The 144,179-nt window shown below is 39.6% G+C and overlaps 2 protein-coding genes across 2 annotated transcripts; one reads left to right on the forward strand and one right to left on the reverse strand.

Moving 5' to 3' along the window:
* Positions 1-18,758: 18,758 nt before the first annotated feature.
* On the reverse strand, positions 18,759-37,637 carry APIP (APAF1 interacting protein). The gene is made up of 8 exons (XM_082485500.1): positions 37,416-37,637; positions 31,149-31,249; positions 28,065-28,113; positions 26,818-26,935; positions 24,115-24,250; positions 21,428-21,595; positions 20,752-20,871; positions 18,759-19,522 (listed from the first exon to the last, which is right to left on the reverse strand). Exons 1-7 carry the CDS (start codon positions 37,449-37,451, stop codon positions 20,772-20,774), a joined length of 708 nt encoding a protein of 235 aa, XP_082341626.1. The 5' UTR covers positions 37,452-37,637; the 3' UTR covers positions 18,759-19,522; positions 20,752-20,771.
* Positions 37,638-38,010: 373 nt separating this feature from the next.
* On the forward strand, positions 38,011-103,318 carry PDHX (pyruvate dehydrogenase complex component X). The gene is made up of 11 exons (XM_082485422.1): positions 38,011-38,158; positions 49,796-49,879; positions 54,853-54,953; positions 62,023-62,228; positions 64,239-64,337; positions 73,291-73,474; positions 76,284-76,431; positions 83,225-83,283; positions 88,527-88,685; positions 93,463-93,527; positions 99,412-103,318. The coding sequence occupies exons 1-11, from the start codon at positions 38,017-38,019 to the stop codon at positions 99,674-99,676; spliced, it is 1,512 nt and encodes a 503-aa protein (XP_082341548.1). The 5' UTR covers positions 38,011-38,016; the 3' UTR covers positions 99,677-103,318.
* Positions 103,319-144,179: the final 40,861 nt, after the last annotated feature.

Consider the following 144,179-nt stretch of genomic DNA (forward strand, 5'->3'; position numbering starts at 1 on the left):
TCTGTTATCAGCCATATTTAGAAAGTAAATGTTTTTCTAAGCTCTGCTATTTTTCTGCCCTTTAGATACTCTTGTTCTCAGTCCTCCATCCCATATTTTTTTTCAAAAGTTTTCTTTTTTGTGTAAGTCCTAAAGTCTCCTTGATAGCTTTAAGTCTTTGTCATGTTTGACTTTTTCAATCGGCTTGCTTTTTCTTTTTCATTTCCCTTCTTTCCTTTATTCTGTCCTGCATATTCCTCCCTCTTTTCCTCAGTGTTATATTTATTTATTAACTGCACTTAAGCAGTCTCAGTTGAGCATGACATCTTTTATGCTGATCACAAAGCATAGCAGAAGGAATTTTAACCTGCTTTCACAGATAAGGAAAACGTGGGTCTGGCCAGTCTGTGTCTTGACCTAACCCATGTAAGGAAGCCAGATGCTTTCAGGCTTGAGACCATTTATAATTGGATGGAATAGAATCATAGAATCATAGAATCATAGAATTAGTGAGGTTGGAAGGGACCTTTAAGATCATCAAGTCCAACCGTTAACCTACCCTGGTAAAAACACCACCACTTCTAAACCATGTCCCTAAGCACCTCCTCTACCCTTTTCTTAAACACCTCCGGGGATGGTGAATCCACCACCTCTCTGGGCAGCCTATTCCAATGTTTAATAACCCTTTCAGTGAAAAAATGCTTCCTAATATCCAATCTAAACCTGCCCTGACATAACTTGAACCCGTTTCCTCTTGTCTTATCACTTGTCACCAGGGAGAAGAGGTCAGCTCCCATCTCTCTAAAACCTCCTTTCAGGTAGTTGTAGAGGGTGATAAGGTCTCACCTCAGACTCCTCTTCTCCAGGCTAAACAACCCCAGATCCCTCAGTCGTTCCTCATAAGGTTTGTCCTCCAGACCCTTCACCAGCTTTGCAGCCCTTCTCTGGACACGCTCCAACACCTCAATGTCCTTCTTGTAGTGAGGGGCCCAAAACTGAACACAGTACTCGAGGTGAGGCCTCACCAGTGCCGAGTACAGGGGGATGATTACTTCCCTAGTCCGGCTCACCACACTATTCCTGATGCAGGCCAGGATGGTGTTGGCCTTCTTGGCTGCCTGGGCACACTGCTTGCTCATGCTCAGCCGGCTGTCCACCAACACCCCCAGGTCCTTTTCTGCCAGGCAGCTTTCGAGCCACTCCGCTCCCAGTCTGTAGCGCTGCATGGGGTTGTTGTGACCCAAGTGCAGGACCCGACAGTTGGCCTTGTTGAACCTCATACCATTGGCCTCAGCCCATCTGTCCAGCCTGTCCAGATCCCTCTGCAGAGCCAATCTACCCTCAAGCAGATCAACACGCCCCCCTAGTTTAGTGTCGTTTGCGAACTTACTGAGGGTGCATTCGATCCCCTCATCCAGATCATTGATAAAGATATTAAAGAGAACGGGCCCCCGATCCCTGGGGGACACCACTTGTGACTGGACACCAACTGGATTTAACTCCATTTACCACCACTCTCTGGGTACGGCCATCCAGCCAGTTTTTTACCCAGCGAAGAGTACACCTGTCCAGGCCATGAGCAGCCAGTTTCTCCAGGAGAATGCTATGGGAAACGGTGTCAAAGATCCAGGTAGATAACATCCACAGCTTTTCCCTCGTCCACCAAGTGGGTCACCTTGTCATAGAAGGAGATCAGGTTTGACAGGCATGACCTGCCTTTCACAAAGCCATGCTGACTGGGCCTGATCACCCTGTTCTCTTGCATGTGCCGTGTGATGGCACTGAGGATGATCTGCTCCATGACCTTCCCAGGCACAGATGTCAGACTGACCGGCCTGTAGTTCCTTGGATCCTCCTTCCGGCCCTTCTTATGGATGGGTGTCACATTTGCCAACCTCCAGTCAGCTGGGACCTCCCCGGTTATCCAGGACTGTTCATAAATGATGCAGAGTGGCCTGGTGAGCACTTCCGCCAGCTCCTTCAGTACCCTTGGATGGATCCCATCCGGCCCCATAGATTTGTGCACCTCCAGGTGCTGAAGCAGGTCCCTCACCATTTCCCTTTGGACTACAGGGGCTTCACTCTGCTCCCCATCCCTGTATTCTAGCTCAGGGGTCGGGGAATTCAAGGAACAACTGGTCCTACTGCTGAAGACTGAGGCAAAGACGGCATTAAGTACCTCAGCCTTTTCCTCATCCTTGGTTACTACGTTACCGGCCCCATCTACTAGAGGACAGATATTATCCTTGGTCCTCTTTTTATTGCTAATATATTTATAGAAACTTTTTTTGTTGTCCTTGACAACAGAAGCCAGGTTTAGTTCTAGCTGAGCTTTGGCCCTTCTGATTTTTTCCCTACATTGCTTCACTACTTCTTTGTAGTCCTCCTGGGCGGCCTGCCCTTCCTTCCAAAGGCCGTATATCCTCTTTTTTTCCCTAAGCTGCAACACTATAGTTCAGTTGGAAGTGACCTACAATGATCATCTAGTCCAACTGCCTGACCATTTTGGGGCTGAACAAAAGTTAAAGCAAACTATTTAAGGGCATTGTCCAAATGCCTCAAACACTGATGGGCATGGGGCATCTACCACCGCTATACTCCAACCAAAAAAGAGATATTGGCAACATACGAGGGGGTTCGAGCTCCTTCAGAATTGGTTGGTTCTGAAGCACAGCTCCTCTTAGCACCTTGCCTGCCGGTGCTGGGCTGGATGTTCAAAGAAAGGGTCCCTGACACACATCATGCAACTGATGCTACGTGGAGTAAGTGGATTGCACTGATCACACAGCGAACTTGAATGGGAAACCCCAATCGCCCAGGAATACCGGCCAGAAGGCAAAGATTTCAGATTATCACCAGAGGAAGAGGTGACACGTGCGGAAGAGGCCCCACCATATAATAAACTGCCAGAAAATGAGAAGAAACATGCCCTGTTCACTGATGGGTCCTGCCGTATTGTGGGAAAGCATCGAAAGTGGAAGGCTGCTGTGTGGAGTCCCACATGACGAGTTGCAGAAGCCGCTGAAGGACAAGGTGAGTCAAGCCAGTTTGCAGAGGTAAAAGCCATCCAGTTGGCTTTGGACATTGCTGAGCGAGAGAAATGTCCAGTACTTTACTCTATACTGATTCATGGATGGTGGCAAATGCTCTGTGGGGGTGGTTACAGCAGTGGAAGCAGAGCAACTAGCAGCGCAGAAGTAACCCATCTGGGAAGCTGAACTGTGGCAAGATATTGCTGCCCGGATAGAGAATCTAGTTGTGAAAGTATGTCATGTAGATGCCCACATACCCAAGAATTGGGCCACTGAGGAACATCAAAACAACCAGCAGGTAGATCAGGCTGCTAAAATTGAAGTGGTTGAGATGGATCTGGACTGGCAACATAAGGGTGAACTATCCATAGTTCGGTGGGCCCATGACACCTCAGGCTATCAAGGAAGAGATTCGACATATAGAAGGGCTCGTGAATGAGGGGTGGACTTGACCATGGGCACTATTGCACAGGTTATCCACGAATGTGAAAGGTGTGCTGCAATTAAGCAAGCCAAGCGGTTAAACCCTCTTTGGTATGGAGGATGATGGCTAAAATATAAATATGGGGAGGCCTGGCAGATTGATTATATCACACTCCCACAAACCTGCCAAGGCAAGTGCCACGTGCTCACAATAGTGGAAGCAACCACTGGGTGCCTGGAAATATACTCTGTGCCCCACGTCACCACCCGGAACACTATCCTGGGCCTTGAAAAGCAAGTCTTATGGCAACATGGCACCCCAGAAAGAATTGAGTCAGACAACGGGACTCACTTCCGAAATAGCCTCATAGACACCTGGGCCAAAGAGTATGGCATTGAGTGGGTATATCACATCCCCTATCATGCACTAGCCTCGGATAAGATGGAACGATACAATGGACTGCTAAAGATTACACTTGCATAATCTTTACCACCATGGGTGGTGGGACCTTCAAACATTGGGATGCCCATTTAGCAAAAGCCACCTGATTAGTTAACACCAGGGATCTGCCAATCAAACTGGCCCTGTCCAATCAAAACTCCCACGTACAGTAGAAGGGGATAAAGTCCCTGTAGCACATACAAAGAATATGTTAGGGAAGACAGTCTGGGTTAGCCCTGCCTCAGGTAAAGGCAAACCCATCTGTGGGATTGCTTTTGCTAAAGGACCCTGGTGCACTTGGTGAGTGATGTGGGAGGATGGGGAGGTCCAATGTGTACCTCATGGGGATTGATTTTGGGTGAGAATAGCCAATGAATAAAATTTTATTACATTAATGTTAAAAAACCCTGCCACTGTATGTCACCATTATTATGATTGCTATCAATGGTGCTACAGTAAGAATCACCCAAATCAATGACAGATGGACTTTGATGAAGCTGCGTAAAGTGCAGTGACAATGTGGTAAGAACTGACCTCAGCAGCTGGTGCCCAGCAACTTTCTTGAGATTGACATCTTCAACCTGCGGACCGTGGGCATGGACTGCACCGGGTACACCAGCCATGAGCTTCAAATACAGCACCCACCAGTTCAGCACCACACACCATCTCATGTGCCCTGAGAGGCTGTTCTCACAGATGGAGCCTACTATCATGGACTAAGTGAGCTCAACGGACATTTTAGAGGGATGGCCCATAGACTATGGGAATTAAGTCTGTATGTGTATATAAGTACATATATATATGACAGGAGAAAGTGGTGGTAATTAATTGGGAACTGTAAGATCTGGGCATGAAATAGATGGTATGGAATAAGGGGTGGATAATGTCCTGGTTCTGGCAGGGATGGGGTTAATTTCCCCAAAGATCAGGCAGGGGAGGCAGGTATTCCATACCACGTGACCCATGCCCTGGCTGTAAAAGGAGCCAGCTGGGGAGTGAGGAGCGACAGTACTGCAATCGTCTTTATATTAGTTTATCGGTGTTATTGTTTTTCTCTCCCCTTTTGCTGTTCTGTTAAACTGCCCTATCTCAACCCATGAGTTTTGCCTTTTTCTTCCAATTCATCCTCACGGCTGTGGGGGTTGAGTGAGCTGCCGCGTGGTTCTTTGTTGCCAGCCGAGGCCAAACCACGACAACCACCTATCTAGGAAGCCTGATCCAGTGTTTGACCACTGTCTCCGTAAAGAAATTCTTCCTAATATCAAGCCAGCATTTATCACCCCTGACACAGCTTTGAACCATTCCTACGCTCCTATTGCTAGATAGCAGGGAGAAGAGATCAGCACCTCCCTCTCTGCTTCCCCTCCTCAGGAAGCTGTAGAGACCGATGAGGTCACCCCTCAGCCTCCTTTCCTCCAGGCTAGACAAAACTACAGTCCTTAGCTGCTCCTCATAGGACATTCCTTCCAGCCTTTTCACCAGCTTTGTTGCCCTCCTCTAGACACGTTCGTGTACCTTAATAACCTTCTTAAATTGTGGAGCCCAGAACAGCACACAGTACTCAAGGTCAGGCCACATCAATGCTAAATACAGTGGGATAATCATCTCTCTTGGCCAGTTGGTTATAATGTGTTTGATGCCCCCCAGAATGTGGTTTGCCATCTTGGCTGCCAGGGCACACTGCTAACTCGTATTGAGCCTGCTGTTGACCAGCACCCTCAGATCCTTTTCTTCAGGGCTGCTCTCCAGCCACTCCTCTTCCAGTTTATACTTGTGCCTGAGGTTACTCTGTCCTAGTTGCAGAATCCAACATTTGGATTTGTTAAAGTTCATGCCATTAATCACTTCGCAATGCTAAAATCTATCTAGATCCCTCTGCAAGGCCTCTTGGACCTCAAGAGAGTCAACAGCACCTCCCAGTTTGGTATTGTCAGCAAACTTGCTAACAGTGCATGCAAATCCTGCACTTAGATCTTTGTTAAATATATTGAACAGAACTGGCCCTAGAATTAAACCCTGAGGAACACCACTGGTGACCAGTTGCCAGCCAGATGTAGCCCCATTTACTATAAGCCTTTAAGCTCTGCTGTTCAGCCAGTTATTTACCCAGCAAACCATGAACCTGCTTATGCAGTCAGACAACTTGTCCAGAAGAATACTGTGAGGTAAAGTATCAAAAGCCTTACTAAAATCCAGACAACCTGGAGTTTTCCTGAGTCCCACTGATACAATGCTATCAGTCATATATCTTTTTTTTTTTAACATACCTTTCCCCTCTGTCTGCTATCTCTTTCCTCTTTTCTTTTGTACTTTTCCAGAGAGAATAGTTTATTCTTTATGGTTACTAACCCTTGGCCACTTTGCTGAGTGGATATCTTTCCACCCAAATCAGTGGCAACAATCTCAGGTTACAGGATGTTTCATCAACTACAGAACACCTGTATTGCATAACTCAAGTAAGTTGAACAGTACACCCATCTTGAAATAGCACTAAGCACACAAGTTAATTGCATAGTTACTGTGGAAAAAAAAAATAATTATTTGGTGGTAACTATTCAGTGACTCTATCAGCAATGTCAGTAACTTGCTTGTTTAACTTACGATAACACTTTCAGTGCTTGCTGTTTTCCAGTAATCATGTAATTGACTGGTGTGCAAACAAAATGACTTTTTGGAAATATGCTTGCACATAAAATCCCAAGCTAACAGAGCAAGAACAGGTTACCCCTACTACCTCCATAAACATTACTGACAACAGTTATAGCTTATTCAAAAATAAATGGGGAAAACCAGAGCTTTCATTGAATTGCACCCATGTTCTGCTGCAGGGCAGTGGGGAAAGATGCACAACTGGGGGAGAAGAAGGAAGAAAAGAGGTACTTGATTGACATGTATAAATGAAGATCAAATAGCCTTTTTGGTTTTGCTGTCCTCCTCTGTGGTAAATGATCTGGGCGAGGGAAGGTTCGTTGAGTTACATGATGATATGCTTAGCTCTATCTCATTTGCAAAGTAAAAGGACTACTGTCCTGTCACTTTGAGTTATTATTACCTCTACCTCTCCAAACCTGAACTTCTAATTCTGAGAGCAAGATTAGAATCAGCTTCTGTTAATGGGAGTGGAAATTAAATAATCAATCTGTCTAATAATTAGATTTTAAGTTTTTAACACAGAAATGAATATTTGGTTGATAAAAGAGAAAACTTAACTTCAGACTTTCTACAAATTAAAGAAAGAACCATTTTGGGGGGGGGGGCAATTTTGTTGAAAGCAGTTTTGAATCAATAGGTTTTCCCAATGGATTTTAGCATCCATGCTTTGCATGTGGACAGAAAGAACCACGGTCAATGTACGTAAGGATCAATATCAAAATAAAGTAGGGTATGAATAAGAGGTTATTTATTCAAGTCCTGAAGTGGATACTCCCATTCCAAGATAAAAAATGATCATTGTTAAGTCACTTCTTTAGACTAGAAGGCTCCACCAGTTACAATGATGCTGTTGCATGGGTACAAAAAACTCCCTTCCTCTGACATGACACATTCAAAGGGGCTTTTTCTGCTTTTATTTCAGCTGAGTTTAACCTCCTTCCGGTCAGAACAATGTAGTATTTAATGTAGTAACATGTGCTACTGTATTGCCTTGAAATCTCATTTACTCATTTGTATGCATGTCAGCATTTGAATTGGGCCTGTTATGGGATACACTGTATTAAGTGCAATGTAATACAGAGATCTTGCAGAAATAGTATCTACCAGAAGTTCACAGCAGCTGTTGTTCTGTCTGTGTTTTGTTAAGGTTCGTCAATATTAATGGAAATTCTAAGGGAGTTGTTATCCCATATTAACACATAAAAAGAGATTTCAATCTATTATTGAGTCATAATAGCTACTGGCATGGTGCTTTTTTCAGTAGTAACTGGTTGGAGAGCAACCTTTGGACATGTTCCTGCAGCAACACCCACTCTTCTAGGGAAAAGGATTATCAATGCAAATTACAGGGGTGTGTTTAATAAAGGTTACTAATTTGAAAAATGAAAAATTTGCCAAGATGGATGATTGGTAAAAGCATCTGTCATCCATTTCAGGACCAAAAGAAGATTATAATTACAGAAAGCAGAAGAGTTTTTTCTTAAAAGGGTGACCTGGAAGCTGTAATTGCTCATTTCTTTAGATTTGTTCTAAAGTGGCTATTCAAACCACAATTTCAAGCATTAAGGACTATTCTCAAGCACCTTAAGTATTTCTGTTACAGATATTTAATCCATAGGTTTTTTCCTTATCATCTAAATTTCTCCTAGAATTGTGTACAGTCACCAAAAGTCTCAAGTAGCCAAGCACCTACATCCAACCTAAGTCTCTTCAGGAACCAGAGTCTTGATACATCTTTGGAGCGTGTGAGCACATCTGGGTGAGGCTCTGAATAAAATATTTCTCACAACTAAAAGTGACATGGAGAAGTAGCTTTTTATATCCCATGTTATATAAATGACACTTATTCAAAAATCTCCAATACACTTTATTCCTTCTTCCTCACCTCTGTCGCTGGGAAGGTAATGGATCGACTCATTCTGGACGTCATCTCCAAACACGTTGAGGAACAGGAAGTTATTGGAAGTGGTCAACATGGATTTACCCTTGGTAAATCGTGCTTGACCAATCTGATAGCTTTCTATGATGTTATAACTGGTTGGCTGGATGAGGGGAGAGTCGTGCATGTCATCTACCTTGACTTTAGCAAGGCTTTTGACACTGTCTCCCGTAACATCCTCATCTCCCTTATGAGGAAAGGCTGAGAGAGCTGGGACTCTTTAGCCTGGAGAAGAGAAGGCTGAGGGGAGACTTTATTATGGCATACAAGTATCTAAAGGGTGGGTTGAAGGAGGATGGAGCCAGGCTCTTTTCAATGGTTCCAAGTGACAGGACGAGGGGTAATGAGCACAAGTTAGAACACAGGAAGTTCCGTTCAAATACACGGAAACACTTCTTTACGGTCAGGGTGACAGAGCACTGGCACAGGCTGCCCAGGGAGGTTGTGGAGTCCCCTTCTCTGGAGATTTTCAAGACCCGCCTGGATGCAGTCCTGAGTAATGTGCTCTAGGCAATCCTGCTTTAGCAGGGGAGTTGGACTAGATGATCTCTAGAGGTCCCTTCCAACTCTGAAAATTCTGTGATTCTGTGATTCTGTGATTCTGCTGGAGGGTCTTCAGAAAGAAGCTTTGCTGAGTGACAGTATGTTAACTTTGTTCTGCTGACTCATCTTACTATAGTTCAAGCTAAAAAATGTGGGACACAGATTCAAGTATCTACCTATAAATTGAACACAGATTAGACTCCCCTTCCATGATCCTTGAGGGTTCACAGGTACCCACTGTTTTCTCTTCCTAAGCCAGTGAATAGTTTCATAGCATCTTCAGCAAGAATGAATGAGACTACTCCCTCTAAATTTAGAATAACTGAAGTTTTAGCTCTCTTCATGGAGATGTGAGAAACTTGGTTGCACCTACCCATTACAAAAAGGTATGAAGTTTTCGTAATTCTGAATGAGACTATTTACTGCCTGGGTACAATTTGAAGGCGCTGGTACTTCCTTCTCCTCAGGAATAAATTGATAATCTCTGGTCACATTTTTTTGAAAGACAGTGCTTAGGCACCCATCTTTAGGAATGGATTCTAGGCTGAGATTTCTCAAATAGGAGGTGGCTCCTCTCTGCTGTGTTCAGTCTAACACCCAGATATGGGTTAAGATTAAAAACCTACTGTTGTTCATGTTTTTGCTACTGGTTGCTTATTCTACTTCATATACAGTTTGTATTTTAAAAATGTAAACCTTATACCTTTCAATACAAAAATTTTTACAAGGAAGTCTATTACAATATCAGAAACCTACCTCCTTTTTTTTTTGCAGAGCACTTCCAGGCTATTAAGTGCTTGAAAGGTGCATAAGGAAGTACAGAACATTTACAGACAGTGGATCATAGGTGGCCAAAGACCTGATGTTACTTCTCTGAACAGGAATTGATTTTTACGCAACTGTGAAATCCCACCTTTATCCTCTAAGAACTCAAGCATGGAAGTCATAGTCTGGGGTAGGATGTTGTGATTTTACACTGCTGTAGTGCTCACTTGAAGCCGAAATGACAAAATAGGATATTCTATATAGTCCCAAGAGACTGTTTAGGTTAGAGAAGCTAAACCCCAAGGACATCTACAAATCCTGAGGAAGTTTTGTACCCTCTGCTCCTGAAATCACTTTCATATCCTCAGCCCCTAACAGAGTGCTGCAAGGAAGGCTTCAGTTGCTTACATTATTCTCCATCCTGGTGAAATTATCTCTGGCCTGATACTAATCTTTCTGACATTTTAGTCTTTATACCCAATGTAAAGAGCATAGAAGACAATGAGAATTTCCTCTATAGACATTAGTAAGATTAAAAAATACAATTACAGTGCACAGCTGACAAGGTGTGAAAATGCAACTCATGAAACAATTTTAATTTTAACCTCTCCTGTCTAACAGCATTTCAGTGATCCCTGCTGCACTTCATCTGACTGTCTTTTGTTTATTTCTTTGAAAACAATTTTTTTCTCTTATTTGCAGAATTTGTCATTTCCAATGGACTAATATTTCAGGATGAAGTAGGATAAGAATATTCTCAAAAAAAACCCCACCAGAAAAATAAAAAAGATTTTGTTTCAGGTAACTGTAATTCAAATTAGTAGCTTAAGGATTTTAACAAAACATGCAAATAAGAAATATGCTGAATCAATTATTAATATCATTTTTTAAAGGAGAGGATATTTACAACTGTAACCAAGCTGATACTCATGGGATGGACCATAAAATTCTCTATCTCTCTATTAGCTTCTGAGCACATTAAATTTGCATCTATGTATAACAGTTTATTGTGGGATAAACTTAGTCCTGTAGTTGGAAATCTTGTTTTCACCTAGCTGATATCTGTAGCACAAGCTATTTAAGACTGTCAACTTCATGACAGTTCTCCTGAGCTCTTCATGGCTCCTTTCCTCTAATGTGTGTTTTCTCTTTTTCTTTTTTTTTTCACATGCAAAATTACTTTTATGTTACATTCCCTGGTGTGTTACTTTGAAATTCTGGGATTTTAACACCCATTACCTATGGTTTTTAGCTTTCTCTTTCCTGTTCATCTGCACCATGTTCCTCTGTTCATGCATCCTGTGCTCATTCCTTGTGCTCATCATGGAAACTTTTTACTGCATATGAATATTCTGTATTCCTTCCTTCATCCTGAAGCAGTTCTCATGTGTGGACACTTCTTCCATGAAGAAATCTTTGTAAAACCATCCCCTGTGTTGTTAAGATCAATTTTGAATATAGTATGAGGAAAAAAAAAATCAAAGACCTGTAAAGACAGCTAAGGCAGATAGTAACGTTGCAGAGATTTAGAGCTTTGGAACATTTCTGGAAGTGAAGCTGTGAATGGTCTATCATTAATAATGAAGGAAGGAAGGAAGAAAAGTAGTTTTGGGATATTTTTTTTTCCCCAGAAGTTAAGCCTTCTGATAAATTTCTTCATATCGATTTCTGCATAGATTTCCACATACACAAAAACATGAGTAGGGAAAGCTCATGACTTGCGTAATGCATAATGCCACAACTTTGGTCTCAGTGTCACAGCCTGGGAACCATTATCAAGAAACATAGACAATATGTTATGGAGAGACATTAAACTTAAATGTAGCTGGGATGACTGTATCCCATCCTTTGTCTCCCTATAGGAACATTTTATTTGGTAATTAATTTTGTGCATTATTAGTTTTGGGTTACACTAAGTTATCAAGTATTGTCTACTTATCAGCCATTGTTCTCTTCTTGTCTAATTACAATTAGCTCCTCATCTTCAGTATGTGATAGTTTTGTTTTTAACTTTTCCAAAACTTAGGAGAATTGTGTTGTATTAGCCACTTAAAATGTCTAGACTTTCTCTTTCAAGTATAGCAGTCTTCCTTATTGAGGACCAGAAATTTCAAACTGGACAATACATCTTAATGTATGTTAGTATATGACTTTTTAATTAATAACATTGGACTAACTATTCAGGCTACTGGGATCATGCTGTTTTAATCATAGTTTAAATGTAGTAAAACATGGTACTATTTTCTAGTACAGTGAAAGTGTTTTATTAGTGCTTCAATTGCAACAGATGGTGATCATCATCCTATTTTTGTTTAACTGTGCTTATCTACTAATGTTGTTACCATTGCTACTAAATGTTTTCTTATTAGGTGTCTGAGACCTTAATTATATTCTCTCTTCTTGCCTTTACTACAATTAAATTATTTGTTGTCATAATTTTTGTCCTTCCTTCACTTGAAACATTATTCCCCTCTAGTGCTATGGCTTGAGACTTCATAGACTGAGCTGTCACTGAAATGCTATTGAATGGGTTCTCCTCCCTCTATGGCTTTTCAGAAACAGCAGCTGCCCTCTTCCTACTCCTATACATGTCTCTGTATCCCCATTTGTTTTAACTATGGCAAGTAAGCATGACAGTAGCCTTGGGTTTTGGTTTGGGTTTGGTGTTGTGTTTTTTTTCTGGCAACTGGAATTTTTGGTTTAAATAGCTTACTCATCCAAGTTGAGTAAAATATAAAAAGTCTTTCAGACACCTCTACAGCACCCCAGCTATAAGCCTCTAAGCATGTTTACATGGAGGAAGTATCAGGTGACAAGTGTGACAAATTCTTTACTTTGGCAATGGGATTCTCCAAATAAAAATTTACAGCATGCAACTTGAGTTAAAATGGAAGTCAGGGACCTCCAGCCCTGAGTAAGTTTTAATCTGTTCAGAAACATTTAAGTGATTTGATTTTTAATTGGTAATGTACTTTGTCTTGAGGACCTTCTGCTAAACTCCTATGTGCACACTCCGTTTTTATACACGAGTTGAAAAAACTACCTGTATTCTGACCTTTCATTGGTTTGGGCTATGTTTTTCATAGGTGTAGTCCTGAATCCTTGTTTTTGTGGTGCATGCAATATTTCAGAAGTTACCATAACCTGAAGAGGAAGGCATTAAATAAATTGATGACCCAAGAAGATGCAGTAGCTTGATTTTGAACATGTGACACAAGTCATAAAAGGAATAATTTTTTATTGTATGAATTAAGTTGCAAGGACTGTTAAGTTAAACTTAAAATAACCCTTTTAAAAGTTGTTGAGGATAATGAATTAGCCAGGAGGATTTAGTGCCTGCTGCTGCCAACTAAGGTGCTCGGGGACTTGAGATAGAAGTGAATGATAAGAGGCAGCATTCATGCATTCAAATAAAGTACATGTTGGGCTTGGCTTAATCCCGGCATCGGAATGATCTCTGGGGTTTTCCCTACATTATCTTAGTCTATGATTATGCAAATATCCTTTTAATGTAGCGACCTTTTAACAGGAAATTAGTCTTATACTTGCTCATAAGCTCTTGCAACCAACAGACATTTGCTTGCAAAATCCTAGTGTGTCTGAGGCACAAAAGGTGTGTTAACCCTCTAAGTACCAAAATTTTGCAAACATGCAAATAACAGGACATGCTTGGATATGTCAGGGATGTAGCAGATGAATCAGGAAAGAGATAGGTTTCCTAACACAAAAATATTCCTGGGTTTGAAAGTTCAACCAGAATGCAAATGGTATTAAGTTTACATTTGGTTTCAAAGATAGTAAGGAAAAGAGGGGAGCGAGAAAAATCTTACAGAAAAGCAGGATTAAAACCGAGTAAAACATGGAAATGAGACAAAACATAAAGACAAAAGAAGTGTAATCATTAGTGTTAAATGCACAGCAACCTGCTGAGCCCAGGTAGTCTGCCATCATCATTCACACATATAGATGTAGTCAAATTTATTGCAGTGATGTTCTTTTCTGGAACGGCACAAAAATAGGGACTGTGAGGGTAACCTGCTATGTTTGCAGAACTGAAACTTAAGGATGGCAATCAGATATTTCACCTGGAAAGACAGATGGCTGGTATTTTTTTGGAGGGGCAGAACTGAAGTCACAAAAATCGTGTTGTGTTACTTGTGTACATGAATGTACATCTCTGCGTAAGCAGGAAAGCTCAGTTCTTGATTTCTTGATTTTGTAAATCTCTGCTAGATGAAATTATCTTAGGTAACCTTTTTTCTTAAACTAAGTGTTTCTAGTATAAGGTCATCTTTCTTTTTAGGAAAAAAATACCAGTTAAACATTTGATATCAATCTGGGATACACTAGTGCTAAGTTGACAGCTAGTACTCGAGGTGCCTTCCACCCCCCTTGTCTTTTTTACCCCCCTGGTTGAAACACAGACAGCTAAAGCCTCGGAGTTACAGGGGAGCCTAATGAAATCATGCACCTAACTTTCCAATGGGATTTAGGGTAATATCTGATTCATTCAAGCTCTTTTGAAACTCCCATCAAAGTGAACTGTTCAAGGCATGACCTTAAGGTAACACTTGAATCATACACAAAATCTAGACTTCCAGCTCTTTGCTTTAAATGTAAAACCTATTCTTTCTTCTATATCCAGTGTATTCTGTAATTACCAAAAATTACCATTAGAGAAATCGTAGCTAATCTGAGGGCCATTAAGGAGCAAGAATTTATGCTCAACTATTTAAATAAATTCTTGTTGATCTGGTTTCTGGAGATTAAAATCTGTGACAGATTTTATCTGTCATAGATGGAAGAACCTTGCTAGTACAATAGCGTAGTATCTTAGAGCAAAAAAAACCCAACACACATATGTAAGTACAGAGAGAGTGGGTGTTGGCAAATGCAATTCAGACAGTATGAATTTCCATGCTTCCACATTAAATCCCATCTAGTCAAACATGCTCAGTCCATTTTTGGTATTCAGCACTAGGCAGTCACTAGGTTTTTCTGACTGCTCTAGCAAAATCTAGCAGATGCTAGATTAAGTCTGAAGTCATCTAGAAAATTTTTTAAAAATTACTGTTCAGAATTGATTTTTTTTTAATAGATTAAAATCCTAAGAAATAGCCAACTGTTGTGGTTCCACTAGAGGTTTCACCTCCAAAATAATTTTGTGGTGCTGCACTCAGTATGCTGATCCACTAGCATTCAAATTTAGCAAAAACAGGTCCCTGTGCCAATGATGTCAACCAAAAAAAAAGAGATTTGTTTATCATCTGATTTATGTAATAAACTCTTGGGTAGTACCAGGATAAATGCCCGAGAGCTCTTTTTCAGACTCAGGGACTTAGAAATTTGATCTTTTAAAGATCACGACAGGTAGCATTCTTCTGGAGTACCATTAAGCTTTTAACATTAAGCTGACTTAAAATTAAACCAAACACACAGATTGACTGACTTCTATAAAAGCTTTGATTAGCTGGTAGCAAAGCACAGTCACAGGCACCTCTATATTCTCTGTCACAAAAGTCTACCTCAGCTCAGAGGGCCATCCTTGGACACAACCTGGGTCTGTATTTCACCTTACACGTAAGGAAAGAAAACAAGAACAAAGCTGCAAGGGTTCCGCTCCCCTTATAATAAAAGAGAACTACAAATCCAAAGTGTCTTCTAGAATGAAGCATTCTCCTAATTTCTTTATTGTTTATGAATCTGTAGAGTGCCTGACTGATAACTCCTTCAGTAGGCATACCTTAACTTATACCAGCTTAGAGTTTTTTTAAGAATTTTGAAATTAAGAAGCATCAATATCAAACCATATATTTTATCTGTTCCTTGATACAGAAGGAAGCCATCTTAAAGTGCTCAAGGGTTTTTTTTTTGTCAATTTCCGATATCCTGTAAACTGGCAAAAACTCGTTACTGCCATATTTGTAATAAGTATGGCAAAAAAGAATTTAGAGGAAGGCTACTGGTTTATTTGCATTGTTCCACTAGTCGGTGGGCTTTTTTAGATGTTAATTTTTAAACGATGATTTCAGAGTTAAAGGATATAGGGTGCCAGTTGTTCAGGCATTACAGCATTCACTAGAGGACCTACACTGGCATTATAACTGCTTACCATAAGTTAGAACTCTACCTCCTAACGTTTCAAGGTGCTCTATTATGCAGTTTTATTTCCTACTTGGAAACAGTGGGATGTTTTCTAGGAAATTACTTTTATTGGGAAATACTGGAACTTAATTAGTATTTTGGATGAACCACTTGAAATGGGAATTATGTCATTTTTACATAAGCCCGTCTGGTGATACTAAACCTAGATAATTGACTTTGATGGAGATCAAGTCTTTGCTGCAAATGTATAAAAATATCTAGCTGGCTTATTAGCCTACAATTCACACCAGAAAATGATCTAGACTTAAAAATGAGAGTTTAGACATGTTAAATCGTATGGGAAATTTTCATATTTTTGTTCTGCGTAATTGGACCTGAACTGTAAGAGCCTCTCTGAACACTTTGGGAAACAGTAATCATTTCACAAGTTTAGGAAGCCACCAAAGCTGTGAAGTCATTGATTTCTTTGTTGAGAGTTCACACACAAACAGATGTGAGAAGAGCGTACTTAGCTCATTTCCATACCACTGAATGGCACTCTGAGCATCTTGGAATCCTATAAGAACTCTACTACTACTACAGAAGTTTGATATTTCACACAGATTTTTAGAAAGACTACAAAGTGGCAAATTGTAGCTGGATGAGGAAGCGAATATTTGTAATAAACATGACCCCAGCAAAAAATAACTTTCCTTTTGAGTGTTCTTTTGTAGTTCATCATCATACATGCCAAACACAACACCAAGTGTAAAATCATCTTTAACCTTACAAAACTTCAGTATTATGGAATGACACAATTATGTCCTATTCTGACAGCATCATCAGAATACCACAGGAATTTACTTTTTTTTTGTGCAGAAATCTAGCAGTTTAAATAAAGAATCAAAGGTCAAAATCAATAGATGGTGACTAGATTTCAAGACTAAGTAGACTGTCACATCAAGAAGTATTTTCATTAGCATGCCCATAGGGAAGAAAAGCTACTGGAAATACAATCTGCTTTGCCTTCATGTCTTCAGTACATCTGAAGTCTTGAAAATATTTAAGAGATTTGTTTTGTGCTTAAGTGGAGCAGAGGAGTATGCAGCCTGTTCAAAGTCACTCTCTGATCTAAAAATAGTATTTTTCACCCAAGTTCTTACTGCAATCCACATACACTCACAAAACGTGGAGTCACTGCAAACTATTTGCCACTGACAAACAAAGGTCTAATAACTAAAAAAAGGGTATCAATAAACTTATAGTCAACAACCTGCAGTAACTTCATGATAACCACTATTTCATAATAATTAAGGTCACCCCCTCCCTAAGTTTTAAAGGTTCCACACCGCAGGTACAGCACTAAGTACAGCAGGGAAGGACAAATGTACCTAATGGTCACAAGACACCAACCTTAATGAAACCTGCAAGTCTGTCAGCATAGCACCATTACTATTAACGAATTTTAAGAATCACGTAGCACAAGCATTGGGAAGGGAGTTCTGAAAGAAAGTCAATGGCGTAAACCACAAAACAGTCAAAGCTGTTCCTGTGTTCCTAAAATGTGTAAGGAAATCCCTAAAAGAACTAAATATGGTTATTACTTTAAGGTAAGAATAGAATGGCAAAGATTTTGTTCAATTTAATTCACTGTAATTGATGCTGGTGAGTCTTGCAGTCAGGGGGAAAAAAGATGCTTATCTGAACTATATGGCAATTCCCTTAACAACTCTTCAGCTGATATCTGAAGAGTTATTTCACCTGACAGGGTGAAATGACAGGGAAAGGAAAATTTGAGAGCAAAGCTTAGGTATTTCCTGTTGAGAAGTTGAAGTGTCCCAGAGAGGTGAGGGTATGTTATCTGGGTAGATGAGTACTCAGCAAGTCTCTGATAGCAAATCGTTCTATAATGAATCATTCCTGTGGAGTGATAACTTCATCAATTGAGGTCTCGATGTCATCTCTGACAGCTGCTCTTGGTCTGGTAGCAGCAGATGCTGGACATGCTATCTTGTGCAGCACAGAAAGACAGGCTGTAGCTGCTACAAGGATTCAGAGATAAGAGGGATCTGGTTGCTGACGAACTAGCAGCATAGCACCAACTCTCGTGGCTACACCAGGTTGTCATGGCACAGGTGACATCTTACTGCTTAGAAACAGCTGGTATCCAGGAGTTTGGATCAGGTCAGCAGGTGCTTGGCTTATACCAAGATGCCTTACTGCAAGTGAGTTTTGTCAGAGCCTGGTGACAATACCCACAAAGCCAAGGCAGGATGTTTTTTGTGCAAGTACATGAGAGCACAATTACTAGTAACTAGGGAGACCAATGCTATAATCAGCAGTCTGACATACATAACTAAAGAAAAGTCAACACACATTAATAGGTGAAAAATATAAGGAGTTTCTTCCTGATTTCTTGGTTTAGCAGAATATTTTCCGTAGATTTCAGGTTTTTCTGAACTCTTCAGAACATCCACAACAAATACCTGTTGACAACTAGCAGAGTAAGTCTGAATAGTCATCCCCATGAAATGGAGGAAGGATTGTCTGCCATCTCTGGCTTCAGCCATCTCCTCTTTTGCCCCAGCTCCAGTTGTCTTTGGACCCACCTCTGAGTTGATTCAATGTTTTACCAGTGGCTTATTAGGAAACAATATAATAATCTTCTTCCCCCAACGCCTGCAGTAGTTTTCTCTTAGGTTGAAGAGTTAATACTTGCTCAAAAAAGCACCAGAGATGATGCAATGGGAAGTGGCGCTTACCCTGTCTCAATTGACCCTTGGGACTAGAGTCTCAATACTCGGTCAGACAGTTGGTCAATCAAGGCTTAGACTGATGCCACTGGGGGGCCATTCGAAGAGATTTTGAAAGAAGACACTAACACACATAAATATGTGAGACTATATTTTAATGAGCAGTTTGAGTAAATCTACCTTAGGCTGGCTCACCATAGGTCATAAAAAGCTGTTTAAAATTTGTAATAAACAAAATCTTATTGAAAGTAAGTGAATTTAAAGAGGTAAAAAACAGACAAGACCCAGAGCAGTCTCTCAGTAACAACTTCCAGACGCATGCTATAAAATTTTGTTTCCTACTCATTATAATGAAAATGAAGAGAATTTAAAAATACATATGCTACAGGCTTAGTTAAAAAAATCTTATTAGCACAGCATGAATGAATCAAAAGTTCAAACCATGCTTTAAACTTTATTCTTAACTTCTAATCAAGGGGTCGTCCTTTCTTTTTTCCCCCAAGAATAAAAGCTTCTATAACTTTCAGAAATGGAGACTTAGAACAAGTTAAATGATGTAGCACTAGAGCAGGATCAACAAATGCAGGTTGTTGAAACATGAATTTTTAAGGCACACAAACAAAATGTCACATTAGTTCTCCATAGCTTTTTTCAAAATCTTTCTTTGCATCTGAATTTTCATTGCTTCTATGGTAGCATTTGACAGGATTGATAATTTGACAGGATTGATAAACAGCAATGATTGTTCAGCTTTTTTTTTTTTTTTTTTTAACTCTCCTTTTCTTCTTGGATGTGTTCAACAGTCAAAACTGACTGCTAACATCTGTTAATCAGCAGAGCATGACAGCACCCCCTTGTGGTTTTAACAGACTGAGGTGCAATCTGGAACTCCCATCATCATGTAAGAAACCTGTACAGGAGAAATAAGATAAAATATTCTAAAACTAGGCACGTAGTCATAAGAAATAGGCAAAGGAATATTAATGCCACTATGTTAGCCCAACCTATTTAATTGCAGGAGCTGAGAAGCAATTTTAGAATGGTTCTCGTGGGCTATGTCGTAGCTCTGTGCAGGTGTGGTAGCCACTGTGTCTTCATCACTGTATGTGGTGGCAGCACTCCAAATACCTGTTCACACAGAGACTCACTTGACAGCAAGCCTCCTGTCCCACTGTTTCCTCCTCTAGTGTGGGCATAAAGGCTAATGATCCAAGTACCTGTCTGTTCTTCGCCCATGCTTCCTGAGCAGCCATTTGTCAGCTCTTCTGATGCAAACATGGTGGGTGGAGAGGATTATCTGATGGGCCAACTCTGTGCAACAGGGTAGCCTATCCAGTTTAATTAGACCATCACTTTGGCAGAGCAACTCCTTTATAATCTCAGTACTGGTATCTTTAAACTTGCGTAGATTTTCAGGAAGAAGTGTTCCAGACTGTGAAACATTATGCTACCACTTTATTTTGCCATACTAAGCTGTATATTGCTTATGTGAGAATTGTTTCAGGGATCCTTCACGTATAGTACTGCCTGATCATATTATCTACATGCTTTTACTTTAAAATATTTGTTATGAAAACTTTCAAAACATTGATCATTGCCACATTAGAAAAAAGAAAGTCGTGGTCATTTGCTGTATGAGGTAAACAGGTGACACTAATCAATGAAAATTAAACAAATTGCAACCAGCCATTTCTGATCAAAGGAAAAAACCCAACCTACCACAGAAGTAATACCACTGAGATGGACTGAAATCAAACCTGATCCTGCAAGCTGAAGAACAAAAGTGGATGCTCAGACAACTCTGTATAGATTAGCTTAGTAGGCTGGGGTCTTTTTTTCTCTATTGCCTTTTTCTGGTAATGCTTGATACAATTTACTTTTAAAAATCAGTTGCACTCCATGCTGTACATAGGTGCTAAAATATGCCTGGGACATGCTTAATTATTAATACATGTCTTTCTGTTGCATTGTGTGGTAAAGGAGCATTATTTTAGGCATAGATAAAATTGCAGTGGTAATAGAGTGGAGTGGGGGAGTTGTGCAATACTGACATTTCCTGAGTGGCAAAACAGACTGAAGTGATGGTGTCATCTGTAATTTCTCCCTCCAAACAGATCAACTCTACAGATAAATTCACACCTGAATATAAATGTTGTCATTTACAAGATCCCGTTTTCTCCCGTTGGATGTTTTGAAGGATCTAGCCCATGCTGCTTCATCTGCACTGCGATATCAAACAAGTAATCATAACACTCACACCTAAAATTAAAAGGAAAAAAAAAAGTTAAATGTAAAGCAAGGCTTAAGTCTTACCATGTTTTATGAAAATTAATAGTTTTCTTCCATGAGCTTTTCATCAGCAATGTGACGGTCTGACTGGACAGCTCTATTATCATTTACTTCCATTATGCGGTATGTAAAATGCCCAGCATTTTTGCTACATGATTGTGATTTGCTGCATTTCCATCAGGAAATAAAGAAGTAAATTCCAAAACTGGGACTAGGGAGGACTACCCAAACGGTACTGGCAGGTGTCATGTGAAAGCAAAGATTGCCTGCAGGTTTCATATGAGGAGGAAGTTGTCCATACAAAAGGAGAATGTTAGAAACCCTATCAGCCAGCATAGATATGAAAGGAAAAATAAGTGGTGGAATCATGTATGAACCCATTCTCAAAAGCTCCCTACACATTCAGTGAGGCCAGAACTTAATGTTATGAATCATTGTCCACGGGTTGGAAATACACATGACATTAAGGTCATTAAGATTTTGAGGTATAATAGCAAAAGATACCATATTCCTAAATTGTACTCACATTGTTTTGGCTTTTTCCCATGTTTCTCCCCATACATAAACTCCATGACGTCTGACCAATACAGCACAAGAATCTGGGTATTTTTCCACCGCACATGCCATTCTCTCCTTGAGATCCTTCTCTTCTGGTGTATTCTCAATAATGGGAACCACCAGTGTATCATCATATCTAAAAGAAAGATTAATGTTCATGTATTTAAAAAACCACTGTGTTTGGATGTATGAAGCCTTTCCCTAAGAAAGAGATTCTCCTTTGACTGTGTAAAGATGTTAATAAATTTTCAACACTAATGATTTTACACTCTTCTCTTGTGAGTCATGCTGTAACATAAGAACTCTCAGGAACGTCTCTCACTCCCAGACGTATGCTATGCTGGCAGTACCTGAGCTACACTTGAGGCACAATAAGAAAGTAACACTTTAATGTATTAGGTGTAGCTGTTTGTTCACTTATCACTTTGTAGTTGGGTCCCTTTGCAACTTTTTCAGACTCTCCTCATCCTGTATTGGCATCACCTACAAGCTTTATCTCAGATTAAATTATTTAAAAGAATCGCATCACGAAGAAGGAAATTAAGCTATTTGCTGGAGAGCAGAAAAAATTAATTTAGGTAGTCCAAAAAGCCCCTGGAAATAAGACTGTCCTGCTAAGGCATATAAATAGAAAGTAGAGTCAACACATGAAAAATAAATTCTCTGTGACGGAGTCATTGGTGGGCCATATGTGATCTTAAAAGAACCTGAGAACCCCAGTTCCAAAGACAAGATGATACATGTTACTCAGTGGAACTTGCCTAAGAGTTTCTTCTGGCATTGTTTGAACCTTAATTAACACTGGCAGAAACTTGTTTAAATTTAGGAAGTCCCCAGTTCAGGTTCAAATTTATCATTGAGATCATATAGATATTTCATGAGTGGATGCTAGTAGTACTTACTTCTATAAAACACAGAGAGAAAGCATTTGTAAAAATAATACAGCTTGTACTTCAAATCAGATATTCAGAAAATTAGAGTCTCATCCCTTACAGTTTTCAATGCTGATGCTTTCCCAAGGAAGTCTATAAAAATAGTAAATGAAGAAAATTAAGTGTTTTTTGTAGGTTTATTTTGACTCTTCCATATTCTGATCATTAAAATTAAATTTGGAGTGTTTACTACTAGTGAGGCCAAATGAGGTAAAGGATTGGTTTCCTAGGTTCTGCTTTCTGCTTGGACATGAGTTTGGAAGCAGGTATAAATACCATAATGGATTCCTAAACATTTTTATCAGGAACAATATCTATAAAACCCCAAGAAGACTCTGAATGAGTTAAAAACTTGATATCTCTTTAGTTTTATTGAAATATAAGCTGCCTACATTTAGTCAAAACTTCATATAAAATACCTTGGGATAATCTGAGACTTTCAAAGCTACTTACTATAGATCTAGTTCTCGCTACAGATCTAGTTCTTCTACTGAAGTAAAACTATTCTGGCATCACTCGGATCATATTTAGCCCAACAAATACTTCTGGTTATCCTATCTGTAGCATTTTCCTGGATAGCTTCCAGAAAAAGTTTATGTAATTAGAAACAATATACTGTCAAAAGAAAGATCCCATTCTGTACTATTGAATTTCTTCTGAATTCAATGGGGATCCTTGTATGAGGCAAGACAGTGGAATCAGTGTAGCATGGACAAATATATACTTAGGAACCATGTAATCTGGAGCTGCTATTTCTTTAGTTTTTCTGGTAAATTAACAGGATGACACAGGGCAACTCGGAGATATGGAAGCCAATAAATACAATGTCTCCTGACTAACATTTAGGAATGTTTGAGAATCCAAAATGCACATCCAAAAAAAGAAAACTGCTGTGGATTTTTCTAAAACCAGTGTTGTCAGACAATTCAGTATAAGGTGTGTCTTTTGCCACATTAAAAATACAAATGCTAATTCTAACAAGAAGTTAAAGCTGGCAAGTCAACCAAAACTGAATAAAATATGCCCAGGCGTAAAATTGCATGCCAGACATATGGCTTGCTCTCTTGCCAAAGGGCAATAGGTAGTTACAAAAATTAACATCAAAAAGTGGAAAGAATTTAGCATTTCAATTTTTCATTTAATTGTCATATGTTACATAAATGTTTGCGGATCCCAGTTTAACATTCTGTGGGTGGAGTCCTCAAAACAAGCCATCACACATAATTTGGAATAACTCAGCACTTACCTCAGAGCTCATCCTTGAACAGTAATAACATTATCTTTAATGAGCTGTTTATTCTGAATTTTCTTTCAAAGTCTGTCAAGTAAAACCTGAAATCCTCTGCTCTCTTAACATGCCCTAAACTAGCACAGGCAGTGATATGTGAAGTCCACCCAAATGTAGTTTGTATGTTACTAATCCAACCTAACGTTGGTTGGCTCCAGTTTCAATTTAACACTGTATAGATGTGTTAACATCTCTGTTCTTGAGATATTTGTCAGGGCATAGCTCTTTATTTGGTTTGTTTCTGTAGCTCAACAGATCACAGAAACCTTGACATTACAAGATTTTATCTCAGATCTCTTCCATAGGCTTGAGACCTTCCTAATACTTTATATTACATACATTGATGCACATAACTCAAATGCCCTGTTATCTATTTATATTGCTGAAAACAAATGATCAAATAGCATGCCTCTTTTCTTAAATATACAGAAGTACCGGTAATATCCTCCTGAAGTACACTTCTGGATTCCTTTTATCATCTCCTGATGGGTAATAGTGAACTCACTCCCTGGGTAAAGAAGGGTAGCCATAACAGCAGCCTTGGAATGAGTATGGATAACTGCGCCTGCCCCTAAGAAGAGAAAAAGAAGAAAAAAATATATTTTTAGAATTAATTTTAGAATGTGTCTAGTAAGAAAATTTTATTCACATACTTATTTCATTTCCTTTGGCTAGGAATCTTAGCAAATAGTGTATTAGAGGAAAAAAATATACAGGAACCTAAACAAAGGTATGAGATAACTACTTATCTATACAGGATAATTATGGATTGTCTTAGGACATCAGAGTTAACTTTTAATTAGTGACGAATTCCAGGACAGAAACTACTTGCACAAATTCAAGGAGAAACAGTACTTGTACATTTCTTTACACACTGCAATGACTGAAAAAGTCTATTAATTTTATCAGAGTCCTGAGATTCTAAAGAATTCGCAAATGTATTTGTGAAATAAATGTTTAAAAAACTTTAATTTTTTTTTTAACGCTAGTACTTTTCTTTGATTATCCAATGATTCTCTGAAAAAATATTTATTGTTATCTTATTGTATCATGATGGAAAGATAGGTAGACAATAATTATAATTCATTGCAATTTTCCCAAAAATATGAAATTAGTTTTCCTCCGGTACACATAGAATCACAGAATAGTTTGGGTTGGAAGGGAACTTTAAAGGTCATCTAGTCCAACCTGCCCTGCAATGAGCACAGACATCTTCAACTACACCAGGTTGCTCAGAGCCCCATCCAACCAGACCTTGAAAGTTTCCAGCAACAGGGCACCTACCACTTCTCTGGGCAACCTCTTCCAGTGTTTCACCACCCTCACCGTAAAAAAATTTCTTCCTTCTATCTAGTCTGAATCTACACTCTTTTAGTTTAAAAAGTATTAGCCCTTCTATCACAACAGGCCCTGCTAAAAGGTTTGTCCCCATCTTTCCTGTAGGTCTCCTTTAAGTACAGAAAGGTCACAATGAGGTCTCCCCTAAGCCTTCTCTTCTCCAGGCTGAACAACCCCAGCTCTCTCAGCCTGTCCACACAGGAGAGGTACTCCAGCCCTCTGATTATTTTTGTAGCCCTCCTCAGGACTACATTCAACAGGTCCACATCTCTCCTGTGCTAAGCACTCCATAGCTGGACGCAGTACTCCAGATGGGGTCTCACCAGAGCAGAGCAGAGGGACAGAATCACCTCCCTCAACCTGCTGGCCACACTCCTTTTGATGCAGTGAGGATATGGTGGGCTTTCTGGGCCATGAGCACGCATTGTAAGCTAATGACAGGCATTCCATCCACCAGTACCCCCAAGTGCTTCTTGGCAGAGCTGCTCTCAATCCCATCATCCCCCAGCCTGTATTGGTACCAGGGGTTGCCCTGACACAGGTGCAGAACCCAGCACTTGGCCTTGTTGAACCTCTTGAGGTTCACACAGGCCCACTTCTCAAGCTTGTCCAGGTCCCTCTAGACAGCATGCCATCCCTCAGGCATGTCAACCTCACCACTCAGCTTGGTGTTGTCCACAGACTTGCCAAGGGTGCACTCAATCCCACTATGTCACTGATGAAGATAGTACTGGTCCCAATACGCACCCCTGAGGCACACCACTTGTCACTGATGTCCATCTGCACATTGAGCCATTGACCACTGCCCTCTGCATGTGACCATCCAATCAGTTCCTCCTTCACTAAACAGCCCAACCCATCAAATCCGTACTTCTCCAATTTAGAGTTCTCCAATTGTTGTGAGGGACAAAGGCCTTAGAAAAGTCCATATAGACAACAACTGTAACTCTTCCGTTGTCCACTGATTTAGTCACTCCATCATAGAAGGCCACTGGTTTGGTCAGGCAGGACTTGCCCTTGCTGAAGCCACGCTGGCCATCTGAAATCACCTCCCTGTTCTCCATGTGCCTTAGCATGGCTTCAAGGAGGATCTGTTCCATGATCTTCCCAGGCACAGAGGTGAGGCTGACAGGTTGGTAGTTCCCAGGGTGCTCCTTTCTACCCTTTTTAAAAATGCGTGCACTTTTTCCCTTTTTATAGTCACCGGGGACTTCAACCTGACTGCCACGACTTTTCAAATATCATGGAGAGTGGCTTGGCAACTACATGAGCCAATTCCCTCAGCTCACGTAAACTTCTGGTACAGAAAGATCAGAATGCCTAAATCCTTTCTAAAGCAACAGATACAAATCTTACACAACAGCAAAAAGCTTTTTATTACTGTCCACCTGCAAAAGAAAAGTTTCATACTTTTTTTCACCTATCCATAATTAAGAACCTTTTATCACAGCCAATGGTTGTAAAAGGATCTAAAACATAGTTGCTGAATAGGCAAAAGTGCTGGTATAAAAATGCTGTAAATCCCCAGCTCCTCCCACAATCTACTAATATACTGCACTAAATATTAGTGCCAAAAAGATGATGTATAGCTACGTGAGAAGATTAAAATATAAATGACACTCACAGGATGTTATCATGGACTACTTTCCATTGTACATATTCCTTTACACATCAATTTGTTTTATAGTTTCATGTTTATTTCACTGTAACTTCCATGTATAAAGAATATGGTTTTGAATTTCAAATTATGGATGTATATATACAGTGTTTCAGTCATCACTAAAAACATTTGCTATGCACCTCTCATAGTGTAGGCATTCATAAAAAGAGGTGTGCACTGGCTTTTCTTCAGTTTCTTGTGCGGTGGTGGACTACTGATGTCCCGTTCATTCATGTCACAAACAAACAGATCTTCTGGCTGTAAGAAAGAAGAAATTATTTTGACCTGTGATGACCCGAATAGTTTTGTTTTCCTTCTAGGGAGACAAATATATTTAATATCGAATGTGATTTAACTTCGTAAAAGTGCGGTAATGCACCACATTTATTCTAGCTTCTAATAATATTTACTGACATTGTGTAATGTGAATTAATATTAGGTACTTTTTTTATTCAGACTCATGAAAAGCAGATATTTGTAAAACTAAAATTTTCTCAGAAAGGAGACAGCCTGCATCTAAATAACAGACAACAGCTCAAAAGAAGAAGTAGTAACTGATTCAAAAAGACATGTACATGTACTTTTCCTTTCCCCCCCTAAAGAACCAACGAAGGGCATAAATATATGTAGGTTTAATTAAACTTGTAGAATTTTTTTAAACCTTGTTTTTAGTAGCTTTACATGAATGTTATCTTTGCATCAATCAGCTACTCATAACAGTAAAAAGAACTGTTGAGAGCAGCAATAAAACCTTCTTCTTTAATGTTACTTTAAAAATCAGCAGGAAATACAGTTGCAAGAGTTTTCTTTACTCAATGTGCTCAATCCACTGCTACTGCTAGCAAAGAACAGACCGCCATGGTCTTCCCATTATGCCTTTGCCTGCCTTACTCGCCAACATCCCCAGTGAGCCCTGCTGTGAAATCCCAAGTTTCTATCAGTGAAGAGATTCCTTTCAATGCTCATTGTATTTACCCCAAGATCTAGAAAACAACAAATCCTTTCCACATATTATTCTATTCTGGGGGAGTTCTTGCTGTCGTAAAATAGTTATCATTTACCATTCTCTTGTCCACTTATATTTTGGGGTTTTTTTTGGAAAGGAGACAGATAGACAAAGTCACCTTTTCATGGGGAGAGCCCATCTCACAGTCTTCTGTGTTAATTTAAAGCAAAGAGATCATCAAGACTAATCTATACTGGCCACTGAAACACACGTTGGCTTGCTATGCTAGTGGAGTACTGGGCAAAATCCTCTGTTGTTTCAATAAGGCAATCAATAGCATAACAAGTTTCTAACTTGACATAAAGAAAAAGGAAACTCTAAACAGAGGTACTTTCATCCATCTCAAGATGAGCTCTGAGGTAAAAATACAGTTCAATGTACCTGTATTCTTTCTTTTTGGACTCCTGAAGGAGCGATGTAGATTTCATTCCTAAGAAAAGTTACAGACAGGGAAAATCAATAAACATAGGGTTATCCAACTGCACAGGCATTAGAGCTCCCAATCCTAATCACTAAGAAGGAAATAGCAAATCTAGCCCTTCACAATTTAACAACTTTCTTGCTCCTTCCATAGATTGACACATAGATGGTTTTCAAAATAGAATCGAATCATACAAGGGGATATGAAATCTCTGACTTGCAGGGGTACAAAACCATGCTTTTAACTTGACAAAAGATCTGAAACACATGTAGGAAGCACAGCCTTATTTTTCCTACAAAGAAAAACACATAACCTCCCTCTGCAATAATTCCAGACTTAAATCCCCAGAATTCAGAATAAAAATTGAACACAAAATATTGCAAGCTGATACTGATCTATGACAAACAGCTGATAAGACTGTTACTTAAAAATCCACAGGCTACCTACAAACAATATTATCTATAATACTCTACACTGTAAATACTTCTGGTTTTTGTTATAACTGTGCTAAAAACATGTTTTTAATGCATTTGTATATTTATTTGTATCGATAAAAATACAACACTAATATAATGCAATTAAATGAAATTCAAGTAGAAGTAGACTTCTTGCAAGGTTTACATGAACAAAGACTATAAAAATTGATTTAAACTAAAATTACTTTAATATGGTATCTGAAATATTTTCAAAAATAGCAAAAAAAAAAATCAGATTATCTCTCTCAATTGAAATCACTATTCGGTTTCATCAGTAACATACTAAATTCAGGAGCACAGAGACATCTAGTGAATAATTAGTCAAGTTACAGGTACTTTTCCTAAGGACCACAAGATGTTTATATTTCTGGACAAGAGCACTTAGAAGAGTAACAAAGCGGGTGAAGGGTCTAGAGAACAAGTCTTATGAGGAACAGCTAAGGGAACTGGGCTTGTTCAGTCTGGACAAAAAAAGAGGCTCAGGGGAGACCTTACTGTTCTCTACAATTACACAAAAGGAGGATGCAGCAAGGTGGGTGTTGGTCTTTTCTTTGAGTAGCAAGTGATATGCCGAGAGGAAATGGCCTCAAGTTGCACCAGGGGTGGTTTAGATTGGATATTAGGAAAAATTTCTTCACTGAAATGGTTGGCAAGCATTGGAACAGGCTGCCCAGGGAAGTGGTTGAGTTGCCATCACTGGAGGGATTTAAAGGATGTTTAGGCATGGTGCTTAAGCACATGGTTTAGTGGTGAACTTGGCACTTTATGGTTGGATTCAATGATCTTAAGGGTCTTTTCCAATTCTTCATAGTGGTAAAATGGCTGTGAAGCACATCAGAATGTGGCTTTATCATATCTGTAATTTTTAACATTAATGAATTAACACTGCCAACATTGCATTAATTTAGTCTTAATTCCTGTGCATAAGTAAGGTGATTGAGAGCACAACTGATCAAGAAATCAAGTGGTAATTTGGTTACTAATGAAAGACATGCATTTTTTTAAAAAACATTTTTTTTTTATTTTTTAGAAATTAATCACAAAGGAAAAATCTGATGATGAAATACAGCCTTTGAAATATAGGACACCTGACAAAGAATTCTAGATCCATTTTTAATATGCTATCCCATGTCCAAACTGGCATTTTTTTTCTGACTAGTTAATATTAACTGCAGAGTGAATAATGCTGATTAGGATTAGCTTGTAAAACCAGTTGTTAGAATTTAAATCAAATTTCAGTTGTTCTTTCACTATTTCCTATGTAACAATTCTAAGCTAGTCTGATCTCTGCCTCATAGCTATTAATTTTGAAACATAGCTACTGTTACTGTAGCTATAAAAGAGTATAGCCTTATATATTACTATTCCTATACCACGTACAACATTGGTACCAACTCAAATATGTATTTTGGTGTAGTCTGAGCAGCCAAGTTGTAGAACTGCTGAGGAAAACTGTGCTACTGTATTAGTATTCTCTGTTGACATCATTTGTGTCAACAGAGAATGTTGTGGTGTTGACACCACAACCAACATGAATCACACTGAAATGATGAAGAAAATAGGCTACATTTAGCTACTGAGGAGAAATTAGTGCTAGACAGATCTTTCCATAGATGAAGAACTTGAAAAACAAAAATTAACCCTCTTACCATCCCTCTCATTATTATTATTGCTGTTGCTTTGCTTGTAAAATCAAGCAGCGGAGTGAAATAACCTGCACAAAGCCATTAGAACAGCATGAATACTAGCATTTAGAGCCTTTACTTCATATATATATATTTTTTATTATATTTGAATAGCAATGGCAATTTGTGTCTGCATGCAAGTGTATATCAGAAAAATGAGAGGTCTGACACTTTCAAGTGTCACAACACCCTGTGACTGGGGACAGAATTGCAGGCACCATGCAAGGCATTTTGCAGAATGAGGACTTCTCTTTTTTCAGTGGCCACTGAGTGGAGCTCTGTCTCCGTTAAAAGCTTGGAAAGCATGAATAAGGGAGACGAGCAAATTAAAAAGCAAAGTTGTGTTCCTTAGTAGTGTATAGACACCAAAAATTGTTTTGCTGTTACCGGTCGGGCTTTAATTATGTGTTAAGAATACCTCTTTAGAGATGATCTCAGTAGAACAGTAATTTCCTTCCTAAAGGAAATTTCTTGCCTGCAAAATATCTAGGGTGGGATTCAGCTCATGTCATCTAACCACAGGCATTTGAAAGCCGTGTGCCTGGTGTACCACATTCTAAATTCCATAGTCAATGAAATGAAAAGGGTGGAATGCGGTATTCCTTAAAGACAATTCATCTACCTTAAACAAAGATAGGAAAAGGACAAAAAAAAGTCAGTCTCTGAAGCTGTCTCTCTCCATTGAAGGGACGGCAATAATTAATTCAGACTAGCCACCTCACTTCTATATGGTTAAATCTGGTGTACTGTTCATTTCTCCCTCTACCTTCTTGCTCACTCTTGACTTTCAAACATTTTTCATGGAACTGAAATACCCTCACCAACTAGTAAACACAGCCACCTTCTCTCTCTCTAATCATTACATTCTTACACCTTTACTCACCCATGTTTCAAGCTGATTCCTCCACCAGTTCCTGTCACCCAGCCTAAACCATAAAACAGTCGACAAAGCTCTGGGATAAGATTTCTTGGATGTAACTTCTCCTAAAAATAAATTAAAAAACATCAGAAACATCACAAACCTAAGAAGTTCCATTCTGAAATTGAGTTTAAAGGGGTAGTACTTTCATACTGCAGTACAACAGCCTAATTTATGCTTATGAACTTCAGTTACAAAATGTGCGTTTGCACAATGACCTTTATGCTTTGCAGGAGCCTTTCACACGTTGAAACGAACAAGCAAAACCCCTAAATAAAATGCAAGTCTCATCTCAAATTTATTCCAGTGCAGTGGCCCACAGCGAGATTGTCATAGACTATTGCCATAAAAAAAGAAAAACAAATGCATCTAACATTATCCATTTTGAAAAGCTCAACTAATAACTTCCCATTGATTCAGTTTTCTATATGTTTATTTTGCTTGATTTACAAATTTCAGAAAATACAGGCAAATCATTTCATGAACTTCACATTCCCACATTTTTACAGTGTGAGGTTACCTCACATGCTTTATTTTAATACTTCTTTCAGAGGAAAAAAAGGTTCTTAAATTTTTCCACTTTCCTTTATTTATTACATCAATAAATATACCTATATCTATCTATTAATCAAAGGTATCTGTAGAGTAAGAGATTCATTCATAGTTAATCTAAAACAGGATGGTTTTATAGTACTAGCCAAAACTATTTCTTGGAAATGACTCTGCAATGAACATATAAAACTAAGAAAGCTGTAGCTAACAGGTATCAGTCTTTGATGTACTACATTGGAAAACTGAAAATTTTGAACATTGGAATCATTTACAGGAGAACTATAACCAGTATACACAGAGAAAACTGTGAGATGCTACTTTAATTCATGCTGTGTGCTTGGATTTATGCATTTGCATGTTGTCTTGAGTATTTCTTTTAGCTTGTCTGAGAGAATAAAAAGCCAAAGTCTTCCCCCATTTACCAGTGTAAAAATAACAATCCACGTGCTTTCACAAAGATCCTTATATAACTGAAAACATCAAGTAAGGAATTAAACAGTAGAGAAACAGCAGTAATTTTATTTATATCAATTTGTCTCCCTGGAATGAGGTAAGATTTCCACATACATTACTACAGTAATATAGCTGGTTTTGTTTCTTAAATGCTGGTATGTGGCAGAAATCAGCAATTAAGCCCAACAGATGTGCTACGTGCATTGTTTCCAACAGAAAAATGAATTATTTTTAGGAAGACTAAACCGTTAGGTCACCAAATACAGTACCCTGCTACTGCAACCAACTCTTACTTATTTCTTTTCATATATGCATTAAGCCTGATCAGTACACTTCAACTTAATAGTGCAGTACCCTATTCTTCAATGGCACTTGTTTCTGAAGCAATTTTCATAGAATCATAGAACTGTTTAGGTTGGAAGGAATGTTAAAGATCATCTCATTCCAACCCATCTGCCATGCTCAGGGAGACCTTCCACTAGACAACGTTGCTCACAGCCCTATCCAGCCTGGCCTTGAACACTTCCCGGGATGTAGCCTCCACAACTTTCCTGGGCAATTTGTTCCAGTTCAGCACCACCCTCAGAATGAAAAATTTCTTCCTAATATCTGTTCTAAATCTATCCTCTTCCAGTTTGAAGCCATTACCTGTCGTCCTATCACTACATGTCCTCATAAAAAGTCCCTCTCCAGCTTTCTTGTAGGTGGCCTTCAGATACTGGAATGCTGCTATAAGGTCTCCCTGGAGCCTTCTTCTCCAGGCTGAACAACCCCTACTCTCTCAGACTGTCTTCATAGGAGAGGTGCTCCAGCCCTCTGATCATCTTTCTGGCCCTCCTCTGGACTCACTCCAACAGATCCATGTCCTTCGTATGTTGAGGACTCCAGAGCTGGACGCAATATACCAGGTGTGATCTCATGAGAGTGAAGTAGAGCAGCAGAATCCTCCCTTGACCTGCAGGCCACGCTTCTTTTGATGTAGCCCAGGATACGGTTGGCATTTGGGGCTGCAAGTGCACATTGCTGGCTCATGCTGAGCTTCTCATCAACCAACACCCCCAAGTCCTTCTCATGGCTGCTCTCAATCCATTCTCTGCCCAGCCTGTATTTGTGCTTGGGATCGCCCTGACACACATGCAGGACCTTGCACTTGGCCTTGTTGAACTTCATGAGGTTTGCATGGGCTCACCTCTCAAGCCTGTCCAGGTCCCTCCAGATGGCATTCTTTCCCTCCAGTGTGTCGATCACTCCACACAGCTTGGTATCGTTGGCAAACTTGCTGAGTGCACACTCAATCCCAACATCCATGTCGCCAACAAAGATGTTAAACAGCACCGGTCCCAGTACCAACCTCTGAGGAATGCCACTTATCATTAGTCCCCACTTGGACGCGGAGCTGTTGACCGCAACTCTTTGAGTGCGACCGTTCAGCCAGTTCCTTATCCACCGTGTAGTCAACTGGTCAAATCCATGTCTCTCCAATTTAGAGACCAGGATGTTGCGCAGAATGGTGTCAAATGCTTTGCACAAGTCCGGGTAGATTGTATCTGTTGCTCTCCCATTTTCCACCAACACTGTAACGCCATAGTAGAAGGCCACCATATTTGTCAGGCACAATTTGCCCTTAGTGAAGCCATGTTGGCTGTCACCAATCACCTCCTTATTTTCCATGTGCCTTAGCAGATTTTCCTGGAGGATCTGCTCTATGATCTTGCTGGGCACAGAGGTGTGACTTTTCTTTAAAGAACTGGAATTCAGTTCAGATGTTATTCCTGCCTGCTCTAATTTTATTTCTATTACTTACACTCTCTTTTAATATATTAAAAAATCATCTGTTTATACATTTCAAGTGATACAAGCAAGCCTCTAACTGGAACTCCTAGAAACTTATGTAAGAAGTCTTTTAATATATTAAAAAATCATCTGTTTATACATTTCAAGTGATACAAGCAAGCCTCTAACTGGAACTCCTAGAAACTTATGTAAGAAGTTAAGATTTTTAGAGCACCATAAACCTTCATCAGTTCACATTACTTGAAACAAATTGAACAGCATATACAAGAGTACATGAAGGAAAAAGACCTCAGGCCAAATAAGAAAAGTCCTACATTTACAAAGAAATATGAAACCATCCCCATTCACACAGCTGAGAATGAAACCACCCCTTTCCAGCTCTTTGCCACTGAAAATAGTAATATACATCAAGTACACTCTGACTGCCTAAACATTCCTCAAATACTAATCACTCTGAAATGTACTGTGAATCTGAAAGTATTAATGCATGTGTCATGTTTACAAATACAAAACAAGTATAAATTATGTGTCCCCATTTTGTTGTTCTGATTTATTTATGCAGAATTAATGGATGTACATAAATTTTATCCATTCACCTGTCACGAAACTGAAGCCCACAGTATCTTGTTTTGACTCTTACTCAAAATGACATCACTATCTATTTCTAACCTAAGTACTATTGTTTCTTCCTTTATATCTCCAACTCAGGATCTGGCCCATTAGTTTTCTGATACAGCTAACATGAACAATTTAGCTTCTTTGCTGCTATGCTGTTACCATCTTAGCTTAAGTTTCTACATGCTGTTAGATATGAAGGAAAACTCGACAAATATCCATGAACTAAAAGACGTGACTAATTTTTCAATCCATTAAATTATTCTTTTGAAAACAAATTTGCTGATAAATTTCTAAACAGAAACTGACTGAAAATATTCACTGAAAATTTAGATTATTTCCAGCAGTCAAATCTTTTTAAAAAAATATTGTATTCTGCAAGACTGGTTGCTCAAGGAAAATTAGCTTTTTCCTGTTTTATTCAAATTATTGTACCTAATATTACTTAAAAACAAAACAAAACAACCAAGCCACCCAACACAAAAACCCAGAAAACAATGTGGACCTAATGTAATGGAAATCAAGGTGGACCCACCCTACTTGTAGAACAACACATTTGTAAAGGTTTTGGGTACAATTTTCAAAAGGTGTAAAACTGAACTACAATGTGGATATTTTAAGATATAATAGTAAATAAACAGTGTCTGAAATATGTATCTCCCTTTCATAAATTCCCCAGAAATAAGCACAGACCGCACAGATGAAATCATAGCATTGATATTTCATATCAAGTAAATCATGATGAGGTTTCTTTGAATAGCCACATAGTGCTATTTGATGTAGTAAAATAGATTTGTGCTACACTGTATACATACAGTGAGAAAAGTACTATTAATAAGCAGGTAGATTTCTGTTTAAAATCTATCTTTAGCATAAAAATGGATCAAATAAACCAAAGTAGCAAAAATAATGTCATGAGCCTTTAAAAAGTTTTATTTTCTACAACACTTTCAGCACCATACAAGGATTCTATAATGTAAAAGGGAGGGGTTTTAGGTCAGAAAAAGAAATAATTGTAAGGAAGAGACAGGAAAGCAATGTGGTGAGGATTCCTACTCTGCTTAAATGCCTCAGACTGTCAATTTTTACAGCAAGTAGAGAGCTCCAACTGAAATTGATAATTTATGGTGTGTCTTGTTTTTGGTTTTGTTTTTTTTTTTTTAATGTTTTTATTGCAGCAATTGGAATCTTTAAGAGTTTTTTTAAAAGTGACAATTGATTAGCTGCTCATCTGAGTCCATGCCCATGAAAGGACGTTTCCAAGAGAAACGTTTGTTTATCAGCATTAGTGGGGGTATTCTGTTAACACCCACAGAATAAAGAGAACAAAAGCAAAAAAATAAGCACAACATAACAAAACTGGCAGGCAGGTAGTTACTTAGTACCAATACTTTTGCTGCAACATTAACAAAAAAGTGCTGTTGTCACTGTTCTGTTCCCCCACCCCAATACCAGTGACCCTATTATAAAGTTGAAGACTGAATGAGTGATCCTAGATGATGTAAAGTAAGATTGTAAGACTTAAGCAAAGGGGAACTGGGATTTTGTAAGCCCCTCGAGATCATCTTCTAGCCTTTAGAATCACAGCAAGCAGAGGCTTTGTTTAACACAGCCCCTCTGAACAGACAAACCGCTTGCATCTTATTGCAGTTGCTACAGGAAAGTGCTTCCAGTTGGTGTTGGACTTAGAGAATCAGGCATGGAGAAGCAGTGGCAGCAGCATGGGACACAGATGCAAGACAGTGGCAGTGGTTCTGAGGCAGGAGACAGCAAAGGTGAAGTGATGGAAACGGCAGCCTGGATCAAGTTTAACAAGGTTTGGAAGCTCCTCTACTTTAACCTCCTCTTTAAAAAGTTAAAAAATGACAGTGAGCCACAAACTCCCTAGGCAATCTGTTTAAGAGTCCCATGTTAGAAATATTTTCCTAATGCCTAATCTAAGCTTTGCTTGCTGAAACTTAAGTTTGTTATCTCTTACCAAACAGTTATGGGCATAAAGAAGATGTTATTCCCTTTCGTCTCTGTGACCATATTTTACATATTAAGACAACTCCATTTGCTCTTTTTTTTTTTTTTTTTTTTTTTTTTTTTTTTTTTTTTAACTGAGTATATTCTTTCCCTCTTTCCTGACAGGCCACATTATCTACTCTGCTGATGATTCTCATCTGCCTGTTGTCAGTCCATACTGTTCTTGATGCTTGGGCTGCTCAGGACAGGTATTTCAAGCCTTGTCCAGGTGATGCTCCCATACACTGTAGCACAACGTTTGACATTTGCTTCACTTGATGAAGTGCAGCACTGCTGACTCACGTTCAGGTTGTGTCGACTTACAGTAATGAACAGTTGCCAAACTGCAAAACCCCTAAACAATCAAACAGAAAAAAAAACAAAGCAAACCTAAAAAAAAAAAAAACCTGGAGTTACCATAAATAAATAAACAATTAGGGCCAAAAGTCCTGTAACTGCAGCCAGATTGTCAGCTGGCAACATTTTGGGAAATGCTGTAAATTTCATAACATCTCTATACTCTCACTCTCTGCTAATCAGTAACCACGAAGGTTACTAGCTAATTACTAAGGTTACAAAAACAGCCTCAACAACTGCAATTGCGAACTGCTACCCTGAAGCACCCGCTGACGCACAGTGTCCCTAGCCAGGCGGCGCATGGAGCGCAGGGCCGGTAAGGCCGTTGCCGGTTCGCTGTCCCGCCTCGGGCCTCCAGGAGACCCTCGCAGCCTAAGAGGGCGCTGGACAGGCGGGTCGGTCGGTCGGTCAGCAGAGAGACAGAGAAACAGAGAAACAGAGAGACAGAGAGACCTGTGTGGCGCCTCGGTCGTTGGCAGCGGCCGCCATGGCGCCGGTCGGACGGCGAGAACGGGGGTCCTTGCTCGGGAGCTTCCTTTGAGGGCCGCCCGGGCGCCTGCCGAGCGCTTGCCTACCTCTGGCGGCGGGAGAGCGACTCAAGCAATGCCCTGACGGGCGGCACGGGCCGTGCCCCAAGGCGGAGGCGGACTGGCTGGGGTGGGATGGAGAGACCAGCCCTCCCTCTTCCCCGGCCAAGTCGGGAGGGCAGGAAAGGGCCAGTAGTGGGAGGAGCTCGAGATGCGATGTGGGCGCACCCTGGGGGCAGACAGGCAGGCAGGCAGGGCTGAGAGAGGCGGGAGTGTGCCTGTGGTAGGCATTTGCTTGTACCTATGGCGAAAGAGGCAGTCAGGCCCGAGCAGGAGAGCGGCTGAGCGCCCACGGCTGCAGTTGCGGGAGGGCTCGCCACTGTGGCAGCAGGTGGCGTTGGTGCAGCCGCTCCTCCGCGCTGAGGAGGCTTGGCTTCGGGGTGGGGGCGTGCCGCATGTTTTTCTGCTCAGGCAGTGAGAAGGACAGCCCTGGCCCTAGAGAGGGCAGAGGAGCGAGACGAACCAAGATGGCGGCTTCCTTGTGGCTGAGCTGCGGCGGCAGGGGGGCGGTGAGGCTGCTGTTGGGGGGGCGGCCCGCTTTGGTCACTAGCGTGTCTTTACCCGCTCGAGGAGGCTGGAGGCGTCTGCACGAGACCGGAAAGCTACGGGGTGAGTGTTGCGCTGGATCCTACATCCTTCGTTGGTAGTCGGGGGCCTGTGCCGTTGGCCTGTTGCAGGTGCGCGTGGAGGAACTGCGACGTTAAGAGATGAGGGTAGGTGGTCTAGGGGAGAAGTAAAGGCTGTGCAAGGTGGTGGGGAGGCGTGAGTGTCCGGTGTGATTAGGTAGGAGGCAGGGCCGAACGGGAGCGTTGGTGTACTGAGCAGGAGAGACTGAGTAGCAATGACTGATTGGGAAATGGATGAGAGGCTGCAGAGATGGATTAGTTTGGCAGGGTGCTGTTTGGTTTGGTCTGGTCTCTGGAGGTACATCAGGAAGGGTATGGATGATGGGAGAGAATTTGGAGAGAGGCGTGAGAATGATTAAAGATCTAGAAAAAGTGATCACGGAGGAAAAAAAATGAAGGAATTGGAGTCTAGAGAGGAAAACATTGATGGGAGGTTAGGCCTTCGAATATGTAAATATTGTGTTGTGCATAAGAAAAAAAAAAGTGCTTACAACTGAGAATATTTCAGTGTTCTCTAGGTGCAAGTATAGTTAAGTATTGAAAGAGGTTTGGGGTTTTTTGTTTATAAATGCAGTTTGGGTTTCATAGAAGTCAACCTATGAGGTTATGGCAACAGCCTCTCAAGATACTTTTTTTCTTCTTGGAACTTTGTTGTTACAGAATTACCAGGCAGATACACTATTTCTCTTCCCACATTTTGTAAAAGAAAATATGAAAGATTTTTGGGTGCCCAAATTAAATGTGTTTATCTGTTAGTTCCAATGTGTAAAACACTTAAACAATAATCAGGTGCATTGTTATTAAGTACTGGTGTGATACTGAGCATAAAATACCTGAACTTTTTGGTTTTTTGAATGTCCTTATAAAGAAGTGAGCACTTGCTAACCTTGTGTAATAAAACTACGTGCATTTTACAGTAAAACTCAGTAGTAGTCTAGAGAGTTGTTAATCAATGTGTTTTCGATCTCAGTATACCCTTCTTTCCAGCACTGGTTGTCTTTGCTGCTTTGCATCATGAAAATTTTTTCCTTTGCAAAACCTGCTGTGTATGTATAGGGAAGCTATCCCTGTTATTGAAACAAATGTTACTTATTTTCAAATTTTATTAGAAAAAAATTGCTTCCTGTTTCATAAAATATGTTTGTCTTTTCGTCTAATGCAGGATTAGCTACCTCTAGATTAGTGTTATACAATAACTCCTTAAAGACCTTTTGTCTACAGTCCTCCCAGGCAATCTAGTGTAGTACTTTATATCTTTGTGGTAAGAAAGGCCTGTTTAGTATATTAACTGCAGTTAGAATATTAATTTTGGATATGGCAATGAGTGAAACTTTTTTCTTCCTTACGATAAGCTTTTCTGTATTAAAGTGGATATATCGCATCTTTAACTTGTTCAGGCTTTCCTCATTGATTTGTTTCTTTGAACCCTCTTAGTATTCCTTACTGCTTTTCAAAGTGGTACATATCTCAGTGACACCATTTTTCTTTAAAAAAAAACAACAGCAACAACAAAACAAACAAACAAAAAAAACCCAACTCTTTCTAAAATGAAACAAAGAGAAAAGTCATAACTTCTCTGGTAAAATACAGCTCTTCTGGACATAAAACTCAATCTTTGTTCCTAGTTTTGGAAATTAAAGTTAAGTCATTTTTATTTTAGCGTTATTATTTCTCCACTCTTCTGTTTCTCAAAATGCTATTGTTTGGTAATACCAAATGTGGTTCATGTGGATCTAGTGTTTGTCACTTTAGCTTTTGCTTCTCTGTAGTGGTGGTAGAGGAGGGAGAAAGTTGTTTTGCATAGTCAAAATGCTTAATTCAGAATTGAATTCCTAGTTTGTTGGTTACAAGGAAGAAAAACAGAATGAACCTTTATGTTAGAGGTCTGTCAATTTTTGTTTTTCATGTTTCTTAATCTTATCATTGACATTATGTTGGAGGAAATCTTTCAATTCTCTACTGACTACAGAATATGGCTTAGGAAGTTATGAAATATCTTTCTGGTGGGGCACATTAAAGCATTTGTCTTCAGTTCATTTGTCTTCAGTGTATTTTTTTGTTTGTTTGACAATGCTGTAGCTGTTTCCATATCAAAGGATGTCAAAAAGAGGCAATGAACCTGTGTTATACTGAATAAGTTGAAGTACAAAATTCACTCTCAATGGGATTCTCAGATTGTAGTTAATAGGATATTATGGAGGTCTACTGGTCTGCTCTTCTCTTAAAGCCCTGCTCCTCAGTTTGTTTGATATGCAGGCTAAGCATGCATTGAATCTCTTCTATGAAGAGAAGGGAGGCAGAATCATCATGCTCAGACTCAACTCGATTCTTAAAATGTGTCACCAAGAACAAATTCTCGTGGATACACAGAGGGTTTTCTTTAAAATAGCAACTACTGTTTATATAGAGTTTTTCTAAGTCTTCCTCCTTTTTTTATTCAGGTAATTGATATGTAATAACAATTACTGTTGATAGCAGTAAAATTAATGAAGGGCGACTGGGTGTTCAGAAGTTTCATATGCTCATGGTTCTAAATTCTATTATGCTAATGAGCTCCTTCTTGTGAATTGCCAGAACTTTCTGCTTACCCATAATGAAAAACCAACAATATTTAGTTTGCAGAGTGCTTGTAAGGACTGCCCGTATAGTGCAACTAACCTATGTGAATCCAATGACTCCTTTTATTAGCACAGGTTTTTTTTTTTTTAATTTAACGAGAGAAAATATTATTTAGTGAAGGGAATTGTTCATTGTAAGATTGCTTTTTTTTTTTTAGAGACATATTTAAGCCTGTTTTTTGGATGTGTATGGCCATTAACTGAAAAGTGACTAAAATATCTTTGAAAGGAGATTATTGTTGTAGCAACTGTTCTTGTGTTGCTGAACAAGACTCTTAATTGCAACACTACTGAACTTCTCTAACATATGCATGAGCAGTAAATGCATGTACGCAGAATGGATAGGTTGGTGAGCTTGGTGGATGAGAAAGGAGTGGAGAAAATGGAGCTGCAGTGTACCTCAATTTTTTCCTTTCCTTTGTATAAGCACTGTATTGTAGTTCCACAGTTGCTTTAACTGAACATAAATTCTGTCCTAGTTCCCACTGCCCATTTTGGATGTTGATTTTGTTCATAATGCTGTATGATGAGCCAGATCAGGAAGCTAACCTGACTGAAATTGTATTTGGTTTTGTGATCAGGTTAACTTCCAGCAAAATCCGTTCCCAAATCTGGATAACTAGGCAGCAGCATGAGTATTAGTACTACTGGTAGTATGATTAAAGGTGTGAACGTGAACAATTGGGGCAGAAAACTGATCAGCTCCTTCTGGTTGTATCATGAATTGATATTAAGTTAATGTGGAACAAGAGATATGGCTTAAAACTTTTTCCCTGAATTGGCCCCATTTCAAATACAATCATTGCGCTGCCTTGCACAATTAGATTTTGTGATACATTGTAGAGAGAAGAAATGCTTTTCTTGGTTAAAAAGCACTTTGATGTTGTAGCTATGAAATTACTTTAAAACATCCAAGTAACATTAATAAATGTGTTCTCTGGGAAGTTTTTCAATGAACTTGTTGACTGCATCTGACCTCCAGACAACCGAAAGTAATTAGAAATTGAGTTTTGAAAACAGTGCCACAGCATTGCCAAGTCTGTTGATGAAATCTTTTCTTGTTCATTACTGTAATTGATGCTGTAACTATTATAATTTTATTGTATAATTCTGCATAGTTCAGATATGGCTGCATAGAAATCAGGAGAAAAAGGAAGTTCCATGCAAAGTAAAATGATGGAAGTAAAGCAATTTGTTGGTATACTTTGTCCACTTTTTTTGCTGCCATGGCTATCCATGTTATCAACATTATTTCTGAAGATAAGGTTCTACCCTAGATAGCTCAATTTAAAAATTACTTGAGATAATTTATTACTTTTTTTTAGTGTTGTGTTCTTCTAGGTCCTCTGCCCTCAAAAATTTTCTGAGTCTCAGGAATATTTTTCTTTCGTTAATATGCCAGCAAAAGCAGCCCAGAAATAGATCTTTTGCTGGATAGTATAGGAGTTGGGGGATGAGGGGAAACCTGTGTGTGGTTTTCCAGTGTAGGGGTAGAATATTCTCAGCTGTCTGCTGATTCAGTTTTTACGTGTGTCTTTTCTGAACAACTTGCTTCCTGCAGGTGACTAGAAGTTTGCAATGAATTTTCTAAATAATTCATTCTAGCTTTATGCCATATACCTTAGTTGTTATTTAACAATCATCATTCACCGATAATTACCACAAACAATAAAATAGATTAAAAATATATATAAGTCCCATGTGGGAGAATACAACAGAATTTCAAACACTAACACTTAGCAACTATAAGTAAACTGGTATTTTAAATGAAGACCTATGATGTATCCGTTAAATTCTTTTTTGTTTCAATGCATTTGAGAAGCAAAATGTTTCCATATGCAAATTATTTTGTAATTTAAGCAGTATGCTGAACAGTTTAAAGAAAAATGTTTATGACATCAGAGGTCATGTTGCAATGTGTTTTAAGTCTGCAGGGACAATTTTACAGCCAGATATTTCTTTTTCTTAATGAAATCACCACACAGAATAGTATTTTTTTTATATGTAATTATGTTTTGGAGTAAAATATTAGCAGTCTTCCAGGTAGTAGTAAACTTTGTTACCCAAAACTTGCAAAGTCTTGTGTTTGGCATCTTCAAAGAAAGTGGAGCATAGGGATAGTTTTCAAACTTTATTTTTCTTACAGTTTCTAAATATACTTACAGATTCATGAGGATAGAATTACACTGAAGTGTTTCCATAGGTCAAGAAGGGAAAGAAGACTATTTTCAGTTCTAATTCCACACTTCATGCTGTATATAGAGTATTAGAAGTGGAAAGATTGACATCCTTTACTTTTGTTTTCTTTTGTGATGTAGTGAGCTATTCGGCTAGCACTTGCATTTACATCAGGGATATGGAGATTAAACCCTCTTAAAGAGATAATGTTTATTCTCTTGCCTGCTGAAGCTGCTGAGCAGCTCTCAGCTCCCCATGTCTTCCCAAATAGGAGTAGCAGAACAGTGCATTTTTTTTTTTTCCAAAAAAAAACCAACATTTTTTTTTTACCTATATGATATATTGATCTTTCTCAGGTAGCAGAAAAGTTCATAACAAACCTTTGTTAGTTGCCTGGGCCTTAACGAGTCAAATATTATGTATTCCTGGTGGAAAGCTAGGGAAGGATGAAGGAAAGGGTTTATTTAGTGATAAGTGACTTTATTATGTATGGTGTGGTTTTGTTTTAGTGTGACTGTTAGTAGTAAGTCGTTAAGTGCCTGAGAAGACTGTTAGCCTACTGTATTTGCAATTAAAGGCATAGTCATATACTTTCTAAGGTCAGTTTGGGCACTGCTCCTCAATTATCATTCTTGCAGTGAGGCACAATAGTATAGAAAATGGCATTTCTGTTTAGATTTGGCATGTGACTTGACCTTTGGATTCTTCCTTCTGCTTTGTATCCTGTGGTGGTTTTTTGTTGGTTTGGGGTTTTTTTGTTTGTTTGTGTTTTATTTTTTCCTACAGTTCATGTATACTTGCTGCTGGATCTTCTCTCCTAACTTGATCAAAGGACCAGAATGTATGTTTTGTGTTACTTGTTCATAACAGGAAAGGGAAAATGTTAGAGGCACAAATTTGTTGCTGAATTTTGTACTTATGCCAAAGTATGGAGCATATTCTGGGAAATGGATCAAGTGACTCTTTACTGAAGTGAAACATATGAACCACCATGTTGAAAAAAAAAATTTTTTTTCCTCATTAGAAATGTGGAATGCTTTCACTTTTTTCAGTCAAGTTTCAATGAAGTTCTAGATAGTCCTAGATATTTGTGGGATGTGACTTCAAAATGCTGTTTTGATTGTCAAAATTGACTTGTCAAGTTAGACAAAGTAAATGGAGAATACTTCTTTGCATTCAGTAATGTATTATTTTCTACTTGCTGTTGTCTGTAAATATTTTTTTTTTTTGAGTGAACATATATAGGTTAAAGAAAATTGTGAACTCATGCTTTAAATTGTTGTATTTGAAAAATTATCATAGACAAAACATGATTTGGTAAATGAATACAGACAGGCATTCATTGAATAATACACATTCTTAACATAGTTCATTTTCCCGTGTATTGGTCCAAAATGAGAGGTTGCAAGAAGAAACTTTTAAAAGAAAATCATTGGAGGTAATTCAAATGGGAATTGCCAGTGTTACGAGGAATACTTTATGGATACATACAGTAATAAGTAATATTAAACTGACAAGTATTTAAGTACCATGGAAAGAATAGATCAATTTCTAGGACTGATTTGGAATAGGAAAATTAACCTGGGAATAGAAGGCTGAGACAAATATTTATATTTCCTCATGCAGTCTTCTGGGAACATAAACCATGCATATGCTGGGCTTGCTTCCACAGTTCAAGTGCTCTAGGCAGCATGATCCTGATTGTGTTGCTTTCCTGGAGACTTGGGGGAATAAATAACTCTGTCTCTGCTCTTGGTTCATTTTAAAATGTCAAGATTGTTAATGGCTGCTGAGGTTATTAGAGGGTTGCTACAATGTTTCCATTTCACAGTTAAAAAAAATAAAATTAGAATCATAGAATGGTTTGGATTGGAAGGGACCTTTAAAGGTCATCTGGTCCAATGCCCCCTGCAATGAGCAGGGACATCTTCAACTACATCAGGTTGCCCAGAGCCCCATCCAACCTGACCTTCAATGTCCTCAGGGATGGGGTGTCTACGGCCTCTCTGGGCAGCCTGTTCCAGTGTTTCACCACCCTCACAATGGAAAAAAAAAAAAAAAAATCCTGTCTAGTCTAAATCTACACTTTTGTAGTTTAAAACCATTATCCCTTGTCTTATTGCTCTAGGCACTGTAAAAACGTTTGTCCCCATCTTTCCTGTAGGCCCCTTTAAGTACTGAAAGGCCACAATAAGGTCTCCCCTCCCCTGAGCCTTTTCTTCTCCAGACTGAACAACCCCAGCTCTCTCAGCCTGTCCACACAGGAGAGGTGCTCCATCCCTCTGATCATCTTCGTGGCCCTCCTCCGGACCTGCTCCAACAGATCCATGTATTTCCTGTGCTAAGGGCTCCAGAGTTGGATATAGTACTCCAGGTAGGGTCTCACCAGAGCAGAGCAGAAGGACAGAATCATCTCTCTCAACCTGCTGGCCACACTCCTTTTGATGCAGCAAGGATATGGTGGGTTTTCTGGGCCACAGGCGCACATTGTAAGCTAATGACAGGCTTTTCATCCACCAGTACCCCCAAGTGCTTCTTGGCAGAGCTGCTCTCAATCCCTTCATCCCCCAGCCTGTATTGGTACCAGGGGTTGCCCTGACACAGGTGCAGGACCCAGCACTTGGCCTTGTTGAACCTCTTGAGGTTCACACAGGCCCACTTCTCAAGCTTGTCCAGGTCCCTCTGGATGGCATCATGTCCCTCAGGTATGTCAACTGCACCACTCAGCTTGGTATCGTCAACAAACTTGCTGAGAATGCACTTGATCCCACTGTCTATGTCATTGATGAAGATATTAAGCAGCACTGGTCCAAGTATAGACCCCTGAGGCACACCACTTGTCACCAACGTCCATCTGCACATTGAGCTGTTGACCACTGCCCTCTGCATGTGACCATCCAATCAGTTCCTCCTCCACTAAACAGTCAACCCATCACATCCATATCTCTCCAATTTAGAGAAAAAGATGTTGTGGGGGACCATGTCAAAGGCCTTGGAGAAGTCCAGATAGATGACATGCACAGCTCTTCCCTTGTCATTCCATCATAGAAGGCCACTAGGTTGGTCAGGCAGGACTTGCCCTTGCTGAAGCCATGCTGGCCATCTGAAATCACCTCCCTGTTCTCCACGTGTCTTAGCATGGCTTCAAGGAGGATCTGTTCCATGATCTTCCCAGGCACAGAGGTGAGGCTGACAGGCTGGTAGTTCCCAGGGTGCTCCTTTCTACCCTTTTTAAAAATGCGTGCACTTTTTCCCTTTTTCCAGTCACCAGGGACTTCAAGTTGACTGCCACGACTTTTCAAATATCATGGAGAGTGGCTTGGCAACTGTATCAGCTGATTCCCTCAGGACTCTGGGATGCATCTCATCCAGTCCCATAGACTTCTGTATGTTCGGGTTCCTCAGGTGGTCATGAATCTGATCTTCTCCTACAGTGGGAGGGACTTTGCTCCCCCAGTCCCTGCCATGTGGTTCATCCACTAGAAAGGTGTGGGGATAGAGATTAAATATTTCAGAGGTTCAGCGGAGTTAAAGACATTACATTTTTCCATTATTTCTATTTCAACTATAAATAATAATGGAAATAATGGAATACCTACATTTTCTTACGAGTGTAATGATTTATTCTTTCATAATCCTGTATGAGTGCAAAAGACAAGGTCAGATTTAGTGTATGTATTAACATTAATGAATTACAGAACATGAGTGAGCACTTTTAATTCTCTTAAGTCATTGTTTATTAATTGCGGTTTCACATCTGTTTTTGCCTTATCTGAGATCTTTTTCATGGTAACTCTTAGAATTTGGAAGTAAGGATGAGAAGCATTCTTAGTCTAGGTGACATGTGCTTTTCAGCTCAAAATTACAGAATTCACAGCATGATAGGGGTTGGAAGGGACCTCTGGAGATCATCTAGTCCAACCCCTTTGCCAGAGCAGGTTCACCTAGGGCAGGTTGCACAGGATGGCATCCAGGTGGGTTTTGAATGTCTCCAGAGTAGGAGACTCCACCACCTCTCTGGGCAGCCTGTGCCAGTGCTCTGACACCCTCAAAGGAAAGAAGTTCCTCCTCATGTTAAGATGGAACTTCCTATGATCAGGTTTGTGCCTGTTACCTCTTGTGCTATCACTGAGCACCACTGAAAAAAGACTGGTCCCGTCCCCCGGCACCCTCCCTTTAAGTATTTGTAAGCATTGATAAGATCCCCTCTCAGTCTTCTTTTCTCTAGACTAAAAAGACCCAAGTCCCTCAGTCTTTCCTCATTAGGGGATTAGAACATCACTCTTATCATCTTTGGAGCCCTTTGCTGGACTCTCTCCAGCAGTTCCCTGTCCTTCTTGAACTGGGGAGCCCAGAACTGGACACAACACTCCAGATGCGGCCTCACCAGGGCAGAGTAGAGGGGGAGGGATGACCTCCCTTGACCTGCTGGCCACACTCTTCTTGATGCACCCCAGGATGCCATTGGCCTTCTTGGCCACAAGGGCACATTGCTGGCTCATGGTAATCCTGTTGTCCACCGGGACTCCCAGGTCCCTTTCCACAGAGCTGCTCTCCAGGAGGTCAGCCCCTAACCTGTACTGATGCATGGGGTTATTCTTCCCCAGGTGCAGTACCCTACACTTGCCCTTCTTGAATTTCGTAAGATTCCTCTCTGCCTGACTCTCTAGCCTGTCCAGGTCACGCCATATGGCAGCACAGCCTTCCGGCATGTCAGCTACTCCTCCCAGTGTTGTATCATCAGCAAACTTGCTGATGGTACACTCTAACCCTTCATCCAGGTCATTGATTGATTGAACAGGACTGGACCCAGTACTGACCCCTGAGGGACACCACTTGTTACTGACCTCCAATTCCAAAGTTCTCTTACTTTTTTTTTCCTTGCCCTTTTTCTTCCGGATAATGAGGAAGAAAAAAAAAAAGGATTAATTTCTAAGTTTAAGCTGTTCCTGCTTACCCTAAGCAAACTCTTCCAGAATAGTATCTAAAAAGATATATTTATTTCCCTCATAACTATCTTTAAAAAATCAGAAAGACTGTATCTCTTGTGTTACAAACTGAATGTCAGAGTACACTTTGGTGTACTGGATCAAATGACAAGAGATGTAATGTGCTATGAAATGTGCTGTATCGTGAGCCCTGTCCTCAGAAGAATCTCACTTACATGGCACACAGCTTGCTCCTGTTCAGTGCCACTTTTCTCTGTCTATGGGTTTACTAAGTTGATTCAGTCAATTGGCAGACTGAAGTGATCTGCTATCTAGCTGTGTCTGGTACATGGTGTTGCAGGGCCAGAGAGGTTGTGATCGTGTGTTACTTAAATACATTGGACTCTTCAGATCTTTTTATATGGCTTGTCAAAGGAAAGAAAAGGCTAAGAGTTTACCTGGTGTCTGTGTATAGACACTTATGTGAAGGATCTCTGTAATGAGAAATCTTTCAAGCTTTTTAACAGACATAAGATCCAATCACTGAAACTTTAAATTAGGCTATTTCAATCTGCAAAGTAGATGTAGTTTCCTAGCAGAAAGGATAAACATTGGAAAAGTTTTATCAGCGAAAGAGGTAGATCATCAGTGTCTGGAGTACTAGGATCAGGGGGCCTTTATTAGTTTAAAAGATATGCTTTAATCTGTTGTCTCATCCTGCTGACATACTGCCTAACTAGGAAGAAAAACTATGGTAAATACCACTAAGGAATTTGTGGATGGAGGTATACTCTCCTCTGTATCACATCATGGTTCATCAGCAGGGAACACATCAATATGTCTTGCCAAATTTCTCATGATTGCAGCAGTTTTGGCCTGTCTTGAGGGCTGAGATATGGTGTTCATGCATGTGTTCTCTCCTCTGGGCATGCTTATATCTGACAAGTCTTATGTTCAGACTTCCTTTCCTGCCGAGCACACAACAAATGAGAGGACAAGTCTTTGAGACTTGTCTCATTCACTTGTGTCCTGGAGTAAATGAGAGGCTAAAACGAGACCCTGACAGGGGCAGAACTAAGCATATGCAGGGCCATGTATGGAAAAAGCCCCAAAATGGAAATGTGGTTTGGTTTAGTATGTATGCTCCTGATACACAAGAGGCAGGGGCTATTAGCTGGCTCAGCTTTGAAATTTATGTCATTTCAGGGACAGGGGTGAGAGGGAATAATAGAAAAAAAGCAATCATAGCTTCATGCTAGCTGCTGATTTTTTTCTCTTTTTTTTTTTTTTTTTATAGCTGCCTTTTCATTCTACATATAATAGCTTGTGTGTAGTTGGAGCTCTAAGCAAGTTGTAGATTTTTGTTTTTCCTGTTTAGGTTTCTGTTGGACAAAGATTATATAATCCTGTTTCACTTGCATCCACTGTAGGATTGTTCAGTAAGTCGGGCTGAACTGAGGGGTACTTGAAATACTAGTTTGTATATTTTTAATAATGTATTAATACTTGGTCGTGGAGAAAGTTTCCATTAAAAATTAGTTGAATCAAAGCTGAAGCAGCATGAGTATCTAAATTTGTCTTCACCAGGTCCAAAGTTTCTGTATCATATTTTTACTTAAGACAGTTTAATTTGGTTAATACTTTGTATGATTTATGACTTTGTACTCAAGTTGGCCCTTGTTCTGTGTAACATATAGGTTCTATAGTTAGTGCGTGGTTTTCCTTGGGAGTGCATGCTTGTATGTAAGCTTAAAAAAGAGCATCATAGTGCAGCTTTTGTTCTACTGCCTTTCAGATTCATGCACTCTTAGTTTCATGTCCATTAAGCAGTTAACTGAGGAAAATAATTATACTGAACAAGTATTTAGTCTAGATAATCATATGCTTGTTTTACAGGTACACCTGGTATTAAAGTTCTCATGCCTGCGCTTTCTCCTACAATGGAAGAAGGAAACATTGTGAAATGGTTAAAAAAGGAAGGTAAGATAGCATTTTCTGTGGTCATGTTTGCTGTAATTCTTCAGCTATATAAATCTGTTCTGTGAGAATAAGATCATTCTTTCTGGTTGTACCTTAGTATTTTGAAGCAAAATGTTAGGTGTATGGATGCTGTTGTCTTGAACAATACCCGCTTTGAAATTGTTGGGTTTTGAAACATTTTTTCCTTTGTTTGCCTTCGAAAAGGTTGCGTTGATCATATTTCTGAAAAAATTCAGTTAGGCTGTTCCAGGGTGTGAGTGTGTGTGTTATTCTTAATTCACAGTGTTGTCATGCTGATCAGTAATGTTGGAAGTCTGAGAACCTTTGACTTTGGGGAGAGTTTCTGTTGCATTATTCTGCTGCATTATGAAATGACATGAAAGATACGGTATTTTTATAGTTGCTATTCAGGGCTTACTTTTTTAATACCTACATTATAGTCTGCAATTAAAGCTGATAGAAAAATTTAAAATACTTTCATAACCCAAATTCCAAATGAGGAAATATCTTTCCAAAAAAGACCCCCAAAACCTAAAACAAAAACCAAACTACTTCTCAAAAAAAAAAAAAAAAAAAAAAAAAAAAAAAAAACCCTGGTAGCCTAGGTTGTCCTAGGTTCTCTGTGCTCTGACAAGTGAAAAGTAATGTACTTCTGTTAAAGTATGTTGGAGCAGCTAGATAAATAGTCTGAGTGTATGTTTTGACTTCACATAGATTGTATAGAAATAAAAAATTATCTGCAGAAGCCCCTGTTATGTCAGGAGACCTTTCTCCCCTCTCCTCCTATCCTTCCCCCTGTCCAATTTAATATTAAAACTGGATTTTGACTGTAGTTTTGGATTCCGTGTAGCAGTTGTGCATTGGTATAGGATGCATTGCATAGGTTTCGATGACTGTAGGAATATATCTTGTTCTCAGACATTTGGTAAAGAGATAAACATGTTTGGAGAAATGTACTTAAAGCGTACTGTCTTTGACAGACATAATTTCGTGAGCTAAATATGTGTTTTGATTATTCTGCCTAGATAAGCCATTTCCTTTGGTTTACTCTCTATAAGTATTGATACAGCCTCCATCATTGTGTTACTGGAGTTCTTTGCTTTTATAAATTTTGAGAGATGGCGGGAAGGCAACTTGTTGTTCCAGTAGTGGAGATGACCTTCTGCTTGTAATATTTCTAGTAAGAATTTCTGCAGAATTTATTAGGAACAATATGGGAGTCTGTCTGTAAAAAGTAATTGCCCCAGCGTTCTTGAAACTTGAAGCTTCAGTTAGTCAAGTATCAAGTCCTTTCTCCAGAAAGATCCAAAGTCCTTTTTCTAGACATTAGCTGTCAATAACTGTAAGACAGTAAAAATCCACAGTAGTCTGTTTCACAGTAAGTATAGTATTCAAAAAGGGAAAGCAAAGAAGAGAGCACAATAGGAGTTGAAGTAGATTATAGTTTGCTCCACATCATGAATGAATCAGTTTTCCTCATAAAAAGGTCTTGCGGCTCAATGGCTATACAATGTTTTTTCTCAGTCTTTCCACTACACTTCCACACCAACACAAAAGGGGAAAAAAAAAAAACTCCAAGCCTATTTTAATAAGTGAAATTTTATTTGATGGTTGACCTTTGAGAGAAAACTATTTTAGGATTTTTATTGCTCTACTTTGTATTTAGAAACAAGACCAAAACAGAATATTCTATATTATTTGGCACATCTGTGACCATAATTAGTTCCCATGAATATTTTTTTCCTCTGACAGTCTGGGAAATAAACATGATGACAAAATTAAAAGAAATGAAGGTAAATTTTGAAGAAAAAAGCAAACTGATGTTATGCTTATAACCCTTCTGTCTTCAAGGGATGCTCATAACTACATAATCCTCCAGTGAGTTGGCTATCTAAATATAGTGGTATTGCCGAATATAAATGTTTGATAATCTCATATCCAAGAAAATAAATACTTTAAAGTAACTGACGGAAGAAAGATGGTGATTGCACATGAAATGCTTTTCCCTCTGTACAACCAGCAGGGGACAGTAGAATATTGTTTTGATAATTTTTCTGCTTTGTGTAAATATCAAATATTTTCACTTTATGGTTCAGAGGATGGACAGATGATTCCAGTACTGTAGAAGGAAAAATGCTGAATTTAATTGCTAGCTTTACTATTTCCTTCTTATTGTTAATGCAGTTGCATGTTGATTCCTGTGGGTGATAAAGTCATTCTCATAAAAATAAAACTGTGTTTCTGAAAACCTGTACTTATTATGTATGAATTTAATGTTCATGAATGATGATAGATTGACAGCCCAGGAGACCAAAATCCTCTTGGCTATTCTGTTTCCTGCCCAAAATAACAACAGTGCTAGCAGTTTCCTCGTGCAGTGTAACTGCTGCCTTCTGAGACATTACCTGCAGGACTTCAGTCTCTATGCTCTGTCAACATTGATTTGATTTGCAAAGAATACATCAAGGAATGTGGTCTGTATCTTGTGAGTTGGATAATTGTCTGCCAATAACTGAACAGAGCACATAGGCTATTTAATGCCAATTGGATATGATCTCTTAGAGGGAAACTCTGTTTCAGTAGAGATCCTACTCATTCAGGTTAGCTATAAGAACTTAACCATTTAAAAAAAACAAAACAAACCCCACCCAAGATTTTTCAAGGGCATTATATATAATCTCAGAGAGCTTCCATTCAGGCAACTTCTGTTGCAAATACTGCTCTCATTAGAAAATGGAAGAGCAAAGATATGCTTTGCAAAAGTGTTCTTTCCAATCCTAGCTATTGGGAAAACTGATTTGTAATTGACATCAAAGTAAGCATCGATTATGAGCTATCACAAATTTTGCAGTCTAATGAAAATCACTATGATCCTTTCTATCGTGCTTGGGTACTGAAACACACATGAGGTTTTTGAATGCTGCTATGAAATACTCTTCTTAAAATCGCATTTAATCAATTGCCTTCCAAACTTATGACCCCTTCTTGGCTGGAGCAGTGAAAGGAAAACAAAAAAAGTAGTGGAAAAGTGGTTTGCCCAGTTCTCTAAAGACTTTTACTCTTGCCTTCCCCGTGCAAGAGAATCCTTACTTTCTATGCACATTCTTATGTACCCAAGTTAAGAGATATGTCATGTGTGACAAACACATGGGTGAGGGTATTTGCTTTCGGAGTTACTGCTGCAGGTTGCTTAGCACTGACTTTTCTGAGTACAGAACACTTATAGTCCGATTGCAGGTTGGGAGAAGACAATAATTAAGATATGGAGTTAAGCTCCTTTCTGCTTGCCGATCTTAGCTCTGTAGGTTACAGAATTTGCCTAACCATTTGATTTCTTAACATCTATGAAGTACTTGCCTAAAGACCTGATTTACGGGCTACTTGAATTAATGATCCAATGGAATGTGAACACTGGTATACAGCCTGGAATTCTGACTTCCTGTTATAAACTGTTTATGCTCTAGTTATTGCAAAGTGCAGTGCGGCAAGTAGATTATTAAATTAAAAAGCATGTAGAATCATAGAATGGTTAGAGTTGGAAGGGACCTTAAAGATCACCTAGTTCCAACCCCTCCTGCCATGGGCAGGGATGCCTCCCACTAGACCAGGTTGCTCAAAGCTCCCTCCAGCCTGGCCTTGAAAACTTCCAGGATGTGGCATCCACAACTTCTCTGGGCCACCTGTTACAGTCTTGCCACCCTCCAATTAAATAATTTCTTCCGAATAGCTAATCTAAATCTACCCTCTAGTAGATCAGGTGCTACTTTGAGTACTCCCCTGCCAAGTTCCTTAATAGGAACATTTCTGACTTAGAAAAATTTGTAAGTGACAGACCTTTGAACGTTTCCATTGTTTACTACTGCAGAGATCACAAGGGTCATGCAACACTTCATTTTCCCCTTCTAATTCAGGTAGTCCTGAAAGAGGAAGTAATTATTTAACAAGAAAAAAAGTATTTAGGTAAGAGATAAGCACTTAAAGTGGCTACCTGCACTAGGTTTATTCTGATGCTGAAGTAAAACGGACAGTAATATCAGAATTAAATGCTTAGACAGATAATACAGTTGAAGCATTTCTGGTACTGGGGAAGTATGAAAATTTTACTTCCTATGAAAAGTGTAGTCATGTGTTAGGCCATGTATTGTCCTTATTTTTCAGTGCTCTGTAAGGAAAAGTGTATCATTTTGTTGGAGGCCAAAACATTTAACTACCTGAAAGTTTTTCAATGTAACTTCAATTTTAATGTTGGCCATCTAGTCACTATTGATCTGTTGAAAGAATCCAGACCCTTAACATCTTTATTATGTGCTAGCAGATACCGGTATTCCTCAAAAGCAGAAGAGGAGTATCTTCAGAATTGTGTGGTTTTGTGTAATCTAGCGAAAGCAATTTCTAACACTTGTGTACATTTTTATTTCACGAAGTAAGCATTTTTCTAAAAGACCTTTTTTAACTATATAGGAGATTGATGTAACAAGCTTGCAGACATGCCTTCCAAAGAGATTAAAGTTCCTGAAGTTTGTATTTGAATATCTTTAATAGCGTAGATACAAACTAGGGAACTGTGATACTTAGTTAAAGATGTTGTTGCCTGTGACCGTTGTTTTAAAAAGTTAGCTTTAAATTGCTTGCTTTGACTTATGGCTAGCAATGAATATGGAAGGCACAGCATTTTATTCATGGCAGTGTTACTGAGTAAATTTCATTGTGTCTGTACTTCCTCTTGGAAAACTTACTGTAAAAATCAGTATTTGGAATGTTAATGTTCTGCTTGCAGCAGTTTGTGTCTCTGAATCTTAATGTTTTATTTGGAAATGAAAGATACAATATGGTAAATAATGATGGGGGATCAACTAGCTATAGAATATAAGAATATAAAATGGCTGTATTATGTGGATAAATATCTTCCATCATTAAATAGATCTGAAAGGAAGTTTAGGCTAAAGATTATTAAGTTCTGTTATATTTTGCAGGTGAAACAGTGAATGCTGGAGATGCATTGTGTGAAATTGAAACAGACAAAGCAGTGATTACCATGGAATCAAGTGATGATGGCATATTGGCTAAAATACTGGTAGGGATTCTGCCTTTCTGAGTAGGATGATATAACTTCTTGTCAGACTGTTTTTAGCATATTGCCTCAAAAACTAGTTTAGATAGCTAAATTTCCTTCTGCTCAGCTTTCAGAATAATGCACATGCATTCCTAGTAAGAAATAATTGCTCTATTTCATACACATAGCAGACTACTGGTACATGGTACATCATTCTATATATGTTTAATTGATTTTCATTTAACTTGATTGAATTATGTTGCTTTGTATGCACCTTATGAATTACGTCCACGAAGTAATGCAGTTTGACATGTCTTACTCTTAGTTATAGAAAAACAAGTTACAATCGGTTAGTTGGAATATGGAGACTTGGATGGTACTTTACCCAGGATGTGTGATCTCTGTGCTAGATTATCTTGCGCTGGCCATTGAAGATGGAACATTATACAAGATGGGCTGTCCCAGAGGACAATTCTTAAAATTAGATTGATTAGGCTTAATATAAAGAATGAGAACTGGGATGAATGTGAAATTCTCTGCACATCATTTTGGAGTATTTGTGTGTATGTGCGTATATAAGAGAGAGAATGCTCAGTTTGTTTGGATTTCTTGTTTGTTTGGCTTTAAATCCTGTTCTGTACCAAGATGGAAGCAATAACAACTGGACTACAGAGATCTGGGTGAAGGACTTAGTTCTAACCCTGCATTGCTTAAGGTCTGCTTGCCAGTCCTGTGCTATTCTATACATACTGTATTCTAAAAAGACAAGTTATGTATCTTTTCATTTCTCCTCCTCCTCTGTTCTAACATTTTTGAGAAATGTTTCTTATTTCAAAAAGACCTCATATTAATTCTCATCAAAATTTAGAAGGGTGGGGCTGTAATTCTGAGGCCTTCTGTTGCTGCTTCTGTCTAAAAATAAATATTACATTTTCTGAAAGCATGTATTCTGAATGCATTACAAAATTTCTTTGTGTGGCATGTTGTGTTGTGTCATGTTTTTTGATAGACCAAAACCAGACTGCGGGACAGAACTCAGAGGGTTGTGATCAGCGGCACAGAGTCTAGTTGGAGGCCTGTAACCAGTGGTGTCCCTGAGGGGTCAATACTCGGTCCAATTTTGTTTGATATATTAATTAATGACCTGGATGAGGGGACAGAGTGTATCCTCAGCAAGTTTGCTGATGATACCAAACTGGGTGGGGTGGCTGACACCCCAGAGGGCCGTGCTGCCATCCAGCGTGACCTGGACAGGCTGGAGAGCTGGGCAGAAAAGAACCTAATGAGGTTCAACAAAAGCAAGTGCAAGGTCCTGCACCTGGGGAGCAAGAATGCTAGGCACCAGTGTAGGTTAGGGGCAGACCTGCTGGGAAGTAGCTTGGAGGAGAAGGATCTGGGGGTTGTGGTAGACAGTAAATTATCCATGGCCCAGCAATGTGCCCTTGTTGCCAAAAAGGCCAATGGAATCCTGGGCTGCATAGGGAAGAGTGTGGCCAGTAGGTCACTCCCCCTCTACTGTGTCCAGTTTTGGGCTCCCCAGTTCAAGAGGGACAGGGAACTGCTGGAGCGAGTCCAGCAAAGGGCAACTAAGATGATTAAGGGCTTGGAGCATCTGCCTTATGAGGAAAGGCTGAGAGAGCTGGGACTCTTTAGCCTGGAGAAGGCTGAGGGGAGACCTTATTATGGCATACAAGTATCTAAAGGGTGGGTTGAAGGAGGATGGAGCCAGGCTCTTTTCAATGGTTCCAAGTGACAGGACGAGGGGTAATGGGCACAAGTTAGATCACAGGAAGTTCCGTTCAAATACACAGAAACAGTTCTTTACGGTGAGGGTGACAGAGCACTGGCACAGGCTGCCCAGGGAGGTTTTGGAGTCCCCTTCTCTGGAGATTTTCAAGACCCGCCTGGATGCAGTCCTGAGTAATGTGCTCTAGGCAATCCTGCTTTAGCAGGGAAGTTGGACTAGGTGATCTCTAGAGGTCCCTTCCAACTCTAAAAATTCTGTGATTCTGTGACTTTACAGCAACTACGTGATATCAGTGTCATGGAGCAGTGACACATCATCCAAGAACAGTAATGCACCAAGAGCTGAGTCTGAGAAGGATATGCCAGGAGGTGGAAAATAACTATAAAGTCTTTCAGATTAAGGGAGGAGAGGCAGCTGTATTGGAGCAACATGAAGAGGTTATTATGCAAACCCAGTCTTTAATGGATTCCTTTAATCCCCTTTTTGGAAACTAGAAATGGTGGACTTGTGTATCTATTCTGAACTCTAATACTTAAATAGGCTTTTATTGCAGTGTCCTAAAAAGTACAGAAGAAAACTGATGAAAACTAACAGGGGAGATATAAGATATAATAAGATCAGAAATCTTCGGAACGTTTTTTTCCTAGCTCAAGTATGATACTAAGTCTTTCTGCAGTATCCTGTAGATATTTCTGGACTATACTGGACGTTCAGTAGATGTTTGTGTAAGGTTTATAACATTAAGCTGTCTCAGGTTTGTGGATGGGGAGATGATTTATTGAAAAGACTGCCCTTCCAAAGGCCACTCAAAAGTTTCAGATGTGATGTAGTTGATGGGAAATTAAGAATATTTGATGCATCTGAGTTATCAGTATCTGGCTAAAGCTTACACACTTTCTGAAAGAAGTGAAGCAACAATTTTGTGTTCTTTGATGCCAACTACAATTCTGCTCCATCTTGCCTGAGTTCAGTATGGAAAACTGAGTCAAACATGCTATCTGCCTAACACTTTGTTTTTTACCCTTAAGAAGGTTCATTAGATTAAATGAATTCAACTTCTGTGACCCTTCTTGTTTTATCTTGACTGTATAATGTAAGTATGTATGGTTTGAGGAAGAGCAGGCTAACAGTAAAATAGACACTCATACATATATGCCTTTTCTGTCTGAATAGGTCTTTCAGTGATCACATCTGATTTAGTGTCAAATGCACTAAAAGATTAAAATGACTGAATGAAAGTGTTAGAAGAGTTATTTCAGAACAATGATTGTTCTTTCAGTAGAGTTGCTTCTTAAATTAACACTAACTTTTTTTGCCTAAAATACTTATTAGTTAAATTTGGAGTAAAACCAGGTGATGATTGATTGTTTATGAATGGGATTTAACATCTGTTACCATTCTCTCATTCATGACCTAAATAAGAATTAGTATGAACTGAAACTACTTTGTATAGAACTGCCATTGCAGAGTGAGCCAGCATCAGTTCTGTCCACCTTTCCTCCCAGTTTAGGAAATAAACATCTACTTTGTTATGTGTGTTTTAGTGACTACTGTAACTGTGTTGCAGTGGCAACAGCTTCAAGGGAACTTTATTCCTCTGTGCACCAAACTCCAATTTTTTTCTCCCTGTCGTGGCTCACCTGTGTTTTGTTAGTTTGTCAGCAAAGTTAGGATCTTTTTGACTCTTCTTGGCTATGCATACACACAGTAATAGAAGTATGGTGAAGCTACTTATTTCAGCACTTTCTATGTCTGAGGTTCTGGGGTTCATTGAGATTTATGTAGAGAGGTTCTCTGGTATTGTGAATGATAAAAACGTGGAAGTAACTCAAAAACCTAGAAAGTGGAAAGTTAAGCAAAATAATAACAATTTTTCTTTGTCTATTCTAGTTCTGAGTTCCAAAGGTTGTCTGTTTAAAAACATGTTTTTTTTAAATACATTCATGCACTTTTAAAAAGTATAAACTCTGCAGTCATCTGGGCTGGAAGCTTGTTGGAAAATAAGGAATGTTGGGAGTTTTCATGTAACTATCTTGGAGTGGTAAACATGAGGAAAAAGCAATTGGTTTGCTCTGAAGAGTGAGAGTTGACAGCATTGATGGCTTTGAATGCTCATATGATGCTGGGTTATAAACAAAGCCTAACTAGTGTGTTATGTTTCTGAAGGCTCAACCCCCTATTGGATTTCTGTATGTGTTGTTATAGCACCATTAAAGTATTCTGATGCCAAGGTAAGGACTTGACATCACAACCATGTAGCAGTGCTTCTTTGTCTATTCAGTTACAGTATGTAGACTGTTTATAAAAGTGTTTTCTGTTATATGTGCAAGCCTTTGTAAAGAAAAGACATGCAAAAAAGTTTTTATTCTTAGTTTAGGGAAAAAAATTGTTAATTGCTGCATATTAATGTGTTACAGGAACTATTTTGAACTTGGGAGACATATCTGTTTTGCATAATCATTGGTATGTGCCCTGGTTCTGGTGCAGATAAGGTTAATTTTCACAAGGCGCTGGGACGGGACACAGCCGGGAGTTGGGGTGTGTGGGGTGTGGGTCGGCTGACCCAGACTAGCCAAAGGGATATTCCATACCGTGTGAGCCATGCCCAGTCTATAGCCGAGAGCTGGTCGTGGGAGTGGGCAGGAATCGCCGCTTGGGAGCAGGCTGGGGGCTTCCCTTGTCTGGTTGGTGAGCGGTGGTACACTAACTGGATTTTGTACATTCCTCTATCAGTGTTATTGTTGTTGTCTGCCTCTTTGCTTCGCTGTTCTGTTGAACTGCCTTTAACTCAACCCACAAGTTTTGCCTTTTTTTTGCCGATTCTCCCTCTATCCCGCCGCTGGGTGGAGTGAGCGAAAAGACCACGTGGTTCTTTGTTGCCGGCCGGCGTTAAGCCACGACAGTGTGGATCAAACATCAGAGTATTACGCTGATAAACGTTTTTTCTAAATACCGTGTTCAGTGATAAGTACGATAATGCTGTAAAGTTATTAGAGTGAATAAACCTATAAACGTACAAAATACTGTTTTCGTTTTTCCCAGTTTTTGTGTTTCAGTGACTAGGTTAGGTGGGTTGTGCTTGCACTGGCTTCAGGCTGCTGTTTTATTTGATTATGAGTCACATTGCAATTATACGTAGTTTTACAAATCTGTTTATAAATGGGCCTTTAATAGGATCTTTCAGCCTTAGACAAATCAGTTCAGGACTCTTGGTTGGCGTTCTGTCATCCCCAAGTACTTTAAAGTTCATCTCAATAAAAATAAAATACAATCAAGTCTTTCAGACTTTTTTATCTAAAATGAAGCTTTTCAGAATGTTAATGGGGAAGAATGCATCAAGAGAGCAGAACAAGAAATACTGAACTGAGTCCTAAATATTTTTTTTCATGTAATAAATACTCTTAAAGAAGTATTACACTAGAATTTACCTAGTATTCATGTAGGGGAAAAAAAAGAAGTAAACTCGCAAAACTGTAAATGTGAGATGTTTTATCAGAACATACTGAGAACAAATTGCCTTTGCTGGTCCTTCTTAGGTCTAATGTTGGTCCCTCTAGTGACAGAGCTGGATAATTCTTTGAAATTTGATACATTCTGTTAGTGGAGTTAACAGTGCAGACAACAGTCGTATGAGTAACAACATTCTAGTATTTGCATCTGCCTAGTACAGTCTTTACAGCATTCTGCTTTATTTATTAGTCTTTAAGTGCCTGGAAGACCCAATTAAGGTAGTAAGAACAGTGTGTTACCTGATACTATGTATATTTTTATTTTGTGTCTCTGGGTTTTTCAAATGATAGTGATTTGCATTTTCTTGGGTAAAATGTCAGCATTGCAGATATACCAGCTCCATTTGAGGCAAATGTATGTGCAGTATGGCTTTATCGTGGAAATAAAATGTCCATTCCCTTTGTTAGGAAATCAGCTGGTACAATCTGAGTTTTATTTGTCTACCTGTGGTCCTAAAGGGCTATCTTTACATTTGGTCTCATGCTCTGGAAATGTTACAGCTTTTGAGAACCTGAAGAGTTGTACTGTTTTAGTACAACTGCAACTGTTTTAGTTGAGGAGGAGGAGCCCTTCATTAGGCTGTGAAGTTAACATGACTACTATATCTTTATCTGCCAAAGCATCAAAGAGCTATTTTAACTGATACAGATATCTTTTTGTTTTAAAAGGAACATCTAGAATAGATTGGCCTTATCCAATCTAAATTATATTAGATTTACCTTTCTGTAAGACTTCTTTTTGGATGTTCTATGAAACAGTGATTTACATGCCACATAAGTGCTATCACTTTCTTGATGGACATGTGAGAAACACGGTCAATTTTAGTCCGTGGCAAATTCAGTGGAGCAAAGAATATTTATTACAGCGCTGGGAGTTACACGGGGGATTTCTCCTCCTGTGGCTCACTTTTCCTTTACAAACACTCATTTTTATTTCATATTCCTCATACTTATTCATGTTTTTTCTTGGAACATAGTTTGCATAATCAACGAGTTCTTGGAATGCAACCCACCCCCAAACATGTCCCCTCCCTTCTAGCTTCACAGGCGATATGCTTCCTCAGGGGTCTTCCTGGTGGTCATTGGAGGGAGGCTCGAAGTCTTTATCACCATGTCCTTCTTGTAGCTTCTCTATTCCTTATACTTCTGTGGTTATCTTATCTAACCATACCACCCTTTGTTTTGCAATGGTTCGGTACTTCCAACTGTTGCTTTCATCTGATATCCTATCTAACACTATCCCTTTCCTAAACTCGTAGCAAGCACATACCTATCTTTAGCTGAAGCCATAGCAAGCACATATCTATCAAACGCATAGCAGGCATACACCCATCTTAGCTGAAGCCATAGCAAGCACACATCTATTTTACCTGAAGCAAAATTCTTTTGCTAAATTACTTATTACAGACAGACTAGTTACTTGGCACCAGTTATGTTAAAATAGACAAACTTAGAGGTGGAAGTTAGTGGAAAGTGAATGTTATCTTTTTCAAAAAGAAGTAATGGGGCATTGTTGTAACTGTGAGTTTTGTTTTCTTTGTGTTGCCTTATCTTGGAAGTACTCAGTAGCCTGTAACTTGCTTACTTTGATTTCTGAATCCTAACTTTAGATATATGGGATTTTGGGGTATAAGTTAATATTCCTCACCTTATAATAGCAACTGTAATCAATTTCAGTCACCGAGTCATCTTCTTAATAGTAGGAAGAAAATGGGATATATTTTCTTGATGAAGTGTCATTATTATGCCTGAAACTTTCACATCTGCCATTTTTAGTCATATTAGTCTAGACAGCACAATATGTAACTTAATGTTCTCATTGCTTTAAATTTAGGTGGAAGAAGGAAGCAAAAATATACGCTTGGGCTCACTAATCTGTCTGCTGGTAGAGGAAGGACAGGACTGGAAACAAGTTGAAATACCAGCTGATGGTAGTGATCCATCTTCTCTGGCTCCACCAGCACCTGTGCTTACCCCAACACCTGCAGGTCCTTCAGTTTCAGCCCCTCCTAAACTGGAACATCAACCTGGAAAATTGCAGTAAGTTTCTATGTTACGAAGTGGATCTCTTATTTAGTTAGATCAGTAGAGCTGAACCAAGAAGAATCTTTTGTCCCTTTTTGCCTAGTAATTAAGCTATTAGTTTAAGAGAGTGTTTTAGCATGTGTGAGGTGGCCTGGCCAGAATATGGGGTTTTTTTTGCTTGTAAGCCCAATAAGTCAATTTGAACAACATAGTTTTATTAGAACACCTTCTATGGTAGCTGTGCTTTATTCTGACATACAAATGCTTTATGAAGAATTCTAAACTTAGATAAGGAAGAAGTTGTGTTTATATACGATGAACACTAAAGCTTATGCATCAGATGCTCAGTTTACCTATAACTTGTTTTCTGTTTCTTTTTTAGGAGAAAAAAACCTAAACAAATAAATGGCACAATCTAAAACCCTTGCAAGCTCTTGCACTTCTGATATTAGAAAAAATTTCTTGTTATTTTCATAACAATGGAATGTGAAAAACTTAAAACTGTATTTACTGGTTTGCTTTGATCTGTTAGGGTACCCTAAGCATTGCAAACATCTTAAAGGGAGAGTAATTTAACTCCAAAATGTTAGTCAGGTTACAGTAATCTATAAATCACAGGTTTGTGTCACAGGATGTGCCTTATTTGGAGGTATTACTCCTTATTTGGAGTGAATTGTGATAACACAAAAGCTGTAAAATTACAGCCTGATAAAGAAAAGAATAGGTAGGAAGCTAATTTTGGTATCATGTGCTACACAAACTGTTTCGTTTTGGTTGCTTTGAGTTGTTTGGGTTTTTTCCTGGTTTGAGTTTTGTTGTGTGTTGTGGTGGTGGTGTGGGTTGTTTTGTTTTTGTTTTTTTTTTAACCTCATTACCTTTTCTATCTGGTTTGAAATGTTTCCTTCCATGCAAATGGAAGACAACTAATTGAGGTCACTGTCCAAACCTCAGAGAAGAGAATCCTTGAAAGGATTAAGTCTTGCATTTTTGTACCAAAGAACATCAGAAGTTCATTTGTTTCACTGCAACTCTTAAAGATGTATCAGCATCTTTGGAATCAAGTGATCATTCATGACATGGGTTTTTCTTGGCAAAGGCTTATGGACAGTTCTTATTGGAGATTTTGAGGAGAGACTTGAAACCAAGTGTTTATTCTTTTATGAAAATGTTGCTTTTGTATCTAAGAATTCTGAAATATCTTCTCTACATGTTGGTTTTAATTCTTCATTTCAGAAAGCAAATCATGCTGAGGTACACTGGGTACTCTGTAGCTATGTACTGTGCTGTCTAATTGGGCACTGTTTCTGTTTCTAGGCAGAAATGTTACTATTGAGCATACTCCATCTAGGTCAAGGTGGCAGGTACAGGTTTACTAGTATAATAGTATAGCTTTGGTATATGCTGATTAAAATGTTTGAGTGTAGGAGGGCTTAATATTTAGTCTTCTAAAGCTGATACTGAAATATGCAACTACATCTATATGGCTTTTGTTTTCCCGAAAAGTAGCCATTTCATTAAATCAGTCCTATACAATAAAATTAAAGCTAGGGCAAGGGTAATGTTATAGTTAGAATTAAGCTGCGTTAATGATGCAATTACAGCTAGCCAAACAAATAATAGAGGTGAGCAACCCTCTTGTCTGAGCTCCTAAAACTAATTTTTAATGTTACTATAACAAGCTGGTCTTAAAAAATATATTTGGGGTTTCACTGATGACCCTTTTCCAGCAGAATCCACAAGTATTTTGCATCGCTGATGTAAGAGGAAGGTTTGGAGATTAATTTTCCATTTTTTATTTTGATCTTGTTGAAGTCATGTTTTTAAATCCAACCTTGCATTAAAGCTTGGTGAAGGGGCAGAGTTTGCCTGAAGCTTTAGGATCATAGCCTTTGCACAGAACTGTTTTCTTCCCCAGCTGTTGCTTCTGAAGTAGAGTATATACGGTGTAGTTTCTCTTGATATACGTTAAGTGAAATAAACTATTTAAACACCAAGATTAACTTATTTTTCTCCTGATTTTTTTAGGGTTCGCTTAAGTCCTGCAGCTCGCAACATTCTGGAGACACATGGACTAGATCCAAGCAATATTACACCTTCTGGGCCTCGAGGAATCTTCACTAAAGAGTACGTAGATATTTCAGTAAAGCTACAACCTCATATTCCCTTATTTCTTGCTTTGAACGTAGAGAAGCCTTCTTAAACTTGAAAAGTCCATTATTTAAAAAGCCAACTTTTTGTTCCATTTTTTTCTATGGGTGAACGGCTTAGTTAAATTTGAAAAAAATGTTGAGAAGATATGGAGAATAGGTTAGGAAATATTGTGAGAAATCTTTAATTTAAAAAAAAAAAAAACAACCTTTTTGTTTTTATGCCATCTGAGCTGCGTTGTACTGCTGTCACATTTCTAGCAGCTCAGCCTAATGGTGGTTATCAACTCCTAGGCACCACTTTCAGCTACTATTATGGATCTCAAGAATTTTGCTACTCTGAAATGTATTGAGAGCCAAAATAAAATACCAGTGGCCTGTTTTCTTCAGTCCCTTTTCTTTGGGAAGTTCAGATCTTTTGCTTCTTTCACTGAAGTTCAGTTATGAAGTCTGTCAAGGTTTAATTTGTTCCCTTTTTTATTAGGCCAGGGAGAACAATAAAGTGTAACAGTAAGAAATCGGTTTGGTTTTTTTTCCCCATCTTTGATTGTTTACAAACCTGTGGTTTGTTATGATCAGGCTTCTAGCAGTTTACTATACTTTTTGAGTATTTTGATGTAATGATTGGCACTCAAGCGTTGGAGTGAGGAACTTGTGTATAAAAACATGTTGTGGTAGATCCAGAGGCCTTTAGCCTTGAAATGGTGCATTATCTTCACAGTAGCATGTATATTATTGGAGATGAGGATTTTGGCAAGAATACTTATTTTTGTTCTCAGTAAAGTTATTCCTTATGACAAATGCCATCATTCACTTCCACAGACCTTGTTAACTGCTGTAATTTTAGTTCTGTTCAAAGACAACCAGGTCTGTGTAACTTGGAATTGAACCAAGACAAGCAGACAGTGGAAGTCTGCTGTTTTTTCAAAACTTTTTTCCTATGGTCTTTGCATAAGTTGAGATAAAATAAGGAATTCGATAGATACAATATCCTATGTAGGTTTTTTCTTAATTATGTTAGTGTAAAGGTAATTTGTGGTGTGTTACTAGCCTATGGCAGGTGGAAACCCTCTAGGACTTCGAGCTACCTAATTAACATTCCCTAGTTGTCATGGAGATGTCATGAAGATTTTTCTGTAGCTATGAGAATTATCTAACAAAATCTTTTTTTCAAAACTCCTTTCTTCTATAAAAAAGATTTGACTTTGAAATGTCACTTTAAGATATAGACTGTCTGGGGTGGTCTTTAACCATTCTTTTGAAATGGTGGTAATCTTTCAGATATCTACAGGCTCTGCCATTATGTTCAGTTTGAAATGAAATGTTTGCAGATCTTTGTAGTGAGCTGCTACAGGTATTCAGGGAAATATTTCTTTTGCAAACTTGAGATTAATCTTAAAATACATGCCATGCTTTATAGCTGAGTGATTCATGGTCTCTTTTCCAAGTAACCTGGTGATTGATTCTTTGAGGGATTGTTGCAAGTTCACTTTTCACTTTTAAATTTGCTGAGTTTCCTTATTGAACAGTGCTCACGCTCACCACATTATAAGAAACAAAGATCGTGAGTTATGTAAGCAAGATTCTTTTCCCCCCAGCTTCCTATTTTTACATTCAGTTTACTGTAAAACTTTTAACAGCAATAGGAGGTTTCAGTTTATAGCTTCCTCTGTCATAATCTACTCCCTTAGTAGGCTGATACTTCATTTCTCTTATGTATCTGTGCAAGGCTAAATTACTGTTGTCTTCTTCCTGCTTGTTTTTGTATTATGGAGTGGCAGCTTTTTTTGTTTTTTAGCAATTACCTCTGCTTTCTTCACAAATATACTAGGAAATTGATATGTCAGTATAAAGTAACTCACAACTCCTGTCAAAGATTGCACCACGTACCTTGCTGAGGGACAGCTCTGGTGCACATATGTCTGCAAGAAAGCAGCAATTCATGGCAGAAAGGGGCTTTTCCTGAGCTTTCTGGAGCTGGGGAAAGATTGGAAGAGTGCAGGGAGCTTGTGGGAGCTAGCAGCTCGCACAGGGGTTGCTGAGGAGGCGGGGACAGGGCCAGCAGTAGCAGCGCCCACCCCACTCCCATAAGAGGCAGCCATAGGGAGTGCTGCGAACAGGAGCGCTGCAACCAGAGTGGGCAAACAGAACGTGGCATGTCAGAGCATGATATGGCAGTTTGCACAGCATTTTGTGTGGAAGGGTGCTGAAGCTGTATCAGCTAGACCGGGGAACCATGGTATCTAGCCGGTGGAAAACCTTGGCCTCCCCAAGCTCTGAACCCAGCAGGACTGAGGCAGTTTCCCAGATGGAGCTCTTGTGGGAGCATGCTGCCACCCAGGTGTCAGGCTGCGGGGTGTGCCCTGTGGTGTGCCCAGGTAGTGGAACGCCTCTGCCTAGTCAGGGAGCTCTGGGAAGAGGTAAGTAGATTGAGAACTATCAGGGAGTGTGAGAAGGAGATAGAGTGCTGGAGTCACAGCCTACCTTCCCTGAACCAGGCCCAACAGGCACACAGGGCATATGATACGGAGGATTCCCTGTCCTCTCTCTGCCTGACCAAGCAAGGTAACTTAGAGGATAGGGAGCAATGGGAACAATTTTCTGCCTGGTGAAGCAGGTGTGATTCCCCACTAACTCCCCCACCTTTTCAGGTACCCTTGCAAAATAGGTGTGAGGCTCTGCAAGTGGAACTGAACCATGACAAGGGAGATGATTTGGTGTGCACAGAGGTGTTGCCAAGGTTAAGCCAAACTACACCCTGCATCAAAACCTCTTCAGATGGGTCATTGTAGGTGACTCCCTTCTGAAGAGAGCATAAGGCCCAATGTGCAGACCAGACCCACTTCTCAGGGAAGTCTGCTGCCCCCTTGGGGCCCAGATAAAAGATATAAAGAGACAGCATCCTTCCATGGTACGTCCTTCAGATTACTACTCATTACTGATTTCTTTCAGACAGGCAGTGAGGAACTGGCAGCAAGAAACCTGAGCATGATCAAGAGAGACTTCTGGGCCTTGGGATGACTGGTTATGGGATCAGGAGCACAAGTATTGTTCTCTGTCATTCCAGCAGGGAAGGATGAGGGAAGAAACAGGAACAGCCAGCAGATCAATAACTGGCTCCAACCCTGGTGTCAGCAGTAGGACTTTGGGGTTTTTGATCACAGGTTGGTTTACACGACGCTAGGCCTGCTGGTGACTAGATGGGGTTACACCTGTCTCAAAGGGGGAAAAGGTTCTTGGCACAGGATTTGGCAGGGCTCATTGAAAGGGCTTTAAACTAGATTTGAAGGGGGAAGGGGATGAAACCAGGCTTTTCACGCCACCCCCAGGCTTACCTGCCCCTGTGCGTGCGTCTGTGGGATGGAATGCCAGTGAGGTCCCTTGGTCTGCTGACTCAGTGAATGTAGGGGATGGAGATTCATGCAGCAGCAAAGGTGTGAGGGTCGTTGATGGGTTAGAAACTTTGTCCTCACCTGGGAATGTTTAGGTAGGAATTAGAGCTTCTCCTAGTAAAAAGGTGGCAGGACCAATAGCCCAACTGAAATGCTTCTGCACTAACGCATGCAGCATGGGCAACAAACAGGAGGAGCTGGAAAACTATGATGTGGTCACCACCATGGAAACATGGTGGGATGACTTGCATGACTGGATTGCTGCAATGGATGGCTATAAGCCCTTCAGAAAGGATAGGCAAGGAAGGAGAGGCTGTGGGGTGGCCCTGTATGTTAGGGAGTGTTGTGAATGTCTAGAACTTAATGATGCTGACAATAGGGTTGAGTGTTTCTGGGTAAGACTCAGGGGAAGGGCCAACAAGGCAGCTATCATGGTGGGAGTCAGTTACAGACTGCCCAACCAGGGTGAAGAGGCAAACAAAATATTCTGTAAAGAGCTAGGAGAAATCTCAATATCGCTAACCCTTGTCCTCATGGGGGACTTCAACTTACCAGACATCTGCTGGCAATACAATACAGCAGAGAGGGAACAGTTTAGGAGGTTCCTGGAGTGTGTTGAGGATAACTTCCTGACACAGCTGGTGAGGGAGCCAACTAGGGAAGGTGCCCTGCTTCACCTGTTGTTTGTGAACAGAGAGGGAGTTGTGGGGGATGTGATGGTTGGAGACTGTGTTGGGCATAGTGATCATGAAATGATAGAGTTTTTGATTCTTGGAGAAGCAAGGAGGAGGTCAGCAGAACTGCCACCTTGGGCTTCTGGAGGGCAGACTTTGACCTGTTTATGAGCCTGGTTGACAGAGTCCCTTTGGAGGCAGTCCTCGGAGGCAAAGGAGTCCAGGAAGGCTGGACATTTTTCAAGAAGGAAGTCTTAAAGGCACAGGAGCAAGCTGTCCCCATGTGCCAAAAAATAAGCTGTCAGGGAAAAGACTGGCCTGGCTGAACAGAGAGCTATGGTTGCAACTTGGGGAAAAAAGCAGACATTTTAGCCTTTGGAAGAAGGAGCAGGCTATTCATGAGGACTACAAAGATGTTGTGAGAGTCTGTAGGGAGAAAATTAGAAGGGCCAAAGCTCAAATAGAACTTAACCTGGCTTCTGATATTAAGGACAATAAAAAAAAGTTTCTATAAATACATTAGCAATAAAAGAAGAACCAAGGGTAATCTCCATCCTTTAGTAGACAGGGGTGGAAACCTAGTGATCAAGGATGAGGAAAAGGCTGAGGTACTTAATGCCTTCTTTGCCTCAGTCTTTAGTAGTAGGACCAGTTGTTCCCTGAGTACCCAGCCCCCTGAGCCAGAAGACAGGGATGGGGAGCAGAATGAAGCCCCCATAATGCAAGGGAAAATGGTGAGGGACCTGCTACAGCACTTGCATGTGCAGATGGGATCCACTTGAGGGCACTGAGGGACCTGGCGGAAGTGGTCACCAAGCTACTTTCCATCACTTATCAGCAGTAGTCCTGGCTATCCAGGGAGGTCACAGTTGACTGGTGATTAGCAAATGTAATACCCATCCACAAGAAAGGGCAGAAGGAGGATCCGGGGAACTACAGGCCTGTCAGTCTGACCTTGGTGCACTCAGGTCACAACAACCCCATACAATGCTACAGGCTTGGGGAAGAGTGGATGGGAAGCTGCCTAACAGAAAAGGACCTGGGGGTGTTGGTTGACAGCCAGCTGAATATGAGCCATCAGTGTGCCAAGGTGGCCAGTAGCATCATGGCTTGTATCAGAAATAGTAAGTGGTAAGTAGGACTAGGGAAGTGATCATCCCTTTTTGCTCGGCACCAGTAAGGCCCTCCCTCAAATACTGTGTTCAATTTTGGGCCCCTAACTGTAAGAAAGACATTGAGGTGCTGGAGGGAAGCCAAACACCAGCAACAAAGCTGGTGAAAGGTCTGGAGCTCAAGTCTTATGAGGGACGGCTGAGGGAGCTGGGGTTATTTGGTCTGGAGAAAAAGAGGGTCAGCAGAGACCTTATTGCTCTCTACAACTACCTGAAAGGAGGTTGTAACGAGGTGTGTATCCGTCTCTTCTCCCAAGTAACAAGTGATAGGATGAGAAGAAATGGCCTCAAGTTGTGCCGGGGGAGGTTTAGATTGGATATTAGGAAAAATTTCTTCACTGAAAGGGTTGTCAAGCATTGGAACAGGCTGCCCAGGGAATTGGTGGAGTCACCATCCCTGGAGGCAGTTAAAAGACATGTAGATGGGACATGGTTTAGTGGTGGTTTTGGCAGTGTTAGGTTGATGGTTGGACTTGATGATCTTAAAGGTCCCTTCCAACCTAGGCAATTCTATGTTTGCGTGCTCCTAGTCATCAGCTCAGACACTGCGTTTTGGAGAGCTATGTTAAAATTGTTGATTGTTTCAGACTACTTCGGCCTTTTCTCATCCTGTTTTCTAGTGATCTAGAGATTTATAAATGCAAACATGAAAGGGTGGGAGAGATTGTTTTTATGAGGCCATGTTCCTCCCATCTGTACCTTCTTGCCAGCTGTCACTAAGTTAGTGTGATTTGGAGTCACAGAGTTGCTCCAGCATTTGCATTTTCATTTTGCAAATAAGCCACAATGTACACATGTAGTCCAAGTTTTCCAGAGAGTTATTTCATGTGTATGTATTGAGTGCAGACTTATAGTGGGATATATGCTGTGTGCAGTTTTTCAGCTGCCATTATGGAGGAATGAGTTCCTCCTATAACGTTGATAGTGCAGTGAGTCTGGTACCTAAAAGTTTCTGGTGTGTAACATCCTCTGCTCACCTTTTTCCCACTTCCAGGAAATCTCTGAATTGAGTAATTGGATATTCAGATGAAAGGGGCTTAGGACAATTTAGTAACAGTAACTGCCACCAGAGGAAGATAGTGTCAATCTGTGCATCTGCTGTTGCACCACTGAATCCTTAGTGATTTTTAGGTGTGTGTATAACCTTTAAGTTGTCTGTTTTGAGCATAAAATAGTTTACCTTCGCCATACTTTGCATTTTGACTAACACGAAGTGGAAAGACTTCTGTAGTAGGGGTAAACTGAAGTGTAACAGAGCTGCTGGAATCTGCATACTTCTAACAATAACTGATTGGTAAGGCATATTTTTGTTTAATAAATGTTTACCAAGCTTTGATATCTTTTCTGGGGAGCAGGTTGCTGTCTTCCATGTTTGTTACCCCTCTCTGTTATCTTTTTCCATTATTACCCTGTGTTGATAGAGGTTTATAGAGTAGTTGGAAAGATGTGTCCAACGCTTGCTTTTCTTGTTCTAATAAAATATATATTTCCCTGACTTGTAATGAAATCTGTTTCATTTTATTTGCTTTGGTGCTTCCTCCAGCTCTTCTTATATGTAGGCATGCAATCTTGTACCCATGATGACAGTCATAACATTGGTGTACCTTTTTTTCTTAATCAGTTAAATTGTGTGGAATTGTTGGGGGGGAGAATTATTTTTATACATACATATATATCAAATATTTATATAATTATAAAAATATATGAAATATGGTTCTATATATGTATTTTTATATATATTTATATCTTATACTCACGCATGAGTTTCAAAAACTCCTAAGTGAATCTTCTAATCTAAAAATAAGCTCAATTCTGGCAGTATGTTTTTCAGTTAACACACTGAAACCCACCAAAATTATTGAAGTGTTTTGACTTGGCTACGATAGGTGGGACCATCTGGTTTTTGTCATTTGCATAATATATGGAAGTAATTTTAAAACATTTCCTAAGGGGCTTTAAAACATAAAATAAAGCTTTTATAACTTCTTATATATATTATGGAATATAATGAGCAGATGGTCTGTCTTATGACTGCCAAGTTAAAACCCTTTAGTAATTTTTGGTAGCTTCCAATATGTTAACTAGGAAAGTTGCATTATGTCATGCAGTTACTCTTTTTTCATCTCAAATTGTAATGCTAGGGGGTGATTTTTGTCCAATGAAATCTTTTTTTAACTGATATAGTAGTTCTGTTAAATACTAAACACTTATTTTTGAAGCAAGCTTTGGCTAACGTTAATTTGGGAAAACAAGTAACAACTTAAATGACAAGGATCCTGAGCTCAGTAATTGTTTTTATTTATTTATTTTTAATATCATTTGCTGAAGTATGTATTGAAACTAAAAATAAATTGAAGCAAGTCACCAATCAGTAAAAGGCATTACATAGAACATACAGAGCTTTTCAGTTTTCAGTTTGTGATTCTGAACTGCTACTTTGATAGGAAGAACTAAGAACGCATAATATTGTTCTGGGATTTTGTTCTTTCTACAAAAAATTACCAACACAAAGTATTGACTCTCACTCAAGAATAGACTCTCACTCAGGCACTAATCTAACAAAATTAGATAGCTTTGTTTAGTATTTATGGGTTATGTTTCAAATCCATGGTATGGTTTTAAGTAGTCTGATTATTTTTTTTCATTTATTTTTAATTTCCTCTGCCAGTTTATGTAATAAAACTTTGCGTACATAAACCTTTGTGTGCATGCTGTGGTGGTGTCTTTATGAAGTGATAGAGATTTATCTAGGGTATACGACACAGACTTTTGTTATCAGATCTGGAGCATAAAGAGAGGAGATCTGTGACTGATACAGCTCTTCTAACAAGTTACTAGTATAGATGCAGTTACAACTGCAAAACTTGCCCTACAATTGGCAGTGGTGGTGTAAATGCAGTCTTTTCTGTTTAGCCTCATAGGTGCTAATCTCTGGCATGTTGCTTTATAAATACAGTGTACCTAGGGTAGATACAATATTACAGTTTAAAGATGGGAGTTTACTTATGTCGGTCATACTGTGCCCTCAAAAGGGAAGTTTTGTGGTGGTAGCTATATCAGTATGAAGACCCAGGGAGAATGCTGGTAGAGTAGACAAGGTTCAACCATACCTGGGTCTATTAGATGTTACTCAGTGTTTGGCTTTGGTTCTTTAGTGTGGTGCTATCTTTTCAAATTGCTTATGAAGTTACGGACTTGTATACTGTTTATACCTGTTTGTGTATATTTGTCAGAAAGGTACAGAGAATTGAATGACAAATGTACTACTCAATTTTCTGTGAGCACTAATTAATTATATTTGTAATCATTTGAATTTAATATAACAGATGAAAGCTTTTATTTGAGACTTTATAGCCTAGGTGTACTCATATCTTATTTAGAAGAATCGCTAGTGCTCGTACACTCACAATTAGTGATGATGAATGTTATGCTTTTCTAACGCAAATGTTTTCTGTTACTACTTATTCAAGCCCTTTTATTCACAGAAGTTAATGAGAATTTCCTAAAAAAGATACAACAAAAGAGACAGAAAATTCATATTAGTTAATAATAATCACCTTCTTAATGTTTGGTTTGACAACAGAAACAAATGTACAGAAGTAGCTATTTAATTAAAATAAGTAATGGAATAGTAATACTTCAGAAATTTTTGAAATAGCTGTTGTCAGTATTTCATTGTGTTTAATCACCAGGGATGCTCTCAAGCTTCTGCAAGAGAAGCACAAGGGCAAAACCAGTGAATTGAAACCTGTGGTTTCTCCAGCTCCTCCCCAGCCTACTGCAGTGGCTTCTGCTATGCAAGCAACAGCTGTGACTTCTGCTTATCCAAGGCCAGCTGTTCCACCAGTTTCCACACCAGGACAACCTGCTGCACTGGTAAGGTGTCTGTTAAGTCCTCAACATTGCTATGGTTAAGTATTGCCATGGCTACCTGGGTAGCTATATGAGATTCCCATGAGAGACAAGAAAACTAAGGCCAGCCAGATGCCAAGCCCAGGTATGTGCAGTTTTTAGTACGTTTGAGTGATTCTAAAGCAGTGTAATTCAAACTGCAGAGTTCTTGAAATTGTGATCTGCACTCTACTTTGTGTAACTTGCAAATTGAAGCCATGAAAAAGTTTGTATTGCAGGCCTTGGAAAGGGAAAGGACAAGGGAGGCTGCAGTTTTATTTCAGTTCCCAAACAAGAACATGCCACTAGTTTGGAAATGAACAATACACCCTTTATCTCAGTCCCTGAAGGATCAGTATGTCAGCGTTTGTTTCCAAACTCAGAGAAATTTGAATCCTGATCTGTTTTTACTGTACTTCATTTATTTGCTTTCCTGCGATGTATGTGTATATATCCAAGTATATGTAAATATCCACTGATGGATATTGTTGTTGTCAAGAAAGGAGGAAGGGAAGGATTTAGTGGTTGCTTTTGAAGAGTAATTTTGCCAGCTCTCGCACCTAAATACAGTTTCTGTGTTAATTTGAAATGTTAGAAATACCAGAAATTATTTTTTAAAGAATAAATGTCCATGCTGAAATGCACATTAGTAGAAACTGAAAAGCTTTTGTGAAAAATGGGTTGAAAAAACCTTTACAGAATCACAGAATCACAGAATTATCAGAGTTGGAAGGGACCTCTAGAGATCATCTAGTCCAACTCCCCTGCTAAAGCAGGATTGCCTAGAGCACATTACTCAGGACTGCATCCAGGCGGGTCTTGAAAATCTCCAGGGAAGGGGACTCCACAACCTCCCTGGGCAGCCTGTTCCAGTGCTCTGTCACCCGAACCGTAAAGAACTGTTTCCGTGTATTTGAACGGAACTTCCTGTGTTCTAACTTGTGCCCATTGCCCCTCGTCCTGTCACTTGGAACCAATGAAAAGAGCCTGGCTCCATCCTTCTTCAACCCACCCCTTAGATACTTGTATGCCATAATCAGGTCTCCCCTCAGCCTTCTCTTCTCCAGGCTAAAGAGTCCCAGCTCTCTCAGCCTTTCCTCATAAGGCAGATGCTCCAAGCCCTTAATCATCTTAGTTGCCCTTCGCTGGACTCGCTCCAGCAGTTCCCTGTCCCTCTTGAACTGGGGAGCCCAAAACTGGACACAGTATTCCAGTTGTGGCCTCACCAGTGCCGAGTAGAGGGGGAGAATGACCTCCCTCGACCTACTGGCCACACTCTTCCCTATGCAGCCCAGGATTCCATTGGCCTTTTTGGCGACAAGGGCACATTGCTGGGCCATGGATAATTTACTGTCTACCACAACCCCCAGATCCTTCTCCTCCAAGCTATCTCCCAGCAGGTAAGCCCCTAACCTGTACTGGTGCCTAGCATTCCTCCTCCCCAGGTGCAGGACCTTGCACTTGGTTTTGTTGAACCTCATTAGGTTCTTCTCTGCCCAGCTCTCCAGCCTGTCCAGGTCACGCTGGATGGCAGCACAGCCCTCTGGGGTGTCAGCCACCCCACCCAGTTTGGTATCATCAGCAAACTTGCTGAGGATACACTCTGTCCCCTCATCCAGGTCATTAATGAATATATTAAACAAAATAGGACCGAGTATTGACCCCTGGGGGACACCACTGGTTACAGGCCTCCAACTAGACTCTGTGCCGCTGATCACAACCCTCTGAGTCCTGTCCCGCAGCCAACTCTCAATCCACCTCACTGTCACCTCATCTAGCCTATACTTCCTCAGCTTCCTAATGAGGATGTCATGGGAGACAGTGTCAAAAGCCTTGCTAAAGTCAAGGTAGATGACATCCACGACTTTCCCCTCATCCAGCCAAAACTGGCCCTAGAACTAATCTTGAAGTATCTTTACAGGCTGAAGTTTACAGTGTAGCTACAATTCATAATATTCAGTAAATGCTGCTTCTTTTGCACAGTGCAAAGAACCAAACAGCCCAGAAAGCTCAAACTTAGGTATTTTTCCATTACGGAAAGAAATGTTTCTATGATTGCACCAGAACATACATGTTGGAATTTGTTGTGCTGAGTACTACTCAGTATGTAGTATATGTGCTATAAATTAGGTATACAAAATAACATTTTACAGAATCACTTATTTTCTTGCTTTCTGTAGTTACTGATATTTCAAGAGATTCCTTGAAAGTTGACTTGCTTCTATGAAGAATTTGGGAAAACTTCTGCATTGAAACATCACTGAATATACCTGGAAGGAGAGAGAAAAATAGCAAAAATGATATGCAGTAAAGCCTGTCTTAAGGAATGACTCTGGGAACTGCAAAAGCATTAGCTCATTAGCTTACTGAGGAAATATTCTATTATAATTTAAATGGAACAAAGCAAATTCTGAGCAATATGCCATGTCTGGCAGATTGAACAGTGCTTATACTCTGGCTAAGAATTAATGCCTGAATATTTGGAAGTTATTTTTTTTTAAGCAGTCTGTTAGAATAGTAGGATTAATTCTATACTGTAAAATGAAACTGTCTTTATTTTATAAAACCTGTTGTGTTGATCCAAGTTAAGTGGAATAGACTAGATAAAACCCTCAATGGATCTTAATCATATTAATTTCAGTAGCTGGAATATATCACTTTTTGATATCTAGGGGATATTTGAAGTGAGCAGGCATCACTGATGATAACACATCAATGCTGGAGTCCTGTTTCAGCAAAGGGGAAGTATGTTTGCTCTCTTGATATTTAATATGCAGCATATGATTTCTTTCAGGGCACATTCACAGAAATCCCAGCTAGCAACATCCGAAGAGTTATTGCTAAGAGATTAACAGAGTCTAAAACTACTATACCTCATGCATATGCTGCTGCTGACTGTGACATTGATGCTATTTTGAGATTAAGAAAAGAATTAGCCAAAGGTTAGTGATTAAACTGATCTTAATATAAAATGTGTACCAATGCGTAGTTTGTCTTGTTTACATAATCTTGCTCTGGAGGTGTAGATTTTTGTGTAGGCAGAACACTATGCATTGAAATAATTAATCTTTTTCGGCATTCTGTACGTTGGTATCAAGCTGTAGTTCTCTGTGGTTATCGAATTGGACAACTTATCAAGACAGAGGAAGACAAAGGTGTTACTTGCCTACTAACTTCCTTACATCCAGATGCTGCAATATTTAGTTTCTTGATGATTAAAATCTGAAATTATTCATGTGAAACATAATAGGGGAAGCTTCAAAGTAAAATACCGTCACGCTCTGTCCTTCTAGGTACAATGTACAATTTTCTTTCGACTCAAATATTTAAGCTTGCGGAAAAATTTATTTTGTAATGCAATGTTTCTTTTTTACATCACACTTATAAAGCTATTTTCCATAAAATGCACATCTTGAAAAAGAATTTAAAGGACTGTAATGAAATAAGATCAGAGAGAGAATTGTTGAGCAGTTGCACTGTTTTTCTTGCATTGTTGACTGTTTTTCGCAGCAAGGTCATATCTCTGTCACCAATGTGGTAAGCTGTGGAAAAAATTAATGAATGAATTCCCTGTTCTTTTTCAGTCACATCTTCCATCTTCATTTATCTCCTAAGCTGCTTGCAAAGGTTGTAGATTTTTTTTTTTTAAGATATTTTTCTTCATAGAAAAGCTGGATTAAGCAGTTGAAAACCTGTGCTGCATATGCCTCTGTAGTATCTTTTTTCTTTCTGATGCCAAAACTTGATATTTTCAGCTGTCCTAATCTACTGATACATTTTGGCATCAGACCTGTAAAACAGTTAATCAAGCACAATTGAGGTGATGTTGCAAAGTAGGAAGCAGTAGCCATAGGGAAGGGAGACAGGCCCAGGTGGCAGCAAAGCCTGCCTTCAATTTCCTGCTTGTCCATGGAGCTCTAATTCTAATACATGGCGATGTATTCTAATACATTGAGGTTTGGATACAGCTGTCCAGGAAGAGTAGCCATCTCAGTAAATCTGTCTGGTTTTGAGGCAGAACTTGACAAATAGGTCAAGATCATGTATGATTGACCACAATATCTGTAAGTAGTTTTTCTGGTCTTAAGTTTCTATAAAATGTGGAATATTATTCACAAAGAATATGTATTTCTAGTGTCTGAGGTTAGCAGGTTTATTGAATTGGCAGTATCTTATCTCTGCCTAAAATGACATCTGTTGCGGTTTAGATGCTGGAAATTGTTTGAGGTCAGTTGATGTCTGCTTCATCAGTTGCAGCCAAACCAATTAGGTGTAGCTTTTTAAATGAATTTTCATTCTTTTAGAGGAGAGATCCCTTTTCAAATCAAATTGGGAAAATATTGATTACTTTTTTGAGAGGTCTAGGTAATTATGCTGGTGGAAAAATGATTTATTTGTTTATAAAGCTTGACTTTTCAATACCTACAAAGTTTGGATACTGTTCCAGGCATACAGATTAATCTCTGCCACTTTATGAATTTAATTTTCATTCATTCCATTTTATGAAATCTCATTTTCCACACTGTTCAGGCTGCACAAGCAAGCAGTGAAGCTCTGCTAAAGGAAACATGCATACGTACACCTCATAGCCTGGTACTAAGTTTGTTACTCGGTAAAAAAATCTGAAGGGCCATTATCTTATAATGAGGAGAAACGGGTGTTTTTTTAATTTACTATACTTGTCTTTTTAAGACCAAAGTTTGCTTCTGAAGAGTAAAGACATTCATGGGAGTATACACCACTCTAACACAAGAGGAAGCTACATAAACAATCTCACATGGATCCTTTTTGGTGTTGAACTAGTCCTTTTTTCTGGTACCATTGAAATCATTTGGTCTCAATAGTTCAGCTTGTAAATGTGTATCCTCATTATTACACCAAGTAGTAGAAATAGAATTAATAGTGTATGCTGTTTTAGACATTACCACAATAATGAAAAGTGAATATTTATAGGTCTAAGGCAGCGACACGTGACACTTCAAGTTTTGTTCTAAAGCTTCATCGTTGCTGTCATGCTTTGGAAGCTCATAGGTTCAGGTTCAAATGATAGTTTTCTGAAGCCATGTGAGCTCTGCATTCAGTATAGCATAGCAGGATAGTTTTAATTTACATTTTTATTACTGTACTGATTGAGAAACTGAGTGCTTTCTTCTGCTTTATTGAAGCATTTAGAGCAGAGCGTGAAAGCTGTGGCCACCTATTGCTGTGACTTTATTTAATCTGCACAAATTTGGTCCAGTTCCGAGAAATGCTGCATATTCTGAAGTCTGTGAAAACTAGAGACTTTTACTTACAGAATCAGGCCACAAATATCTTCACACTTGTACAAGCCAGTTAGAAGGGTCTGAACACTAGCCTTGAAAACTGACCCCAGATCGCAAGGGTCATTAGGCTTTTATGTCAGTTTTGAGACTTTAGTTATCATCAGTCAGTTATTACTTGCAAAGCAAAATATAGTAATGACTTTGAAAAGTCATGGAAGAGTAAAAGGACCTTTTTAAGTTTTCTAAGTAGTAAGTAAGGCTGTGTTTAACAAAAGCTTTGAAAGGATAAAGAACCTAATCCAAGCTGACAAGGAAGAGAGCCTGAAAGATTGACAGGGGACGAAATATGAGTTGTTACAATGCATTGCTGTACATCTGAAGGCTGCATTTCTGGAAAATAAGAATGAGGAGGAATGAGACTAAAAATAGAAAAGATGTCAGTTTGGAGGACTTTCAACATAAGTAGTTCTGGAATTGAGAGATTGAATTTGATGGGTCCCACAATCAGTTTTTGAGGTCTGTTCTCGAGGGTGGTACCCCTGAAGTGTGATTCTGTCAAATTGCAGTAGCTAAGCAATGTCTTAGAGAAACCTTAAATGACCGCCTGGAAAAAATGTGTATGCTATATATTTAAAACTTGGTTATTTTTTTTTAATGTTAAGTTCCTTCTTTTATACATAATTGGAAACACAGTATTTTAACCAATATGATTTGTAAAAATAAAGCTTGTTTTTGATTTGAAGCTTTACTGATAATTGAAATGAGTTTCAGTAAATTTGAAAGAAAACATGTTGGTTTCACAGAAATGAGTCCAAATAGTGTTTCAGGTGATCTTTTGAGGTATCTGTAACTTGAAAGGTATTTTAGCATCCTAGGGGTAGAAGATTCAGTTTGGACTGATGTCAAATAAGAGAAGAAAGGGCGCAGTAGTAAAACAGTTTGTGATTTTGTTAATAGATATCCTGACATCATGTCCCTTCTTGTTTCTTGAAAGAAAAGACCTGGGTACCAAATTTTGGAAAATGGATGGGTGTGAATCTTTCACTGATAAGGCACTTGTACAAATTCACAGGGAGGTAAGAGTTGGCGTTTCTTCGTATCCCAGGGAGGTACACACTTTTATGTGCCCCTTTATTCTTAGGTACAAAGTATTCATTGAACAACATGCATTAAATGACTTCTCTGTAATAAATAATTTGGTAGAGAGCAAAATATGGTATTCTATCACTTGGGAGACACCTGTCAGATTCAAGTCAATGAAATACAGACTCCAAAGTCACATAAATACTTCTGATCAGTGACACATTGTGAATTGGTAGTCTCAAAGTAATGTTTTGATTACTGCTTTGGGTGATGATCGACAATTAGTTGTTCTTCTAGCGAATTATTACACTCTTTCAGTGATTTGACCAAAACATTCTTGGTGCTGTTCACCTGTCTTTATTCTTGCACAGTTGGGTTTTTTTTATTTGTTTGTTGGGGTTTTTCTAGCATGACGAAGGAGAATAGCAGTAGAACAAGAGTTAAAAGTCACCTTTAGCCTTTATGGTTTTGGGGGGGTGCGTTGCTAGTTGTTTACCAAAAAAGTGGTATTGTAGTTGTCCTGGATAGATTGCCTAGGTCTTCAGATGCTTTCTTCGTCCCGTCTGTAAATGTTTTGGTGACAAGACCAACATAACTCGAATGAGTAATTTTATTATCTTCAGGAAAAGGCAGAAACATCAGCAATCCAATATTCACTGTATATTATACCAGGTATAGCTGTAGGTAGGTGTGGTTTTTTTGTTGTTGTTGCCCAACCCCTTCCGGAATGAAACTTTTATATGTGGCATCTGTTCCAGCTTAAGTCTTTAATAGGGTTCCCCCACTTGGGTCATCTAGATGCTGGTGCTCTAGAGTAGAAGCATTTTTGATCTATTGAAAGCTTTGCCTCTGGGGCAAGGTTGAAAACCAGTTTTGTTTCTGTCACAGTACAACATCAAAAAGTATCTTCAAGGTTCAAGTTAAATTTCTTTACATGAATGGGTTATCATGTGGATGTGTATAAAAGGGTTGTCAAGGTTAACCTAATGAAGTTAGCCTTTAAAAGTTTTGTGTACAGAGGTACCAGCTAGGTTTTAGACACAGATAAGTAAGTGTTCATGTGGCGATATGCCTCTCTGACAAAGAGGATGATGATCTTTGGTCTCTCCTTGACCCCTGTTTTTGTTGATATAACAAAAGATTTGCTTGCAACCAGGTATTTCTACCAATTTAGACTGTTTCATTTTTCCTGGGTTATCATAATATAAAGATGTTCTGTTGCAGCATTATAGCACAATACATGTAAGTCCTCTAGGAATGTTAAGGTACTTCGTAGTCACTTGCTGTTCCCGAGGCATTACCCTGTGAGTGAACTTTCTCTCAGCTTAGTGTCACAGGGCTGTACACCTAGGAACTAGAATGCTGACATTGGAGGGCTACTGTTATGTACTGGTGACTAGCCCATGCTTTTTTATCTGCTGGTGAGGTCCTAAATTAAATTAGACTGGTATATTCAGGTCTTCTAGACAATGATATAGGAGCTGCTTCTCCTTTCACTGGATTATTGAATGACTACTCTTAAATGCAAGAGTACCCAGGTCACTTTTCTACCTGATTTTTTTTTAATGATATCTTATTCACAAGTTAATGTTAAGGACCATTTATTATGTTGATATTTTCTTTAAACAGTAGAAGGTAATAAGAAATGAAGTAAAAAAATGTCTTAGGAATGCTCACTTAAAATATTTCGCGTCTCCTGCTGTTGTGAATTCTTAATGAATACTTTTTAAAAATATAGGGGTGCCAAAGAGCCGTACGTCTTTGTATAAAATTGAATTGCAGAGATAGTGCTGGTAGATTTTTATTTTTTTTCTGATGGAAGTTATGGTGGTTTCTACTACATGATGAGATGTAATATGCAAGTCTTGTGTGGCATTCCTTACCGTAAACGTCTTTGTTTTGGGGGTAAAATACAGCAATTATCACTACTGTAAACCTCAATGATTGAGGGTAAAATATTATCAGGCATACTTCATTTAACTATACTCTTTTGTATTTTCACTGTATTCCTGCCCCCCTCATGGACAGTGACATTTTTGCTAAGGGTTAGGAATGTAATATGTAAATTAAAATATAAAATATTAAATACCAAAATATATTTGGTGACCAAGATACAAGTTTGTCTGATGTGAAATTCTGTCAATGCACCATAGTACTTGCAGATTCCATTGTGTTACGTTACAATTCTAGCTCACTTCTTATCCATAGATAGCTAATCATGGCAAACGTTGCAAGTCCATTATGTGGTAAGTGGATGCTTGATTCATTGCTCCAAATTTATGATCACTTAAGAAGATTTCACTTAATATAATTATCTATAAATAATTCTTCCTTTACAAAAGCATTTCTAAAGGTATGTGTATTACATGCCATAAGCCGGACTCGGAAATGAAGTACTTCTGCTTCTTCATCTATTCAGCTGGCAGCAGTGGTGATGGTAGTAGAGTAATATATCTTTTTTATTGTGATGCATTTAATATTGTGTAAATATCATGCATCTTCAGGATAACCTCGTAGCAACTGAGGCATGTTCTGGATTGTATCTAGTCTTTGGTTCTGCTGCCAGTCCTGATTTTAGTTAATACTTCCGATCTCCTAAAACTTGGAAGAAAATAATGCAGAGCAAATACAGCCATTGCTTTCATCCCTCCTATCTCCCAAGCTTTTGGGGAAAGGAAGCAAATGTATTAAGTGTTATGCAGAATTTCTTAGGCTCACGTTGAAAAAATCCAGTCCTCTCAAAGTTATTTTATCTCCTTCCAACTAATGCTACCTTTTTTGTTGGTAGCTTTGCTTTTAATTTAACAACTTTGTCGCTCTCATGTTATTTTGCAGCCTGCTTTTGAATATATTGTTAATCCATTTTAAGGATTAACAGGTGCCTTCACCTTGCTAATTCTTACATTATAGGCCCCAGTGGTCACTGGAGAATAACATACTTCTGATTTATAACTGAATAAAAGCTGATCTCTGCAATTATTCCTGTTAATGCATCACACAACATAAATAGTCTCCAGTATTGCCTCTCTATATTTAGATCCAACAATAGATTTTTACATAGACAGTAAATATGTAAAGCATAATACACATATGGGCTGCTACTTACAAGAATGAGGAGTAATACTCAAGTTTGCAGCTTTTTTGACCTTCTAGTAACAGCTAGCAAGAATGTCTCTGCCCTGGAGACTTTTCCTTGATAATACTCCTTTTGTCCCAAAGGGGAGAACAGTTTTCTTGCTTTTATGATTGTAGTTTGAAGATTAGTTACATTCTGGCAATGTTTCAAAGAAGCAAATCTGCTGAATCACGGGAATCTTGTCATCACACAAATGCTGATAAACAAATCTTATGAGCAATGACTGTCTTTTTTTTTTTTTTCTTTTTGCAGATGACATTAAAGTATCTGTAAATGACTTTATTATCAAGGCAACTGCAGTTACTCTGAAGGTAAGTGAATAAATGACTAAAAAAAGTTTTATAGTAAACTTCCAAGGAGACAAGAGAAATATTTTGTGAGCCTATATGGAGATATGAATGCAATCATAGCAAATCTTGTAGTTGTTTATCTTGTATTGTCAGGGTTTTTTTTAAGCTCTCCAGGTAAAATTAAAGCTGTCATTGTTCACTTTGTCAGTGTAAGAGTTAAACGATTGTAATACATTCTGAAGTTAAGACCTTAAATTTCATTATGGTCTACTTATTCCATGCCAAACTACAGAGGCTTCACAGTCTCCATAAGCTATTTGCGTGTTCTCTTGGTAGGACTGGATACATTGCCTTCCAATTTGAGTCGATTGCTCTGCTTGGAAAACACTCCCAGTGCCACTTACTTTTTTGAAACTGAAAGGTTTCAGAAATCTTTCTTTAGGAGAACTCCCACACTTTGGAACTGTCGACTCTTAGTCCAGAGTGTCTCAAATATAATCACTTGGAAAACATAATGTGAAATTAATCTTATTTCCAAACTTGTGAAAAGAAAGAACTGTGGTGGTTTTGCTTAGATGTGGAGTAGTTTTGGTTTAAATTAAGTTTGCGCTTAATTTTGGAGTAAGTCATAGGTGGGAGTTCTGACCGCTCTGAAGGCCAGTATTTTTAAGGTTCAGGAGGAAATAGTGTCTTTTTGTGATCATTAACAACTGGAAAAGATCTTTGTCATGTAGACAGATAATTAAGGGGGATGCATGCTTGATCCTGAAACTGTTTTATGGAGTTTGCCCTCATCATCAAGGCAATGTTCTTATGCGTGACAATGAGTGAATGCAAATTTTGAAGAAGCTTGGTATTGACACGGATTTGTTATCTACACCTTCTTGATTGCACAGTGATCACACCTTCTAGCTATATGGGAAATCTTTAGCTTTTCTAGACATTTCTGGTATCATTTCATCGTTTCAGCAGCAGAGTTTAAAAGCTACAAACACACAAGATAAAGCAGAACAAGGATCCAGACTAGTTGCATTACCTCACAACAATATAAAAACATCGAAAATAAAGCGAGAGCCATTTTTATCTTTTGCCAGGATTATTTTATCTATTCAAAAACTCAAGGAGGAGGTTACGTTTTAAGTTGAGGAACTACTCCCATGGCTGTATGGAATTGAGAGAGAGAACACTGCAGTGGAATGGACTTGAGAAATTTCTAGCCAAACATGATCTAGATATTAATGTATAATTGCAAGAGCTATAGATTTTGACAGAAAATAGGCAGGATTCTAGGCAGTTTCATAAGCAGGTACCTGAGAGAAATTCTGGACGTTGGATAGACTGGAAGAAACTTCCCAAGTTATTCTATACAGAAAAAGGAGGAGCTAAATATGCTTGCTATGTGTTTGTTAGACGTGAACATAGCAAGAAGCTTGTTTTTGTGGCCTAATGAGACCTTAACACAAGTCAATAGTGACATCCAAAAATTACTGTGAACTGCTAGTTGCAAGCATGGATTAACAAATCTCTGCACCAGAGAGCAGCTGAAAGGAACAGGAGACAGAGAGAAAGAGGAATGAAAGATTAGGTTTTGTGTTTTCCTATTCTACACAAAAAGACCAGCCAAGAAAAGTAATGGGATGTAATCCTAGTTTACAATTCATCTATATGTGAAATAATGACTTGAATACAAGCATTCAATGGACTTTTTATTACTTCTGCTTATATAATGAATTTTTTTTGTTGTTATTTGTAGGGTTTTAAAATTGCTGCATGAAACTTAAAAGACGAGTAGCTTCCTGTCTATTTAACTATTAGGCTGCTTTACTGTACTTTGAAGGAGCATACGTGTGGATTATGCATATTGTTTTTGCCATTATCTAAACCAAGATTTCCTTATCTGCCATCACAAAATGACCTAACCTATGAATTATGTAAATATGATTTCTCTTTCTGATAGACAAATAAAAATATTTAATCTGTGATTAGATTTGTATTCTTTTTCCTAGTATTTTCAGCTGACAATTATGTAATACAGCATTTGAATCTTGAACTTCAGGATTAGATGGTTCTATGCTGCCAAACATGAAAGTCATCTCTAGCATGTAATTTTTAACTTTAAAGGAAATTCAATAGACAAACCTAGTAAAATGATGATGCATACAGCTTTGTAAAATCAGTGCATCTTTAGTTATAAATTAGTTGGTGTTCCAAGTTTAATTCTGAGAAGCTGGAGTTTTTGTGCATTGGGTTAGAAGAAATTCTAACCTGGGAACCCTGGGAACTACTGACCTGTCTGCTCATGTCTGTGCCTGGGAAGATCATGGAACAGATCCTCCTTGAAGCTGTGCTAAGACATGTGGAGAACAGGGAAGAGATTGGAGATGGCCAGCATGGCTTCAGCAAGGGCAAGTCCTGCACGACCAAACTAATGGCCTTCTATGATGGAGTAACTACATCAGTGGACAAGGGAAGAGCTACAGATGTTGTCTATCTGGACTTCTCCAAGGCCTTTGACACAGTCCCCCACAACATCTTTTTCTCTAAATTGGAGAGATATGGATGTGACAGGTTGACTGTTTAGTGGAGGAGGAACTGATTGGATGGTCACATGCAGAGGGCAGTGGTCAACAGCTCAATGTGCAGATGGACGTTGGTGACAAGTGGTGTGCCTCAGGGGTCTATACTTGGACCAGTGCTGCTTAATATCTTCATCAATGACATAGACAGTGGGATCGAGTGCACTTTTAGCAAGTTTGTGGACGACACCAAGCTGAGTAGTGCAGTTAACATGCCTGAGGGATGGGAGGATGGGATGCTATTGAAAGGGACCTGGACAAACCTGTGTGAACCTCAAGAGGTTCAACAAGGCCAAGTGCTTGGTCCTGCACCTGTGTCAGGGCAACCCCTGGTATCAATACAGGCTGGGGGATGATGGGATTGAGAGCAGCTCTGCTGAGAAGGACTTGGCGGTTGTTGGTGGATGAAAAGCTGGACACGAGCTTACAATGTGCACTCACAGTCCAGAAGGCCAACTGTATTCCGGGGTGAATCAAAAGGAGTGTGGCCAGCAGGTTGAGGGAGGTGATTCTGTCCCTCTGCTTTGCTGAGACCCCACCTGGAGTATGGTGTCCAGCTATAGAGCCCTCAGCATGGGAAAGATGTGGACCTGTTGGAGCGGGCCCAGAGGAGGGCCACAAAAATGATCAGAGGGATGGACCATCTCTCCTGTGTGGGCAGGCTGAAGGAGCTGGGGTTGTTTAGTCTGGAGAAGAGAAGGCTCAGGAGAGACCTTATTGTGTCCTTTCAGTATTTAAAGGGGACCCATCCTATTGCTTTGTAACAAATTCATGTGAGCATTCATTTAACTATTAAAATAATAAATTAAAAAAAAAAAAACAAAACCAAACATTTAACCCAGTATACCAGGAAATAAGTTCATCATCAAGTTCCTGTCTCAACTGCTTTCTGTCAGTGTTTCAGGAAAACATGGGCTACTAGTTTTAAAAAGAAAACCCACCTCAACTGCTCCTCCCCACCTGGAAATTCAGTGATGTGAATGCATTTGAAGTTTAAATTCAAGGCAGTTTTATTGACTCTTCTGGGCACTGTTCAAATTATATTTTGTTAATATTTTCTTTCTGAACAACGCAAGACAAATCCTCTTCTAGCTTGAATGATTTGTGTCTGGTTTGACAGATTGTGATTGGTTGGCAAACACCTAAAGATACTTCTTATATCAGTTCTTTAACATGCTAAATTTCTTCTTCATAGTTCTTAGGATCACAAGTCCAATTATGAATTCTACTTTTTGGCTTGGTCTTACCATTTGACAGCCAGAGGTTTTTGAATGTGCCATTGGGCTTACCAGATGATAACCCTTTAGAACAATTCTGGCTTTCTGGAATGAGCAGGGAGGAGTAAGGCTGGAGGAAGGAATAAAAGCTTCCAGGCTGATATCCACAAATGGTTGGGCTTACTAATAATAGCCACTATAGCAGCCATTCTTTAAAAATAAACAGTCTTTCGTTGCTGAAGTGATGGGAGAAATAATACCGTCTGGTCTACATCAAAATTAGAACTATTGTAATCACATTGAAGTTGATAGGAAAAACTCCTTGTCCCTACCATCTCTTTTGGATAATTTATATAGAGAGTCATACTTGCACAACACCCACTTGAAGGCATCTGACAGCTGTGTGTACTGTGGCACTTTCCTGAAGTTTATTTAACTTGCAAAGAGGAGTACTACTTTTTTGTTTGGTTTTTTTTTTTTTTTTTTTTAAATATACATTCTGGTGTTGAAGCATAAGAACCGAGAGTACTGTTATACTCTTCTTCTGGGAGTGGAGTTAGTTTAGATAGATATAAGGTCTCTCCCATACTGTTTTCTGGGATAGCTTCTCCACTGTGTAGTCAAATTCCTAGTTCCTAATTTCTTTAAGGTCACTAAATACTAATCTTGGATTTATTAGAAATAATACTTTCACAGTATCTATGACTAGTTACCTGAGACTTCACCTATATGTTGGGGGGATTTTTTCCCCCTGGCTGTTTCAGCTTTATATGGCAAACTCAAGAAACCTCACTGAATTTATCAGTAAACATTATCTCAGTTTTAATTGAGTCCACACACACACAAAAAAAATCTGTTGTGTTTTAGGAGGACCTTGTCTGAGTAACAGTTGAGCGTACATGCAGCATATTCTATTTGTAGCTTCCTTTGAGAGTCATCCTTGAGACACAAGTGGAAGTGAATATAGTAGGATGTCCATTTCCATGCTTTTCAAGTCAATATCCTGTGATTTATTTGGGGGGTGAAATGACACTGCTTTGGAGCTTTGCATGCTGGGCATCTGTAAGGTGGTATCAGTGACTCCTGAAGAAGGTAGGCATTTGTTAATTTTTTTCCAGCAGCACCAAAAAACCTTCTGGCTGTCCTGCCATTTTCAGTTTCCATAGCATACATTGATGCTTTATGACAAAGTAAGTTTAAATAAAATAAAATAAATGCAAGCTAATCATGTACATCTATTCTTAGGCCCTTACAGTGATTTTTTTTTTTTCTGTCTTGCTTGTGGCAGTCTTGATGGCAGATGTGACCTGTTCTTTGGCCTACATTTACAGACAGCAGTGTGTAATTAATTTGGTGAATGCCTGTACATAGCTATATGTCTTAAAGGATTTTCTGTTTTCTTGATAATTGATTGCACCATTGTTCTTTTAACAGCTGACTTTTTAACTCTCTCTCTCTCTCTCTCTTCTAGCAAATGCCAGATGTGAATGTAACCTGGGATGGAGAATTCTGCAGACAGCTGCAGTCCATTGACATTTCTATTGCTGTGGCAACAGACCGAGGTCTCATTACACCAATCATAAAAGATGTTGCTGCCAAGGGAATAAAGGAAATTGCTGCCGCTGCAAAAGTAGGTCTTAAACGTACAGTAGGCTGAAAAGTATAGCAGCTGTACAGTTTTTTGTAGCAGAAAATGTAGCATGACCCAGATACACATCAGTAATAACAAAAACAGTCTCAAAATGAATCTAATGCAGTTTCAGCATTCCTTAGACTTCAGAATATTATTAATTTTGCAACTTGATTCATTTTTAATTGATGACAACTTAGCCAACATATTATTTAATTGCATGCTGGCTAAACTGTTCGAAAAATAAACCTGTACAGACTTCTGCAGTTTAATATCATTGTATTTCTTTAATCTTCATGAGACAGCTAGATAAAGTTAATGTCTTTACAGAATCACAGAATCACAGAATTATCAGAGTTGGAAGGGACCTCTAGAGATCATCTAGTCCAACTCTCCTGCTAAAGCAGGATTGCCTAGAGCACATTACTCAGGACTGCATCCAGGCGGGTCTTGAAAATCTCCAGGGAAGGGGACTCCACAACCTCCCTGGGCAGCCTGTTCCAGTGCTCTGTCACCCTCACCGTAAAGAACTGTTTCCGTGTATTTGAACGGAACTTCCTGTGTTCTAACTTGTGCCCATTGCCCCTCGTCCTGTCACTTGGAACCAATGAAAAGAGCCTGGCTCCATCCTTCTTCAACCCACCCTTTAGATACTTGTATGCCATAATAAGGTCTCCCCTCAGCCTTCTCTTCTCCAGGCTAAAGAGTCCCAGCTCTCTCAGCCTTTCCTCATAAGGGAGGTGCTCCAAGCCCTTAATCATCTTAGTTGCCCTTCGCTGGACTCGCTCCAGCAGTTCCCTGTCCCTCTTGAACTGGGGAGCCCAAAACTGGACACAGTATTCCAGTTGTGGCCTCACCAGTGCCGAGTAGAGGGGGAGAATGACTTCCCTCGACCTACTGGCCACACTCTTCCCTATGCAGCCCAGGATTCCATTGGCCTTTTTGGTGACAAGGGCACATTGCTGGGCCATGGATAATTTACTGTCTACCACAACCCCCAGATCCTTCTCCTCCAAGCTATCTCCCAGCAGGTCAGCCCCTAACCTGTACTGGTGCCTAGCATTCTTGCTCCCCAGGTGCAGGACCTTGCACTTGCTTTTGTTGAACCTCATTAGGTTCTTCTCTGCCCAGCTCTCCAGCCTGTCCAGGTCACGCTGGATGGCAGCACAGCCCTCTGGGGTGTCAGCCACCCCACCCAGTTTGGTATCATCAGCAAACTTGCTGAGGATACACTCTGTCCCCTCATCCAGGTCATTAATGAATATATTAAACAAAATAGGACCAAGTATTGACCCCTGGGGGACACCACTGGTTACAGGCCTCCAACTAGACTCTGTGCTGCTGATCACAACCCTCTGAGTCCTGTCCCGCAGCCAACTCTCAATCCACCTCACTGTCACCTCATCTAGCCCATACTTCCTCAGCTTCCTAATGAGGATGTCATGGGAGACAGTGTCAAAAGCCTTGCTAAAGTCAAGGTAGATGACATCCACGACTTTCCCCTCATCCAGCCAACCAGTTATAACATCATAGAAAGCTATCAGATTGGTCAAGCACGATTTACCCTTGGTAAATCCATGTTGACCACTTCCAATAACTTCCTGTTCCTCAACGTGATTGGAGATGACATCCAGAATGAGTCGCTCCAATACCTTCCCAGGGACAGAGGTGAGACTAACCGGTCTGTAGTTCCCTGGGTCCTCCTTCTTGCCTTTTTTGAAGATTGGAGTGATGTCGGCCTTCCTCCAGTCCTCAGGCACCTCTCCTGTTCTCCATGACCGTTCAAAGACGATGGAGAGTGGTCTAGCAATAACATCCGCCAGCTCTCTCAGCACTCGCGGATGCATGCCATCAGGGCCCATGGACTTATGAATGTCCAGCTTGGCCAAGTGGTCTCTGACCCGGTCCTCCTCAACTGAGGGAAAATCTTCCACTCTCCAGACCTCCCCCTTTGCCTTCAGAGGGTGGGATTCATGAGGGACAGCTTTAGCAGTGAAGACTGAAGAAAAGAAGGCATTCAGTAACTCTGCCTTCTCTGCGTCCTCCACCACTAGGGCACCTGTCTCATTCACCAGCGGGCCTACATTTTCCCTAGTCTTCCTTTTTCTATTGATATATTCAAAGAACCTTTTCTTATTGTCTTTGACTGCAGTGGCCAAGCTGAGTTCTGATTGAGCTTTGGCCCTTCTCATTTTCCCCCTACATAGCTTTGTTATATCTTGATAATCCTCATAAGTTGCCAACCCCCTTTTCCAGAGAATGTAAACTTTTCTTTTTTTCCTGAGGTCCAGCCAAAGTTCTCTATTTAGCCAGGCTGGTCGTCTTCCCCGTCTGCTCGTTTTTCGAGACAAGGGGATGGCCTTCTCCTGAGCTTTTAAGAGCACCTGCTTGAAGTATGCCCAGCCTTCCTGGGCACCTTTGCTCTTCAAAACTGCCTCCCAAGGGACACTCTCGACCATGCTCCTAAACAGGCTAAATTCTGCCCTTCGGAAATCCAAGGTGGCAGTTCTGCTGGCTCCCCGCCTTACGTGATCAAGAATTGAAAATTCTATCATTTCGTGATCACTGTGCCCAAGGCGACCTCCAACCTTTACATCCTCCACAAGACCTTCTCTGTTAACAAACAGTAGGTCCAGTAGGGCACTTCCCCTAGTTGGTTCCTTCACCAGCTGTGTTAGGAAGTTGTCTTCCACACACTCCAGGAACCTCCATGACTGTTCCCTCTCTGCTGCATTGTATTTCCAGCAGACGTCTGGGAAGTTGAAGTCCCCCACAAGAACAAGGGCAGATGATTGTGAGACCTCTGCCAGCTGCTTGTAGAATACTTCATCGGCTTCTACATCCTGATTAGGAGGTCTATAACAAACTCCCATCACGATGTCTGCCTTATTAGCCTTCCCCTTAATTTTTATCCATACACACTCAGTGTTGTCATCCACACTGTTAAGTTCCTGGCATTCAAAACTGCCCCTAACATAGAGGGCCACCCCACCACCTCTTCTTCCTTGCCTATCCTTTTTGAAGAGTTGGTAGCCATCCATTACAGCACTCCACTTGTGTGTGTCCTCCCACCACGTTTCTGTGATGGCGACTATATCATAGTTTCCTTGCTGTACAATGGCCTCCAGCTCCTCCTGTTTATTTCCCATGCTGCGTGCATTAGTATAGATGCACTTCAGCTGGGCTGATTGCCCTGCCACTTTCTTGGGGGGACAAGCCCTAATTCGCACCTGATCATACTCAGGCACTACTGTAGCTACCAAATTATCACTACCCCTCGTGCCTTGGCTGTCACACAATTCACCATCCCCCACCACCACTGGGACAGGCTGCAAGACCTTGCTAACACTTTTACCCAGAAGCACTGGTACGCTTCTCCCAGGCACCACTTTTGTAATCCTGGTCTCATCCCCGTCCCCCTTCAAACCTAGTTTAAAGCCCTGTAGATGAGCCCTGCTAGCTCTTGTCCCAGGATCTTTCTTCCCCTTCGGGTTAGGCTTCCCCCACCTGTTGCCAGCATGCCTGGTTTTTAGTATTTCAGGTCTTTGGGTTTGACATTTTGTTTGTTTGGGAGGTTGTTTTACCTCTTTTCCCAGAAATTTGCTTGTAGTTGCTTGTGTTACTCTCTGTGCGGTTATATTATGGCACTTATTTCTGTCTGTATTTTTTTGATATGCAGTTCAGTTGAGAATGCCACCCGAAAGGTAATGTTAATCTCCTCAGACTAATGAGCAGTATTTTGCGTAGACCAGCATTATGACATTTTAAGACAATTGTCACAACGTAACATTTTCCATGGACTTTTCTACCTGTGGAATAAATATGATACAAGCTAAAAACATTAAATGTATTCTGTATGAATAGGATGGATATCTGTCCTGTGTATGTTCCCACTTCAGTCTCTGCTGTCAATTGAAGAGCTCCTCATTTTGAAAAGGTTGCTACTAATGGAGAAGTCATCCTACACATTTCCACTCCACCTTTTCTGTTGGGTACTCACAGGGTGTTAGGAACAGGTTGGTGGATGACCCACCAATGAGTGCTGTGTCTCTAGAGGTCAGCACAGTCGTTTCTTCCTTATGTGAGAACTACTGTAAGAATAATTCATCCTGATTCCCCGCTGCTTCTATCTAAAGAGACCTCTGAGCTAGAAACGTCCTAGGTGAGGATAAAGTTCTTTTTCTCTGTGATCTTATCTTAGTACATAGTATGAACTTCTTTGGCTGTATTTTGAACAAAACTTTTGTGGACAGTTTCTTCTGTTTAATTTAGAAGTAGAAAAGTCTCACAAATGAAACGGCAGTTACAGGAAGAGTGGTTTTTAAAATACTTGAATGTTTAGCTGGAAGAAATACATTCTCTCAATCCGCTAGAAAGTTCTGAAGTGGTACATGGCAATTTCTTTAAACAAATATGTTAAGAATACTGCTGTGAATTTCCCATCAGTATTTTGCTAGATTATTTTATCATCTAAAAACATCAGGAAGAATGGTGGTTTCATTGTGAAAACTGGAGCAAGGTTTGTAAGGCGACAGAACAGCTTTTATTAAACAGCCAATATTGTTGGGAAAATGAAGTTTGTGTCCTAGTCTCTTTGCCAAATCATTGCAGCTACAACAATGTTGCTGAGGTACTTTCCTAAATCCAAAAGCAGATGACTTTTTAATGGCTATATGGTACTTAAAATGTCTTATTGAATTAAAATAAATTAGTCTATTACAACACTTTCTTTCCTCTCTCTTTTCCTCTTTTCTTTTTCTTCTTTCATTTTCTTTAGGCTCTAGCAAAGAAAGCAAGAGATGGAAAACTGTTACCGGAAGAGTACCAAGGAGGATCTTTTAGGTAAAACTCTAGCAGCATTTAATACGTGCAGTGTGAGTTCAGAACTGTTTTATCCTCAGTTATTCCACTGTGTGTTAATGCATTGCTTTTTAAAATCTTGCTCCATTTCGGATGAAACTCCATGTGATGATTCTGAGGGCCAAATCTAGGTTGAGTGTCATGTATCAGGAGGAAACAATTATCTTGGTAGAGGTTTATTTCATCTGATCCTGGTGTGAAATTCATGTTTTTCATACTGAGACTGATCTGACTCTTATTTTTGCACCTAATATTTCCCAATTGCGGAAGACTGTTGTTTTTTGTGTTTTTTAAAATTACATTTAGTAGTTAAAACCTATTGATAATAGTTTTTAAATAAGTATTTTAAAAGGAGTAGTTTGGCAGAGGTATTGAAGCAGACAGTGATGTCTAGTTTGTCTTCAATTCACTCTTCAGCGGAATGTCTCTAGAGGGGCAAAAAATAGTTACAGCAAAGTTGTGGTGTTAACTCCGTTTACTTTTAGCTGAAGCATTAAAAACTGAGTAGAGCAATTTTAAATGGTGGTATATATTTAGTAAATATTTTTTTTCTATAAAGTGTACTCTGCAAAAAGAGATAGCGAACTCAGTAAGGAGAAATAAATGTCATGTGTAAAACACTAGCATAAATGTATTGACACAATTGCACAATTAATTTCTCTGACTTTTTACATTCCCCAAGTTTCTAAAACTTTTAATATACTGTATTTTACGACACAGTATCATTAAGCAACATTTTTTTATTAACTAGCTTAGCTCACTTTTTGTCAATTTTTAAAAGCTAATTCTGAATGCTTATGTTAATCATATCTTCTAGAATAGGTAGTTTGTGATAAGAGTAGTACTACAGACTTCAGCAGAAACATTTCTGTAATGTATATGCCTGAGTTGCAACTGTCTGGAGTATGTGGCACTCATGCTGGAGCAGCTGTCAAAAAAATCTCTTAAGCCTTTCAGCAGAAATGTATGGAAATGCAGCAGTGGAGGCTTGGATGTCTTCATCAACACAAATGGCCCCAGAGTGTGAATAACTGTGGACATTTCACTGGTAACAGATGGCAATAGTTGAGAACAGTTGTGTGAGATGTGACCACCAGGATGATCTGCTTAACCTTGTGGCATAGCTATGAGAGGAGGTAGAAAGGTTAAGGAGCATCAGGGAGTCCAAAGAAGAGAGAGACTGATGGAACCATTCTCTGCCCTCCCTGAGACAGAAAGAGGAGCAGCCAACAGAAAAAAAATCAGCGGGAACTTGTATCCTCCCCCCACAAGGCTAAAAGCAGTAGCTTAAAGGAGAGGAGTGAATGGAGGTAAGTCTACACTCGGGGCAGGAGAAGAAACCCCTCTTTGCCCACCTCGCCTTCCCCGATGCCTCTGTATAGCAGGTATGAGCATGTGGATGTGGAAGACCAACCAATGGATGATGATGAAGTCAGTATGGAGAGAAGATGCAGAAAATAATCCTGTTGGGCAAGTCACTTGGAGCAAAGTCCTTACTCAGAGAAATAGCTCGAGAATTCCTCTACTCCACTCTCGTGAGACCCCACCTGGAGTACTGCATCCAGCTCTGCAGTCCCCAACATAAGGACATGGACCTGCTGGAGCATGTCCAGAGGAGAGCCACGAGGATGATCCAAGGGCTGGAGCACCTATCCGATGAGGAGAGGCTGAAAGAGTTGGGGCTGTTCAGCCTGGAGAAGAGAAGGCTCTGGGGAGATCTTATAGTGACCTTCCAGCACCTAAAGGGGGCCTACAGGAGAGCTGGGAAAGGACTTTTTACTAGCGCGTGTAGTGATAGGACAAGGGGAAATGGCTTTAAACTGGAAGAGGGCAGGTTTAGATTAAACATTAGGAAGAAGTTTTTCACGTTGAGGGTGGTAAGGCACTGGAACAGGTTGCCCAGAGAGGTTGTTGAGGTCCCATCCCTATAGGTGTTCAAGGCCAGGCTGGACGTGGCCTTGGGCAACCTGGTCTAGTGGGAGGTGTCCCCGCCTATGGCAGGGTGATTAGAACTCGATGATCTTCAAGGTCCTTTCCAACCTAAACCATTCTATGAATTATGCATGTTAAAGACCTATTCCTCATTGAAGATTTGCAGCCTGCAAAGAAAAGTGAATTTGTTAAGAGAAGTGAATTACAGATATCAGACCTTGGCTGTAGGCAGCTTGTCTCCTCGAACAGACCCTGTGGACGTACGTTATAGTCTTGTTTCTAGCCATCTTCTGCTTCTGACTGGACTTCCTGGATGGAATTTGTACCTTGCCTGTACTTGCCTTGCTTGGAAATGCCAATAAAGCCTTATTAGCAGCATCTGGCTCTGCCCGCTGTTTTCAGTCCCTGTGGGACTGAAAATATGAAAAGTGTGAAATATGAGAGGATTTGAATGGAAGCAAGTGGTCTTTCACTCATGTCAACAATAAATATAGTTATCCTTATCTCTTCTGCTGTTTTAATAATGGTAATTTTTTTCTCCACTTGCTCACATGGGTCATTAAGTCTTTCATACTTGAATGTTAATTTTAAATCTCTTCCAAGGCGAACATTCCCAGGTGTCCCACCCTGCCTTCCTAAGTGCCTCTATACAACAAGTATGAGGTCCTGGATGTGGAAGACCAGTCAGTGGATGATGTGGATGACTATCCATCTTCACCAGAGGTGCTGCCAAGGTCAGAAAAGCTTACTGCCTGTATTGTGACCACCTCCACAACGAAGAAAAGACGGGTTATAGTTGTAGGCAACTTAGGGCCTTGAAGAAAGGGAGCCTTGTGGTTGGTGTCTGCCCTGTCAAGGGGAGCCTATTGGCCAAGCCTTCTCAGTCCAGCCACAGGAGGCATCATGCTCACAGGCTCTTGTCCTGCTGGGGCCCTTCAACCACCTTGACATCTGCTGGTAAAGTAGCACGGCGAGCTGTAGGCAATCCAGGAGACTCCTGGAGTGCATTGAGGATAACTTCTTAAGCCAGGTAGTAGACAGTCCTACCAGGGAGGATGCGACAGTGGATCTGTTGGTCACCAACACAAGCGAGCAAATTGGTGACGTTGAGATTGGAGGCAGCCTGGGCTGCAGTGATCATGCACTGGTAGAGTTTGCAGTCCTGAGGGATATGGGTCAGGCAAAGACTGAAGTCAGGATCCTGAACGTTAGGAAAGCAAAATTCCAGCTCTTCAAGTAGTTAATCAATAGGATGCCCTGGGAACCTACCCTCAGGCACAAGGGAGGCGAACAGAGCTGGCAGATCTTTAAGAATGCTTTCCATAGAGTGCAAGAGTTCTCGATGCCCAGGTGTAAGAAATCAGGAAAGGAAGGCAAGACATGGGTATGGCTGGGTCAAGACCTGCTGGTCAAACCAAAGGGCAAAAAGGAAATGCACAGGCAGTGGAAGCAGGGACAGGTATCCTGGGAAGAGTACAGGGGCACTGCCCAGTTGTGTAGGGCTAGGGCCAGGAAGGCAAAGGTGCAGCTGCAGCTGAACTTGGCAAGGGATGCAAAAAATAATAAGGAGGTCTTCTATAGGTATGTCAGCCAGAAAAGGAAGGTCAAAGAAAGCATGCCCCTACCTGATGAGCGAGACTGGCAAACGGGTAACAATGGACAAGGAGAAGGCTGAGGTACTCAACGTTTTTGCTTCAATCTTCACTGGCAACCTTTCTTCCCACACCTCTTGAGTGGATGGACCACATGGCGGGGGCTGGTGGAGCAAGGTCCCTCCCACTGTAAGAGAAGATCAGATTCATGACCACCTGAGGAACCTGAACATACAGAAGTCTATGGGACTGGATGAGATGCATCCCAGAGTCCTGAAGGAATCAGCTGATACAGTTGCCAAGCCACTCTCCATGATATTTGAAAAGTCGTGGCAGTCAACTTGAAGTCTCTGGTGACTGGAAAAAGGGAAAAAGTGCACGCGTTTTTAAAAAGGGTAGAAAGGAGCATCCTGGGAACTACCAACCTGTCAGCCTCACCTCTGTGCCTGGGAAGATCATGGAACAGATCTTCCTTGAAGCCATGCTAAGACACGTGGAGAACAGGGAGGTAATTTCAGATGGCCAGCATGGCTTCAGCAAGGGCAAGTCCTGCCTGACCAACCTAGTGGCTTTCTATGATGTAGTGACTACATCAGTGGACAAGGGAAGAGCTGTGCATGTCATCTATCTGGACTTCTCCAAGGCCTTTGACATGGGCCCCCACAACATCTTTTTCTCTAAATTGGAGAGATATGGATGTGATGGGTTGACTGTTTAGTGGAGGAGGAACTGATTGGATGGTCACATGCAGAGGGCAGTGGTCAACAGCTCAATGTGCAGATGGACGTTGGTGACAAGTGGTGTGCCTCAGGGGTCTATACTTGGACCAGTGCTGCTTAATATCTTCATCAATGACATAGACAGTGGGATCAAGTGCACTCTCAGCAAGTTTGTGGACGATACCAAGCTGAGTGGTGCAGTTGACATGCCCGAGGGACATGATGCCATCCAGAGGGACCTGGACAAAATTGAGAAGTGGGCCTGTGTGAACCTCAAGAGGTTCAACAAGGCCAAGTGCTTGGTCCTGCACCTGTGTCAGGGCAACCCCTGGTATCAGTACAGGCTGGGGGATGATGGGATTGAGAGCAGCTCTGCCAAGAAGCACTTGGGGGTACTGGTGGATGAAAAGCCTGTCCATTAGCTTACAGTGTGCGCCTGTGGCCCAGAAAACCCACCATATCCTTGCTGCATCAAAGGAGTGTGGCCAGCAGGTTGAGAGATGATTCTGTCCCTCTGCTCTGCTCTGGTGAGACCCTACTTGGAGTATGGTGTCCAGCTCTGGAGCCCTTAGCACAGGAAAAACATTAATCTCTTGGGTAGGTCCAGAGGAGGGCCACAAAGATGATCAGAGGAATGGAGCACCTTTCCTGTGTGTACAGGCTGAGAGAGCTGAGGTTGTTCAGCCTGGAGAAGAGAAGGCTCTGCGGAGACCGTATTGTAATCTTTCTTATAGGCCACCTTTAAGTATTGAAAGATGGGGATAGACCTTTTAGCAAGGCCTGTTGTGATAGGAGAAGGGCTAATGGTTTTAAACTAAAAGAGTATAGATTCAGACTAGATAGAAGAAAGAAATTTTTTTACGGTGAGGATGGTGAAATGCTGGAAGAGGTTGCCCAGAGAAGTGGTAGGTGCACTGTTGCTGGAAGCATTCAAGATCTGGTTGGATGGGGCTCTGAGTAACCTGATGTAGTTGAAGATGTCCCTGCTAATTGCAAGGGGCTTGAACTAGATGACTTTTAAAGGTCCATTCCATCCCAAACCATTCTATGATTCTCTACAGATTAATCTTTTTACCACTTCACAGTAACTATAAGAAAGGAGATTGTGACAGACTGTCCATAGAGGAGGCTGACCCACCAAATAGTGCAAGCCTTACCACTTCCCAGTTGCTGACACAGACAAAAACATTCAAGGGAGAAAGGCGTGATGAGGCTTTCTTGTGCGTGAGTGATACCTAGATGTCCCAATTGTATCACTTGGTTGTCAGCAGCTATTGTAACTTAAAGTTGTGACATTCAATCCAGAAGACGTTTAGCTTGGAACAGACATAGGCAAAGTCTTTTTGAAGATACTACTTTCCTGTCCTACTTTCTGCTTTTAGTGGATGCAGTGCAAGGATGTATTATTGTAAAGAAATGGGACTTTAAAAAGGTGCATTAGTTGTAATCTCAAAAATCCCAAGCTCTTGAGAATCTGAATGGGCCCAACTGAAATTGAGTTCAAATTTAATGGTTTTTGCCTTGGGAAAGAATTAGATCATAGTAATCATTGAATATACATTATTTCTTCTAGGGGATGTATAATTTCTGACTTTACTGGTAACTCTTTTCTCTTTCATTTAGTATCTCCAATCTGGGCATGTTTGGTGTCAATGATTTCACTGCAGTCATAAACCCTCCGCAGGCCTGCATCCTAGCTGTGGGCAGAGCAAGACCAGAGCTCAAGATTGTAGAAGATGAAGAAGGGAATGAGAAACTTATGCAGCATCAACTTATGACAGTGACTCTTTCAAGTGATGGTCGGGTGGTAGATGATGGACTGGCTTCAAAGTTTTTGGAGACCTTGAAAGCCAACATAGAAAATCCAATGCGACTTGCCTTGTGTTAAACTTGAAGAGTGTTTCTTGTTATGACAACATAACTTGTTTTTCTGTTTAGAGGAGTAAATAGTTACTGTGAGATGGATAGTTAAAATATTTAAATTACTGAATTAATGTGCAAAACTATTAATTTTCATGCTTTTGGTCCTTTGCATTGACCTTGTTTTATACTGTAAAGCTAAAAAGACTTTAAAGTTAACATACTACATTTCTTTAAACACTTAGTACTAATGGCACATAACGTTTGCATGGAAAAATTAACCTCCACTGTAAAGGAGAATTCAAGAAAACTTTTTTTTAAATTTAAAAAGGAATTATAGACTACTTTGGGTTGGACGGGACCTTTAAAGGTCATCTAGTCCAATTCCCCCTGCAAGACTAGATGACCACCCTGCAGTACTCCAGGTGGGGTCTCACCAGAGCTGAGATGGGATGCTTAATTTACGGGCTAAATATCTAGCTTTTAGAGTGAGGAAAGCAAAAAGTGAGCAAAGTAATGCTATGAGTCCTGGTCACTACTGAGATAGCTGAGTGGCTAAATTATATTGCTGCAATAGGACGATCTGATTTGTATTTCATTTACATCACAGATTTAACAGTGTTTTATCTTCTCCTTTACTGTAAGCTACATTGAAGAAAACAAGATGACTGTGGAGATGAATGGGGAAAAGAAATGAGAGGAAACTCTGAGACTAAATTAGTTCATAGATTAAAAAAGCAATCTCTCAAAATAATAAGCACTCTGGTGAAATCCACAGCTTCATTTGTATAAATAGAACTCATTGAAACACATTTAAACTGTAGGTGCATCTATTGTTTCCAGTATTTTAACTGCATAATCAAATGCCTTCCAGAGAGGTAGAGAGGAGAATAAACTTGTCTGAATAAATGCATTCTCTGTAAAAGATGGAATCTCAGCATTGTTGACTTCTAGTTTTTGATGGAACCAACATTTAGTAAAAAGTAACATTGTGTGGTTGTGTTTTTCCTTTTTAAGGAAAAAAAAAGTTTTCTTCGACTTAATTTGGAGACAGTTACCTTTTTTAAATTTAGAAGTTGCCTCAACTCAGATGTCTTCTTCAGTACCCCAGTATTTTTTTTTTCAGGTGCTTTTTGATACGTTGTGGTTAACTTAAAAGCCAAGTTAATTGTACCAGCAGCACTGTGATGAAAAAGTAGCTTTGATCTCTTAATCTCATAGAGGTTCCAGTTTGAAAGGTCAAATTTTGCACACATAATATTTGCTGATTAGTGCTGTCCTTTGCACAGATAGAATAAAGATGTGAGTAGAAAGTATTTAATCATCATCAGTGTACATTGAATTATAACTTGAAAGCGTAAGTGCAGTGGCCTGAAGTTTAAATTAACAGGAAAATATTGGTTGTGGGGTTTTTTCTTATATATAAATATGGAATCATGTATTGTATGTGTTTGTAATGAAATAACTGCATTTACAGCACCTGGTGAGAATATAAATTGTCAGTAGAATTCTGGGAGTTTGTTTTATTCTTGTTTGTGCAAGTACATTTTTTTAAAGATTTGGAGGACTTGTTTGTTGAGCTGTTGCCATAATTTAAAAGCTAATTGCAAGACAAAACTTTCAGTTAATACTGAGTTGAGAGTTTTTGCTAAATGGGTTTGCTTGTTTGGCTTGTTCATCTAAAAGTAGGGAGAGATTTTCATTACCAAATCTAGTTTACTGTGCAATAATGGACATATCAATTCTGCATTTCCAGGAGTTTCTCACTGATACATAATATTTGAGTGTGGGTGCTGAAGATTAATTTGCAATTTTCAATGGTTAACCATGATTTTTTCCAAAGTTGTTTGTCAATCCCTTATTACTTTGAAGAGGAAACAAATGCACCAATTTATATATTGTCCTTAATAATGTACAAGAAGTTCCCATTGTTTGCATAGCTAGATCTGCTCTGTACAAGAGAATTTGCAGACTAATTTAAAATCTGATTAAAAAAAAAAAAAATCTGTTCTTCATTTTTGTACTTGGTGCTGTAGTGGTGTTGTGTGCTCCCCAGCATTTGTATATTCTGCTCTTTAGCTGGCCACGGTTAAGGGTTGCATGACTGATGTGAACAACTTTAGTTTTGCTTGTGTGTTCATGTAGAGCGAGTCAGTATGTTCTGCTTTTGGAACCACTGGAGGGCGCTATTGTATGTAAGTATGGAATGTTTATGACGTCTTATTCGTGTGGGTACTAATACATCCATTGTACTTTCCCTGCTCAACACAAAGGTGAAGACAATTCAACTTTTTTCTCTGGGTTAAATAAACTTTTACAACTTTTGAACTAGGCAGATCTCAGTAAGGCTCTAATTCCAATTTCTTTACATCTGCCTGCTTGCCAGCATTGTCATTTAACATAAAGTTGTATGTATGTGACTTTTCAATCATCAGCCTATGAAGGAAATCTCTGGAATTCAGGTATGTGATAGCAGTCACGTTTCCTTAATTCAGAGTAATCGTACTATTTGGCAACATCTACCACTTTAGCAAAAGTGAGGCAACAAATAGTTACCCATACATATTTAAATAAAACATTGAATGTTTTCCTGAAGAATTTAGGGATTTGGGATTGGGGATAATGGATAATTGATGCAGAAGGTTAACCATACTGAAATGGTTATGCTTACATTTGAAGCAAATTTGCCTTGAAGTAAAAAATTTCACAGATGAAAAATATAACTTTTCACGTTTTATTCTTTCAGATGTGTTCTGCCAACATCTTTTTTTACATGTCTAAGCAAGAAATACTGTGAAGACATGTACTTTCTTGAAGAACTAAAAAAAAAACCCTCAAAATTAAAAACTGAAGGAGTATGCTACTGTTTGCCTTTAGGATATACTTAGGGAAAATTGCTTTCTTCATATCATTTTCCTTTGCAAGAGGCATAGTTAGAAAAAAGTAAAGGGTAGCTCTTTTGGACTTGTTGGCAAGTATTGCACTGTGTGCCACACTTTAATCCCTAATTATACTGTCAGAATATTTGACTTGTTTGGATCTTTTTTCCTGCAATGTATTCCCTATGAAATAAAATTTCTTTAATTAATCTTCCTACATGTAATCCTTGAAAGAACTTTACTCCTACAAAGTGAATGCTCAGTGCTATTTTCACCTAATCCTTTTGTCCACATGCTCCTCTCCATCTGTACAAAATGTAGTAGACACTCTTACTTCAACTAAAGATCAGTCCCACTGGATACAATAGCATTTTGAAGTTGAGTAGGAAGTTATAAATATGACAAACCAAGAAAGGAAGTCTGAACATGTGCTTTTGTGTGCTATGTTTTACAGAAAGTTGCATATTGATCACATGAAAGTATATGCAATTGCAGAGCGAGTTAGGGGGAAACTAATTCAGAATTGTTGGAACTAAGTGACATGCTTGCTGTGGTTTTCATATGCAATAATTTTTGCCATAAGGTGATGGAAAATAAAGGAAAAGGTGCCATTAGGATTGATCGTGTCTTTTGGTCGTGACCTGTAGGTTTGAAATGGATTATTTTTCTTTTTCTTTTTTTCATTATTTTTTTACTTTCTTGGCTTTTCTTGTGTGACTTCTCATTTTTTTTCCACTGAGTTTTTGTCCTGGATTATATCAGACCATAATAAATACTTTTTCGTCCCTCAAGTCCACTGAAAATGTTGTGCATTATTGTAATTTCTTTGAAAACAGTGGAAATAAAGCACATAGTAAATAATGGTTGTGCAATGACCAGTGCCAAGTGGTCAGATGGGTTGGTCTCTTTCTGTCAGAAGTACTCATTGCAAGCGCCTTTCAGTACCACGCAATTTATCCTGGCAGTTTCAGATATGGGTTAATCGGAGTAAGGTTAATCTACTTGCATGTTAACCAAAAATGGGCAAGACCAGGAGCAGCCACTGAGAAGCTTATTTTCTATAATTTTGCTGTAGACTTTCACGGAGAATAATTTTCCAATATCTTTCACAACCACTCTGCTTCAAGGATATGAAAAGCTGCAGCATAGAATTAAAAGCTTTGCACAGCATGTGGCAAACATGACAGCATGCACACTTAAAAGCTTTGGTGACTGAAGAGCTGAAAAGTATCCCAAAATTGTCTTTTGGCAGAAGGAAGCCGTATTACAAGGAGTTCTCTTGCTGAGCAGGCAGTTTTCCATAAGCAAGCAGGTTACATCAGACTAAAACATATGCAGGTTACTGAACTGATACCTCATGCTATGATTTGGGTTTTAATTCAACTGTTCTTATCTTTAACAAAGTCTCTTAGGTCTCTGTTGTTGATGATGATTTCCCATCTCCCCCTGCCCTTTCCTAAAATGTAAAAGTATTGTCTTAAGAATTCACAAGAATGCACGTCACTGACTTGCTTATCAAAGAATGTAATGTCCAAGTGTTCAAAATCCTCTTTGATCTGTTTCCAGATCCCATGCAGTCCATACAGCTGTATAAGCCAGAAAAGAATGCAGGAGATGGATTATGATGAGAGATAGGCTCTCTTCTGGTATTCAACCAAGCTGCCACTTCCTGTAACCCACAAAACTGTTGTGGTAGTGCTAGATCAGGAGAAAGTATTCTTTGAAACGTAGCAGTGTTGGTGGTGTCTTTTACAGCCTAGTACATGCAATGGCCCTCTGTCACACACAGTTGAATGATCCTATGTAACTTAGATGCAGGATTGTAAATTGACATTGAATATTACTGCAAGTTAGGGGTTCTTTTTGATAAGAAAACTATGAGGAGTCAGACCTTGGGGGGAATTTGAATGGAACTGCTCTGGGTGTACAAGAGTGATTTCCAACAGCGTAGCATAGCAAGAGACCATCCTTCATAGGATTAGGATGCTTTCTGTTGTCATCTATCTGGACTTCTGTAAGGCCTTGGACACAGTCCCCCACAAAATCGTTGTCTCTAAATGGGAGAGATGTGGATTTGATACGGGTGGACTATTCGGACTATTGGATAGTCACAGCCAGAGGGTAGTGATCAACAGCTCGATATGCACGTAGGGATCAGTGACAAGTGGTGTCCTTCAGGGGTGTATACAGTTTAATTTCATCAATGATGAAGGACTTGGACAAGCTTGAGATGTGGGCCTATGTGAACCTCAAGATGCTCAACAAGGCCAAGTGCTGGGTCCTGCACTTGTGTCAGGGCAACCCCTGGTATCAATGCAGGCTGGGGGATGAAGGGATTGAGAGCAACCCTGCTGAGAAGGACTCAGGGAGTGCTGCTGGATGAAAAGTTGGACGTGAACTTAAAATGTGCACTCACAACCCAGAAGGCCAGCTGTATCCTGGGCTGTATCAAAAAGAGTGTGGCCAGCAAGTCTGCCCCTCTACTCTGGTGAGACCCCATCTGGAGTATTGCATCCAGCTCGGGAGTCCTCAGTACAAAGACACACGTGGATCTGTCAGAGGAGGTCAAGAGGAGGGGGCTGGAGCACCTTTCCTGTGTGTACAGGCTGGAGAGCTGGGGTTGTTCAGCCTGGAGAAGAGAAGGCTCTGCGGAGACCGTATTGTAATCTTTCAATACTTAAAGGTGGCCTATAAGAAAGATGGGGATAGACCTTTTAGCAAGGCCTGTTGTGATAGAAGAAGGGCTAATGGTTTTAAACTAAAAGAGTATAGATTCAGACTAGATAGAAGAAAGAAATTTTTTTACGGTGAGGATGGTGAAAAGCTGGAAGAGGTTGCCCAGAGAAGTGGTAGGTGCACTGTTGCTGGAAGCATTCAAGATCCGGTTGGATGGGGCTCTGAGTAACCTGATGTAGTTGAAGATGTCCCTGCTTATTTCAGCGATGTTGAACTAGATGACCTTTAAAAGGTCCATTCCATCTCAAACCATTCTACGATTCTGTGAAAACTACTATTCTTGAGCTATTAGTTCAATTCAAGCTTAAGGTGATTACTGTTTGATCTGCTGCAAGGTTAGTAAATTATTAATTGATCATTGTACCAATTATTATAGTGATGAGAGTAAGTTTGCTGCCTTTCGTGTAAGTAGTATGTCAACTCATACTCTGTACCGCTTTCATTTTGTGGAAGGGCTGCTTTTCAGCCTCTTGCTTATGGCTGATTTGCCTTAACTGCTCTGATTCATACAATTTTGTTCTTGAAATTAAAGAACGATTTTTTTTTTTTTCTCCAAGGCTTTGAAAGAAAATATCCCTTCATTTCTTATTAAGTACTGTAGCGTAACTAATAAAACTTAACTAGCCATCCACCAGGTCTTAATGTTTTTCTGAGTTTTCCAGATCAGGAGAGATTCTCATCTAGTGCATCGTGGCTCAGAAACAAATAGCTATTACTTCCTTTACCCTGAAGGTTGCTTATAACCAATATAGCAGTATCATTTAAGAAGTGTCCTAGCACCTACAATTTCCTGTTCCTCAGTACCTGTTTGTAGATTTGTAGACTGCTGTTTGTATTTCCTTTTTTGTTTGTTTGTTTAAGTGAATTACATGTGAATAGTCATGTAGTGCTGTGATAAGTAAAAGATGGAACAATATGGTTGTTCAGTGTATGTTCTTATTTGTATGCTTATGATAATGATGTTTTATTTGCCTTAAAGTTTCCAAGTATTAGCTAAATGATAGTCCAATAAAGTGAGATTAATGTTTTGATAACCCTTCCTAAGTAATTTAAATGTTCTGATCCTTCCTTTTTAGCCTTTGTGTACTAGGTTAAGGTTTAGAAACCTATTTTATGAATGTTTCCTTTTTAATTCAGCCAAATGACAGAGCTGAGGAGAGATTTCTCTGTTGGTTTTAAGAGGCAAGGCCAAAACTTTTGAGAATGCGTCATTTAAAATAAAGTCCTATTGATCATTTAAACAAATACGCCAGCTAGATATTGTTCTTGCAGAAGGAGGAGTGTATCTAAGATTAGCATGACATTGATCTCCAGATGTAAGGAAGATGAGCATTGCTGCAGCAGTTTTAAAGGATGTTGGCACAACAGAGAAGTATCTTTAGTGTGTCTCCTATCGGTTTTCTTTCTGACTGTAGTAACGTAGCATGAAAAATGAAACGTTCTACAGGAAAGTGCATGAAGCGTGCTTTTCTCTTTTGCTGTATTTTGTAAATTACCAGAAATGTTTATCCATTTTTTACAGTAAAGTGTATTATTCAGCCTATTAATCTCTGCACATAGAGCTGTTCGTTCATTCATTCTTCAGAAACGAGAACCAAGGTACTGATGTACTACTCCTTACCGGTGGGTTTACTTGGTGTAAGCCTTGATGGTGCCACTGTTTTCGATCATTTCAGCTAATGAAAGACTTGTTCTAAAGGGAAAACTGAAATACAGAAAGGCCAGCAGAGGGCAGACTGAGCAGCCTGGTTTTCTGACGTTCTGGATCTCTTTTAACTGTAAATATAGTCACCGAACTATTTTAGCATGTAGATATTCTTGAATTTAAACTATAGCTTGATGGTTTGGTGTTTGGTTTTGAAGTGTTTCAGAAAGAACGTGACACGAATAAAGAGAGAATAGTAAACACTAACTTGCCTTCATTTGTTGCAGTTCTGATCAGACTGAAACCTTGGTCAGTGTATGGCACTTCCTGCAGAACTGGATCATAGAGTCATAGAATATCTCAAGTTGGAAGGGACGCATAAGGATCATCAAGTCCAACTCTCTGCCCTTCTTAGGACTACCTAAAACTAAACCATATAACTAAGAGCTTTGCCCAGATGCTCCTTGAACTCTGATAGGCTTGGTACTTACCTAGGGAGCCTGTTCCAATGTTTGACAACCCTCTCGGTGAAGAACCTTTTCATAATTTCCAGTCTGAGCTTCCCCTGAAGCAGCTTCATTCCATTTCCTCTTGTCCTGTGGCTGGTCAACAGAGAGGGTGATCAGCACCTCTGCCTCTGCTGCCCCCCCTTGAGGAAGTTGTAGACTGCAATGAGGTGACCCCTCAGCCTTTCTTTTCTAAGCTGAACAAGCCAGGTTACCTCAGCTGCTCCTCATAAGTCTTACCCCCGAGAACTTTCACTGTCTTTGTTGCCCTCCTCTGGACACACTCAAATAGTTTGATGTCCTTCTTATATTGAGAGGCCCAAAACCACACACAGTACTCGAGGTGGAGCTGCAGCAGTGCGGTGTAGAGCAGGACAATCGCCTCCCTCGACTGGCTGGCTGTGCTGTGATTGATGCACACCAAGACACGGTTGGCCCTTTCGGCTGCCAGGGCACACTGCTGACTCATATTCAATGATGTTTTATTCCATTTGTGTCTAAAATGTTGAAGGCATAGACAGCAGATTCCTCTAAGTCAGTGTAGCAAGTACATCAGTAATAGATTAAATAGAGAAAAAACTGATCAGTTGAAAGTACCTTTCAATATGTTCTTAGTTAAGCATAAGTTTTAAACTTATAACCTCTTGTGATTTCTTTCTTTTTAATCATGCTTGAGTAAAGCAGGAAGATATTCACAGTTGCCTGCTGGAGATTTGTAGAAACATGCTAACCAGTAAATGTTCCAAGAAACACAGAAACTTAGGATTGCAGTGAAGACTCATGCGTTGATTAAATTGAGCTCCAAATCATTTACTGGAACCTTGACTGGCTGTTTTGCGCGGTTACTTTACAAAATCCGCCTAACTTGTATCAGTAAAAAGCCATCACTGTTTGCTTGAATTCCATTTGTACTCCTTCCCTTTGACGTCAGTTTGCTTTGTCTTGTAGGTATCACAGTGGATAATTATTCGGATACAATAACCTTATTGTTCTTCCCTCTCTTCACAATAACTGTCCTACCTGGCAAGTTAAACATTTGTGTCATTATAAGAAATAATTAGCTGGAAAATGACAGACTTTTCTGTTTGTTCATTACCTGTGCTAAGTAAAAATGATTCATGCTACGTCAATGAATACCACTATTTTTCTCCTTAAAGATTAGAGTTCAAGAGAAGATTCTCTTTCATACCTTAAAAGTTCCTCTTGTGTGGCCTAGACCTAGATAGGAAGAAAGGGCAGCTGTGAACATTTTTATTTCTGCTCACTGTTGCATGAAGAATATACTGAATTGTTAGTGTAGCAGATGTCTCTCCTACAGAGATCATCATTTTTGCACTATGTAACATTCATTACAACGTGCCATTCGCTTCACTTTGCAGGATCCAAGCAATTTAACCTAGTAGGAGACTGTTAACCTAGTCATCAACCAATTCCTGTTTCATTTTTCTTAAGAAAATATGTATAAGTATGATTCATTTTGCAACTTTGGTGCACTTTTAATTTCTTCCCTGCCAAATAATTATAAGCTTAAATATCCATGGAAGCTGTTTGCTTGTGCAGATGCTTATACTTGCTGTGTCATGTCCCAGTCTCCATTAACAGCATGCACTGAGTTTCTCAAAGTTTCAGCAGATAACATTGTGCTGTTTCCTCTTCCTTATGTGGAAAATAGGAACTATAACGGATCCCGCTGTTGGTCAAGAAAGAAACTCTTCTTGCACTCTTCTGAAGTGAGAGACTTCTGTCTTATAGTGTAAATTTCAGCCTAATGTTCTGAGTGCAATACATTGCTTGCTCATTTTAGCAAGGATTCTAGAGCACCTTTACTATTCACTTGATAGAACAAGCAATACACAGATTCAAACGGAAAGAACTTTCACGCTTTTTTTTCCCCAAGAGTACTTAGAGAGACAAGTTATGTGCAGAATTATTTTGAAGTTAATTCACAAAGAAATTGGTTATGCCTACAGTAATTTATCAGATGTTATAATATCTTGCATTTCCCTGTTGACAACTATAGAAGAGCTACAGACTTTTCAAGCAGATTAGGAGTCCTTCCTCTGTCCATTCCTATTTTGAACCTAATCTAGCTATCATAGCCTTCAAAGCAAGTGGTGTTTAACTCAAGCTAATAACAAGGGCTAATGATTCTGATTGACGCCCAGCCTGGAGCAGAAGAGACATTTTGGGATGTGTTAAATTATGCTAAACAATGCTATGAGGCACCTCCTTGGCTGCTTTTCCTATGTTTGTATGGCATCTGACAGGGTTCAACCACTCTGACAGCTGCAGAGGAAGGCCACAAACAGAGGGTATAGGCCCTCTTATTGAAATTGGTAATACTAATAAAGGAGAAGGAATGCAATTATTGGCTCCTTTTCATAAGATTTTTGTTAATAGTTCCATTGTAATGCCTTTAGCCACAATGCAGCTGGTTTCATTGACTCTAAGTCAAAGGAAAGTGTTGCAGTTTCACCACAACAGAACTACTGCTGTGTTAATACTTTTGTTTTCAAACAAGACAGCTTTTCTCTACTGCGTGTTGACGTAAATAACTGTGTTAATTATTAGTCTGTGACACCCTTAGCTATATTATTTATTTTGGAAGACAGTCCCTATTGGGCAGGGTAGAAAAGATGAAAGTGAAAAGAAATTAGTCTTTTTTACCTGTACTTAAATATCCTTCTTTGTGTAGCATTTTATCTATTTTATTGATTATCAAGGAATGCCTGGATTTTTTTTAAGCCATAAAGTGTAAGCAGATGATCTCTGTCCATGTAATTGTCTCAAGCAAACTCTGAAGGAAATAATACTTCAAAACTTTAATATTCCATAACACATTTAAGAAAGGGAATTTTACTTCTTGGACATCCTTTTAAAGCATGCATGCATACTTTGCATGTGTGCCTATACATGTGTATATCTCTGTGTATGCTGAGATGGACTGGTAAAGAGGGTCAGCTGCTATTTCAACCACACTAGCCTTTAAGATTTGGGCTACAGGATGAACGGAGAGCCAGACTTCTGAATTCCGCTGCTGAGACTTCAACTTTTCTGCTTTAATGTATTTGTGTCAATGTATGTGTGTATAGGTACAACCCTGGGGGAGGCTTAAGAGAAACCTGCCCTGATTAAATTTGAAGAAAGTAATTGCAACATTGTGTTTGTTGCTCAAACACAAGTGATGAGAGAGTTGAAATGATAGCGAGGAGCAAATACTCTTGGCTAAGAGAGATACCCTGAAGAATCTGTGAAGCAATCCCTTATACATACTCATCACAGTATTTTGGGGGATGTGGTGGTGGAAAGAGTTGTCTTGTATGAGAATAATGTGTTTGGTGCTTTTGGAGAGGTTTTAAACATTTATTTTTGTTAAAAAATAAAAAAACGATCAACTAAGCAAGCAAAACCTGCAACTGTTGCAGAGTACTTTATTAAGGTTCTTGATAAATCTATGAATCCAGAAAGGGATAATACCATGATCACATGGTATTAGGACTGATTTAGGCACAGGCTAAGCCATTATATTCCCTGCACTTTTCTAAACCTGAGCATTATTTAATTTTTAAGCTGTTTAATATGATGATTGTCTGCTTGTGGAAGTGCACTATAGCCGACTCGGTAGTCTGTGTGTATGCCATTTATATCAAAGTAACTAGTCATGGATGGTAATTACCAATTTACTTTTAATTTCAGAATTGACTAGACAGGCATCAATGCCACAGGAAAGGTCATCTTAAAAAAAGAAATAAAACAACTACTGAATAGCCATAGTAGTGGGCAACGCTTGCTCCACTGAGATAATAGTTTGCCTAACTAGTGCCAGAAAGCAAGAGATTGGGACAGGGAAACAAGTAACTCTGTAGAGAACTCAGTGGCAAAAGAACTCTGGATTCTTATGTACCTAAAGACTGGGGGGAGAGTTGTTTATTCTGGGCTTTTTTCAGTTTTCAGATTAATTAAACACAGAAAAACTTAGTTTTGTCTTGTTAAGCGACAATTCTTTGCCGTACCAGCCACAAGTTCTAATTACAAACTCTAGAATATGCTTTTCTGACTCTGGAAGTTTTAGGGGTTTCTTCTGAAGTTTTTTGATATTAAAAATAAATGTTTTCGTGTGGTTTGCTATTGTTCTTGTGGTTATTTAGAATGCTTGACTGGAGTTTCATATGTGAACAGCAGATTAAACAATTCTAGATTGCTTTTTTTTTTTTTTTTTTTTTTTTGCCTAAAGTATGCAACTGCTAGATAAGTTTTCTGGAGTAGATCTCCATATCACCAGTGGTAAGAAATGTAAAGATGGTCTTTTTCTAGGATCTCAACCAGGTGAGACCAACATCTAATACATCTAATTTTCTTTTACTCATTTTATTTTCATTTAAAATTAGTTTCAATGTACTGAAAGAATGAGTCACCTAGTTTACCAGAAACATTTATAACATTGATATTTTCACAGAACTGTGGGTGTATATATAGTTTAAAATATTTTCATTAGAATTGCTTTGAACACTTCCAACACGTTAATTTGCAGAAGTTTTGATTTAGATGTAAATTTATATAAATAATAAAATGCATGCATAAAGATTATTTTAGTACTGACCACCAATTTTTAAAATAAGAGGTCATTTACGTGTCAGTTGTATAAATTCTCAAACAATTTCTTGTCTGGCAATGCTTAATCGGTGTTTCCAGCAATTCCAGAAAGCCTTTGCTCACCCCAACACGAATTGCTAACAACTAATATTGTCTCTGAAATCCTTATACAAAAAGACTTTTTAAAGTATCCTGTAAGTTTGAATAGAGTAATTTTAAAAATAGTTTTGATTACCATGAAAGCATATTTGGAGTTGAAAGGAAACTTCAACTTCTTTGAAGTCTGTGAGGACTAAACTTCATCAGAAGGAGTTAATATTTTTAAGAGTTTCTGACTATCCTTTCCTTAGTAACTATTTTCTTGCTTATATGTAAACAGAATCTAGAGCTGCGAAATTAAAATACAACTGGGACTGTTCACAGATGTGCCGAGAGACTGAAAAGATTAGGATAGCAGCCCCAACTACATCTTAAAAAGCTGCCCTTGGCTTCCAGTGATTCTGTGAAACATCAGTGAGGAAGTACATGGCTTTTGTATTCATGTATCTCAGGCCTCCTGGCATGGAGTCTCATCTCTTTCAAGCAATCAAGTTGTGAGAAGACAAAGAAAACAACTGACCATACAGCAGAAAGTTGAAGCATCTTTCAATCATTTGTCAGCAGTCCTGGCTAACTGGCAATGTCCCAGTTGACTGGATGTTAGCAAATGTGATGCCCATCTACAAGAAAGGCCAGAAGGAGGATCCGGGGAACTACAGGCCTATCAGTCTGACCTTAGTGCCGGGGCAGGTTGTGGAGCAGATCATCTTAAGTGCCATCATGCAGCTTGTACAGGACAAGCAGGCGATCAGGCCCGGTCAGCATGGGTTCATGAAAGGCAGGTCCTGCTTGACTAGTCTGATCTTCTATGACAAGATGACCCGCTAAGTGGTTGAGGGAAAGGCTGTGGATGTTTTTTACCTAGACTTTAGTAAAGCCTTTGACACCATTTCCCACAGCATTCTTCTGGAGAAACTGGCTGTTCATGGCTTGGATGGGTGTTCGCTTCAATGGGTAAACAACTGGCTGGAAGGGCAGGCCCAAAGATTTGTGGTGAACAGAGTTAAATCTAGTTGGCAGCTGGTCACAAGTGGTGTTCCTCAGGGCTCGGTGCTGGGGCCAACGGCATCCAGGCCTGTATCAGGAATAGTGTAGTAAGCAGGACTAGGGAAGTGATTGTCCCTTTGTACTTGGCACTGGTAAGGCCCCCCCTCAAATACTGTGTTCAGTTTTGGGCCCCTTACTACAAGAAGGACATTGAGGTGCTGGAGGGAAGCCAAACGCCAGCAACAAAGCTGGTGAAAGGTCTGGAGCACAAGTCTTATGAGGAACGGCTGAGGGAGCTGGGGTTATTTAGTCTGGAGAAAAAGAGGGTCAGCAGAGACCTTATTGCTCTCTACAACTACCTGAAAGGAGGTTGTAACGAGGTGTGTGGCGGTCTCTTCTCCCAAGTAACAAGTGATAGGATGAGAAGAAATGGCCTCAAGTTGTGCCGGGGGAGGTTTAGATTGGATATTAGGAAAAATTTCTTCACTGAAAGGGTTGTCAAGCATTGGAACAGGCTGCCCAGGGAAGTGGTTGAGTCACCATCACTGGAGGTGTTTAAAAGATGTGTAGATGTGGCACTTAGAGACATGGTTTAGTGGTGGACTTGGTAGTGTTAGGTTTACTGTTGTACTCGATGATCCTAAGGGTCTTTTCCAACCTAAATGATTTTATGATTCTATGATGTAGTTTAGCTACTTGGGAAAATGATAGAAATTCCAGAGATTAAAGGTGACATAAATTTTACCAGAGATTTAGATTTACATTTTCCTTGTGATGATTTCAACAATGTCCCTGTGCATTTAAGATAACAGCTTCTCCACCACTATAAATGTGAAGCCTGGGTATTCCTGGTGTGGTATTCTGACTGTGGTAGAGATGTTGCAGAGCCACTTTGTTCTTGTTTGTTATAAATAAGTCTCAAAATCTCAGCCAGTTTGTGAATCATATGCTTACAGCAAAAAAGTGCAGCCCTGGTTGATATTTATCTTCACAGATTCTGCAAAAGGAGAAAAACAGAGGCTTTAAGCAAAAATGTGTGGCGCATATATATATATATATTTGTGGATATAGTATTCATTTGCCTGTCCAGAAAACTCTTTGGATGGTTTGTTTTGAGCTAACTACTGAAAGCCTGTGAACCAAAAGGAAGAATTTAATTAAGATTACTTTATTTCCTCCTTTGTAAACTGTCCACTACCAGTAATCCAGCAGGATTTGCCACCCCTTCAAAAGAATTCTTTGTGCATCACTAAACGGTTTTAACTCTTTAAGATTCACTAAAGCAAGACTCGTTAAAGTAAAGCATACGCTGTGTTTTAGTTTAGAGCAGAGTATCTGTAACTGTTGCCAAATCACTTTGTTAGAAGCTGTTTACTGAGAGTTATGTAAAATACACCATTGTTGAAGCTAACATGTTTATAATTTGCTTTTATTGTTTTACTTTTTTACCCCTCAAGTTGCATGTTGGGGTTGTGGTGACGCTTTACATCTGGTTAAAAAAAAAAAAAAAAAAAAAGTTGAAACAATAGGGGGCAATAACTGCTCTTCAGGAGTGACAGCTAGAGACCAGGTGGGATAGCCAAACATGTCTAAAATAACATTGAGGCTTGCATGTAAACAGCAAACTCTTATCACTGAGTTACATCACTGAGTAAGCATGGAGAGAAACCACTGTTAGATTTTGACTTGCTGTTTCTTGTTTCCCTAGAGAATGAACTTGAATGATTTTTTTTTTTAATTGAATGTTTGTTTTTTGACAGGACCTTTTGTACTTTCACTGCAATGTGTGATATACAAAGAATCAAATTTTCCTTAGACTTGGGAGACATGTTTCTATTGTCATCAGTAGCTGTGCATGTCCTGAAGGTAAAGATACACATGCTACATACAACTGCTGCATTCTTGACAGAGAGCTGCTTCATACATAGGTAAGAAATCAGCTTGCAGCTTCTCTCAAAATGAGAAACAGGACTTGCTGGAGAATAGCTTGATTTGATTATCTTTCTGATAGATTTCAGGTCATTTATAGCAGTGAACTGAAGTTCAATGAAATAGAAACCACAGAAAGAGACACTTTAATCTTCACTTTTGATTATATCTGTTCCAATCTTCAGCATGACATACTGTTACTTATAATTTGGTGATTTGGAACATGAATCAAAGAGGAGGAAAGTTCTGTCTAGTAACTCGTGGCACAAAGCTGAATGTTTACAGGTGACTCTTGAGTTTGAAGTGTAACTGCCCAGAAAACTCCAAACTGCAAACAGTCTCACCCCAGATTTCCAAGGACTGCCTGCTTACCAGGTGCTTACCAAGTGATTTACTGAGCATATGAAAGAAAATACAGAAACTTTTTAAAGTCAAGAACTAAAAACCATGTAGTTATTACTAAAACTGGGTAAGATGTGTGCAAACAATAAATTAGAAGAGTGCTCTGGATTCATATTGAACACATCCCACCAAGAAGACAACTGGACTCCTTTATTGAGTATTTAGAGTGGAAATAAAAATTAAATAGTGCTCCTCAGGGTAACTAAATTACATAGTAAATTAATATTAAATATAGTTACCTCCTCTGTATGCATTTTTAATTTTTTTTTTTTTTTTTAATAAAAAAGCCCTCAACCTAGACATAAACAAAGAAGAAAATCCTACTATAAGGATATGGACTTTTCCCAGCATACATGACTTTCCAAAACCTAAGAATAATTACATAAGCATCTTCTAAATACTTTTCACGTACACAATAAAACATTTCTTTAGTGAACAGTAGGCTGACACTACAGCAGGAAAGAAGAAAGAGACGCTGGAACGTGTTGATGCTGATTACAACACTAGGTTTGTTGTCTTAAACAAAGAGCATGACAACATCAGACCAATGTGTTTGATCTCAAACACCAAGGCAAATGGATTGCTATTAAAGGCCATTCCCTGTATTTTTCCCAGTACTGTTCCAACTGATTATTTGAAATAAGAATTAACAATTAATTAACACGATTGTAATTCATACAAATAGTCATAGAATCATAGAATCATAGAATTGCTGAGGTTGGGAGGGACCTTTAAGATCATCAAGTCCAACCATTAACCTAACCTGACAAAAGCACTTCTAAACCATGTCCCCAAGTACATCTACCCTTTTTTTAAACGCCTCCAGGGATGGCAAATCCACCACCTCCCTGGGCAGCTTATTCCAATGTTTAATAACCCTTTCAGTGAAAAAATCCAATCTGAACCTCCCCTGACATAACTTGAACCCATTTCCTCTCATGCTATCACTTGTCAGCAGGGAGAAGAGGTCAGCCCCCACCTCTCTACAGCCTCCTTTCAGGTACTTGTAGAGGGTGATAAGGTCTACCCTCAGCCTCCTCTTCTCCAGGCTAAACAACCCCAGTTCCCTCAGCCGCTCCTCATAAGATTTGTCCTCCAGACCCCTCACTAGCTTTGTTGCCCTTTTCTGGACACGCTCCAACATCTCAATGTCCTTCCTGTAGTAAGGGGCCCAAAACTGAACACAGTACTCAAGGTGGGGTCTCACCTGTGCTGAGTACAGGGGGATGATCGCTTCCCTAGTCCTGCTCACCACGCTATTCCTCATGCAGGCCAGGATGCCACAGGCCTTCTTGGCCACCTGGGCACACTGCTCTCTCATATTCAGCCAGCTGTCCACCAACACCCCCAGGTCCTTTTCTGCCAGGCAGCTTTCGAGCCACTCTTCCCCAGTCCTGTAGCACTGCATGGAGTTGTTTTGACCCATGTGCAGGACCTGGCACCTGGCCTTATTGAACCTCATACCATTGGCCTCAGCCCATTGGTCCAGCCTGTCCAGATCCCTCTGTAGAGCCATCCTACCCTCAAGCAGATCAACACACCCGCCTAGCTTAGTGTCATCTGCGAACTTACTGAAGGTGCACTCAATCCCCTCATCCAGATCATTGATAAAGATATTAAAGAGAACTGGCCCCAGCACCGAGCTCTGGGGAACACTGCTTGTTTCATGTAATTAAGTTAGTAATTAGGCGTAATTTTTAGAACAGATGAGCATGCATTTCCTATTATATTCCAGGGAAGATAAATTGTCTGAAGGGGGAGTACATGCCCGCAGGAGAGATAGAAGGTCACAGGAGACCATGCTGAAGGGCGGTATGGAGTTTCCAAGAAGAGGAACATATGGCAAAGACTAAAGATGGGTATCAAAAATGGACATACAGGTCAACTGGCTGGCACTGTAGGAAGTAGAGCAAGTCTGGTAAATGGAGGAGGAGGAAGTTAGTTGTCCAGTGACATACAGCCAACCCTGTCTCTCTGTTTCAGGAACTGTTCAGTAAGCTCCAGAACAGAGCACTGACCTTCCATGCCTCTTCTGCATCATGGGTTTTTATCCACAGTAAAAGTTAATGTTTGTACAGCTGCCTTCACTCCAGCCATTGTGAGTATATAGTGCAACAAGTCTTTGAGATTTCTTATGTGGATGGAGTTATTCAGTTGCTTGCCTGGCCTAGTTCAAGTATCCAGCAAGGACCATTTGTGCCTGGGATGCCAGCCAGGCACTTTTTTCAGTTCGTGTTGGTGGAAAATAATGCCTCCTTGACTACAATGTACTTAATAAAAATAAAACCATTTCAGTTCCAAAGAAAATAGCTCTGATTCTGCACCTCTTTTCTGCTCCATAAAGGGGTGTCACTGTGTGATTGTTGTAGCCCTCTGTTGTCACATTATAGACCATTATAAGAGGTTACTTTGATGTAGCTCAGAGGAAAATGGCAAGTTATTAAGTGCAGATACCCCATCTAGACTGAATGGTTTGTTATTTTGCAGTTGTTATTTTTTGGCTGCTGATATATTTCAGCTCTTTTAGTGCCTTGTGTGTAATGCATTAGGCTTAAGTATTGTATTGGGTAAAAGGTAACTTCCTCCAGGAATCAGTGGAAAACATCCTGAGATGCCTTGTCCTCTGAACACTGCCATGAACATATGGTATTCATTCCAGATGTTATGGGCCTGTTTCTGTGGGCAAATGAACAGGAAAATATTTCCAAAGTATTTTAATTAAAATCCCACAAGAATAAGGCCACACCTTTATGCCTCAGACATACTGAAGAGATACAAGCACTTACCTTTGTCTGTATCATTTGGATGAAATGTTGTAGAAAGATATGAGCAATAAGGGTCTATTAAGCCTTTGTACATGTGTGATGTGCTTAGCTGGTCACCACCTGGACATTGATCCGTTGACTCTTTTAGTGGGGCCATCCAGCCAATTCCTCTTCTGAGATCAAATCCATGCCTCTCCAATTTAGAAACCAGGATGTCATGCAGGCCAGTGTCAAATGCTTTGCACAAGTCCAGGTAGATGATGTCAGTTTCTCTTCCCTTATCCACCCCATTGTAGAGGGCCACCAAATTTGTCAGGCATGATTTGCCCTTAGTGAAGCCATGTTGGCTGTCACCGATCAGCTCCTTATTTTGCATGTGCCTTAGCATAGGAGAATCTGCTCCCTGATCTTGCCAGGCACAAAGGTGAGACTTACCAGCCTGTAGTTGCCTGGGTCTTCCTTTTTTCCCTTTTTAAAAGTGCAGGTTATGTTTCCTCTTTTCCAGCCAGTGGGAACTTCACCAGACTGCCATGAATTTTCAAATATGATGGATGATGGCTTAGCAACTTCATCTGCCAGTTCCCTCAGGACCCGTGGATGAATCTCATCAGATTCCATGGACTTCTGCACCTTCAAGGTCTTTTGATGATCTCTGTTATGGTTTGAGGAACCCACAACAATGTATTGTAATTTAGACAATTATTCTATCACCTGATGACCCCTCCCCAGCTGGTAAGGGGAATCAGGAAAAAGCAAGGAAACCTGGGATTTGAAATATAAACAGATTTAATAGAATAAGACTAAATAATTAACATTAAGAATACTGAAGAAGCAATATTAATCCCACTACCAATATAAAATATACAAGGATTATACTCAGCCAATTATATCAGTAGGAAGCTGTCCACTCCCAGCAGTGGACAGCAAATGTCAGACACTGCGAGTTCTACAGCTTTGGGAAGAAGGGAAGGCCTCAGGGGTCCAGCACCAGGGCAAGAAGTTCTCAGGATCACAGCCGTCAAGGAAGAGAGAAAACTCCTCAGCAAACTTTCCAATTTATATTGAATGTGATGTTCATGGTATGAAATAATCCTGTTGGCCAGCTTGGACAAAGTGCCCGGGTCTTGCTCCTCCTCATGCCTGCAGCTGGCTAGCTCAAAAACAATGAGACCTTGAAACTCACATAACATAACTAGCTATAAAATAAATATTTCCACAGATTCAGATGCTAGAGTCTTCTAAAAATGCAGTTTTCCCAAGCATTAGAAGAGACCTTACCAAAAAGTAAACTTACTGAAAGAGAAATTAATCCTGTGTCACTCAAACCAGGACAGTCTCAAACCTGGTCTTCTCCTACAGTGGGTTGTTCTTCATTCTCTCAGTCCTTGCCTGTGCCTTCTGCAACTTGGGTGGTGTGGCTAGAGCCCTTACTGGTGAAGACCGAGGCAAAGAGCCTTCTCCATGTCCTGGATAACCAGGTCTTCGATTTCCTTCTGGAGAGGGTCCACATTTTCCCTAGTCTTGTTTTATCACTGACAATCCTATAGGAGCTTTTCCTGTTGCCCTTGATGTCCCTGGCCACATTTAACTCTATCTGGGCTTTAGCTTTCCTAACCTGATCCCTGGCTGCTGGGACAATTTCTCTGTATTCTTCTCAGGCTACCTGTCCTTGCTTCCACCCTCTGTAGGCTTCCTTTTTAAATTTGAGTTTCTCTGGGAGCTCCTTGTTCATCCATGCAGGCCTCCTGGTGTTTTTGCCTGACTTCTTCTTTGTTGGGATGCATCGCTCCTGAGCTTGGAGCAGGTGATCCTTGAATATTAACCAGCTTTCTTGGGACCCTTTTCTGTCCAGGGCTTTATCCCACTGTACTCTACCAAGCAAATCCCTGAAGAGGCCAAAGTCTGCTCTCCTGAAGTCCAGGGTAGCAAGTTTACTATTCACCCTCCTCGCTGCCCTGAACTTCACCTTCTCGCGGTCACTGCAGCCAAGGCTGCCCTTGAGCTTCACATTCCCCACCAGCCCCTCCTTGTTGGCAAGAACGAGGTCCAGCATGACACCTCTCCTCTTTGGCTCCTCTGTCACTTGGAGAAGGAAGTTATCATTTATGCATTCCAGGAACCTCCTGAATTGCTTATGCCCTGCTGTGTTGTCCCTCCAACAGATATCGGGGTGGTTGAAGTTCCCAATGAGGACCAGGGCTTGTAACATGAGGCTGCTCCTACCTTTCTATAGAGGGTCTCATCCTCTCAGTCTTCCTGGTTGGGTGGCCTGCAGCAGACACCCACTGTAATGTCACCTGTCCTTGCCCTCCCTTTAATCCTGACCCATAAGCTCTCAGTAGGGTCCTCATCCATCCCCAGGTGGAGCTCCGTGCACTGGTCATTGACATAGAGGGTGTCACCCCCTCCTGGTCTCCCATACCTGTTCTTCCTGAAGAGTCTGTATCCTTCCATTCCAACACTCCACTCATTGAACCCACCCCGCTACGTCTCCCTGATGCCAATAATATCATAGTCCTGCAGGTGTGCGCATGTCTCTAACTTCTCCTGTTTATTCTCCATGGTATGTGTGTTTGCACAGAGGCATTTAAGTTAGGCCCCCAATGAAGCTAACTGGAATGACTGGTATTCCTTTGTGCTGCATTCCAGGTGCTCTCCTGTTGACCTGCAATCCTTCTCCAGGCTCTCAGCATGTATTACTGGCATTAGCATCATACTGCTAGGAGTGGGATGGATTGTGGTTCCCCTCCCCTGGCAGATTTAGTTTACAGCCCTCTTCACGAGCTTGGCAAGCCTCTGAACAAAGGTACTCTTCCCCTTCTCTGACAAGTGGGCCCCATCAGGCTCCAGTAGACCAGGTTTCTCAGAGTCCCACTGTCTAGGTACCCAAACCCCTGGCTGTTGCACCAGTCCTGTAGCCATTTGTTGATTTGCCAGATTCGACTGACCCTGTAAACCCCCTTCCCTTCAACCGGGAAGATTGTTGAAAAAAATACCTGTGCCCCAGATTTCCTGACCACCACTCCCAGGGTTCTATAATCCTTCTTGATATTCCTCAGGCTGTTCCTAGCTGTATCACTGGTGCCCACATGAAAAAACAGCAGCGGATAATAGTCAGAGAACTGTACGAGGCTTGATAGTCTCTTGGTGAAGCTTCTTCTGTTTCTCTCTGTCTAAAGGTGTATAGGGTTTGCCTTGCACACCACTCTGAGATGTCTGCAGTGTGGGACATCACCCCACCACACGTGTAGATACATTGCTTTCTCCGATACACAATTGTGCGTGGTTTAAGAAGCAAAGATTCTCCCAAGTGAACACCTCTTGCAATCCTTTTAACAAGCTGCAGGCAACAAAACCATGGGTTATTTTCATTATTCTCTTTCCATTTTTAACAGCTACTGCACCTAAACGAGTTTCTGCTCACAGTATCACATGTTGATGCCAATGCTAAATGCTAGCAACCCATCTAACCAGACTTTCTTTTAACAAAAAAGATACCTGCTACAGGGGTCTTGATCAAAAGTTGTTTGCTCTGGTGTAGTTTGCTGTGCACTTGTGTATTCACCATGACAACATGGTACTTCAATGATTTTCTGTCTATACCTTCTCCAGCAATTTTATTCAATTTTGATATTTCAGAAAGTCAAATCTGTTATCCAGACATCCGCCCCCTGTATGGCAGACTTTTTTATAAAATTGCTATTGCTCTTTAGCTGGAGGAAAAAAACATATATGGATTTTACACATAAGACAATCTTTTCAGGATTATTAGCAGTAGGGTGGGTGCTTGAGAAGGAAAGATTTTCTCTGTAATAATTAAATAGATGTTATAGTACGTCATCCCTAAGGTAGCATGATTAAACTCCAATGGAGTATCAGTCATTCTTTTTGGAGCTTTGGAAAAAGTTGTAACTTCCCAGGCTGTGTTTCCACAGTGTATTGTTTATTGAGAATCTGCCAGAATTTTAAGCAGGCATTCTGATGTTAAAATATTCTATAACACCTACTTCACCAAGCAAGTTCAGTTCAATTTAGTGTAAAGTGAGCTCTGTTTTCCAGAATGCATCAAAGGGTGTGGAAAACTGTTTAGATTTCCCTGCATTAGGGACAGAAGGCAGAGTGACGTTAGAGGAAGAGAATTGGTGATACCAAAGACAATAAAAAAAATTAACGTTACCTCACTGTGTGAGGTATAACAGCCAGCTATAACAGCTGGAGTGATGCAGAACAGAATGGTTGGAAAATGAGAGCCATTTGCAACTAGTAGGTTGCATAGGTATCAGACACATCACTCAGTAGTTTTCAAGTTCCAGTATCACAGAATCATAGAATGGTTTAGGTTGGAAGGGACCTTAAAGATCATCTGCCATGGGCAGGGATGCCTTCCACTAGATCAGGTTGCTCAGAGCCCCATCCAACCTGGCCTTGAACACTTCCAGGGATGGGGCACCCACAAATTCCCTGGGCAATTTGTTCCAGTGCCTCACCACCCTCAGAGTGAATTTTTTTTTCCTAATACCTATTCTAAATCTACCCTCTTCCAGTTTGAAGCCATTACGCCTTGTCCTGTCACTACATACTCTTGTAAAAAGTCCCTCTCCAGCCTTCTTGTAGGTCCCCTTCAGGTACGGGAATGCTGCTATAAGGTCTCCCAGGAGCCTTCTTTTCTCCAGGCCGAACAACCCCTACTGTCTCAGACTGTCTTCATAGGAGAGGTGCTCCATCTCTCTGATCATCTTCGTGGCCCTCCTCTGGACCACGAGAAGGGGAGAAGGAAACAGAAATGAAAGCCTGTAATAAATCTGTCCCCTAGATTTGGAAGAAACTTGCTTCTTATTGTGACCTGAATTTTCCACAGCCTTTTTTCTTTTTTTATCTCCAGTACATAATAGAATAAAACATTTACTATCTTTAAATTTTTAGAGATTCAGGATTTCCATCCTTGACATTTAGACCCACCGTCAAATCACAAAACTGTTGTCTTTAAAGTAGCACATTTATTTCTATGGCAGTGAATAAGCTAAAGAAAAATAGCAGTGTATTAGAGAGAGGGTAAACACTGTTATTTCTTCTTGACAAAAATTCCATTGTGCTTCATGAGCAATAGTAATCATCTCTACTGTTTACTACAGTGTTACTACATCTCACTGAATCATTAATTGCAGTTTGTTTTTAAGAAAGGAAAGTGCTTGTCATTGCTCTTGTCTCAGCAGCAGAGTTATTACAATAGGCCGCTGTGTTTGGCAGCATACTAGCAATTTCCGATTTCTAAGAAGGCAAATTGCACTGTGACTTACAAACACCAGGCTCTTCTCTGTAGTTTTCATAGACTCCAGAAAGAACAGAAGCTTTCTTTGCTGTGCCTGCCAGGTAAACATATGCTGATCAACCACAGCATTGTCACTGTTGACTACAACTGAAATGAGGCAACAGCTATCAAGTCAATCTTCTACTAGGTGGTCATTGAGTTTAGGGGTAGAAAGCCAGAACAAGGGGCACATTTTTGCTGAAAGCAACCACAGAACGGTTCTTTGGTGATTTATTTTTCATTTGTGTGGAACTAGCCATAAGGCCTCTGTTTGCAGATTGGTTCACAGCATCTACCTGTCACACCTGTTGCTGGCCTTTCCAGTTCCAGCAAGCCTTGTGTACCCATTGTTTTATTTTTATTTTTCAAACTGCCTAGTCTTCTTTTCTCATATCTCTTTCCTGCTATTGCAGTAGTTTCATTTTCCCTTACCTGGTTCCCTTGAAATTTTTTCTTTCACCTCCTCTGGCATGTATAAGCATTTTGCTGGCTGAATGTTATGCTTATGCAATGACACAGTACCTCCAAAGGAGCTGTGGTAAATTACAAATGCGATATTGCTGAAGACCTTAGTGGGCATTATCAGAAGATATTATCCTTATAAATCTGTATGGAAAAGAACTCTTAAGGTAAACCACCCTTTTCAGAGTGTTTAAACAAGATTTCTGAGGAAGTACAGTTCCTTGGAACAGCCTCAGGTTGACAGAGAAGCCACTATAGAGAGAAGATGCAGAAAATAACCCTGTTGGACAAGTCACTTGGAGCAAAGTCCTTACCCGGAGAAATAGCTCCAGAATTATGCATATTGAAAACATATATTCCTCAGTGAAGATTTGCAGCCTGCAAAGAAAAGTGAATTTGTTAAGAAAAGTGAATTACAGATATCGGACCTTGGCTGTAGGCAGCTTGTCTCCTCGAACAGACCCTGTGGATGTACATTATAGTCTTGTTTCTGGCCATTTTCTGCTCCTGACTGGACTCCCTGGATGGACTTGATGGCTTTAAACTGGATGGATTTAATGGCTTTAAACTGGAACAGGCAGGTTCGGATTGAACATTAAAAAGAAGTTTTTCACTTTAAGGATGGTAAGGCACTGGAACGGGTTGCCCAGAGAGGTTGTTGAGGCCCCATCCCTATAGGTGTTCAAGGCCAGGCTGGATGTGGCCTTGGACAACCTGATCTAGTGGGAGGTGTCCCTGCCTTTGGCAGGGTGGTTGGAACTCGATGATCTTCAAGGTCCTTTCAAACCTAAACCATTCTATGATTCTATGACTTTGTACCTTGCCTGTACTTGCCTTGCCTGGAAATGCCAATAAAGCCTTATTAGCAGCATCTGTCTCTGCCCGCTGTTTTCAGTCCCTGTGGGACTGAAAATATGAAAAGTGTGAAATATGAGAGGATTTGAATGGAAGCAAGTGGTCTTTCACTCATGTCAACAATAAATAAAGTTATCCTTATCTCTTCTGCTGTTTTAATAATGGTAATTTTTTTCTCCACTTGCTCACATGGGTCATTAGGTCTTTCATACTTGAATGTTAATTTTAAATCTCTTCCAAGGCGAACATTCCCAGGTGCCCCACCCTGCCTTCCTAAATGCCTCTATACAACAGGTATGAGGTCCTGGATGTGGAAGACCAGTCAGTGGATGATGTGGATGACTGTCCATCTTCACCAGAGGTGCTGCCAAGGTCAGAAAAGCTTACTGCCTGTATTGTGACCACCTCCACAACGAAGAAAAGACGGGTTATAGTTGTAAGCAACTCCCTTCTGAGGGGAACAGGGGGTCCAATATGCTGGCCAGACCTTCCTCTTAGGGAAGTCTGCTGCCTCCCTGTGGCCCAAGTTGAGAACATTACCAGGAAACTTCCTAGCCTGGTACAGCCCTTGAACTATTACCTATCAGTGCTCTTCCATGTGGGTGGCAATGAAATCAAAACGTGTAGTCCAAGGGTGATTAAAAGAGACTTCAGGGCCTTGGGATATTTGGTAAGGGGATCTGGAGCACAGGTTGACATGCAGTTGACATGCCTGAGGGACATGATGCCATCCAGAGGGACCTGGACAAACTTGAGAAGTGGGCCTGTGAGAACCTCAAGAGGTTCAACAAGGCCAAGTGCGGGGTCCTGCACCTGTGTCAGGGCAACCCCTGGTCTCAATACAGGCTGGGGGATGAAGGGATTGAGAGCAGCTCTGCCAAGAAGCAGTTGGGGGTACTGGTGGATGAAAAACCTGTCATTAGCTTACAATGTGTGCTCGTGGCCCAGAAAGCCCACCATATCCTTGCTGCATCAAAAGGAGTGTGGCCAGCAGGTTGAGAGAGATGATTCTGTCCCTCTACTGTCTCCTCTATAAGTCTTATGAGGAAAAACTGAGGGAACTGGGGTTGTTTAACTTGGAGAAGAAGAGGCTGAGGGGAGACCTTATCACCCTCTACAAGTACCTGAAAGGAGGCTGTAGAGAGGTGGGGGCTGACCTCTTCTCCCTGCTGACAAGTGATAGCATGAGAGGAAATGGGTTCAAGTTATGTCAGGGGAGGTTTAGATTGGATATTAGGAAAAAAATTTTCACTGAAAGGGTTATTAAACATTGGAATAGGCTCCCCAGGGAGGTGGTGGATTTGCCATCCCTGGAGGTGTTTAAAAAAAGGGTAGATGTGGTACTTGGGGACATGGTTTAGAAGTGGTTTTGTCAGGTTAGGTTAATGGTTGGACTTGATGATCTTAAATGTCCCTTCCAACCTCAGTAATTCTATGATTCTATGATTCTACTCTGCTCTGGCAAGACCCCATCTGGAGTACTATATCCAGCTCTGGAGCCCTCAGCACAGGAAAAGCATGAATCTGTTGGAGTGGGTCCAGAGGAGGGCCACAAAAAGATCAGAGGGATGGAGCACTTCTCCTCTGTGGACAGGCTGAGAGAGCTGGGGTTGTTCAGCCTGGAGAAGAGAAGGCTCAGGGGAGACCTTATTATGGCCTTTCAGTACTTAAAGGGGGTCTACAGGAAAGATGTGGACAAACCTTTTAGCACGGCCTGTTGTGATAGGAGAAGGGCTAATGGTTTTAAACTAAAGGAGTGTAGATTCAGACTAGATAGAAGGAAGAAACTGTTTTACAATGAGGGTGGTGAAGCACTGGAAGAGGTTGCCCAGAGAGGTGGTAGGTGCGCTGTTTCTGGAAACATTCAAGATCCGGTTGGATGGAGCTCTGAGTAACCTGATGTAGTTGAAGATGTCCCTGCTAATTGCAAGGGGCTTGAACTAGATGACTTCCTTCCTTCATTGGTTGGTCCCTTCCAACCCAAACTATTTTATGATTCTACAGTTCTATGATCTGACCGACATTTTAACTACACTGCCCCATCTGAAAGGAGAGGTAAAGTTCCCTATCTCTGTACAGTACAAATAGAATCACTGAGGAGTTTCTACATTTACATACTATAGCAATTGGTTATTAAGACTGTGCTGGAAAGTTAGCAGATAGTCACAGCAGAATAGTGGAATAAGCAGAGGACTGGAAAGGGGCTGTATAGCGAGCTGTGCTGTGGGAAATCTTCCAGCTTGACTAATTGCCTCCAGCCTCCCTAGAAAGCTCCTTGTACAGCTTCAGTTTGGATTCTTTCAAACTTATTGTGCCACGTTACTGTGTGCTGTTGAGGACCTGCTGAGATCCATCTTGGAGGCTGCTGCACTTAAAACCAAACAAAAGCAACCCTCCCCTCTCTCTCCTAAACAGATACTTGTTTGCATGCTATTTATTAGGTTGAAAACACAGTTTTGGAGATTTCTTGGTAAAGAAGTGTATGTAGGGAGCAACACAGAAACTGCATTTTGAAAACACCCATTACTATAACAACGAGATAATAGTATCCAGAGTCTGGTGTGATCTCATTATATAGAAAGCATAGTATGATTTTTTTATACTCATTATTTTTACTTTTTTTTTTTAAGACTTGCAAGTAAATAATAGTTTGTCTACAAGTTAAGAGGCACTCCTTGAGATGTTGTGTATAACTCCCTTTTCACAGTCTGACAAAGGGTTGCTTCTCCACTAGTCTCAGCTTAGCTCCATTGACATCATCTGGGAGCTTTCAGACTAAATTTTTGTTCTAAGTACATATTCAGCAATATATAGTAAAAAGACTCTGTTGAACAATCAATTTAAGCACCATTCTTATTAGCTAGCAGGTTCATGGAGGCTTTGCCCAAGCCATATTTTCTAGAATGCTCTAAGTAAAAAAGGACTTTTAGCTCATTATGACATACAAAAATAGTATTATAAAAAGGGAAATCTTTTTAGCTATTTTGCATTTTTTATGCATCAGCTGGTCCAACACAAGTCTGTCTGGTTTGTCACCCCTAGATACAGTTTCTAGCTACTTTATTTCTTGTCATAATATTCTTTGGGCTTTGGGGTTAATTTTTGAAAGGAAGCAACGTTATGTACTTGGTGTCTTTGAATCATTGAAGTTCAAGGCATTGGGAAAGAGATTCTCCCTAGCCACTTTTGCTTGATGACTCAATGTCAGCTACCATTAGAAGAAGTACTGGGTTTCCCCAGGCAGGACGTTCGTTTTTGGGCTCCTCTGTACTGTTTGAAAGTGTAAGCTGTTTCATGACGAGCCATCAGTGTCTGAATTGACTTTCCTACAGCTCACAAAGTCTGTTAATCCTGGGGACATGCTATAGATGCTCTTATAGAGAGGCATAATTTATCACAATAATTGATTTATTGCAATATAAATCACTTATAGCTGTATGGTTTACCAGAAATTCAGTGTGATATTGATTTAAATAATATAAACAAGGCCATCATGTCAAGGATGCTTACTTTTGCCATGTAAGTTTTCTGAGAAAGTAAATTAAATTAGTAATCAAATCAGATAAAAATAAAGAGAGCATACCTTTGCTTCTGAGTTTCTTGGCTATCAAGTGGTACGATTTCTAGCCTGTTAGGTTTTTGTTGTTTTTTTTTTCTTCTCTGTTTCAACCAAAACACTTTTGCAAAGTTATTAATGTCGAGAGAAGATTTTTTTGGTTAAAGAACAGGCAAGAATTGCTCATACTGTTCTTTTCTCCCTTTGTAATGACTGATGCCACGGCTGACATTTTTTCCAGAAATCTGCTGGTAGTGATCTAATATCACAAGTGTGTTTTGGAAAAAATATTTCTAGTAGTGCCTCTGCTTTACAGTCTTTTTTTTTTTTTTTCCATATTTATTTGTCAGGGTGGATTTAGTCTAGAGTAGGATGTCTTCTTTTTTAATGTATTATTATCCAACATTACAGGTCAGAGGAGGGTTTTTCCATCATTTATTTTCTGTTGCTAAGGCATATTTTTATAAAGCCAAATATTTCAAAGTTTCTTTTCAATTACGGATTTTCAAATGTAAATGTGATAATGGCAAAGTCCCAAAGTTTTGGCCTATGTTCTCTTTCACTTCAGCCAATTAGCAGGTGCAAGATGAACAAGTTTTTTCAGCTTGCTGTGGATGCAGCTGCCTTGAAGTTAGCCACAGTAACCCTACAAAATCTTCAGGTATTTCCCTGTCTAGTTGATCATACAAGTCAGTGGTTACTGTTTTATGTTCTCTCCACTACCTTCTTTTCTGACACCTGTCTTTGGTTTCTGACAACTGGGTCTGTTTCCAGAACTGCAAAGCTGTTCTCATTCAAAGCACTATTTTCCTAAATGTGATCCACAAGAAAGGGTTAGCAGCCTTCCACTGTGTTGCAACTCACCCATTGTCTCAGCTGAACGCCTGATGCAATGATTTGCCTGCTGGTCTGCAGACTGATCAAAAATTGTTGCTGACCTTCACCTAGATGAGACTAGACCAGTCTTCTGTCTAGTTTCTTCTGTGGCTCCCTCTGAGCATAATGTTAAATTATCTTTTCAGGGTACAAAAATATTCAGGCACTGGGACAGGAGCTCCAGTCTCTTCTTTACAGTCTAATAATTTAACTAGAGAGGTAACAGTTCACCTCTACAATCCTGTTCTCGGTAGTGTTGTATGATAGATGAGCTAAAGTAAAACAGGAATAAGACACATGAGGAGTCTATTCAAAGTTATACACAGAGGTGAGGAGAGGGTGGGAATTTTCCAGTGATTGCACCCTGGCCCATGAGATTCTGATAACTGATGAGATTTGTTTGCATAGCTAGCTCCCCCGATTAGTCTTGAGAGGTGTGTGACTTTCTTTCCACTTCAGGGAGTTTCTCGTATAATTTTCTTCAAAAGGTGAATAACGTCATATTTCCCTAAATGCAGCTGGCTCTGAGAATCAAACTTTATGTTCAGCAACTGAATTTTCAATCTCAAATGGTTTGATGTTTGCATCTGCTCTAGGAGTTTCTTTCTCCTTTTCAATATGTACCTTGCTCACACTTCAGCCTATGCCATAGTATTTTTAAAGTACACTTTTTCAGAGTAAACCCATTCAGGTGTGACACCTCATTGCATAATTTACCATGTAAATTTCTGGCAGTGCATAAGAAAAGACAGAATTATCATGACCACTAGTTTAAATCACAGAAACTCTTTTGAACACCAGTGTGTCCTTTTTGTCCAGAAATTATTTGGGTTGTCATCTAAATCTGGGTTTGGTTTTTAATGGTTCAGCAAATTGGGATGTTCTTGCATGGTGATATAGCCTATAGGTTGTTCTGTACACAGAATAGGTCATCATTTGACAACATCAAACTCTACAGATCTTTGGTAAAATAATTTTTTAAGAAGGTAAATACCTTCTTTTTTTTTGGTGTCTGTTTTGATCATCTGGACACATTTCTAAAGACTTAGTGGAAGATTTTTTTTTTTTTTTTTGAGCGCAAAGGCCTCACCCTGGCATGTCATGAAAGTTAGGTAGGAAGGGAAGCTGAGTGAAACCACTAAGTTTTGGTATAAGCAAAGAAAGTAGAACATTAATAGTTCCTCTTTACGCATGTCACGTGTCCTTTGAAAATAACTACTTGAAATGCTGACTGAAGCTCAATATTAACATGGTCACAGAAATAGAGATGAGTTAATGGCTTAATGTCATGCTGGACTAGCTGCATTTAAACAGAACTTATATTTCCAGGATAAGACATGCTGCCTCAGTTCACCTACTATTCAGCCACGGATAGTAAGGCAAGATTTGCTGATGTCTGTCTGCATGTATATTGTGCTTTCTGCTGCCATAATAGATCTATCATGTCATAATCAAGAGATCATGTTTTAGTGATGTTATCGGATTTCTCACCTGAAGCTGCTGGTAAATGTAGATATGAACCCAAGAAGGAAATAGAGTATTGTACAGGGGCTGACAAAGCTCAGAAACTCTGTTTTTTCTCAAAGGCATAAAGAGGAAGAATCCAGTCCTCATGAGAAGAACAGGATGTGAGGCTTCCCAGACTCTGTGATCAGAGGTAAATGCAAGGAGGTTTCTCATTCCAGTGACATCTTGCAGAGTAAATGTTAGCTACACATGACAGAAGAATACAGGTTTTAATCAGGTTCTTATAATGATTGTAATGATCTTTCCTAGTGAACTTTGAATTCAGAAGTATTTTTTTCTTGGCAGCCAGCATCTGAGCATTATGAAAAGGCAAATGAGGAATCTCTTTACTTGCAACAGTCTGCCTTACAGATTTTGAGAGAATATACGATTCCAAACGGGGAAATTCGCTGTTTCTTTCAGAAGGAAGAAAGAGACTGAGAGAATTTGGTGCATATATTTATCAGAGATTTCCCCACATATCTTTTGCACAAAGCTGTCCCAGTCTCATTTATATTCCTAATTCATGCCCTGGGATTTCTGAGTCTTTTAGGCTGTCAAAATTACTGAAAAGCTTGGAAGCTAATAACAGATGTCTCAGATGGAAAAAGGAACTTATGGATGTTAAGCATTTTGCAATGCATGGAGAATTGGGCTAGAATCCACCCTGGTTGTTCAAGGCAGACTGATAGAGGCCAGTAGAGAAGTAACTCTTAAATCTGTCTGTATCCTGGGCTTGAAATTCTACTTTAGTCATGGCTTAAGGTATATGAAAACCTGAAATTCCCAATAAGAAACCCCCTTCTAAAGTTCAGAGGACAATTTTTCCTTTCAGTCAGGATGCTGACTCTGTGGCGGTGGGGTTTTTAGTATGCATTCTTTTGAAAGGAAGTCTGACACTTAGACTTGCTCAGAAAGTATAAGGCCCTGGTTCAGTGCTTTCCTCTGACAAGGGTTCACCCTTACAGGCAAAAAGTCATAGATAGACCAGGGTACCTGGTCATCTTTATCTATATAATGAGAGTGAGCCACTATGTAACCAAGAACACAACATTCAAAAGCAAAGACAGTCAGCCAGAAAGGCTAATGCCTAAGGGTGTCCAGGACTCACAGTTCTCAGGAGCAAGTCTATGCTTTCTTAATTATTACTTCCCATAAATAAAAATTATCTTACTATTCAGTGTTTGGTGAACAATAATAAATATTTCCCATCAATGATAAGAAATTGATCAGTTTTTAGCTCTTGTGATCTCAGTGACTTTTGCATTTGGGCTTTCTAAGCATATTCAGTAGCAGAAATCAAAATCATTTTACTGAAACAAACCATCGGTCTACACGGAATCAAAACTCTGATATAAGATTGTTAACAATCACAGCCTTGAGCTGAGACCCCCTGAATCCTTCCTGGTTTGTCCTTGAGGTATGTATGAGTCTATGTTTCGGTATGGTTCATTGTAGGCATCCATTTCTTGGTTTTGCAGTCTCACAATGAATCAGTGCTCTGCCTTTTCAAGTCTCAGAGAAAGGAAGGGACAAACATTTATCAGTGAAACATAACCCTCCTGCCTGCAGCATGTTTTGCAGATGGAATTGATGTCTCCTGCAAATGAAAGTTGTAAATATCTTATTTTCTTCCTTTCAGGCATAACACTTGGTAGGAAAAGGTGAAAGTTCTGTCTTCTAAACAATTGATGCCACTTTCTGCAGGTGTTCCCTTTTTAAGTGTAGCGCTAGAGAAGTTAACACTTGAAAGTGCCAAGGGAATTGCAGTACACTGTGGATTCACTATCTGTCTTTCTGGGTGGAATAATCATGGCCAGAGACACAATATGTGCCTGTGAAGGAATTCATCATATACTGCGTGTGATAGTTCACAGCAAATGAAAATAAGGGAAGTCTTGAATTGTGTACAGCTAGACTGAGATAATAGCAAAGCCTGTATGCATGAGTTACACAAGCATGATTATCCCCTTTGTCACAATTTTTTCCATGGTTATACTGCATAGCTACAATGCATGCAAATGTTGTCCTGCTATAGCAACATGACTCATTTGTTCTTTTAAAGACATTTCTATTACATCAGGGGGATCAGTTTTGGAAATCTGATAATTTTCATTGAGTCAGTTAACTGTCTTTTATTTTCCAAACGTGCCTGTGTGTCTTCTGAGTAAGCTTGGAGAATGTGGGGCTGAATGACCAGAAAATACAGGCTTGTATGTCATGCCAGTATTATTCATACACATAATATCTAAGAAAAAGAGCAATTTAGAAGACCAGTAAATATGTTTTCGGATAGTAAATTCAAGAATGCACACTAAGATAACTCCTCTTTCTCAGAGGACCTTCCAAGTTTTTTGGGTATGCAAAAATAATCCTTAAATTGGCACAGAATAACTCCATAAACAAAGCCCAAATATTCTTTGTGTTATACAAATTACACTTTATGAAAAAGCAAATTTGTATCACAATTAATAAATCATAAGTAGTAAGGTTTTAGAGAAATTTAAATGTTGATATAATAAAAATATGAGATTTTCTATTGTCATGTTGTCTATTTCAAAATTATTTTTTTTAGACTATATGGTCCAAGGTATTTTCACTGAATTTCTGGAAACTTCTTAACTAGAGATTTTTACCCACAATGATCAGAAGAAATCAGGATTATATCTCCTTCTATTTATGTATAATTTTATTGGAAAAATTTATAATAGAAAGGTGTGTCTGTGTGAGAAAGCCTGTTGTGTGTGCTACTTTATAGAAGAAACAGAATTTCTTCTTTGTGAAATATTAAGTCTGCAGTAGTTATTTGATATAAAACAGAAGGAAAAATAAAACAACAAACCACTGAGTAAATTGAAAAATATCTTGGCTGCATTTTATCCATATGATTTGTGTGTAAATGGACAATGATATACCCTTGTCACTTGAAAATATGAAAATTAGAGCAGGGCAGAACTAGGTTTATAAAAAATTAAAGCTTTTCTTAAAATGGCTATAAGGAGAACATAGGCATTAGTTTTTAAATACTGTTGTGGTTTTGTTGTTTCACTGATATAACTATTCTGCAAAAAAAAAATGCTGTCTGTTTACTGTAGTCATGGTGTGCTCAAGAAGAATACAGGCCATGTTTGTTCTAGCTCTCAATTACAGGTAAATCTCAGCCTAAGTACTTCTGAAATGGCTCTTGACTGTGTTGAAGCTAGTGAGAGTTACTGGATGGAAACCGAACAGCAGGGATTTCCCAGGCTTGGTGCTTGTTAATTAGAAACACTAAATTCCTTCAGTTAAATTGCTTAAAAATGTCTCCCCCATCTCTGGAAAACCAAGTTATGCAAGCTTGAAGTCTAGCAGACCACTGCTGTCTTTAAATGTAGTCTGTTCTGTTGCCAGACCTGTAAACATTCCAGTGACATGAGTGGAGAGTTACAAAGTAGGAGGTATACTCAGTGTCACAGCAGAGGCAACCGAACTAATAACTTCTTGGTTATTAATTCTACTTTTACAGGATTACCATAACTGACTCATAAGAAATAACAAGCTTCAGCTCGCTGGGTTGCCTTCAGTTTTACTTTCCTGCATGCAAAGGCAGCTCTTGCTGCAGCCAATGGGAGCATCCTGGGCTTTGGATTAATCACAAAATACTCATAAATTTTGTAATGAAATGATTCAGGAGACATTGACATAGAGACTTTCAGTCTTTAAAGTTCTTACTCTGTACTAGGACACCTTCATATTTTTATTGACACCATTGTCTGTTCGCTTTTAGGCAAAATAAGATGAACCTGTGCAAACTAGAACAGAAATTGCAACAGCACTCAGTTGTATGATATATACCTGGCATTACACTGCAGGTATGTCAAGATTAAAAATACCAACACAGAGGTCCTAATTAACACATGCACACTACTTTGGCAACCAGCAGCTTTTGAAATATGAATTCACTGGATCCAACTCTCTCAAAGTTTGTCTCCTCTGTAATCCAACTGTATATGAAAAACACATGTGCAATTTGTTTTCTGAATGTATTCATTTTGTTTTAACATGTATTATGCCTATTCTCTCCAGAGAAGTTCGCATGCAAATCGTTACCTAAGATTTTATTTTTCTAGGCACTGATTGATTACTTTGGCTGGTGTTTGGACTTAAAGCAATTGAAATAGCAAAGCAAGAGTTACATCACCCTGGGTTTTGTTCCAAGGAGGGTACCATATGCTTTAACCCTGCTGATTCAAGCCAAAAAATGATGTATAAGCCTACAAGAGCACACAGAAACAGCCTGGAAAGAAATAGCATAGGGACTACAGGTACTAAAATGTCTCTGGATGTATCTGGGGGCTGGTTTTGTATTTCTGCAAAGTAAACTTTATTTTAAAATATTCTGCAGCAGAAAAAGACCAGTTAGGACCTTTAGGACTTGAGGAAATAATCACTTGTTTCCTACATTTTTCTCTTTTTTCCCCTCAACACATCACAAACTTGTTTTGGAAATTTTTTTTGGCTGTAAAATTATTATGGGAACAGCCAGAAACAAGCAATAATTGTAGTAATGCATTGCAAAATAAGGTGCTGTTGGAACCAGAAAAGTAGCAAAGCAACCTGCTTGTGGCTTATTTCCTGGGTGAGAGAAAGAGCTCAGGGTGTGACTGAGAAGGGGAGGTTTATGCCATGGAAATGTAGTAATCGCCACCCGTGAATAAGGAGCTGTTGACTAATGGGCAAGTTTTGGAGTGCAGATGACTAACAGGGGACCTAGTTTCATTCTCTGCCTTCTGCCCATGACTCTGAGAAGGGGTCTCAATTTTTTTTGCCCATCTGGCTATGCATTTGGCTTTGGTCAGGATTAAATCAACTGCATACAGAGTGCTGATGACTACCTTGCTGTAACTATGCCTGTGAATGTTCTTTTGCATTGAAAAACAGGACCCAGAATTCTGGTCAGATTCCAAGTCACAGTGTTCTTCCTCCTTAAATTCTTACATATATTCATCTGAAATAAACAATTGTCAAAACAATATACTTTCAATCAATTGCTGTATTGCAGTGACAGACAAATTTATCCTTAAATGTGACCTGCAGTTAGAGTCAATTGATGATGATGGACTGCTAAATAAATAGCAATTTTTACCCATATGATAGACATTTACTAGATACTGCTGTGTAAAATTGGTGGATGGAGAAAATGAAATTGATGTGTTTTGCCATTTACTTTGTAGTTTTAAGGTTGAGATGTAAATTGTACAATATACCTGATACAAAAGCCAAACAGCACCATAAGATCATTTGTTTCATGCCAGTCAAAAGATAACAACAAAATCATGTCAATCATTAGCTATCAGATATGAAGGCTACTAAAATAAAGTTCCTGTCTCTTAAAGAGGCAAAACTGGTGGTGCTTGAAACATAGTGATCAAGAAATAGAAAATAAAATGTTGCTAGAAGGGAAAGTAAACCTAACAGAAAAGTGAACTTCACGGTTAGAGGCTACTATGTTAATTAAGTTTCTGTTGAATACTGCTGGATTCGCAGCTTGGAATATTAATGCCTTTTTAATTATGGAAAAAAAAATCACAATCACTTGAAAGGTAGTTTAGAAATGGCATTGGATGTGTTGTCTTGAGTTCTTTATGTAGAACACATAAATAGCTTGATTCCTGGTATTTGAAAGAGTACATGTTATCAGGTTTTCCTCTCTTCCCTATTGAAGTGTCACATCTTGCTCACTCAAGGACATGATATTACACTGGATGGTTCTCTAGCCTAATTCCTTGATTCCTTTAAAACTTCCAAATTGTATATCCCCTTCAGGATTTTATTTGAAAGCTCAGGTATGTATGAATCATAGGATTCTTTACTAGTTCGTATTTTGGGTGGGTCATTACCAGTAAGTAACATGATTGCCTAGTAAGTAACATGATTGCTCTGCTTTTTACAGATGCTAATTAAGGGGAAAAACATTTAAAACACCTGCAGAAGCTAGGATTTTCCCAGTTTGGTGTAATTTCCCATTCTCAGCTTAAGAGAATGCTGGTTACAATCTGATGTGGTGCAGTAACTATTGGCTGAATCTGCACTTAGATGAAATTGTATTATTAACAGTCTACAGAGCCTTCCTCAGTTTCTCTCTCTCTCTCTTTTTCTCTCTTACCCCATGTGATCTTCTGTTTCATTCTTCTTGTGACTCCCTGACATTAAGCTTCCTGCTAGTTGTATCAGGGCATTCCCCAGTTGATATAGGAGGCTGGAACTGGAAAATGTCCTGTGTGGGACAGGAGTGGAAAAATCTCCCACAGTGAACTCCAGGAGTTTTAAAGCACAGGGTTTTTTTTCTTTGGCAAGGATTTCCTCATACTGAGCAGTACAGGAGGAATATATTTACTGGATTTACATTTTAAAGAGCCCAGAAATTGTCTAAAAACGCTGTAGCTGAGATATTAAGGTTTCAATTTAATTTTAAAGGGTCTCTGCTACTCTGCCCAGCAGTGATGCCTCAGAGTGAGATTGGTCTTTCGAGGAGAAAATCACAGCAGAATTTTCTAAGGTTACTTGGAAATGGTTGAGTGCAAGCAGAGAAGTTTTAGTCCTTTGACAAGAGGTTGTACTATACTCAAGACAGAGGAGATAAGAGGTTTGTTGGTGAGAGATGTTCCAAAGGAAGAAGGTGGTCTCCATTCAATTCTATCTTTGCCAGCACTGAAGTTCTAGAGGATGCAGGCAGTTTGGCTAGTATAAGTTGTTTTGCTCAAAAGTGAGCTTCGTAAATAATCAGGAAATTCCAGGCAAAATGGAGGGGGTTGGGTTGAGGTATTTGCTTTTTTTTTCTCTCTCCTTACCCTAGGTCATCTGCGAATATGCTTATCTCACTAGCTTAACACTCAGTGCTCTCGCTCCCTGTTGCTTATTTGCTGGCTTCCCCAAATTTAACCTGGTGATAGATATTCCTAGGTGCCTCACTAAGTATCATAAGAAATAATTAGATCAAACCATTTGAAATTAACTAGGAAAGGAAATAAACTGATAATTAAATAGACATACAGTTTGAAAAGAATGGTATGATGGTCCCAAAGTCAAATATTCAAGAAGTAGGAAATAGCAGAAGCAGGTTTGTCTGTGCTTCCGTAATTTTGGCTTCTTTACACATCTGATTACAATGCTTTCTTCAATGCGTGATCACATGCTTCCTTCTCTCCTCACCCCCCCAGGACCCCAGACTCACTTAGTACATGACATAGACAGTGCTCACTTAACAAGCATCTTTTCAGTGTTTTCAAACGCCATAGTTTGTCTTTACAAAGGCCCCTGAGACAAGAAAATCTTATCAATTCCAGGAGGTTTTATGATTAAAAGAAAAAATTAGCCTGATTTGAGACAGAACAGTTCTATTTGTTAACACCATGTGCAGTTCTGACAAAACTGAGACATACAGGAAATAATGTTTTAGCATATGTAGGAGTAAACTGAACTTCATACCTTCAAAGTGTGGCGATCTCTAACTTCACTTACAGCTGTGGACCAATGAGATTTCTTTTACTGGAGCTGAAGCTTCAGTTCAGACACCCAGAATTTAATATATGTTCTTCGCTTATTTAAAAAATAATGAAATATTAGTTCAAGTAACTTTCACAGTTTCAGGCAGAAAATATGTGGCAGAGACAGAAATTCAGTTTAGCCTTTAACCTCAACCCTGACCACACCTTTTTCTCCCTGATTCTGTTATACACCTCCCAGTCTCTGTGAGGATTATGGGTATTACCAACAATAATCACTTTTACTTCGGCGCTTTCCTGCCTTCCCAGAGTGTTTTGTAGTATGCATGCTGAATAAGGTATTGCGAAGGAGGAAAATATATGATTGTGAAATTGTGAAGGTGGCTTCCTGATGCATACAACAGGACTAAATTATGATTATACAATGATGAGTGATGACATTTCCTCATTTTGGAACCTTGCAACCAAAAAAAAAAGAGATGTTCTATGCAACGTGCTTGGTTTTCAAAAAAAGTGAAATGAAATAAAGGCTCCAGAATGCTGCCTTGTAAAGAACTTTCTTGAGTTGTTATCACAGTCTTTGCATCAGTTAACAGTGATGTTAGACCATTACTAGTAGAAAAACGAGGTAGATGTGGTAGATGGCAGTGAGGCTGTAGCCTAGAAGGCTGTAGCCTTCCACATTTCTGGAATGCATTTACTGTACATCCAGTGGCAGGCAATCTCCTGGCAGGAGAAAGGGATATGTCTTGAGAGAAACATTATGAGTATGGACATGGCTGCCATTTGTATTTCTTTCAACACAAAGCTGAGCTTTTCTATTGCTTCTGTTCTATGCTGCAATTTCCCTCTTGCTTTCTGGCCTGTTTCCTTACTGAGTCAGACCAGGTCTGCTTCTCTCCCTGCCAGGTCTTTCAACAGGCTTCCTTTTGCAGTCCATTTGTATATGGGTCAAGTCTTGTCCTCTCCTTGACTCTGACAGCTTCTTTATTTCTCTGGGATTTGTGTGGCTACATGGAATCTGGCATTTTCAGGGGCAGTTGTACTTAGCCCCATGCTTGGCCATGTCCTGTGGAACTGGAATATTTAATAATCACAGCTGCAAAAAGCCAATGGGTATATAAGAGATGCAGTTACTCTTAGAATTTTAGCAGCACTCATATTGGAATATGGCATGCTCCTCACGCAGCAACCGCTCCCATGTAAAACTGTAAAGTGTGTGGGTGTTAGAAGACTTGTAAGAAAATAAGTGCCAGAAGTATAGATATCTGAATAAAACAATATATTCTTAATTTTATGTTTTGAAAAGACTGAACTATTCTACTTGAGTTTTTCGAAAAACTAAATTTACCTTAACACAGTAGACACCCCAGAAAAATTTTGTTTCAAAATTGAGCAGACCTTTAAAATATGATTTTTTAAATAGATATTGTTACATGGCTTTAATAGGTGGAACAACCAATAGTAGCTACTAAGCAACCAGCAAATGGAATTATGTTTCTATCTACATAAGACTGACCTGGAACCCAAGCAACAATCTAAAATTATAGGACAGTTTGTTTTATTTCCAATCTCAGAGCCTTAAAACTGATTTATTTAAGGATTTTCTTTCCTCACTAGAAGGCATTTCCCTACATAGCCAGCCGCTCCCTCATTGCTTCTCCTTTCCCTGCATACAGTAAAATGTTTTTCTTAATCTACGACATTGAAGTGAAATTGAGACTTGTCTGGCATCCTTTCAAAAAGTCAGAGATGTAGGGAGGATATTGCAGCTATTAGCTAAACTTTGTATAAAAAAAAAAATTCCATTCTCTTTTAATAATGCTTTGGCATTTTCTTAGTGCTTTTTATTCTTCACAAAAACATGACTTAAAAATACTTCATGAAAAACTGAGCTAGATCCTTGAATGCAGGAAGAAATAGGAAAGATTCTTGTGCGGCTCTGGATTATATAGGCAGAGGAAATGAGCCACATTTCACTCTCCTTCAGTAGATTTTGTTTCAAAATGGCTGGCAAAGACCAAAAGAAATCTTGGAACTTCTCCAGATTTCTTAGGATTTCTGTGAGCAGTCAATGTTTCCTTTGGATTCCCTGAAGTCATTTCAAGGGGGAGCTGTACACGCTTAGAACAAAAAAAGCCAAATATACAGTAGTGATGATAGTGCTAGTGCTGTGGTATCTGTTGAACAGTTAGTTGTGCATATGTGTACTTCGGTATCGGAACTCACTGGAAAGATTTTATACTCTACTCTTTCTCCCCTTCATTTTTCTTTCCCGACTCCTCTTCTCATACATTTCTTCTTTTTCTATTTTCTGTCTCTTCCACAACTCTTTGCTTCCTCTCTACAACTAAGTTTTAGTACTCACATTGAACCATAGATTAAGTTGCTGAGTTTCTATGCCATTACTTGCAAGCCAAAAGGCTTACTTTTTGTTAACAAGAAAATGAAAAAGAAAAAAAAAAAAAAAGAGGGAACCCCCATTCAACTCTCCACCCTGTAAAGATCCCATGCAGAACTCTTGAAGGATTTGTATTGTCTTCCATCACATTCACAGAGAGGCACATGCCAAATCTGTTTTCATGTCCATAAAGGAAAAGTTGGACTTGTTGGAAGTAAAAAATTAACAATGCTTATTAATGTTTGTATTTTCACAGCTGGTAGCCACACACTTCATGGTGAGTATGTTAGGATCTGTCTTTCCAGGTCTGGCTGGACAGTAATAAAACTGCAAGGAAATTCATAACATCAAATGCTGTATGAGAAAATCACAAAGACACCCTTTCTAATACTCTCCTTCTTACAATGTCTCTGCAAAGGAAAATTAATTGCAATCTGTAGTCTGCTTTTTGAGACTAAGAATCTTGGAATGTTTCCTCTGTAAATCAACACTGCAGTTGGAGGTTAATGCAAGCCCATAGGCCCTCTTTTTGTAAGCCCAATGGTCTTTGCCAAATGCTGCTGAAGGCAATTTTCTCACAACAGTGGTGACTTACGTTTCATTCAAATACCTGGTATTTGTGCTTGAACCTTCATGATGATAATTATTCAAAACTTCATATTAAGAATAAGTTCAGGGTCAAAATTCTTTGATTCTGAATGCACATTTATGCAGTCGTATTAAAATTGAGATTTGAAGGGCAAATTTAGAAACCTTGGATAATTGCACAGTAACAAACTGTTCAAGATTCATTGTACTTTCTCAGTTTCTACAGATACCAAATCATCTCTGCTACCTTTTTTCATGCCAAGGAGTTGAAAAGAAAAAAAAAACAAACCCAAGAATAAAAACCAGTATTTGACGTTCTACATTCATACAAGATATTGTGCTGTGGTCACTTTATGTTCTTTTGTGGTTAATGCTTGTGATCCATCTCATGTAGCAAGGCATCAGTTTATGATCTGGTGCACAGAGACTGTAGAAAAAGATATTTCCTTGTCCCCAAAAGGTGTACTACAGAATAAGAGACAAAACATGACCAAAGCCAGGAGAAATAATCAAGTAGTAGTTATGTTATTTGTCAGCATGAAGAGTACTGTAATTCTATGACACCATTCAGTAATGAGGTTGTAAATTATAGACATGACAGTGGAAAAAAATTCAGTGTTTATTTTAGATAATACATGTTTTGTAAGGCAGGATGAATATTCTGTGTAAGTTGAGGGGTGACATGAAAAGCTGTTGATAAACTGCAAAAATTCTAAAGCAAGGAATGGTAGCAAAATTATTATGGTCTGGAAAGACTGACTTGGGAGGAAAATGTGAAATGATAACTCAGGGAATCGTGATAACAGTCTGTGAAAGCTGAAATATGTGAATGCCAAAGACAGAGAGAAATTTATGGTGAGGCAAAGGAAGTACTACAAGAATTAATGAGCTGAAAAATTTGGAGGAAGTGTAACTATGAGACTGCAAAATTATTTAAAGTATACTTAAAAAATATAACCTACTGTTATATCTAAGCCTTATAGTCTTCCCTCCACCACAATGTTTTTCTGCTAGTAACCTCAACACTTGTGTGGAGCTGATATGTTGTATTTCTGACTGATTATGAACTGTGCTATGACAGGCCATGTGAAAAAGTTGAACACCTAATGGGTGATCTACTTCAAATTATCTTCTATTCAATTACCTAAAGAAATCTCTGCAATGATAATGAGATGTATGAATTTTAAAACTAAGGAACAAGGGAAGAAGGTGGGGAGAGACTTGTATGATTTCAAGGCTTAGTATTTGCTCACCAAGAGCATAAATCAGATAAATAAGTATACAACAAAATGCAAAGGAATATTATCAGTGGACAGAAAGACAGCATTATTAATTGCACCTCATCTCAGAGACTGGGTGTGGTCAGTGAGAAACCAAATATTTATATACCAATACCACAGTCTGGTAACACAACACAGGAAGCTGAGATAGTAGGGGAAATGAAACTAGACGGGATGGGAATAAGAGGAACATGGTTGAATAAGAATCATGATGGGACTGTAGGTACTGAGAGGTATGCCATATACAAAAATACCATTTATACATTTAGCTGGATAATGCAACACACTCAGGATATGATCAGACAAACAAACTAACAAAAAAAAAATACCCCAAACAAACAAACAAAAAAACCCACAAAAAAAAAAGAGGTGGCATGGCTTAAGGAGAATAGGTTTGGGCTAAAGAGAAGTCTAGTTAAGAATAGTAAAACATGTTACTGAAACCTGTACAGATATTTTCAGGTTTCTAAAGGTGTTAGGAACTACTTTGGGGAATTGCATGACTGTGAGATCTTTAGCTTTCTTGGTAAGAGTTAAAAAAGAAATGCCACTTACAATGATGAGCCTTAGACATTCCCATATTTGATAGCTAACATATTTCTTCATGGACTGTTCCCTGAATTAGAAAGGGGTGATGGTATTTAGCTTGCTTTGGGTGCATAATGAAACATTAATTATTAAAGATAATATAGAAGAGTTGGCCTCAGAAAATACTTGTGACTTCCACAATGACAGCTTGATCCACTATAAATTAAGGGAAGGATAACTAAAAGCAGATTTATGAATGAGGCATTCAGTTTACAAAGAGAAAAACAAATAATTTTCTTGTATAAAGGATGGGGATTAGTTAGTCAAGTTATTTGAGCAAGAAAGCTGAGAAGCTTGCACGTAGAAAGTACTGACACTTAATTAGAATGTTGTGGAACTATTAGGAATTCCTATCTCATGCAAGGGAAAACTTATCCAAGGCACCTTGTGCCTAAATAGATAATATGTACCTCCAGAGTGATATTACCATAAGTAGAGAGCTGAGAACAAATGGAAAATGGTCTGCTTACCAAAAAAACACCATCTTGGACATGAAGTATATGGCCACAGTAAGAATCAACAGAAATGTAGTTCAGAGAAACCTTGTTAAGAACATGAAAATAGATTTAAAAAGGTCCACTAGCTATATAAACTGAAAAGTTCAAAAGGAAAAATGTTCAGTGCAGTGAGGATGTGATCAGGAGTAAAGATATTTATCTATTAAGATGCAAAACCTAAATCAGTGTAAGCATCTTTCCCAGGCTTCTAAGTTAGCTAGCATGCAAAAATTTGTGGGGCCAAGTTGCATCTGTTTATTGCACAGTGCTCAGATTAACATTGAAGGAAAGAAAACATTTTATCAACACTTACAGAGAAAGGGATATAGCTGCATATCTGTAGGTGCACTAATACAACCTGAAAGAGAAGGAAGCCTTCAGAGCAAATTTGAAGGATGGGATTACAAAGACTGAAACAAGGATGCATTCAAGCAATGATTTTGTGCCACTGAAATCTTTTATCTATTTGTCTAGAAAATCAGGTAATTATTTGGCAGTGGGGAAGATTTCAATTAAATGCTTCATATGTAGGGCTGCATTAGAAATGATTGATGAAGAAGGGAACGAGTTCAATATTTGTAAAGTGGAG

This window comes from Vanellus vanellus, assembly GCF_965231255.1.
Source record: "Vanellus vanellus genome assembly, chromosome: 6".
Lineage (NCBI taxonomy): Eukaryota > Metazoa > Chordata > Aves > Charadriiformes > Charadriidae > Vanellus > Vanellus vanellus.

What these genes read in the sequence shown, in the direction of transcription:
- APIP (XM_082485500.1), bottom strand. Translation starts at nt 37,451, where the DNA reads ATGGCGGCCGCTGCCAACGACCGAGGCGCCACACAG. An exon ending in ACGACCGAGGCGCCACACAG is followed by an intron (nt 31,250 to 37,415) that starts GTCTCTCTGTCT and finishes ATTTATTTTTAG; the next exon opens with GAGAAGTTACATCCAAGAAA. An exon ending in GAATGCCTACACTATGAGAG is followed by an intron (nt 24,251 to 26,817) that starts GTGCATAGCAAA and finishes TTCTCTTCTTAG; the next exon opens with GGGCAGGCGCAGTTATCCAT.
- PDHX (XM_082485422.1), top strand. Translation starts at nt 38,017, where the DNA reads ATGGCGGCTTCCTTGTGGCTGAGCTGCGGCGGCAGGGGGGCGGTGAGG. An exon ending in GCATATTGGCTAAAATACTG is followed by an intron (nt 54,954 to 62,022) that starts GTAGGGATTCTG and finishes CTTTAAATTTAG; the next exon opens with GTGGAAGAAGGAAGCAAAAA. An exon ending in CAGGACAACCTGCTGCACTG is followed by an intron (nt 73,475 to 76,283) that starts GTAAGGTGTCTG and finishes GATTTCTTTCAG; the next exon opens with GGCACATTCACAGAAATCCC.